Consider the following 144,179-nt stretch of genomic DNA (forward strand, 5'->3'; position numbering starts at 1 on the left):
AGTCAGTGTGACAGTGGGGAGGGTGCGGGGAGCGGGGCAGCAGTTCCCGGCCTCAGTGTCTGTTGGAGAGACGGGACTGTGGGGCAAAGGGCACCGAGTCCCAGCAGTCGACTCCCGCTTCCTCCATTAACTCTAGCAGAGTGCCACTGTGTGAATTCACTTAATAGGTAGGGTCACTGACAGACACAGTCTCTCACACACACACTCATATACGCAGTCTCTCACACACACACTCACACACACACTCATACACGCAGTCTCTCACACACACACACTTTCTCACACACACACACACACACACTCTCACACTCACACACTCACTCACGCACACTCTCGCTCAATCACACACACACTCACACACACACTCATACACACTCACTCACTCACACACACACACACACACACACTCACTCACGCACACTCTCGCTCAATCACACACACACACACACACTCACTCACACACACTCTCACACATACACACTCACACTCTCACACACACTCTCACACTCACTCACACACACTCACACACGCACTCTCACACACTCACTCACATACACACTCACACATTCACTCACACACGCACACTCACTCACACTCACACACACATACACACACACACACACACTCAGTGTGATGTGAGTTGTACTGACAGAGGATGTTCTGGGTGACAGGAACGTGCTGGGAGTTATACTGACGGGGTGTGCTGGGAGTTATACTGACAGGGGCGTGCTGGGAGTTATACGGACGGGGCGTGCTGGGAGTTATACGGACGGGGCGTGCTGGGAGTTATACGGACGGGGCGTGCTGGGAGTTATACTGACGGGGCGTGCTGGGAGTTGTACTGACGGGGCGTGCTGGGAGTTATACTGACGGGGCGTGCTGGGAGTTATACGGACGGGGCGTGCTGGGAGTTATACGGACGGGGCGTGCTGGAAGTTATACTGACGCGGGTGTGCAGGGAGTTATACTGACAGGGTGTGCTGGGAGTTATACTGACAGGGGCGTGCTGGGAGTTATACGGATGGGGCGTGCTGGGAGTTATACGGATGGGGCGTGCTGGGAGTTATACGGACGGGGCGTGCTGGGAGTTATACGGACGCGGGTGTGCAGGGAGTTATACTGACAGGGTGTGCTGGGAGTTATACTGACAGGGGCGTGCTGGGAGTTATACGGATGGGGTGTGCTGGGAGTTATACTGACGGGGCGTGCTGGGAGTTATACTGACGGGGTGTGCTGGGAGTTATACTGACAGGGGCGTGCTGGGAGTTCTACTGACAGGGGCGTGCTGGGAGTTATACTGATGGGGGCGTGCTGGGAGTTATTATACTGACAGGGGCGTGCTGGGAGTTATACGGACGGGGCGTGCTGGAAGTTATACTGACGGGGTGTGCTGGGAGTTATACTGACGGGGCGTGCTGGGAGTTATACTGACGGGGCGTGCTGGGAGTTATACTGACGGGGCGTGCTGGGAGTTATACTGACGGGGCGTGCTGGGAGTTATACTGATGGGGGCGTGCTGGGAGTTATACTGACAGGGGCGTGCTGGGAGTTATACTGACGGGGGTGTGCTGGGAGTTATACTGACAGGGGCGTGCTGGGAGTTATACTGACGGGGGCGTGCTGGGAGTTATACTGACGGGGGTGTGCTGGGAGTTATACTGACTGGGGCGTGCTGGGAGTTATACTGACGGGGCATGCTGGGAGTTATACTGACGGGCATGCTGGGAGTTATACTGACGGGCGTGCTGGGAGTTATACTGACGGGCGTGCTGGGAGTTATACTGATGGGGGCATGCTGGGAGTTATACTGACGGGGCGTGCTGGGAGTTATACTGACGGGGGTGTGCTGGGAGTTATACTGACAGGGGCATGCTGGGAGTTATACTGACGGGGTCGCTGGCTGTCCCATGTCTGTAACTGGGGAGAGGTTGGTTAAAGAGTTATTCTTGTTCGTTGTGAACTAGTTGTCCTTCACTATAACTAGTTGCCTCAGATTAAACCAACCACAACCAGCACTAAGTGGGTGAAAGGGCTGTGTGTCACCTCGAGGGTTTATTGATGTGTTTCAAGATCCCGGGTTAATGACCTGAAGTAATCCCAAGGCACCGCTCCCGTGTGTTGTGAAAATTGAGCAATTGTTTTTGCAGTCGCCTCTGCCTGACTCATCGCCTTCAGAACAATCGCACGCCGCAAGCCTCCCGTCCGTCCTCCCGAGCTAAAACCAAAGCGCACAACAAACCAAAGGAAAAACAACACCGCTCAGCTTTAACCCCTGCCGGTCCATCGGAATCAAACCGCACCACACTCCTGCGGGCAGTGGGTGTCCTGCAGGGGGTTTAAAGGGGCTTGAGAGACGGCCTGAAGCAATTCCGGGAGAGTGAGGAGATCGGGGGATGTGGTGAGGATGTGGGTCAGCTCGGTATATGAAGAACAGGACAGGGTAGATGGGCCAAATGGTCATTCTGTACTCTCAATGGCCCCAACTTACGCTGCAGCTCTGTACCCTTTGGGTGAAAATGCTTTACCTGAATTACTGTTGACGTTTAACTTGTTTTCAAAGATTGATACAGCACAGAAGGAGGCCATTTGGCCCAGCGTGTCTGTGTGGGCTCTTTGAAAGAGCTTTCCAATTAATCCCACCCCCCCCTGTTCTTTCCCCAGTTTTCCTTTTCAAGTATTTATCCAATTCCCCTTTTGAAAGTTACTATTGAATCTGCTCCCACCGCCCTTTCAGGCAGCGCGTTCCAGATCACAACAACTCGCTGCGTAAAAACAATTCTCCTCATCTCCCCCTCTGGTTCTTTTGCCGATTATCTTCAATCTGTGTCCTCTGGTTACCGACCCTCCTGCCACTGGAAACAGTTTCTCCTTATTTACTTTATCAAAACGCTTCATCATTTTGAACACCTCTATTAAATCTCCCCCTAACCACCTCTGCTCTAAGGAGAACAACCCCAGCTTCTCCAGTCTCTCCACATCACTGAAGTCCCTCATCCCTGGTACCATTCTGGTCAATCTCCTCTTAACCTTCTCTGCTCTAAGGAACAATCCCAGCTTCTCCAGTCTCTCCACATCACTGAAGTCCCTCATCCCTGGGACCATTCTGGTCAATCTCCCCTTAACCTTCTCTGCTCTAAGGAGAACAATCCCAGCTTCTCCAGTCTCTCCACATCACTGAAGTCCCTCATCCCTGGGACCATTCTGGTCAATCTCCTCTCCAAGGCCTCGACATCCTTCCTAGAATTGGGACACAGTCTTCTACAGTATTGGAGCAGTATCACGGCCAGTATGGGCCCCTCCTCAGTTAAGCGAGGCTCGGGGTAAACCCGGGGTTGGTCGCTGTGGGAGGGAGGGGGGAGTGCGGGAAAGGGGCAGGGCGGATCGAGAGGCACGGGGCAGTCATCCAGCGGGATTGCTGTGGGCTTGTGAAGCTAGAACCTGGAGTACGACCGATCTTGGGGCGATTGGTCGGCTCGGTGGGTTAGATACTGGCCTTTACACGGCTGGGGTCAGGGTTCAAATGCAGCCTGGCAGTACTGGGCATCCCCTCTAGGGTCTGCTGGTGGTAAGGCTCCCGTGTGAGATGCGAGCAACTAGTGGGTGTGGGTGGGCTGGCAGCACCACACTGCAGGTCGAGGGTTCCAGCCCCTCTCCAGAGACTCGCAGATCTTTCAGATGAGACGTTAAACCGAGGCCCCCACCCCCCATGCCCGTCTGTCCTCTCGGGTGGACGTTAAAGATCCCGCGGCCAATATTGGAAGAAGAGCTGGGGCAGTTCTCCCCGGAGTCCTGGGGTCAATATTTATCTCTCAACCAACATCACTAAAAAACAGACTATCTCGATCAATGGTGTCAGCTGTGACTCAGTGGGTCACATTCTCGCCTGAGTCAGAAGGTCGTCGGTTCAAGTCCCACTCCAGAGACTCGAGAACAAAAATCTAGGCTGACACTCCCAGTGCAGTACTGAGGGAGCGCTGCACTGGCGGAGGGGCAGTACTGAGGGAGCGCCGCACTGTCGGAGGGGCAGTACTGAGGGAGCACCACATTGTCGGAGGGGCAGTACTGAGGGAGTGCTGCACTGTCGGAGGGGCAGTACTGAGGGAGCGCCGCACTGTCGGAGGGGCAGTACTGAGGGAGCACCGCATTGTCGGAGGGGCAGTACTGAGGGAGTGCTGCACTGTCGGAGGGGCAGTACTGAGGGAGTGCCGCACTGTCGGAGGGGCAGTACTGAGGGAGCACCGCACTGTCGGAGGGGCGGTACTGAGGGAGCGCCGCACTGTCGGAGGGGCAGTACTGAGAGAGCGCCGCACTGTTGGAGGGGCAGTACTGAGGGAACGCCGCACTGTCGGAGGGTCAGTACTGAGGGAGCGCCGCGCTGTCGGAGGGGCAGTACTGAGGGAGTGCCGCACTGTCGGAGGGGCAGTACTGAGGGAGTGCCGCACTGTCGGAGGGGCGGTACTGAGGGAGCTCCGCACTGTCGGAGGGGCAGTACTGAGGGAGTGCCGCACTGTCGGAGGGGCAGTACTGAGGGAGCACCGCACTGTCGGAGGGGCGGTACTGAGGGAACGCCGCACTGTCGGAGGGTCAGTACTGAGGGAGCGCCGCACTGTCGGAGGGGCAGTACTGAGGGAGTGCTGCACTGCCGGAGGGGCAGTATTGAGGGAGTGCTGCACTGTCAGAGGGGCAGTACTGAGGGAGTGCCGCACTGTCAGAGGTGCCGTTGTTTGGATGCTCTCTCTAGTGGATATAAAAGATCCCATGGCCCCATTTCGAAGAAGAACAGGGGAGTTCTCCCCAGTGTCCTGGGGCCAATATTTATCCCTCAACCAACATCACTAAAACAGAAGATCTGGTCATTATCACATTGCTGTTTGCAGGATCTTGCTTTGTGCAAATAGGCTGCCGCGTTTCCTACATTACAACAGCGACTGCACATGAAAAAGTACTTCATTGGCTGTAAAGCGCTTTGGGACATCCTGAGGTTGAGAAAGGCGCTGGAGAAATGCAAGTCTTTTTTTATCGACAAATGTCCGACCCTGGGTTGGGAGGAGAGCAACAGTTGGAAGGAAGTTAATCTAAAAACATCAACAAGTCTGCAATCATCAACCAGCCGAGACTTGCTCTGATACAGCTGCCTGCTGCACGCCTACATTGCATAACACAAACCCCAGACACGCACAGAAAGGTATCTTCGCAGGGAGGGCTGGAATACAAAGGGGAGAAAATAATGCTACAGCTGTGTAAAGCTCTGCTCAGACCCCACCTGGAGTGACTGCGTTCAGTTCTGGGTCCCGCACCTCAGCAAGGATATACTGGCCTTGGAGGGGGTGCAGCGCAGTTTCCCCAGAGTGACACCCGGGGCTGAAAGGGTTAAATTACGAGGAGAGGGTGCGGGAATCTGAATTGTTGCGCAGTGGTTAGCGCTCTCGTCTCTGAGTCAGAAGGTTGTTGAGCACACGCGTCGCGTGTGCACACACGCGGTTGATGTTTATATGTGCACGTGTGGGATCTGGGTGTGCTCCCAGTGCCAGTACTGAGGGAGCGCAGCACTGTCAGAGGGTCAGTACTGAGGGAGTGCCGCACTGTCGGAAGGGCAGTACTGAGGGAGCGTCGCACTGTCAGAGGGTCAGTACTGAGGGAATGCTGCACTGTCGGAGGGGCAGTACTGAGGGAGCGCCGCGCCGTCGGATGGGCAGTGTTGAGGGAGCGCCGCACTGTCAGAGGGGCAGTACTGAGGGAGCGCCGCACTGTCGGAGGGGCAGTACTGAGGGAGCGCCGCACTGTCGGAGGGGCGATACTGAGGGAGCGCTGCACTGTCGGAGAGGCAGTACTGAGGGAGCGCCGCACTGTCGGAGGGGCAGTACTGAGGGAGCGCTGCACTGTCAGAGGGGTAGTACTGAGGGAGCACCGCACTGTCGGAGGGGCAGTACTGAGGGAGCGCCGCACTGTCGGAGAGGCAGTACTGAGGGAGCGCCGCACTGTCGGAGGGGCAGTACTGAGGGAGCGCCGCACTGTCGGAGAGGCAGTACTGAGGGAGCGCCGCACTGTCGGAGAGGCAGTACTGAGGGAGCGCCGCACTGTCGGAGGGGCAGTACTGAGGGAGCGCCGCACTGTCGGAGGGGCAGTACTGAGGGAGCGCCGCACTGTCGGAGAGGCAGTACTGAGGGAGCGCCGCACTGTCGGAGGGGTAGTACTGAGGGAGCGCTGCACTGTCGGAGGGGCAGTACTGAGGGAGCGCTGTACTGTCGGAGGGGCAGTACTGAGTGAGCGCTGCACTGTCAGAGGGGTAGTACTGAGGGAACACCGCGCTGTCGGAGGGGCCGTCCTTTGGACGAAACGTTTAAACCGAGACCCCCATCGGCCCTGTCAGGTGGACGTAAAAGATCCCACGGCCACTATTTCGAAGAGCATTTGGGGGAGTTCTCCCCGGTGTCCTTGGGGCCGATATTTATCCCTCAACCAACATCACCAAAAAAAAGACACACCATCTGGTCATTATCACGTTGCTGTTTGTGGGAGCTTGCTGTGCGCACATTGGCTGCCCCGTTTCCTACATTACAACAGTGACCACACTTCAGAAAGTACTGCGTTGGCTGTGAAGCGCTTGGGACGTCCTTGGGGTGGTGAAAGGCGCTGGAGAAATGCAAGTCCTGTCATGACTGTGCAGTGATGGTGACTGAGAGATAGTTAGAATCATAGAATGGTGACAGCACAGTCGGAGGCCATTCGGCCCGTCGAGTCCGTGCCGGCTCTCTGCAAGACCACTTCAGCTCGTCCCACTCCCCCTGCCCTTTCCCCATAGCCCTGCAAAATGTTTTTCCTTCAGGTACTTGGCCAATTCCCTTTTGAAAGCCGCGATTGAATCCGCCTCCACCGCCCTCTCAGGCAGTTGAGGGAAGCGGGTTCTGTGTAGATTGCCCTGGTGTATCAGGCCAGAGAGAATCTGATTCAGGAATACAGTCGCTATGGAAGAGGCCAGTCACGCGTCGAGAGAGAAGTGGACTTGGAATAATCTTTCTCTCAAATCACAAGTCTCATTCCAATAGCTGTGGCCCCGTCCCCTTTCACTGATGCACCTTAGTTCCTTCGCATCTTAAGGACACCCATCTGTGTCTCTAAAGGTGCACCCATACGGTGGGTCAAGTTGCCTTGGGCAGGCAAGGCAGACGATGTGTTTTGGGTGGGTGATCTTGGACGGGGTGGGGGCGGGGGAGGGGAAAGAGACGTCAACTTGCCCCCTTCCCCCAAATAAATACAAATAGCCGTTTCCCCTCAAACATGAACCGAGAAGTGACAAGACTGTCACACATCAAAAAACTAATCTCTCACAACCAAGGGCACAGGAACAGGAGGAGGCCATTCAGCCCATCGAGACTGTGCCAGCTCGATCGAAGAGCGATCCATGTCGTCCAACACTTCCCGTTTTTCCCCACATCACTGCAATTTTTTTCCTTCAGGTTATTTATCCAATTCCCTTTTGAAAGTCACGATTGAATCTGCCTCCACCACCCTATCAGGCAGCGCATTCCAGATCCGAACCACTCGCTGCGTAAAGAAGTATTTCCTCATGTCGCCTCTGGTTCATTTGCCAATCCCCTTCAATCTGTGCCCTCTGGTTATCATGGCTGATCTGCAGCTCGACTCAATCTATCTCCAATCCCTCGCTACCCTCACCCAACAAGTCGGATCGATCTCAGACTTGAAATCTCCAATTGATCCCCAGAGCCACAGCTATTTGCGGGTGGGAGTGTTCCAGATTTCACCCGCCCTTTGTGTGAAGTGGTGCTTCCTGATTTCACTGCTGAACAGCCAGGCTCTAATTTTAAGGTTGTGCCCCTTTGTTCTGGACTCGCCACCAGAGGAAATGGTTTCTCCGTTATCGACTTCTTGCACCATTTTAGAAACTGAAGGCAACCAGCTCACCCAAGGTTGACACAAAGACAAGCCCAACGTTAAGGGGCTACTACGTTAATAGCCTTGCCCCCTACAAAAGGAGGACCGGTGCAAAGTAGGGTAAATCCATAGTGTATCTTATCCCCTCATGCCCCAAGATGTTGGTTGAGCCTTGCCCTGTGGGCAGTCCCAGCACTGAGATCCAAATCCATTGCAAAACCTGCTGCTGGCAAAGATCCAGATTATTGACCGGTACAGGGAGCTGTACTTTGTATCTAACCCGTGCTGTACCTGCCCTGGGAGTGTTTGATGGGACAGTGTAGAGGGAGCTTTACTCTGTATCTAACCCGTGCTGTACCTGCCCTGGGAGTGTTTGATGGGACAGTGTAGAGGGAGCTTTACTTTGTATCTAACCCGTGCTGTACCTGCCCTGGGAGTGTTTGATGGGACAGTGTAGAGGGAGCTTTACTCTGTATCTAACCCGTGCTGTACCTGCCCTGGGAGTGTGTGATGGGACAGTGTAGAGGGAGCTTTACTCTGTATCTAACCCGTGCTGTACCTGCCCTGGGAGTGTTTGATGGGACAGTGTAGAGGGAGCTTTACTCTGTATCTAACCCGTGCTGTACCTGCCCTGGGAGTGTTTGATGGGACAGTGTAGAGGGAGCTTTACTCTGTATCTAACCCATGCTGTACCTGCCCTGGGAGTGTTTGATGGGACAGTGCAGAGGAAGCTTTACTTTGCATCTAACCCGTGCTGTACCTGTCCTGGGAGTGTTTGATGGGACAGTGTAGAGGGAGCTTTACTCTGCATCTAAACCGTGCTGTACCTGCCCTGGGAGTGTTTGATGGGACAGTGCAGAGGAAGCTTTACTTTGTATCTAACCCGTGATGTACCTGTCCTGGGAGTGTTTGATGGGACAGTGTAGAGGGAGCTTTACTCTGTATCTAACCCCGTGCTGTACCTGCCCTGGGAGCGTTTGATGGGACAGTGCAGAGGAAGCTTTACTCTGTATCTAACCCGTGCTGCACCCGCCCTGGGAGTGTTTGATGGGACAGTGTAGAGAGAGCTTTACCCTGTATCTAACCCGTGCTGTACCCGCCCTGGAAGTATTTGATGGGACAGTGTAGAGAGAGCTTTACTCTGTATCTAACCCGTGCTGTACCTGCCCTGGGAGTGTTTGATGGGACAGTGTAGAGGGAGCCTTACTCTGTATCTAACCCGTGCTGTACCTGCCCTGGGAGTGTTTGACGGGACAGTGTAGAGGGAATTTTTCCTCTGTATCTAACCCCGTGCTGTACCTGCCCTGGGAGTGTTTGATGTGGGACAGTGGGATGATGGAACTGGGAAGATCCCAAACAGTGCTTGAAGTGTATGTAACTCAGAATTATTGATCCTGTCATCGCTGCAAGCACAGGCACATCAAGAAGCGATGTTGGATATGAATAAGGAAATGACAGGAGAGAGAAAGACTCCAGTGAGGCTTCTCCATGTTGTTTATTAACACAGTACAACGCAAAACATCATTTGCAAAAACAGTTTGTGTGTTTTAAGTTATCAAACATGATTTACACGCAGTGTCCTTTGACAGTATCAAACACTCTGTACATCTCTTCCCCAGGGCCCAAGTCTCTCAGCCTCTCACCCGAGGGGGGCTCGGATTGAATGAAGAACGCAACAAGCGACTCGGGCCAACCGTTCATTCCATTTAAAAAAAGAGAGGAAGCGGGTCGCAAATGGAAATCTGTCTTCCCGCGATCCCTCGCCACCGACGGGGGCAAGGTCAGGTGCCCAGAAACGCAGCCTGTAAACGGGCGTAGGTGGCTACGGAAACGCTGGGGCCCCACCCCTCCCCGACCCTCCCACAGGTGGGCAGCTCTGCTGTCTGCTCCGAAAGGCGGGCAAAGCTTCGACCCTTCGTCTGACGGGAGATCTTCCTGCGCTCCCCTCGCCCACGGGAGCTGGAGGCAAGGGGGGCGCGGCAGGATGCGGCCATTGATTGGCGTCCGACCAGACCGACCCACTTAACGGGCAGAGAACCAAAAAAAAAAGGAATAGGACAGAGTGGGTCTGTTGACGGTGATTGCCGTAGCAACATTGGAACGGCAGGGGTCCCTTGCTGGCTGCGGTGTTGACCGAAGGGGGGGGGGGGGGGGGGCGAGGGAAGGAGAGCGGGGAATTTGAACTTTTGAAGACTGCATAGACAGGAGGGGTGCAAAATTTAAAGATGTGATTTCATTTGAAAACCAGAGGTTCCACCCTTCCTGGGACAGCGAATCTCACCCTCCCCTTCACCCCCCACAACCCCTGGTCCAGTACTGTTCAAACGCCCCCACCCAAACGATCCAGAGGCCAGAAGCTCGCTGGAGGAAAAAAAGTGGGGAAAAAGGAGGGAGCAGTTTCACTCTGCGTACAAGTCCCAATACAGCAAAGATTTGGGGTGTTTGAGATGATTAAAGGATTCGATAGGGTAGAGAGAGAGAGAAACTATTTCCTCTAGTGGGGGGAGTCCAGAACAAGGGGGCAGAACCTTAAAATTAGAGCCAGGCCGTTCAGGGGTGATGTCAGGAAGCACTTCTTCACACAAAGGGGAGTGGAAATTGGGAACTCTCCCCCAAAAAGCTGCTGAGGCCGAGGGGTTAATTGGAGCTTGAGAGACAGTGATAGATTTTTGTTGGGGAAGGGTATTAAGGGTTACGGAACCAAGGCGGGTCGACAGAGTGAAGATACAGGTCAGCCGTGATCAAACTGAATGGCGGAACGGGCTAGGGGGACTGAATGGCCTCTTCCTGTTCCTATGAGCCCCAATTCTGTAAGAAAATCTGTTCTCGGCCACCCCCACCCCACCAATTTAGAGTTTTGCATTTAAAAAAATCACTAATAAAACCAAACGGGCACCCAGTACACAGCACTGTGGCAGCACCTTTACCAGACGGACTGCAGCGGTTCAAGGTGGCAACACCCACGCCCCGTGAATGAATAATAAAAAAATAAAGCGCGATCTTAATATAAAACGGTGTTTAAGATGAATCTGAAAAGATCCCAAGCTTGCTCGAGAAGGAATCAGCTTTAAAATAAATGTATCTGAAAATAAAATCCGAGGGGAGGGGCGAGAGTGGTTTGAGATGCCTCGGCTGCTAAAGGGGGCTGCCTTTCACTGTACCCATGTTAGTGACAGACCTGTACCCACCAGTAATGTACCCGTGTTACACAGTGACAGACCTGTACCCACCAGTACTGTACCCCCGTGTTACACAGTGACAGACCTGTGCCCACCAGTACTGTACCCGCGTTATAGTGACAGACCTGTACCCACCAGTAATGTACCCATGTTAGTGACAGACCTGTACCCACCAGTAATGTACCCATGTTAGTGACAGACCTGTACCCACCAGTACTGTACCCGTGTTATAGTGACAGACCTGTACCCACCAGTACTGTACCCGCGTTATAGTGACAGACCTGTACCCACCAGTAATGTACCCATGTTAGTGACAGACCTGTACCCACCAGTAATGTACCCGTGTTACACAGTGACAGACCGGTACCCACCAGTACTGTACCCGCGTTATAGTGACAGACCTGTACCCACCAGTACTGTACCCATTATAGTGACAGACCTGTACCCACCAGTAATGTACCCGTGTTACACAGTGACAGACCGGTACCCACCAGTACTGTACCCGCGTTATAGTGACAGACCTGTACCCACCAGTACTGTACCCATTATAGTGACAGACCTGTACCCACCAGTAATGTACCCGTGTTACACAGTGACAGACCGGTACCCACCAGTACTGTACCCATGTTAGTGACAGACCTGTGCCCACCAGTAATGTACCCGTGTTACACAGTGACAGACCGGTACCCACCAGTAATGTACCCGTGTTACACAGTGACAGACCTGTCCCCACCAGTAATGTACCCCAGTGTTATAGTGACAGACCTGTGCCCACCAGTACTGTACCCGCGTTATAGTGACAGACCTGTGCCCACCAGTAATGTACCCGTGTTACACAGTGACAGACCTGTACCCACCAGTACTGTACCCCAGTGTTACACAGTGACAGACCTGTACCCACCAGTACTGTACCCCCATGTTACACAGTGACAGACCGGTACCCACCAGTACTGTACCCGTGTTATAGTGACAGACCTGTGCCCACCAGTACTGTACCCCAGTGTTACACAGTGACAGACCTGTACCCACCAGTACTGTACCCCAGTATTATACAGTGACAGACCTGTACCCACCAGTACTGTACCCCAGTGTTACACAGTGACAGACCTGTACCCACCAGTACTGTACCCCAGTGTTATACAGTGACAGACCGGTACCCACCAGTACTGTACCCATTATAGTGACAGACCTGTGCCCACCAGTAATGTACCCGTGTTACACAGTGACAGACCGGTACCCACCAGTAATGTACCCGTGTTATAGTGACAGACCGGTACCCACCAGTACTGTACCCGCGTTATAGTGACAGACCTGTGCCCACCAGTACTGTACCCATTATAGTGACAGACCTGTACCCACCAGTACTGTACCCCAGTGTTACACAGTGACAGACCGGTACCCACCAGTACTGTACCCATGTTAGTGACAGACCTGTGCCCACCAGTAATGTACCCGTGTTACACAGTGACAGACCGGTACCCACCAGTACTGTACCCCAGTGTTATACAGTGACAGACCTGTACCCACCAGTACTGTACCCCAGTGTTATACAGTGACAGACCTGTACCCACCAGTACTGTACCCCAGTGTTATACAGTGACAGACCTGTACCCACCAGTACTGTACTCGTGTTATACAGTGACAGACCTGTACCCACCAGTACTGTACCCCAGTGTTATACAGTGACAGACCTGTACCCACCAGTACTGTACCCGTGTTATACAGTGACAGACCGGTGCCCACCAGTACTGTACCCCCGTGTTACAGTGACAGACCTGTACCCACCAGTACTGTACCCATTATAGTGACAGACCTGTGCCCGCCAGTACTGTACCCCAGTGTTATACAGTGACAGACCTGTACCCACCAGTACTGTACCCCAGTGTTATACAGTGACAGACCTGTACCCACCAGTACTGTACCCCCGTGTTACACAGTGACAGACCTGTACCCACCAGTACTGTACCCCAGTGTTATACAGTGACAGACCTGTACCCACCAGTACTGTACCCCAGTGTTACACAGTGACAGACCTGTACCCACCAGTACTGTACCCCAGTGTTATACAGTGCCAGACCTGAGCCCACCAGGGCAGGGTTAAGGCCCGGTTTTGGTTTTGCCGGGGGGTGGTGGGGAAACTCTGCACCTCACATTGTCAGCCAAGCCCAGACACACCAGATGTAACTGTGGAGAACCGCTGAGAGAGCGCGCGTGTGCGAGCCTTTATAAGCCGCAGAATAAATATTTTGCTCCCCTATAAGGGGCCGATAACCAGTTAAAACACACGGTAGATATTCAACCGCTGCAGGAAGCGCGGGCAAAAGCCGCAAAGGCCGGGAGGCCTGGGCTATTCAACCCGGGGAGGCAGCAGAATTTTGTATAAAACATCAAATAGTAAAAATGATGCATCTTCTAGGCTGCTGCGAACTGAAGCAGGACTCTAGGACAAGGCGATGGGGGGAGGGTGGAGAGTCAAATTGGCCTTCATAGACAGAGTGACCGACTGGGGCTCCTGGATTAGGTTGGGGCGGGGTGGGGGGGAGAGAGAATAATTTAACTCCCGATACTGTTGATTACACAGAGTAGCAGCAGCCAAAAGGGGGTAGATGAGTGAAGAGGGGCCGAGTGGCCTGCATTGTGTAGCAGGGAGTTGGTCCGTGTAGTACTGCTCGAGGTCAGTAGGTGGTTTGGAAGGGGGTGGGGCATGCAGCCCATGTGACCCGGGAGGCAGAGACTGCACCTCCCGGCCACTGGGGGGAGCCAGACCGCGGCGCTCAAGAGCAGCGACTTCAGTGCGATGGCTTAACTCTTCCCCCCCCGGCCCCACTGTGTGATGGCTTAACTCTTCCCCACTGTGCGATGGCTTAACTCTTTCCCCGCCCCTCTGCATCATGGGGAGGGGAGGCAGGAGGAACAGTCAACTCAAATTAAGGCCTCAGCGTCCCAGGAGATGAGCAAAGTAATTCCCAGTTCATTGCTCACGGCGAGAGAGAAGGCACCTCATCTTTTCCTAAACTCTTAAATACATCGCTCTCTTTTCCTCGGCTTCCCTCCTTCTTCGCCCCACAGCTGTGAAGTGCTCTCGCTGCTCAGTCGATCAGCATGCACCAACCACAACACATGCCATCAAAGTCAATCACGTACATAACCCACAGGCACTGACGGAGGGGCGGGGCGAGTTTAAGGGGAGGAGGAAAGTTTCGACTTGCGAGGCAAACAGACATGGAGCTGGGCGATGTCCTGATCCTCCCGATCCCCCCACCCATCCCTCACTTACAATAGCCACGCCTTCCCATTAGTTTACAGGGATTTGAAGAATTCCCCCCCGCCCCGACTCCCTTAAATGGCCTCGCTGTTTCTGCTTTAAGATTCACGGCGGGTTGGTCCAGGAAATATTTATTGTGCCCGGGGAGATGGGGGGGGGGGGGGGAAAAAGGTCAGCAGAGCTTCGGAAAGGGGTGGAGAGCAAGAGCGTGCGGAGAAAGAACGAGAGAAGGAAGAAACCAGGTGAAGGGCGAGGGAGAGAGATAGAGATGGAAACCAGGTGGCAGTATCAACTCCAAACATCGAGAGGACGAAAGATGTCCCTGTGCCGGATCGCAGTCCTTTCCGTTTGCAATGCAGCCCCTTAAGAGACGCGGGTGGGAGAGGGGGCAGGGGAGCTGCCTGGGAACAGATCCACCACCCCACTCAAGGCAGCAGAGACCCGACCGAACGCCTCCAATTAGAATTCGAGGAACCCGCCAGGCCGGAGATGACGGGTAAGATTCCCGCACGCACCCCCACCCCCCAGACTCCCCATTTAATTGTGGGGGGGGGGGGGGGGGGGTGGCCTCGCGCCAACACTGCCTCGTGGCGGAGGGAGAACTTACGCTCCCCTCCAGTGTCCCCCACCCTCCCTCCCCTCCCTTACCCCGCCCTAACTGTGATGGCACGGGTCACGTTCCGTCAGCGACTGACCCCGGATAACAAGGTCTCTGTACATTCCAGTAAAAATAAAACTTTTCTTCTTCTGCTCAAAGGCGGCGGGCGCAGCTGCTGTCCCGGGCTTGCTTAGCCGATCGTGAGGCCGAAACCACACTGGAACTTATTCTTCCTGTGGTTCAGGAAGGCTCCCATCGCCAAGGTCAAAGGTAACGGGAGAAGTTTCTTCTCCAAGGTCGCTCCGACAACCCAGTTGCTGTCTAGGGACCCTGCAGAGAGAGAGAGACAAGATTCAAAGTGTGTACGATCCTTTTACATATCCCCATAGGTTACATATAGTGATACCAGAACTGCGAGGGAGGTTATAGAGTCATAGAGGTACAGAAGGAGACCATTTGGCCCATCGAGTCCGTGCCGGCTCTCTGTAGAGCAATCCAGTCAGTCCCATTCCCCCCGCTATATCCCCGTAGTCCTGCAAGTTTATTTCCCTCAAGTGCCTATCCAGTCTCCCCTTGAAAACATCGAGTGTCTCCGCTTCCACCACTTCCGTCGGCAGCGAGTTCCAGGTCCTCACCACTCGCTGTGTAAAATAGTTTTTCAACATCAGGAAAGCATGAACAGGCTGGGTCTCTTTTCTCTTGAAAAGAGAAGGCTGAGGGATGACCTAATAGAGGTCTTTAAAATGATGAAAGGTTTTGATAGAGTGGATACAGAGAGAATGTTTCCACTTGTGGGGAAGAGCATAACTAGAGGCCATCTATAGAAGATAGTCACCAAGAAATCCAATAGGGAATTCAGGAGAAACTTCTTTACCCGGAGAGTGGTGAGAATGTGGAACTCGCTACCACAGGGAGTGGTTGAAGCGAATAGCAGAAATACATTTAAGGGGAGGCTGGACAAACATGAGGGAGAAGGGAATAGAGGGTTACGCTGATAGAGTTAGACGAGGAAAGACGGGAGGAGACTCGAGTGGAGCATAAACACCGGCATGGACTGGTTGGGCTGAAAGGATATATGGCACAGAAACAGGCCAGTGTAAAACCACCATTCCCAGCCAGAAGGGAGATGATTGTGTAATTCCCCAGTCAATCACACCTGGAGACCGCACCAGTGTTAAAGTGACCGGGGCTGATTTCACACACGCACACATCATTTGGATTACTATCCTCCACTCACTGCACGGTGCTGGAGAAATAATCCTGCTTTTATCGGGAGACTTTGTTGCAGGTTCGGTCACGAGTTCTGTTTGCTGTAGTTCACGGACAGTCTTTACAAGTAGACTCTGTTTACAGACTTGGCAAAATTTTTCCCCTTCCAGTATTTATCCAATTCTCTATTGAAAGTTACTATTGAATCTGCTTCCACCGCACTTTCAGGCAGCACGTTCCAGATCGCAACAACTCACTGCGTAAAAAAAACTCATCTTCCTTCTGGTTCTTTTGCCGATTATCTTCAATCTGTGTCCTCTGGTTACCGACCCTCCTGCCACTGGAAACAGTTTCTCCTTATTTACTCCATCAAAACCCCTTCATGATTTTGAACGCCTCTATTAAATCTCCCCTTAACCTTCTCTGCTCTAACGGAGAACAATCCCAGCTTCTCCAGGCAACTGAAGTCCCTCATCCCCATGTAACATTCTGGTAAATTCCCTCCTCGCCCTCTCCCAAGGCCATCATAGAGTCAGAGTTATTACAGCACAGAAAGAGGCCCTTCAGCCCATCGTGTCCACGCCGGCCATCAAGCCCTATCTATTCTAATCCCATTTTCCAGCACTTGGTCCGTAGCCTTGTATGCTATGGCGTTTCAAGTGCTCATCTAAATGCTTCTTGAATGTTGTGAGGGTTCCTGCCTCTACCACCCTTTCAGGCAGTGAGTTCCAGATTCCAACCACCCTCTGGGTGAAAAAGTTTTCCCTCGAATCCCCTCTAAACCTTCTGCCCCTTACCTTGAAACTATGCCCCCTGGTTATTGACCCCTCTACTAAGGGGAAAAGTTCCTTTCTATCTACCCTAACTATGCCCCTCATAATTTTGTACACCTCAATCAGGTCCCCCCTCAGCCTTCTCTGCTCTAAGGAGTCTTCTGCTCCTCATTGCTCCTCCTGATTCTCGGACTCTGGCTCTGACGTGTCCATTTCCTCCTCTGTGTCAGTGTCTAGCTGTGTGGTGGACACTTCTGTATCTGGCTCAATAAGTTGTAGGTTCGCCCGGATAGCCACCAGTTTCTCCACTCTCGTTAGTCAGCCTGCTGCGCACCTTTGTATGCGTATTCCCAAAAAGTGACCAGTTTCGTTCAGAGGCCGCTGATGAAGGTGGGATTTGGAGTATCACCGATGCAATAGGTGACAGGGCCTCAAATGCACAAAGGTTGTGAGGGTTCCTGCCTCGACCACCCTTTCAGGCAGTGAGTTCCAGATTCCAGAGAGAGAGAGCAAGATATCCTTCCTGAGGTGCGGTGCCCAGAATTGGACACAATGAGTGGAATCCAACACCCTCCCCTCAGAGACAGGGGTCAGTGCAGTCACCAGGGCCCACACAAACCGAACCCAGTGGTCTAGGCTGATCCCAGTTGGGGTCCAGCACCTGGGGAGAATCTCCGAGGGTTTTCCACTCCTGATCACGACCAGGGATTTCTGTTGCGGATTAGAACCTGCTGCGATGCCCCCTGCAGAGGCATAGCCCACTGATACAGCCTGAAGGTGAAACACAAGGAATGGCGCCGGTGGAAGTCCTCGGGGGCGGCAGGAGACAGACAATTATTAAAAGGAACCGACCTTTGAACAGGAGGTTTGCTTTGGGTAGGTCCAGCTGGTAGCCGAAAGTCACACTGGTGTCCTGCATCCGGAGGCTGGCTTCAAGCTCCACACCGACTTGTAACTGAGGGAGAGAGAGAGAGCATGAGGGTGATACTGTGAGACAAAGAGCGAGGGAGGGGCAGAGCGAGGGAAATCGAGCGAGAGAGACAGAGCGAGAGCGAGAGGAGAGCAGGAGGTGGCCTATTAATCGCACTGTTGGCTCTGGTGGAGCGACACCTACCTGCTCACTGGCTTTGTGGTAGTATGTGGCGTGCGCGCCAGCTTTGCTCAGGGTCAGGGTCCCGATCCAATTGTTTCCTGCAGGGGAGGAAGACAGAAGGGTGGAGAAGGGTCAGATCCTGCAATGGTGATAATCCCACCCAGTGGCAACCACACACGGTTACACACACAATCCTCTCCGTCACCAAGACCGCAGACTCCCATCTCTGTCTCCGCCCTTGCCTCAGCTCATCCGCTGCTGAAACCCTCATCCAAGCCTTTGTTACCGCCAGACTTGACTATTCCAATGCACTCCTGGCTGGCCTCCTACATTCCACCCTGCGTAAACTTGAGCTCATTCAAAACTCTGCTGTCCCGTGTCCTAACTCGCACCGAGTCCCGTTCACCCATCATCCCTGTGCTTGTTCCTCCAGCCCCACAACTCTCCAAGCGAGACAGAGACTGAGCGAGAGGCAGAGAGCGAGAGAGCGAGAGCATCCCCCGATTTCCATCGCTCCACCATTGGCGGCCGTGCCTTCAGCCGCCTGGGCCCCGAGCTCTGGAATTCCCTCCCTAAACCTCTCCGCCTCGCTCTCTCCGCCTTTAAGACGCTCCTTAAAACCGACCTCTTTGACCCAGCTTTCAGTCACCTGTCCTAATATCTCCTGATGTGACTCGATGTCAAATGTTTTTTGATTAACTCTGCTGTGAAGCGCCGTGGGACGTTTTACTACGTTAAAGGCGCTGTTTCAATGCAGGTTGTTGTCGAGACAGCCCATGGGGGCAGAACGACTCCGCAACAAGAGGTGCAGGCGGTGGGGTGCTCCTCCTGAGTTGGTGCCCACACTAACCCCCCACCCACCCCACCACCCACTCCGGCTCCCGACTGAAGGGGTTAATTCGCAGGATCGCGATCCAGGAAGACAGCCCACTTGGGGAGGGAGGGAGTGAGTGCGAGGCTGAATCAGGAGTCGAAATGGGCTCAGAAACCGTCTCCATTCAGCAGTGACTTGGCACGGTGCAACAGCGCAACCTGGTGGCCACACCCAGGAATTGCAGCAACAGGAGGAAGGCCGTTCAGCCCCTCGAGCCTGGTCCGTCCTTCAATCAGATCACGGCTGATCTGGGACCTCAACTCCATCTACCCGCCTTGATTCCGTATCCCTCAATACCCTTACCCAACAAAAATCTATCAATCTCAGTTTTGAAAGCACCAATTGACCCCCCCGAGCCTCAACAGCTTTAAGGGAGGGGGAAGAGTTCCAGATTTCCACCACCCTTTGTGTGAAGAAGTGCTTCCTGACATCACCCCTGAACGGCCTGGCTCTAATTTTAAGGTTCTGCCCCCTTGTTCTGGACTCCCCCCACCAGAGGAAATAGTTTCTCTCTCTCTACCCAATCGACTCCTTTAATCATCTCAAACACCTCGATTAGATCACCCCTTAATCTTCTAAACTCAAGCGAATACAAGCCGAGTCTGGGCCAACCTGTCCTCGTGGTTTAACCCTCAGTCCCGGGTATCATTCTGGTGAATCTCAACACAGGAACCCGCACCCCCCCGCCCCCAAATCAGCCCGAACGAGCCTCTGATCATCTACCTCAGTGCCGACCACAATAACCTCCGATCACAGCTGGCGATTTACGTCAGTGTGATACAGACAGGGTCCCTGTCCACCTGGAGGGGGGGGGGCTCGGACTGACGCACTCTTTAATGCTCCCGCTTGGATTTCTTTTCTTTGTGCACGGTCCCTTTAAGGGGCCGCGCGGCCCATTGAAATTCCCGCTCGTGCGCGGCCTCTCCCGTAAAAAAGCCGGTGAGCAGCCGGCGCGGGAGCTCCAGACCGCTGCTTGGCCACACAACTCAGCGGGGACGTTGGTACCTGTATACCTGTGACAGGAGACTGGAGTGCCTGCACGCCTGTGCAGTGTCCCCTTCGCGCTGCGCGGCCACGCAGGTGCAGTGCAGCCGGCTTCTAAGTTAGAGGGGAATTTTGATTGGCACGCGTCAGCCCCGCACGCTGTACCCGGGACAGTGAACGAACATACCTGTATACCTGCCGGCAACAGACATGACTGCGCCCTCCTCACCCGGTCTGCGGTGGTAGACGAGCTCTGCCCCCAGTGCCAGGCTGGGTGTGACGCTCTGCAGAAAGTGAGCCACGAGGATACCTGCAAAACACACGGGATATGTTCACACTGCACACCCAATCAACTCACACTTGTCTTTAATACTCTGGGGTACAGTACTGGTGGGTACAGGTCTGTCACGGTATAACAAAGGGGTACAGTACTGGTGGGGACAGGTCTGTCACTAACACTGGGGTACAATACTGGTGGGTACAGGTCTGTCACTGTATAACACTGGGGTACAGTACTGGTGGGTACAGGTCTGTCACTATAACACTGGGGTACAGTACTGGTGTGTACAGGTCTGTCACTGTATAACGCTGGGGTACAGTACTGGTGGGTACAGGTCTGTCACTATAACACTGGGGTACAGTACTGGTGGGGACAGGTCTGTCACTGTATAACACTGGGGTACAGTACTGGTGGGTACAGGTCTGTCACTGTATAACACTCGGGTACAGTACTGGTGGGTACAGGTCTGTCACTGTATAACACTGGGGTACAGTACTGGTGGGTACAGGTCTGTCACTGTATAATACTGGGGTACAGTACTGGTGGGTACAGGTCTGTCACTGTATAACACTGGGGTACAGTACTGGTGGGTACAGGTCTGTCATTGTATAAGACGGTTACAGTACTGGTGGGTACAGGTCTGTCACTGTATAACACTGGGGTATAGTACAGGTGGGTACAGGTCTGTCACTGTATAACACTGGGGTACAGTACTGGTGGGGACAGGTCTGTCACTGGAAAACACTGGGGTACAGGTCTGTCGCTGTATAATACTGGGGTACAGTACTGGTGGGGACAGGTCTGTCGCTGTATAACACTGGGGTACAGTACTTGTGGGTACAGGTCTGTCACTGTATAACACTGGGGTACAGTACTGGTGGGTACAGGTCTGTCACTGTATAACACTGGGGTACAGTACTGGTGGGGACAGGTCTGTCACTGTATAATACTGGGGTACAGTACTGGTGGGTACAGGTCTGTCACTATAATACTGGGGTACAGTACTGGTGGGGACAGGTCTGTCACTGTATAATACTGGGGTACAGTACTGGTGGGTACAGGTCTGTCACTGTATAACACTGGGGTACAGACCTGGTGGGTACAGGTCTGTCACTGTATAACACTGGGGTACAGTCCTGGTGGGTACAGGTCTGTCACTGTATAACACTGGGGTACAGTACTGGTGGGTACAGGTCTGTCACTGTATAACACTGGGGTACAGTAGTGGTGGGGACAGGTCTGTCACTGTATAACACTGGGGTACAGTAGTGGTGGGGACAGGTCTGTCACTGTATAACACTGGGGTACAGTGGTGGTGGGGACAGGTCTGTCACTGTATAACACCGGGGTACAGTCCTGGTGGGTACAGGTCTGTCACTGTATAACACTGGGGTATAGTACAGGTGGGTACAGGTCTGTCACTGTATAACACTAGGGTACAGTACTGGTGGGTACAGGTCTGTCACTGTATAACACTGGGGTATAGTACAGGTGGGTACAGGTCTGTCACTGTATAACACTGGGGTACAGTACTGGTGGGTACAGGTCTGTCACTGTATAACACTGGGGTACAGTACTGGTGGGTACAGGTCTGTCACTGTATAACACTGGGGTACAGTACTGGTGGGGACAGGTCTGTCATTGTATAACACTGGGGTACAGTACTGGTGGGTACAGGTCTCACTATAACACTGGGGTACAGTACTGGTGGGTACAGGTCTGTCATTGTATAACACTGGGGTACAGTACTGGTGGGGACAGGTCTGTCACTATAACACTGGGGTAGAGTACTGGTGGGTACAGGTCTGTCACTGTATAACACTGGGGTACAGTACTGGTGGGTACAGGTCTGTCACTATAACACTGGGGTACAGTACTGGTGGGTACAGGTGTCATTGTATAACACTGGGGTACAGTACTGGTGGGGACAGGTCTGTCACTATAACACTGGGGTAGAGTACTGGTGGGTACAGGTCTGTCACTGTATAACACTGGGGTACAGTACTGGTGGGGACAGGTCTGTCTCTGTATAACACTGGGGTACAGTACTGGTGGGTACAGGTCTGTCATTGTATAACACTGGGGTACAGTACTGGTGGGTACAGGTCTGTCACTGTATAACACTGGGGTACAGTACTGGTGGGTACAGGTCTGTCGCTGTATAACACGGGTACAGTACTGGTGGGGACAGGTCTGTCGCTGTATAACACTGGGGTACAGTACTGGTGGGTACAGGTCTGTCACTGTATAAAACTCGGGCACAGTACTGGTGGGGACAGGTCTGTCACTGTATAACACTGGGGTACAGTACTGGTGGGTACAGGTCTGTCACTGTATAACACTCGGGCACAGTACTGGTGGGTACAGGTCTGTCATTGTATAACACTGGGGTACAGTACTTGTGGGGACAGGTCTGTCACTGTATAACACTGGGGTACAGTACTTGTGGGGACAGGTCTGTCATTGTATAAGACTGGGGTACAGTACTGGTGGGTACAGGTCTGTCACTATAACACTGGGGTACAGTACTGGTGGGTACAGGTCTGTCACTGTATAACACTGGGGTACAGTACTGGTGGGCACAGGTCTGTCACTGTATAACACTGGGGTACAGTACTGGTGGGTACAGGTCTGTCACTATAACACTGGGGTACAGTACTGGTGGGTACAGGTCTGTCACTGTATAACACTGGGGTACAGTACTGGTGGGGACAGGTCTGTCACTGTATAACACTGGGGTGCAGGTCTGTCGCTGTATAAGACTGGGGTACAGTACTGGTGGGGACAGGTCTGTCACTATAACACGGGTACAGTACTGGTGGGTACAGGTCTGTCACTGTATAACACTGGGGTACAGTACTGGTGGGGACAGGTCTGTCACTATATAACACTGGGGTACAGTACTGGTGGGTACAGGTCTGTCACTGTATAACACTGGGGTACAGTACTGGTGGGTACAGGTCTGTCACTGTATAACACTGGGGTACAGTACTGGTGGGTACAGGTCTGTCATTGTGTAACACTGGGGTACAGTACTGGTGGGTACAGGTCTGTCACTATAACACTGGGGTACAGTGCTGGTGGGGACAGGTCTGTCACTGTATAACACTGGGGTACAGTACTGGTGGGTACAGGTCTGTCACTGTATAACACTGGGGTACAGTACTGGTGGGTACAGGTCTGTCATTGTGTAACACTGGGGTACAGCACTGGTGGGTACAGGTCTGTCACTATAACACGGGGTACAGTATTGGTGGGTACATGTGGCAAGGCATCCAGGCCATCACTGACTACAAGGGCAAAAACACCAGTCCCCCGGTCAGCGACGCCTCCCTTCCGGAGGAGCTTAACAACTTCTACGCTCGCTTCGACAGGGACAACAAGGAGCCGGCTACCAAAGCCTTGCCACCCCCGGAAGACCAGGTGCTCACTCTGTCGACCTCCAACGTAAGGGGTGTTCTACGCGGAGTGAACACACATAAGGCTACTGGACCGGATAGCATCCCTGGACGGGTATTCAAGGAATGTGCTGATCAGCTGGCTGATGTCTTCACCGCCATCTTCAACCTGTCATTGGCCCAGGCAGTAGTCCCTACATGCTTCAAGACCGCCACCATCATTCCTGTGCCTAAACAAGCGGCTGTGACGTGTCTGAACGACTATCGACCTGTCGCACTCACACCCATCATAATGAAGTGTTTCGAGAGACTGGTCTTAGCCCACATCAAAGCCAGTGTTCCTGCCTCCCTTGACCAACACCAGTTTGCCTATCGGGCAAACAGATCAACGGAGGATGCAATCACTACTGCTCTACACTCGGCACTGAATCAGCTAGATGGTAAGGAGACCTACATCAGAATGTTGTTTATAGACTACAGCTCAGCATTCAACACTATCGTCCCCAACAAGCTGGCCACCAAACTCCAAACTCTTGGCCTGAACACTTCCCTCTGCAACTGGACCCTGGACTTCCTAACAAACAGACCCCAGTCTGTCAAATTAGGTAACCACACCTTCCCCCCCCCCGACCCTGAACACGGGGGCCCCACAAGGATGTGTGCTGAGCCCCCTCCTCTACTCCCTCTTCACCCACGACTGTGTGGCTGTTAATGGTTCCAACACCATCATCAAGTTTGCGGATGATACCACGGTAGTAGGCCAGATCACCAACAACGATGAGTCAGCCTACAGGGAGGAGGTCCAGCATCTCGTGAAGTGGTGCGCCGACAACAATCTGGCCCTTAACACCAAGAAAACAAAGGAAATAATCGTGGACTTCAGGAAGTCCAAAGGCGGAAGTCACACCCCCATCCACATCAATGGGGCGGAGGTGGAAAGGGTGGCCAGCTTTAAGTTCCTCGGAGCCCACATTACGGAAGACCTCTCCTGGTCCCTCAACACCTCCTCTCTGGTGAAGAAGGCCCAGCAGCGCCTATATTTCTTGAGGAGGCTGAAGGGATGTAATCTGTCACCCCCGATCCTCTCTAACTTCTACCGCTGCACTATAGAGAGCATCCTGACAAACTGTATCACGGTATGGTACGGCAGCTGTAGCTCCCATGACCGGAAAGCCCTGCAGCGGGTAGTCAAAACTGCCCAACGCATTACCGGCACCCGGCTACCGACCATAGAACATATATATCAGAAACGCTGCCTACGGAGGGCACGGTCCATCATCAAAGACCCTACCCACCCCAGCCACAGTCTGTTCGCCCTCCTACCATCTGGAAGACGCTACAGATGCATTCGCACCCGTACGACCAGATTTAGGAACAGCTTCTTTCCCAGGGCTGTCATCCTACTGAACTCCACAAATAAACACTAAAGCCTGTACATCAGCCAATGCACTTAATTATGGTCATATTTATGCTAAAATACATGTACAAATGTATGTTGAAATGTTTAAGTGCCCTAATCCAAATTGTACACTCTCGGGAGCCGCAAGCCTACATTTCGTTGTACTGCACTTGTGCGCTAACAATGACAATAAAAGTTGATTTGATTTGATTTGATACAGGTCTGTCACTGTATAACACTGGGGTACAGTACTGGTGGGGACAGGTCTGTCACTGTATAACACTGGGGTACAGTACTGGTGGGGACAGGTCTGTCACTGTATAACACTGGGGTACAGTGCTGGTGGGTACAGGTCTGTCACTATCACACTGGGGTACAGTACTGGTGGGTACAGGTCTGTCACTGTATAACACGGGGTACAGTGCTGGTGGGTACAGGTCTGTCATTGTATAACACTGGGGTACAGTACTGGTGGGGACAGGTCTGTCACTGTATAACACTGGGGTACAGTACTGGTGGGTACAGGTCTGTCACTGTATAAAACTGGGGTACAGTACTGGTGGGTACAGGTCTGTCACTGTATAACACGGGTACAGTACTGGTGGGTACAGGTCTGTCACTGTATAACACTGGGGTACAGTACTGGTGGGTACAGGTCTGTCACTGTATAACACTGGGGTACAGTACTGGTGGGTACAGGTCTGTCACTGTATAACACTGGGGTACAGTACTGGTGGGTACAGGTCTGTCACTATCACACTGGGGTACAGTACTGGTGGGTACAGGTCTGTCACTGTATAACACGGGGTACAGTGCTGGTGGGTACAGGTCTGTCATTGTATAACACTGGAGTACAGTACTGGTGGGTACAGGTCTGTCACTGTATAACACGGGGAACAGTACTGGTGGGTACAGGTCTGTCCCTGTATAACACTGGGGTACAGTACTAATGGGTACAGGTCTGTCACTGTATAACACTGGGGTACAGTACTGGTGGGGACAGGTCTGTCGCTGTATAACACTGGGGTACAGTACTGGTGGGTACAGGTCTGCCACTGTATAACACTGGGGTCCAGTACTGGTGGGCACAGGTCTGTCACTGCATAACACTGGGGTACAGGTCTGTCACTGTATAACACTGGGGTACAGTACTGGTGGGTACAGGTCTGTCACTATCACACTGGGGTACAGTACTGGTGGGTACAGGTCTGTCACTGTATAACACGGGGTACAGTGCTGGTGGGTACAGGTCTGTCATTGTATAACACTGGGGTACAGTACTGGTGGATACAGGTCTGTCACTGTATAACACGGGGTACAGTACTGGTGGGTACAGGTCTGTCCCTGTATAAAACTGGGGTACAGTACTGGTGGGTACAGGTCTGTCACTGTATAACACTGGGGTACAGTACTAATGGGTACAGGTCTGTCACTGTATAACACTGGGGTACAGTGCTGGTGGGGACAGGTCTGTCACTGTATAACACTGGGGAACAGTACTGGTGGGTACAGGTCTGTCACTGTATAACACTGGCGACAGTACTGGTGGTACAGGTCTGTCACTGTATAACACTGGGGTACAGTACAGGTGGGTACAGGTCTGTCACTAACACGGGGGTACAGTACTGGTGGATACAGGTCTGTCACTGTATAACACTGGGGTACAGTACTGGTGGGTACAGGTCTGTCACTGTATAACACTGGGGTACAGTACTGGTGGGTACAGGTCTGTCACTGTATAACACTGGGGTACAGTACTGGTGGGTACAGGTCTGTCACTGTATAACACTGGGGTACAGTACTGGTAGGGAAAGGTCTGTCACTGTATAACACTGGGGTACAGTACTGGTGGGTACAGGTCTGTTACTGTATAACACTGGGGTACAGTACTGGTGGGTACAGGTCTGTCAGTGTATAACACTGGGGTACAGTACTGGTGGGTACAGGTCTGTCACTGTATAACACTGGGGTACAGTACTGGAGGGACAGGTCTGTCACTGTATAACACGGGGTACAGTACTGGTGGGTACAGGTCTGTCCCTGTATAACACTGGGGTACAGTACTGGTGGGGACAGGTCTGTCACTGTATAACACTGGGGTCCAGTACTGGTAGGCACAGGTCTGTCACTGCATAACACTGGGGTACAGGTCTTTCACTGCAGAACACTGGGGTACAGTACTGGTGGGTACAGGTCTGTCACTGTATAACACACGGGTACAGTACTGGTGGGTACAGGTCTGTCACTGTATAACACTGGGGTACAGTACAGGTGGGAAAGGTCTGTCACTGTATAACACGGGGTACAGTGCTGGTGGGTACAGGTCTGTCATTGTATAACACACGGGTACAGTACTGGTGGGTACAGGTCTGTCACTATCACACTGGGGTACAGTACTGGTGGGTACAGGTCTGTCACTGTATAACACGGGGTACAGTGCTGGTGGGTACAGGTCTGTCATTGTATAACACTGGGGTACAGTACTGGTGGGTACAGGTCTGTCACTGTATAACACTGGGGTACAGTACTGGTAGGGAAAGGTCTGTCACTGTATAACACTGGGGTACAGTACTGGTGGGTACAGGTCTGTCACTGTATAACACTGGGGTACAGTACTGGTAGGGAAAGGTCTGTCACTGTATAACACTGGGGTACAGTACTGGTGGGTACAGGTCTGTCGCTGTATAACACTGGGGTACAGTACTGGTGGGTACAGGTCTGTCACTGTATAACACTGGGGTACAGTACTGGAGGGACAGGTCTGTCACTGTATAACACGGGGTACAGTACTGGTGCGTACAGGTCTGTCACTGTATAACACTGGGGTACTGTACTGGTGGGTACAGGTCTGTCACTGTATAACACTGGGGTACAGTACTGGTGGGGACAGGTCTGTCACTGTATAACACTGGGGTACAGTACTGGTGGGGACAGGTCTGTCACTGTATAACACTGGGGTACAGTACTGGTGGGGACAGGTCTGTCACTATAACACTGGGGTACAGTACTGGTGGGCACAGGTCTGTCACTGCATAACACTGGGGTACAGGTCTGTCACTGTATAACACTGGGGTACAGTACTGGTGGGTACAGGTCTGTCACTGTATAACACTGGGGTACAGTACTGGTGGGTACAGGTCTGTCACTGTATAACACTGGGGTACAGTACAGGTGGGAAAGGTCTGTCACTGTATAACACTGGGGTACAGTACAGGTGGGTACAGGTCTGTCACTGTATAACACTGGGGTACAGTACTGGTGGGTACAGGTCTGTCACGGTATAACACTGGGGGACAGTACTGGTGGGTACAGGTCTGTCACTGTATAACACTGGGGTACAGTACAGGTGGGTACAGGTCTGTCACTGTATAACACTGGGGTACAGTACTGGTGGGTACAGGTCTGTCACTGTATAACACTGGGGTACAGTACAGGTGGGTACAGGTCTGTCACTGTATAACACTGGGGTACAGTACTGGTGGGTACAGGTCTGTCACGGTATAACACTGGGGTACAGTACTGGTGGGTACAGGTCTGTCACTGTATAACACTGGGGTACAGTACTGGTGAGTACAGGTCTGTCACTATCACACTGGGGTACAGTACTGGTGGGTACAGGTCTGTCACTGTATAACACGGGGTACAGTGCTGGTGGGTACAGGTCTGTCATTGTATAACACTGGGGTACAGTACTGGTGGGTACAGGTCTGTCACTGTATAACACGGGGAACAGTACTGGTGGGTACAGGTCTGTCCCTGTATAACACTGGGGTACAGTACTGGTGGGGACAGGTCTGTCGCTGTATAACACTGGGGTACAGTACTGGTGGGGACAGGTCTGTCGCTGTATAACACTGGGGTACAGTACTGGTGGGTACAGGTCTGCCACTGTATAACACTGGGGTCCAGTACTGGTGGGCACAGGTCTGTCACTGCATAACACTGGGGTACAGTACAGGTGGGAAAGGTCTGTCACTGTATAACACTGGGGTACAGTACTGGTGGGTACAGGTCTGTCACTATCACACTGGGGTACAGTACTGGTGGGTACAGGTCTGTCACTGTATAACACGGGGTACAGTGCTGGTGGGTACAGGTCTGTCATTGTATAACACTGGGGTACAGTACTGGTGGGTACAGGTCTGTCACTGTATAACACTGGGGTACAGTACTGGTAGGGAAAGGTCTGTCACTGTATAACACTGGGGTACAGTACTGGTGGGTACAGGTCTGTCACTGTATAACACTGGGGTACAGTACTGGTAGGGAAAGGTCTGTCACTGTATAACACTGGGGTACAGTACTGGTGGGTACAGGTCTGTCGCTGTATAACACTGGGGTACAGTACTGGTGGGTACAGGTCTGTCACTGTATAACACTGGGGTACAGTACTGGAGGGACAGGTCTGTCACTGTATAACACGGGGTACAGTACTGGTGCGTACAGGTCTGTCACTGTATAACACTGGGGTACTGTACTGGTGGGTACAGGTCTGTCACTGTATAACACTGGGGTACAGTACTGGTGGGGACAGGTCTGTCACTGTATAACACTGGGGTACAGTACTGGTGGGGACAGGTCTGTCACTGTATAACACTGGGGTACAGTACTGGTGGGGACAGGTCTGTCACTATAACACTGGGGTACAGTACTGGTGGGCACAGGTCTGTCACTGCATAACACTGGGGTACAGGTCTGTCACTGTATAACACTGGGGTACAGTACTGGTGGGTACAGGTCTGTCACTGTATAACACTGGGGTACAGTACTGGTGGGTACAGGTCTGTCACTGTATAACACTGGGGTACAGTACAGGTGGGAAAGGTCTGTCACTGTATAACACTGGGGTACAGTACAGGTGGGTACAGGTCTGTCACTGTATAACACTGGGGTACAGTACTGGTGGGTACAGGTCTGTCACGGTATAACACTGGGGGACAGTACTGGTGGGTACAGGTCTGTCACTGTATAACACTGGGGTACAGTACAGGTGGGTACAGGTCTGTCACTGTATAACACTGGGGTACAGTACTGGTGGGTACAGGTCTGTCACTGTATAACACTGGGGTACAGTACAGGTGGGTACAGGTCTGTCACTGTATAACACTGGGGTACAGTACTGGTGGGTACAGGTCTGTCACGGTATAACACTGGGGTACAGTACTGGTGGGTACAGGTCTGTCACTGTATAACACTGGGGTACAGTACTGGTGAGTACAGGTCTGTCACTATCACACTGGGGTACAGTACTGGTGGGTACAGGTCTGTCACTGTATAACACGGGGTACAGTGCTGGTGGGTACAGGTCTGTCATTGTATAACACTGGGGTACAGTACTGGTGGGTACAGGTCTGTCACTGTATAACACGGGGAACAGTACTGGTGGGTACAGGTCTGTCCCTGTATAACACTGGGGTACAGTACTGGTGGGGACAGGTCTGTCGCTGTATAACACTGGGGTACAGTACTGGTGGGGACAGGTCTGTCGCTGTATAACACTGGGGTACAGTACTGGTGGGTACAGGTCTGCCACTGTATAACACTGGGGTCCAGTACTGGTGGGCACAGGTCTGTCACTGCATAACACTGGGGTACAGTACTGGTGGGTACAGGTCTGCCACTGTATAACACTGGGGTCCAGTACTGGTAGGCAGAGGTCTGTCACTGCATAACACTGGGGTACAGTACTGGTGGGTACAGGTCTGTCACTGAAAAACACTGGGGTACAGTACAGGTGGGAAAGGTCGGTCACTGTATAACACTGGGGTACAGTACTGGTGGGTACAGGTCTGTCACTATCACACTGGGGTACAGTACTGGTGGGTACAGGTCTGTCACTGTATAACACGGGGTACAGTGCTGGTGGGTACAGGTCTGTCATTGTATAACACTGGGGTACAGTACTGGTGGATACAGGTCTGTCACTGTATAACACGGGGTACAGTACTGGTGGGTACAGGTCTGTCCCTGTATAACACTGGGGTACAGTACTGGTGGGTACAGGTCTGTCACTGTATAACACTGGGGTACAGTACTAATGGGTACAGGTCTGTCACTGTATAACACTGGGGTACAGTACTGGTGGGCACAGGTCTGTCACTGCATAACACTGGGGTACAGTACTGGTAGGCACAGGTCTGTCACTGTCTAACACTGGGGTACAGTACTGGTGGGGACAGGTCTGTCACTGTATAACACTGGGATACAGTACTGGTGGGTACAAGTCTGTCACTGTATAACACTGGGGTACAGTACTGGTGGGTACAGGTCTGTCACTGTATAACACTGGGGTACAGTACAGGTGGGTACAGGTCTGTCACTGTATAACACTGGGGTACAGTGCTGGTGGGTACAGGTCTGTCACGGTATAACACTGGGGTACAGTACTGGTGGGTACAGGTCTGTCACTGTATAACACTGGGGTACAGTACTGGTGAGTACAGGTCTGTCACTATCACACTGGGGTACAGTACTGGTGGGTACAGGTCTGTCACTGTATAACACGGGGTACAGTGCTGGTGGGTACAGGTCTGTCATTGTATAACACTGGGGTACAGTACTGGTGGGTACAGGTCTGTCACTGTATAACACGGGGTACAGTGCTGGTGGGTACAGGTCTGTCATTGTATAACACTGGGGTACAGTACTGGTGGATACAGGTCTGTCACTGTATAACACGGGGTACAGTACTGGTGGGTACAGGTCTGTCCCTGTATAACACTGGGGTACAGTACTGGTGGGTACAGGTCTGTCACTGTATAACACTGGGGTACAGTACTAATGGGTACAGGTCTGTCACTGTATAACACTGGGGTACAGTACTGGTGGGTACAGGTCTGTCACTGTATAACACTGGGGTACAGTACTGGTGGGTACAGGTCTGTCACTGTATAACACTGGGGTACAGTACTGGTGGGTACTGGTCTGTCACTGTATAACACTGGGGTACAGTACTGGTGGGTACAGGTCTGTCACGGTATAACACTGGGTTACAGTACTGGTGGGTACAGGTCTGTCACTGTATAACACTGGGGTACAGTACTGGTGGTACAGGTCTGTCACTGTATAACACTGGGGTACAGTACTGGTGGGTACAGGTCTGTCACTGTATAACACTGGCTACAGTACTGGTGGTACAGGTCTGTCACTGTATAACACTGGGGTACAGTACAGGTGGGTACAGTTCTGTCACTAACATGGGGGTACAGTACTGGTGGATACAGGTCTGTCACTGTATAACACTGGGGTACAGTACTGGTGGGTACAGGACCGTAACTAACACTGGGGTACAGTACTGGTGGGTACAGGTCTGTCACTGTATAACACTGGGGTACAGTACTGGTGGGTACAGGTCTGTCACTGTATAACACTGGGGTACAGTACTGGTAGGGAAAGGTCTGTCACTGTATAACACTGGGGTACAGTACTGGTGGGTACAGGTCTGTCACTGTATAACACTGGGGTACAGTACTGGTAGGGAAAGGTCTGTCACTGTATAACACTGGGGTACAGTACTGGTGGGTACAGGTCTGTCGCTGTATAACACTGGGGTACAGTACTGGTGGGTACAGGTCTGTCACTGTATAACACTGGGGTACAGTACTGGAGGGACAGGTCTGTCACTGTATAACACGGGGTACAGTACTGGTGCGTACAGGTCTGTCACTGTATAACACTGGGGTACTGTACTGGTGGGTACAGGTCTGTCACTGTATAACACTGGGGTACAGTACTGGTGGGGACAGGTCTGTCACTGTATAACACTGGGGTACAGTACTGGTGGGGACAGGTCTGTCACTGTATAACACTGGGGTACAGTACTGGTGGGGACAGGTCTGTCACTGTATAACACTGGGGTACAGTACTGGTGGGCACAGGTCTGTCACTGCATAACACTGGGGTACAGGTCTGTCACTGTATAACACTGGGGTACAGTACTGGTGGGTACAGGTCTGTCACTATCACACTGGGGTACAGTACTGGTGGGTACAGGTCTGTCACTGTATAACACGGGGTACAGTACTGGTGGGTACAGGTCTGTCCCTGTATAACACTGGGGTACAGTACTGGTGGGTACAGGTCTGTCACTGTATAACACTGGGGTACAGTACTAATGGGTACAGGTCTGTCACTGTATAACACTGGGGTACAGTACTGGTGGGCACAGGTCTGTCACTGCATAACACTGGGGTACAGTACTGGTAGGCACAGGTCTGTCACTGTCTAACACTGGGGTACAGTACTGGTGGGGACAGGTCTGTCACTGTATAACACTGGGATACAGTACTGGTGGGTACAAGTCTGTCACTGTATAACACTGGGGTACAGTACTGGTGGGTACAGGTCTGTCACTGTATAACACTGGGGTACAGTACAGGTGGGTACAGGTCTGTCACTGTATAACACTGGGGTACAGTACTGGTGGGTACAGGTCTGTCACGGTATAACACTGGGGTACAGTACTGGTGGGTACAGGTCTGTCACTGTATAACACTGGGGTACAGTACTGGTGAGTACAGGTCTGTCACTATCACACTGGGGTACAGTACTGGTGGGTACAGGTCTGTCACTGTATAACACGGGGTACAGTGCTGGTGGGTACAGGTCTGTCATTGTATAACACTGGGGTACAGTACTGGTGGGTACAGGTCTGTCACTGTATAACACTGGGGTACAGTACTAATGGGTACAGGTCTGTCACTGTATAACACTGGGGTACAGTACTGGTGGGTACAGGTCTGTCACTGTATAACACTGGGGTACAGTACTGGTGGGTACAGGTCTGTCACTGTATAACACTGGGGTACAGTACTGGTGGGTACTGGTCTGTCACTGTATAACACTGGGGTACAGTACTGGTGGGTACAGGTCTGTCACGGTATAACACTGGGGTACAGTACTGGTGGGTACAGGTCTGTCACTGTATAACACTGGGGTACAGTACTGGTGGTACAGGTCTGTCACTGTATAACACTGGGGTACAGTACTGGTGGGTACAGGTCTGTCACTGTATAACACTGGCTACAGTACTGGTGGTACAGGTCTGTCACTGTATAACACTGGGGTACAGTACAGGTGGGTACAGGTCTGTCACTAACATGGGGGTACAGTACTGGTGGATACAGGTCTGTCACTGTATAACACTGGGGTACAGTACTGGTGGGTACAGGACCGTAACTAACACTGGGGTACAGTACTGGTGGGTACAGGTCTGTCACTGTATAACACTGGGGTACAGTACTGGTGGGTACAGGTCTGTCACTGTATAACACTGGGGTACAGTACTGGTAGGGAAAGGTCTGTCACTGTATAACACTGGGGTACAGTACTGGTGGGTACAGGTCTGTCACTGTATAACACTGGGGTACAGTACTGGTAGGGAAAGGTCTGTCACTGTATAACACTGGGGTACAGTACTGGTGGGTACAGGTCTGTCGCTGTATAACACTGGGGTACAGTACTGGTGGGTACAGGTCTGTCACTGTATAACACTGGGGTACAGTACTGGAGGGACAGGTCTGTCACTGTATAACACGGGGTACAGTACTGGTGCGTACAGGTCTGTCACTGTATAACACTGGGGTACTGTGCTGGTGGGTACAGGTCTGTCACTGTATAACACTGGGGTACAGTACTGGTGGGGACAGGTCTGTCACTGTATAACACTGGGGTACAGTACTGGTGGGGACAGGTCTGTCACTGTATAACACTGGGGTACAGTACTGGTGGGGACAGGTCTGTCACTGTATAACACTGGGGTACAGTACTGGTGGGCACAGGTCTGTCACTGCATAACACTGGGGTACAGGTCTGTCACTGTATAACACTGGGGTACAGTACTGGTGGGTACAGGTCTGTCACTGTATAACACTGGGGTGCAGTACTGGTGGGTACAGGTCTGTCACTGTATAACACTGGGGTACAGTACAGGTGGGAAAGGTCTGTCACTGTATAACACTGGGGTACAGTACAGGTGGGTACAGGTCTGTCACTGTATAACACTGGGGGACAGTACTGGTGGGTACAGGTCTGTCACTGTATAACACTGGGGTACAGTACAGGTGGGTACAGGTCTGTCACTGTATAACACTGGGGTACAGTACTGGTGGGTACAGGTCTGTCACTGTATAACACTGGGGTACAGTACAGGTGGGTACAGGTCTGTCACGGTATAACACTGGGGGACAGTACTGGTGGGTACAGGTCTGTCACTGTATAACACTGGGGTACAGTACAGGTGGGTACAGGTCTGTCACTGTATAACACTGGGGTACAGTACTGGTGGGTACAGGTCTGTCACTGTATAACACTGGGGTACAGTACTGGTGGGTACAGGTCTGTCACGGTATAACACTGGGGGACAGTACTGGTGGGTACAGGTCTGTCACTGTATAACACTGGGGTACAGTACAGGTGGGTACAGGTCTGTCACTGTATAACACTGGGGTACAGTACTGGTGGGTACAGGTCTGTCACTGTATAACACTGGGGTACAGTACAGGTGGGTACAGGTCTGTCACTGTATAACACTGGGGTACAGTACTGGTGGGTACAGGTCTGTCACTGTATAACACTGGGGTACAGTACTGGTGAGTACAGGTCTGTCACTATCACACTGGGGTACAGTACTGGTGGGTACAGGTCTGTCACTGTATAACACGGGGTACAGTGCTGGTGGGTACAGGTCTGTCATTGTATAACACTGGGGTACAGTACTGGTGGGTACAGGTCTGTCACTGTATAACACGGGGTACAGTACTGGTGGGTACAGGTCTGCCACTGTATAACACTGGGGTCCAGTACTGGTGGGCACAGGTCTGTCACTGCATAACACTGGGGTACAGTACTGGTGGGTACAGGTCTGCCACTGTATAACACTGGGGTCCAGTACTGGTAGGCAGAGGTCTGTCACTGCATAACACTGGGGTACAGTACTGGTGGGTACAGGTCTGTCACTGAAAAACACTGGGGTACAGTACAGGTGGGAAAGGTCGGTCACTGTATAACACTGGGGTACAGTACTGGTGGGTACAGGTCTGTCACTATCACACTGGGGTACAGTACTGGTGGGTACAGGTCTGTCACTGTATAACACGGTGTACAGTGCTGGTGGGTACAGGTCTGTCATTGTATAACACTGGGGTACAGTACTGGTGGATACAGGTCTGTCACTGTATAACACGGGGTACAGTACTGGTGGGTACAGGTCTGTCCCTGAATAACACTGGGGTACAGTACTGGTGGGTACAGGTCTGTCACTGTATAACACTGGGGTACAGTACTAATGGGAACAGGTCTGTCACTGTATAACACTGGGGTACAGTACTGGTGGGCACAGGTCTGTCACTGCATAACACTGGGGTACAGTACTGGTAGGCACAGGTCTGTCACTGTCTAACACTGGGGTACAGTACTGGTGGGGACAGGTCTGTCACTGTATAACACTGGGATACAGTACTGGTGGGTACAAGTCTGTCACTGTATAACACTGGGGTACAGTACTGGTGGGTACAGGTCTGTCACTGTATAACACTGGGGTACAGTACAGGTGGGAAAGGTCTGTCACTGTATAACACTGGGGTACAGTACTGGTGGGTACAGGTCTGTCACTATCACACTGGGGTACAGTACTGGTCGGTACAGGTCTGTCACTGTATAACACGGGGTACAGTGCTGGTGGGTACAGGTCTGTCATTGTATAACACTGGGGTACAGTACTGGTGGGCACAGGTCTGTCACTGCATAACACTGGGGTACAGTACTGGTAGGCACAGGTCTGTCACTGTCTAACACTGGGGTACAGTACTGGTGGGGACAGGTCTGTCACTGTATAACACTGGGATACAGTACTGGTGGGTACAAGTCTGTCACTGTATAACACTGGGGTACAGTACTGGTGGGTACAGGTCTGTCACTGTATAACACTGGGGTACAGTACAGGTGGGAAAGGTCTGTCACTGTATAACACTGGGGTACAGTACTGGTGGGTACAGGTCTGTCACTATCACACTGGGGTACAGTACTGGTCGGTACAGGTCTGTCACTGTATAACACGGGGTACAGTGCTGGTGGGTACAGGTCTGTCATTGTATAACACTGGGGTACAGTACTGGTGGATACAGGTCTGTCACTGTATAACACGGGGTACAGTACTGGTGGGTACAGGTCTGTCACTGTATAGCACTGGGGTACAGTACTGGTGGGTACAGGTCTGTCACTGTATAACACTGGGGTACAGTACTGGTGGGTACAGGTCTGTCACTGTATAACACTGGGGTACAGTACTAATGGGTACAGGTCTGTCACTGTATAACACTGGGGTCCAGTACTGGTGGGCACAGGTCTGTCACTGCATAACACTGGGGTACAGTACTGATGGGTACAGGTCTGTCACTGCATAACACTGGGGTACAGGTCTGTCACTGTATAACACTGGGGTACAGTACTGGTGGGTACAGGTCTGTCACTGTATAACACTGGGGTACAGTACTGGTGGGTACAGGTCTGTCACTGTATAACACTGGGGTACAGTACTGGTGGGTACTGGTCTGTCACTGTATAACACTGGGGTACAGTACTGGTGGGTACAGGTCTGTCACGGTATAACACTGGGGTACAGTACTGGTGGGTACAGGTCTGTCACTGTATAACACTGGGGTACAGTACTGGTGGTACAGGTCTGTCACTGTATAACACTGGGGTACAGTACTGGTGGGTACAGGTCTGTCACTGTATAACACTGGCTACAGTACTGGTGGTACAGGTCTGTCACTGTATAACACTGGGGTACAGTACAGGTGGGTACAGGTCTGTCACTAACATGGGGGTACAGTACTGGTGGATACAGGTCTGTCACTGTATAACACTGGGGTACAGTACTGGTGGGTACAGGACCGTAACTAACACTGGGGTACAGTACTGGTGGGTACAGGTCTGTCACTGTATAACACTGGGGTACAGTACTGGTGGGTACAGGTCTGTCACTGTATAACACTGGGGTACAGTACTGGTAGGGAAAGGTCTGTCACTGTATAACACTGGGGTACAGTACTGGTGGGTACAGGTCTGTCACTGTATAACACTGGGGTACAGTACTGGTAGGGAAAGGTCTGTCACTGTATAACACTGGGGTACAGTACTGGTGGGTACAGGTCTGTCGCTGTATAACACTGGGGTACAGTACTGGTGGGTACAGGTCTGTCACTGTATAACACTGGGGTACAGTACTGGAGGGACAGGTCTGTCACTGTATAACACGGGGTACAGTACTGGTGCGTACAGGTCTGTCACTGTATAACACTGGGGTACAGGTCTGTCACTGTATAACACTGGGGTACAGTACTAATGGGTACAGGTCTGTCACTGTATAACACTGGGGTCCAGTACTGGTGGGCACAGGTCTGTCACTGCATAACACTGGGGTACAGTACTGGTAGGCACAGGTCTGTCACTGCATAACACTGGGGTACAGGTCTGTCACTGCAGAACACTGGGGTACAGTACTGGTGGGTACAGGTCTGTCATGGTATAACACTGGGGTACAGTACTGGTGGGTACAGGTCTGTCACTGTATAACACTGGGGTACAGTACAGGTGGGAAAGGTCTGTCACTGTATAACACTGGGGTACAGTACTGGTGGGTACAGGTCTGTCACTATCACACTAGGGTACAGTACTGGTGGGTACAGGTCTGTCACTGTATAACACGGGGTACAGTGCTGGTGGGTACAGGTCTGTCATTGTATAACACTGGGGTACAGTACTGGTGGATACAGGTCTGTCACTGTATAACACGGGGTACAGTGCTGGTGGGTACAGGTCTGTCACTGTATAACACTGGGGTACAGTACAGGTGGGAAAGGTCTGTCACTGTATAACACTGGGGTACAGTACTGGTGGGTACAGGTCTGTCACTATCACACTGGGGTACAGTACTGGTGGGTACAGGTCTGTCACTGTATAACACGGGGTACAGTGCTGGTGGGTACAGGTCTGTCACTGTATAACACTGGGGTACAGTACTGGTGGATACAGGTCTGTCACTGTATAACACGGGGTACAGTACTGGTGGGTACAGGTCTGTCCCTGCATAACACTGGGGTACAGTACTGGTGGGTACAGGTCTGTCACTGTATAACACTGGGGTACAGTACTAATGGGTACAGGTCTGTCACTGTATAACACTGGGGTCCAGTACTGGTGGGCACAGGTCTGTCACTGCATAACACTGGGGTACAGTACTGGTAGGCACAGGTCTGTCACTGCATAACACTGGGGTACAGGTCTGTCACTGTATAACACTGGGGTACAGTACTGGTGGGTACAGGTCTGTCACTGTATAACACTGGGGTACAGTACTGGTGGGTACAGGTCTGTCACTGTATAACACTGGGGTACAGTACAGGTGGGAAAGGTCTATCACTGTATAACACTGGGGTACAGTACTGGTGGGTACTGGTCTGTCACTGTATAACACTGGGGTACAGTACTGGTGGGTACAGGTCTGTCACGGTATAACACTGGGGTACAGTACTGGTGGGTACAGGTCTGTCACTGTATAACACTGGGGTACAGTACTGGTGGGTACAGGTCTGTCACTATAACACTGGGGTACAGTACTGGTGGGGACAGGTCTGTCACTGTATAACACTGGGGTACAGTATTGGTGGGTACAGGTCTGTCACTGTATAACACTGGGGTACAGTGCTGGTGGGTACAGGTCTGTCACTGTATAACACTGGGGTACAGTACTGGTGGTACAGGTCTGTCACTGTATAACACTGGGGTACAGTACTGGTGGGTACAGGTCTGTCACTGTATAACACTGGCTACAGTACTGGTGGGTACAGGTCTGTCACTGTATAACACTGGGGTACAGTACTGGTGGGGACAGGTCTGTCACTGGATAACACTGGGGTACAGTACAGGTGGGTACAGGTCTGTCACTAACACTGGGGTCCAGTACTGGTGGGTACAGGTCTGCCACTGTATAACACTGGGGTACTGTACTGGTGGGGACCGGTCTGTCACTGTATAACACTGGGGTACAGTACTGGTGGGGACAGGTCTGTCACTGTATAACACTGGGGTACAGTACTGCTGGGTACAGGTCTGTCACTGTGTAACACTGGGGTACAGTACTGCTCGGGACATGTCTGTCACTATAACACTGGGGTACAGTACTGCTGGGTACAGGTCAGTCACTGTATAACACTGGGGTACAGTACTGGTGGGTACAAGTCTGTCACTAACTGGCGTACAGGACTGGTGGGTACAGGTCTGTCACTGTATAACACTGGGGTACAGTACTGGTGGGTACAGGTCTGTCACTGTCTAACACTGGGGTACAGTACTTTTGGGTGCAGGTCTGTCACTGTATAACACTGGGGTACAGTACTGGTGGGTACAGGTCTGTCACTGTATAACACTGGGGTACAGGACTGGTGGGTACAGGTCTGTCACTGTATAACACTGGGGTGCAGTACTGGTGGGTACAGGTCTGTCACTGTATAACACTGGGGTACAGTACTGGTGGGTACACATCTGTCACTGTATAACACTGGGGTACAGTACTGGTGGGTACAGGTCTGTCACTGTATAACACTGGGGTACAGTACTGGTGGGGACAGGTCTGTCACTGTATAACACTGGGGTACAGTACTGGTGGGTACAGGTCTATCACTGTATAACACTGGGGTACAGTACTGGTGGGGGCAGGTCTGTCACTGTATAACACGGGTACAGTACAGGTGGGTACAGGTTTGTCACTGTATAACACTGGGGTACAGTACTGGTGGGTACAGGTCTGTCACTAACACTGGGGTACATTACTGGTGGGGACAGGTCTGTCACTATAACACTGGGGTACAGTACTGGTGGGTACAGGTCTGTCAGTGTATAAAACTGGGGTACAGTACTGGTGGGTACAGGTCTGTCACTATAACACTGGGGTACAGTGCTGGTGGGGACAGGTCTGTTACTGTATAACACTGGGGTACAGGACTGGTGGGTACAGGTCTGTCACTGTATAACACTGGGGTACAGGACTGGTGGGTACAGGTCTGTCACTGTGTAACACTGGGGTACAGTGCTGGTGGGTACAGGTCTGTCACTGTATAACACTGGGGTACAGTACTGCTGGGTACAGGTCTGTCACTGTATAAGACTGGGGTACAGTACTGCTGGGTACAGGTCTGTCACTGTATAACACTGGGGTACAGTACTGGTGGGTACAGGTCTGTCACTAACACTGGGGTACAGTACTGGTGGGTACAGGTCTGTCACGGTATAACACTGGGGTACAGTGCTGGTGGGGACAGGTCTGTCACTGTATAACACTGGGGTACAGTACTGGTGGGGACAGGTCTGTCACTGTATAACACGGGTACAGCACTGGTGGGTACAGGTTTGTCACTGTATAACACTGGGGTACAGTACTGGTGGGTACAGGTCTGTCACTAACACTGGGGTACATTACTGGTGGGGACAGGTCTGTCACTGTATAACACTGGGGTACAGTGCTGGTGGGTACAGGGCTGTCACTGTATAACACTGGCGTACAGTGCTGGTGGGTACAGGTCTGTCACTGTATAACACTGGGGTACAGTACTGGTGGGGACAGGTCTGTTATTGTATAACACTGGGGTACAGTAGTGGTGGGTACAGGTCTGTCACTCTAGAACACTGGGGTACAGTACTGGTGGGTACAGGACTGTAACTAACACTGGGGTACAGTACTGGTGGGTAGAGGTCTGTCACTGTATAACACGGGTACAGTACTGGTGGGTACAGGTCAGTCACTGTATAACACTGGGGTACAGTACTGTTGGGTACAGGTCTGTCACTGTATAACAGGGGGCTACAGGTCTGTCACTGTATAACAGGGGGGTACAGTACTGGTGGGTACAAGTCTGTCACTAACTTGCGTACAGGACTGGTGGGTACAGGTCTGTCACTGTATAACACTGGGGTACAGTACTGGTGGGTACAGGTCTGTCACTGTCGAACACTGGGGTACAGTACTTTTGGGTGCAGGTCTGTCACTGTATAACACTGGGGTACAGTACTGGTGGGTACAGGTCTGTCACTGTATAACACTGGGGTACAGGACTGGTGGGTACAGGTCTGTCACTGTATAACACTGGGGTGCAGTACTGGTGGGTACAGGTCTGTCACTGTATAACACTGGGGTACAGTACTGCTGGGTACACGTCTGTCACTGTATAACACTGGGGTACAGTACTGGTGGGTACAGGTCTGTCACTGTATAACACTGGGGTACAGTACTGGTGGGGACAGGTCTGTCACTGTATAACACTGGGGTACAGTACTGGTGGGTACAGGTCTATCACTGTATAACACTGGGGTACAGTACTGGTGGGGGCAGGTCTGTCACTGTATAACACGGGTACAGTACAGGTGGGTACAGGTTTGTCACTGTATAACACTGGGGTACAGTACTGGTGGGTACAGGTCTGTCACTAACACTGGGGTACATTACTGGTGGGGACAGGTCTGTCACTATAACACTGGGGTACAGTACTGGTGGGTACAGGTCTGTCAGTGTATAAAACTGGGGTACAGTACTGGTGGGTACAGGTCTGTCACTATAACACTGGGGTACAGTGCTGGTGGGGACAGGTCTGTTACTGTATAACACTGGGGTACAGGACTGGTGGGTACAGGTCTGTCACTGTATAACACTGGGGTACAGGACTGGTGGGTACAGGTCTGTCACTGTGTAACACTGGGGTACAGTGCTGGTGGGTACAGGTCTGTCACTGTATAACACTGGGGTACAGTACTGCTGGGTACAGGTCTGTCACTGTATAAGACTGGGGTACAGTACTGCTGGGTACAGGTCTGTCACTGTATAACACTGGGGTACAGTACTGCTGGGTACAGGTCTGTCACTGTGTAACACTGGGGTAGAGTACTGGTGGGTACAGGTCTGTCACTGTATAACACTGGGGTACAGTACTGCTGGGTACAGGTCTGTCACTGTATAAGACTGGGGTACAGTACTGCTGGGTACAGGTCTGTCACTGTATAACACTGGGGTACAGTACTGCTGGGTACAGGTCTGTCACTGTGTAACACTGGGGTAGAGTACTGGTGGGTACAGGTCTGTCACTGTATAACACTGGGGTACAGTACTGGTGGGTACAGGTCAGTCACTGTATAACACTGGGGTACAGTACTGGTGGGGACAGGTCTGTCACTGCATAATACTGGGGTACAGTACTGGTGGGGACAGGTCTGTCACTGTAACACTGGGGTACAGTTCTGGTGGGTACAGGTCTCACTGCATAACACTGGGGTGCAGTACTGGTGGGTACAGGTCTGTCACTGTATAACACGGGTACAGTACTGGTGGGTACAGGTCTGTCACGAACACTGGGGTACATTACTGGTGGGGACAGGTCTGTCACTGTATAACACTGGGGTACAGTACTGGTGGGTACAGGTCTGTCACTGGATAACACTGGGGTACAGTACTGGCGGGGACAGGTCTGTCACTGTATAACACTGGGGTACAGGACTGGTGGGTACAGGTCTGTCACTGTATAACACTGGGGTACAGTGCTGGTGGGTACAGGTCTGTCACTGTATAACACTGGGGTACAGGACTGGTGGGTACAGGTCTGTCACTGTATAACACTGGGGTACAGTACTGGTGGGTACAGGTCTGTCACTGTATAACACTGGGGTACAGTAGTGGTGGGTACAGGTCTGTCACTGTAGAACACTGGGGTACAGTACTGGTGGGTACAGGACTGTAACTAACACTGGGGTACAGTATTGGTGGGTAGAGGTCTGTCACTGTATAACACGGGTACAGTACTGGTGGGTAGAGGTCTGTCACTGTATAACACTGGGGTACAGTACTGCTGGGTACAGGTCTGTCACTGTAACACTGGGGTACAGTACTGGTGGGGACAGGTCTGTCACTGTATAACACGGGTACAGTACTGGTGGGTACAGGTCTGTCACTGTATAACACGGGTACAGTACTGGTGGGTACAGGTCAGTCACTGTATAACACTGGGGTACAGTACTGGTGGGGACAGGTCTGTCACTGTATAACTCTGGGGTACAGAACTGGTGGGTACCGGTCTGTCACTGTATAACACTGGGGTACAGTACTGGTGGGTACAGGTCTGTCACTAACACTGGGGTACAGTACTGGTGGGGACAGGACTAACTAACACTGGGGTACAGTACTGGTGGGTCGTGGTCTGTCACTGTATAACACGGGTACAGTACTGGTGGGTACAGGTCTGTCACTGTATAACACTGGGGTACAGTACTTGTGGGTACAGGTCTGTCACTGTATAAGACTGGGGTACAGTACTGCTAGGTACAGGTCTGTCACTGTATAACACTGGGTACAGTACTGGTGGGTACAGGTCTGTCACTGTATAACACTGGGGTACAGTACTGCTGGGTACAGGACAGTCACTGTATAACACTGGGGTACAGTACTGGTGGGGACAGGTCTGTCACTGTATAACACTGGGGTACAGTACTGGTGGGGACAGGTCTGTCACTGTATAATACTGGGGTACAGTACTGGTGGGGACAGGTCTGTCACTGTATAACACTGGGGTACAGTACTGGTGGGTACAGGTCTGTCACTGTATAACACTGGGGTACAGTACTGGTGGGTACAGGTCTGTCACTAACACTGGGGTACAGTACTGGTGGGGACAGGTCTGTCACTGTAGAACACTAGGGTACAGTACTGGTGGGTACAGGTCTGTCACTGTATAACACTGGGGTACAGTACTGGTGGGTACAGGTCTGTCACTGTATAACACTGGGGTACAGTACTGGTGGGTACAGGTCTGTCACTATAACACTGGGGTACAGTACTGGTGGGTACAGGTCTGTCACTGTATAACACTGGGGTACAGTACTGGTGGGGACAGGTCTGTCACTGTATAACACTGGGGTACAGTACTGGTGGGTACAGGTCTGTCAGTGTATAACACTGGGGTACAGTACTGGTGGGGACAGGTCTGTCATTGTATAACACTGGGGTACAGTACTGGTGGGGACAGGTCTGTCACTGTATAACAGTGGGGTACAGTACTGGTGGGTACAGGTTTGTCACTGTATAACACTGGGGTACAGTACTGGTGGGTACAGGTCTGTCACTGTATAACACTGCGGTACAGTACTGGTGGGTACAGGTCTGTCACTGTATAACACTGGGGTACAGTATTGGTGGGTACAGGTCTGTCACTGTATAACACTGGGGTACAGTACTGGTGGGTACAGGTCTGTCACTGTATAACACTGGGGTACAGTACTGGTGGGTACAGGTCTGTCACTGTATAACACTGGGGTACAGTACTGGTGGGGACAGGTCTGTCACTGTATAACACTGGGGTACAGTACTGGTGGGTACAGGGCTGTCACTGTATAACACTGGGGTACAGTACTGGTGGGTACAGGTCTGTCACTGTATAACACTGGGGTACAGTACTGGTGGGTACAGGTCTGTCACTGTATAACACTGGGGTACAGTACTGGTGGGTACAGGTCTGTCATTGTATAACACTGGGGTACAGTACTGGTGGGTACAGGTCTGTCACTGTATAACACTGGGGTACAGTACTGGTGGGTACAGGTCTGTCACTGTATAACACTGGGGTACAGTACTGGTGGGTACAGGTCTGTCACTAACACTGGGGTACAGTACTGGTGGGTACAGGTCTGTCAGTGTATAACACTGGGGTACAGTACTGGTGGGGACAGGTCTGTCATTGTATAACACTGGGGTACAGTACTGGTGGGTACAGGTCTGTCACTGTATAACACTGGGGTACAGTACTGGTGGGGACAGGTCTGTCATTGTATAACACTGGGGTACAATACTGGTGGGGACAGGTCTGTCACTGTATAACACTGGGGTACAGTACTGGTGGGTACAGGTCTGTCAGTGTATAACACTGGGGTACAGTACTGGTGGGGACAGGTCTGTCATTGTATAACACTGGGGTACAGTACTGGTGGGTACAGGTCTGTCACTAACACTGGGGTACAGTACTGGTGGGGACAGGTCTGTCACTGTATAACACGGGTACAGTACTGGTGGGTAGTGGTCTGTCACTGTATAACACGGGTACAGTACTGGTGGGTACAGGTCTGTCACTGTATAACACTGGGGTGCAGTACTGGTGGGTACAGGTCTGTCACTATAACACTGGGGTACAGTACTGCTGGGGACAGGTCTGTCACTGTATAACACTGGGGTACAGTACTGGTGGGGACAGGTCTGTCACTGTATAACACTGGGGTACAGTACTGGTGGGTACAGGTCTGTCACTGTGTAACACTGGGGTGCAGTACTGGTGGGGACAGGTCTGTCACTGTATTACTCTGGGGTACAGTACTGGTGGGTACAGGTCTGTCACTGTATAACACTGGGGTACAGTACTGGTGGGTACAGGTCTGTCACTGTATAACACTGGGGTACAGTACTGCTGGGTACAGGTCTGTCACTGTATAACACTGGGGTACAGTACTGGTGGGTACAGGTCTGTCACTAACACTGGGGTACAGTACTGGTGGGTACAGGTCTGTCACTGTATAACACTGGGGTACAGTACTGGTGGGGACAGGTCTGTCACTGTATAACACTGGGGTACAGTACCGGTGGGTACAGGTCTGTCACTGTATAACACTGGGGTACAGTACTGGTGGGTACAGGTCTGTCACTGTATAACACTGGGGTACAGTACTGGTGGGTACAGGTCTGTCACTGTATAACACTGGGGTACAGTACTGGTGGGGACAGGTCTGTCACTGTATAACACTGGGGTACAGTACTGGTGGGTACAGGTCTGTCACTGTATAACACTGGGGTACAGTACTGGTGGGGACAGGTCTGTCACTGTATAACACTGGGGTACAGTACTGGTGGGGACAGGTCTGTCACTGTATAACACTCGTGCAAATTGGGAAGGTCGCAGGTCGATCCAGAGTGTGAGCTGGGTCAGCTGATCGGTGCCAGTGAACCTGAGATGTTCTTTATGGCGGGGGGGGGGGGGGGGGGGGCAGGGCAGAGAGAAGTGACGCAGGTAAAGAGTCAAGTAAAGCAGCGGATGGTATCCTGCACCCACACGTGATGTAGGTGACTGCAAGTGTGTATTTCACAACGTCAGACGAGGAGCCTAACGCGGTTGAATAGCCTGGGACACAGGTTCACCTGCACATGGCGAGTGGTCAGTTGACGAAGGTGGAGGGAGTGACTGGACTCCAGTGAGGGAGACTAACCTGGGGCTAAACAAGTCAGTGTACAAACAGCTTGTATTTGTCCAGCACCTTTAATGTAGTACAACGTCCCAAGGCGCTTCACAGGAGCGATCATCAAACAATATTTGACCCTGAGCCACAGAAGGAGATATTAGGACAGGTGACCAAAAGCTGGGTCAAAGAGGTCGGTTTTAAGGAGCGTCTTAAAGGAGGAGAGAGAGGCGGAGAGGTTTAGGGAGGGAATTCCAGAGCTCGGGGCCCAGGCGGCAGAAGCCACGACCGCCAATGGTGGAGCGATGGAAATCGGGGACACACAAGAGGCCAGAATTGGAGAAGCGCTGATTTCTCAGAGGGTTATAGGGCTGGAGGAGGTTACAGAGATAGGGAGAGGGGCGAGGAGGGAGTCGAAAACAGTGATGAGAGTTTTAAAAACGAGGTGTTGCCGGAGCAGGAACCAATATAGGTCAGCAAGCAAAAAGAGTGATGGTGAAACCAGGGTCTTAGCCAGCAATCCCTGCCTCCATTCACATTACCACAAGACTGACTCCCCCAGGATCAGTGCAAAACAGACTGGTTCGTTTGAGGCTATGAACATTGGCTGACACAGGGACCGATCTCACATCGAGTGCCAGCTCTTTCAGCCGGCCAGCTCCCTTGCCTCGGAGGTCCTGGGTTCGAGGCCCACTCCGGGCCAACACTCCCAGTGCCAGTACTGAGGGGGCGCCGCACTGTCGGAGGGGCGGTACTGAGGGAGCGCCGCACTGTCGGAGGGGCGGTACTGAGGGAGCGCCGCACTGTCGGAGGGGCGGTACTGAGGGAGCGCCGCACTGTCGGAGGGGCGGTACTGAGGGAGCGCCGCACTGTGGGAGGGGCGGTACTGAGGGAGCGCCGCACTGTCGGAGGGGCGGCACTGAGGGAGCGCCGCACTGTCGGAGGGGCGGTACTGAGGGAGCGCCGCACTGTGGGAGGGGCGGTCTTTCGGATGAGACATTAAACCGAGGCCCCGTCTGCCCTCTCAGGTGGATGCAAAAGACCCCACACAGCCACTACTTCAATGAGCAGGAGAATTCTCCCCGGCATCTTATTTAACCGTCAAGAACAGATCAACACTCACAGGAACACAGGAGGCCATTTAGCCCCACGAGCCATGTTCCATCATTCAGTTAGATGACGGCAGATGCGGACCTCAACGCCTTTCACCTCATCAGTTAGTGGGATCTTGCTGTGCGCAAATCCACTGCTGCGCTTCCCCAACAGCGACTAAACTTGAAAAGTACTTCAGGAGTTGACAGGGTAGAGAGAGAATAACTCTTTCCTCTGGTGGGGGGAGTCCAGAACAAGGGGGCAGAACCTTAAAATTAGAGCCAGGCCGTTCAGGGGTGATATCAGGAAGCACTTCTTCACACAAAGGGTGGTGGAAATCTGGAACTCTCTCCCCCCAAAAAGCTGTCGAGGCTCGGGGGGGTCAATTGAAAATTTCAAAACTGAGGTCGATAGATTTTTGTTGGGTAAAATGGTGTTAAGGGTTACGGAGCCAAGGTGGGTAGATGGAGATAATATACAGATCAGCCAGGCTCTGATTGAATGGTGGAACAGGCTCGAGGGGCCAAATGGGCCTCCTCCTGTTCAACAGGCTCGAGGGGCCGAATGGCCTCCTGTTCCTGTGTAACAGGCTCGAGGGGCTGAATGGGCCTCCTCCTGTTCCTGTGTAACAGGCTCGAGGGGCCGAATGGCCTCCTCCTGTTCCTGTGTAACAGGCTCGAGGGGCTGAATGGGCCTCCTCCTGTTCCTGTGTAACAGGCTCGAGGGGCTGGATGGGCCTCCTCCTGTTCCTGTGTAACAGGCTCGAGGGGCTGAATGGCCTCCTCCTGTTCCTGTGTAACAGGCTCGAGGGGCCGAATGGCCTCCTCCTGTTCCTGTGTAACAGGCTCGAGGGGTCGAATGGCCTCCTCCTGTTCCTGTGTAACAGGCTCGAGGGGTCGAATGGCCTCCTCCTGTTCCTGTGTAACAGGCTCGAGGGGCTGAATGGGCCTTCTCCTGTTCCTGTGTAACAGGCTCGAGGGGCTGAATGGGCCTCCTCCTGTTCCTGTGTAACAGGCTCGAGGGGCTGAATGGGCCTCCTCCTGTTCCTGTGTAACAGGCTCGAGGGGGCTGAAAGGAACAAGAGGAGGCCCAATCGGGAGTGCAGCGAAGGTTCACCAGACTGGTTCCTGGGATGGCAGGACTGTCGTATGAGGAGAGTTTGGGTCGACTAGGCCTGTATTCACCAGAGTTTAAAAGAATGAGAGGGGATCTCGTGGAAACGTATAAAATTCTGACAGGGCTAGACAGACTGGATGCAGGGAGGGTGTTTCCCCTGGCTGGGGGGTCTAGAACGAGGGGTCACAGTCTCAGGATACGGGGTAGGACATTTAGGACTGAGATGAGGAGAAATGTCTTCACTCAGAGGGTGGTGAACCTGTGGAATTCTCTACCACAGAAAGCTGTGGAGGCCAAGTCACTGAATATATTTAAGAAGGAGATCGATAGATTTCTAGACACAAAAGGCATCAAGGGGTATGGGGAGAGAGCGGGAATATGGTATTGAGATAGAGGATCAGACATGATCATATTGAATGGCAGAGCAGGCTCGAGGGGCCAAATGGCCGACTCCTGCTCCTATTTCTCTATGTTTCTGTTTCCATGTCCCTTGTACGTGATACGCTCTGCCCTCCAATTATGGTGCATTGTTGTAGGTGTTCTCCCAGAACAACCTGCATTTATATAGCACCTTTAACATAGTAAAACGTCCCAAGCTGTTTCACAGGAGAGATTCTCAAGACAATCGGGGGGAGTCAATTGAAAATGTCAAAACTGAGACTGATAGATCTTTGTTGGGTAAGGGTATGGAGGGTTACAGAACCAAGGCGGGTAGATGGAGTTAAGATACAGATCAGCCAGGATCTCGTTGATGGATCAGGCTCGAGGGGCTGAATGGCCTCCTCCTCAACTACGTAAAGCGCTTCGTGACATCCCGATGTGCTGAAAGGCGCTCTACGAGCGAGAGTCCTTCCTTACCTGATCCGAGTAGAACATCCGGGTTTCCTAACGTCAATGTTGCTGTGTAGTCATCGCCCCGGTACTCAGAGTCCACTTGCCAGTTTATAAACTTTGACTGCTGCGTCTGCAAGAAGGGGCAGGTACAGCACGGGGTTAGATACAGAGTAAAGCTCCCTCTACACTGTCCCATCAAACACTCCCAGGGCAGGTACAGCACGGGTTAGATACAGAGTAAAGCTCCCTCTACACTGTCCCATCAAACACTCCCAGGGCAGGTACAGCACGGGTTAGATACAGAGTAAAGCTCCCTCTACACTGTCCCATCAAACACTCCCAGGGCAGGTACAGCACGGGTTAGATACAGAGTAAAGCTCCCTCTACACTGTCCCATCAAACACTCCCAGAGCAGGTACAGCACGGGTTAGATACAGAGTAAAGCTCCCTCTACACTGTCCCATCAAACACTCCCAGGGCAGGTACAGCACGGGTTAGATACAGAGTAAAGCTCCCTCTACACTCTCCCATCAAACACTCCCAGGGCAGGTACAGCACGGGATAGATACAGAGTAAAGCTCCCTCTACACTGTCCCATCAAACACTCCCAGAGCAGGTACAGCACGGGTTAGATACAGAGTAAAGCTCCCTCTACACTCTCCCATCAAACACTCCCAGGGCAGGTACAGCACGGGATAGATACAGAGTAAAGCTCCCTCTACACTGTCCCATCAAACACTCCCAGAGCAGGTACAGCACGGGATAGATACAGAGTAAAGCTCCCTCTACACTGTCCCATCAAACACTCCCAGAGCAGGTACAGCACGGGATAGATACAGAGTAAAGCTCCCTCTACACTGTCCCATCAAACACTCCCAGAGCAGGTACAGCACGGGTTAGATACAGAGTAAAGCTCCATCTACACTGTCCCATCAAACACTCCCAGGGCAGGTACAGCACGGGTTAGATACAGAGTAAAGCTCCCTCTACACTGTCCCATCAAACACTCCCAGAGCAGGTACAGCACGGGTTAGATACAGAGTAAAGCTCCCTCTACACTGTCCCATCAAACACTCCCAGGGCAGGTACAGCACGGGATAGATACAGAGTAAAGCTCCCTCTACACTGTCCCATCAAACACTCCCAGAGCAGGTACAGCACGGGTTAGATACAGAGTAAAGCTCCCTCTACACTGTCCCATCAAACACTCCCAGGGCAGGTACAGCACAGGTTAGATAGAGTAAAGCTCCCTCTTATATCCCGATTATAGTCCTACTGTGCCGATTTTCAGCAAACAGGACCTGGCAACCAGGCATGGAGCAGAGACTACCCGTGTGACGGGGAGACTTCGCCCAATGATCGGACCGGGCCTCTCGCATGCACAGCGAACCCACTGACTGGCGCTTTCGCGGCACTCACCTGTAACACCATTTTCGACCGCACTCGGTTTGTGAGCTGGTGAATGAGCTGTGCGTTCAGACTACCCGTGTTGTCCATGTCTCCCACCAACACTGGGAACGCCTGTAACACAAAGCAAACCGGGTGTCCATTACTGCACCTATGAACCATCCCCCCCCACCCGATTAGATTCCAGCCTGTAACTCACTCCCGGGTATCTGTTATTCTATATATAAACCCCTGAATTAGATTCTGGCCTGTAACTCACTCCCAGGTATCTGTTATTCTATATATAAACCGCCCGAACCCCTCGATTAGATGCCAGCCTGGAACTCACTCCCGGGTATCTGTTATTCTATATATAAACCCAACGAACCCCTCGATTAGATTCCAGCCTGTAACTCACTCCCGGGTATCTGTTATCTATATATATAAAGCGGCTCTTCTGTCTGTCCCGATGTCTGTTTGTCCGTTCTCTATACGTTTGAAAGTTACAGAGCGTACCGACACGCGCGTCGCCTCAAAAGAAAGCTTGCGATTCCGGACCGGTCATAGGCGTATTTACGTTTCGGCCGGACAAAAATCCCGCCCGTGGTATCCCAAAAACGTTCAGCGTTCCGCTCATTAGCATCTCATTAGCGACCGTGACATCGAGGTCCACCAATCGGACGGCGGGTTCCTTCCTACAGTTCAGTGTCGAGTGACTCGACGATTGACCAATCCTACGCTTCGGTGACCTGACCGGTCGACCAATCGGTGCGTGTGGGCGGGCCTTATCCTTCTGAACCGAGGTGAGTGGCCGCCATCTTGATTTTTCACAATTTTTTCCCCCACACTTTCTGTGTTAGGGAACTAAGGTAAATATTTTAATGATGTGTTAGGGAATTAAATAACAATTTAATAGGGGGGGGGGGGGGGGGGAGAGCCTCGGGAAATTGCGGGGGGGGGGGGGGGGGGAGAGCAGAGCGCCTCGGGAAATCGCGGGGGGGGGGGGGGGAGCGCCTCGCCTCGGGAAATCGCTGGGGGGGGGGGGGGGGGGAGAGCCTCGGGAAATCGCGCGGGGGGGGGGGGGCTCGGGAAATCGCGGGGGGGGGGGGGGGGAGCCTCGGGAAATCGCGGGGGGGGGGGGGGAACGAGCCTCGTGAAATCGCGGGGGGGGGGGCGAGCCTCGTGAAATCGCGGGGGGCTCGCACTGACCACGCATGCGCCGCCCGCACTGACCGCACATGCGCCGCCCGCACTGACCGCGCATGCGTCGCCCGCACATGCGCCGCCCGCCCACCCACAGCGGCCGTCCATCAGCCGCGCGATACGCGGGGGACCTCAGCTCCGGACCTCAGGCGCTAGGCAGGGGGAGGGAGACAGGGGAGGGGAGGGGAGAGGAGGGGAGGGGGAGGAGGAGAGAGGAGGGGAGGGAGAGGAGGGGAGGGAGAGGAGGGGAGGGAGAGGAGGGGAGGGAGAGGAGGGGAGGGAGAGGAGGGGAGGGAGAGGAGGGGAGGGAGAGGAGGGGAGGGAGAGGAGGGGAGGGAGAGGAGGGGAGGGAGAGGAGGGGAGGGAGAGGAGGGGAGGGAGAGGAGGGGAGGGAGAGGAGGGGAGGGAGAGGAGGGGAGGGAGAGGAGGGGAGGGAGAGGAGGGGAGGGAGAGGAGGGGAGGGAGAGGAGGGGAGGGAGAGGAGGGGAGGGAGAGGAGGGGAGGGAGAGGAGGGGAGGGAGAGGAGGGGAGGGGAGGGAGAGGAAGGGATAGGACAGGGAGATGACATGACAGGGAGAGGGGGGACACACAGGGGCAGGGAGACCAAGCGCCCCAAAATTGCCCTCGCAACGCGGGGCTCCCCAGCTAGTTCTATATATAAACCGCCCAAACCCCTCGATTAGATGCCAGCCTGTAACTCACTCCCCGGGTATCTGTTATTCGATATATAAACCCCCCCGAACCCCTCGATTAGATTCCAGCCTGTAACATATTCCTGGGTATCTGTTATTCTGTATATAAACTCCCCGAACAGATGCCAGCTTGCAACTCACTCCTGGGTATCTGTTATTCTATATATAAACCACCCGAACCCCTCGATTAGATTCCAGCCTGTAACTCACTCCCACGTATCCGTTATTCTATCTATAAGCCACCTGGCCCCATCGGACCCGCTGTCTGGCTCACTGCTGCCCTCTACCTTGAAAGGCCGTGGGTCTTACCTCGGTGGGACTGAGCTGTTTCGTACCGACATATGTTGCCCCGAAGTGATAGCTAGATTCTGCTAACGTGCTCAAAGAAACCGTGTGATTGACCTGCAGCGGGAGGGAGAGAGGATTATTCAGACTTCAAGTAATGCGAGGAGGTTGATCTAAGACATCACCAGGTAAAACGCATCATTTTTCATACAGCAGGGTTTTTTTTTCCCTCTGCGAAGGGTTACATTACGAGTTCCATTTATATACAAGCGTCAGCCATGGCTCGGTGGGTAGCACTCTCGAGTTGGAAGGACATGGGTTCGAGTCCCACTCAAGCCTATAACCCAGTCTGACACCGAGGGAGCGCCGCACTGTCGGAGGGGCGGTGCCGAGGGAGCGCCGCACTGTCGGAGGGGCGGTGCCGAGGGAGCGCCGCACTGTCGGAGGGGCGGTGCCGAGGGAGCGCCGCACTGTCGGAGGGGCGGTGCCGAGGGAGCGCCGCACTGTCGGAGGGGCGGTGCCGAGGGAGCGCCGCACTGTCGGAGGGGCGGTGCCGAGGGAGCGCCGCACTGTCGGAGGGGCGGTGCCGAGGGAGCGCCGCACTGTCGGAGGGGCGGTGCCGAGGGAGCGCCGCACTGTCGGAGGGGCGGTGCCGAGGGAGCGCCGCACTGTCGGAGGGGCGGTGCCGAGGGAGCGCCGCACTGTCGGAGGGGCGGTGCCGAGGGAGCGCCGCACTGTCGGAGGGGCGGTGCCGAGGGAGCGCCGCACTGTCGGAGGGGCGGTGCCGAGGGAGCGCCGCACTGTCGGAGGGGCGGTGCCGAGGGAGCGCCGCACTGTCGGAGGGGCGGTGCCGAGGGAGCGCCGCACTGTCGGAGGGGCGGTGCCGAGGGAGCGCCGCACTGTCGGAGGGGCGGTGCCGAGGGAGCGCCGCACTGTCGGAGGGGCGGTGCCGAGGGAGCGCCGCACTGTCGGAGGGGCGGTGCCGAGGGAGCGCCGCACTGTCGGAGGGGCGGTACCGAGGGAGCGTTGCACTCAGAGGTGCCGTCTTTCGGATGAGACCTTAAACCGAGGGCTCCGTGTGCCCTCTCAGATGGACGTAAAAGATCCCACAGCCACTATTTTCAAGAAGGGCAAGAGAGTTCTCCCCAGTTTCCTGGGCCAATATTTATTCCCTCAACCTTCTGGTCATTATCATCTTTGCGTTTGTGAGAACTTGCTGTGCGCAAATTGGCTGCCACGTTTCTTACGTTACAACATTTAAGGAGGGAGGGAGACAGAAAGCAGGAAACTATAGACCAGTTAGCCTAACATCTGTCGTTGGGAAAATGCTGGAATCCATTATTAAGGAAGCAGTAGCAGGACATTTAGAAAATCATAATACAGTCAAGCAGAGTCAGCATGGTTTTATGAAAGGGAAATCATGTTTGACACATTTGCTGAAGTTCTTTGAGGATGTAATGAGCAGGGTGGATAAAGGGGAACCAGTAGATGTCGTGTATTTGGATTTCCAGAAGGCATTCAATAAGGTGCCACATAAAAGGTTACTGCACAAGATAAGAGCTCACGGGGTTGGGGATAATATGTTAGCACGGATAGGGGATTGGCTAACTAACAGAAAACAGAGTCGGGATAAATGGGTCATTTTCCAGTTGGCAATCAGTAACTAGTGGGGTGCCACATGGATCGGTGCTGGGGCCTCAACTATTTACAATCTATATTAATGACTTGGATGAAGGGATCGAGTGTATTGTAGCCAAATTTGCTGATGATACAAAGATAGGTGGGAAAGCAAGTTGTGAAGAGGACACAAAGAATCTGCAAAGGGATATAGACAGGCTAAGTGAGTGGGCAAACATCTGGCAGATGGAGTATAATGTGGGAAAATGTGAGGTTATCCACTTTGGTACGAAAAATAAAAAAGCAAATTATTATTTTATTTTTTTTAAATGGAGATTTTTTACAAAATGGTGCAGTACAGAAGGACCTGGGGGTCCTTGTGCATGAAACCCAAAAATTTTGCATGCAGGTACAGCAAGTAATCAAAAAGGCAAATGGAATGTTGGCCTTTATTTCAAGGGGGATGGAGTATAAAAGTAGGAAGTCTTGCTACAACTGTACAGGGCGCTGGTGAGACCACACCTGGAGTACTGCGCACAGTTTTGGTCTCCTTATTTAAGGAGGGATATACTTGCATTGGAGGCAGTTCAGAGAAGGTTCACGAGGTTGATTCTGGCGATGAATGGGTTGACTTATGAAGAAAGGTTGAGCCTATACTCATTGGAGTTTAGAAGAATGAGAGGTGATCTTATTGAAACTTATAAGATTCTGAAGGGGGCTCGACAGGGTCGATGCAGAAAAGATGTTTCCCCTCGTGGGGAAATCTAGAACTAGAGGGCATAGTTTCGGAATAAAGGGTCGCCCTTTTAGAACTGAGATGAGGAGGAATTTCTTCCCTCAGAGGGTCGTAAATCTGTGGAATTCTCTGCCCCAGAGAGCCGCGGAGGCTGGGTCATTAAATACATTTAAGGTGGAGATAGACAGATTTTTGAACAATAAGGGAGGGAAGGGTTATGGGGAGCGGGCAGGGAAACGAAGCTGAGTCCATGATCAGCCACGATCTTATTGAATGGTGGAGCAGGCTCGAGGGGCCGAATGGCCGACTCCTGCTCCTATTTCTTATGTTCTTATGCGCCACACTTCATTTGGTACGTCCTGAGGGCGTGAACCATGCTTAAATAAGTTCTTTTTAAATGCACCTTTCATATTGGAGAATGACACACAGGAATTAAAGGTCTATCTAGTTCACACCTTCTACCGTCCCAAAATATAACGAAATAAATTACCTCATTTTCCTTTGAATGAATTAAGGAAGTTATTATAAACCTTTATAAATCACTGGTTAGGCTTCAGCTGGAGCATCGTGTCCAATTCTGGGCACCGCACTTCAGGATGTCAAGGCTTTGGGGAGGAGGTTTACGAGAATGGTTCCAGGGATGAGGGACTTCAGTCATGTGGAGAGACTGGAGAAACTGGGATTGTTCTCCTTAGAGCAGAGAAGGTTAAGGGGAGATTGACCAGAATGGTCCCAGGGATGAGGGACTTCAGTCATGTGGAGAGACTGGAGAAACTGGGATTGTTCTCCTTGGAGCAGAGAAGGTTAAGGGGAGATTGACCAGAATGATCCCAGGGATGAGGGACTTCAGTGACGTGGAGAGACTGGAGAAGCTGGGGTTGTTCTCCTTGGAGCAGAGAAGGTTAAGGGGAAATTTAATAGCCTTCAAAATTATGAGGTGTTTTGATGTAGTCGATAGGGAGAAACTGTTGCCACTGGCAAGAGGGTCGGTAACCAGAGGACACAGATCGAAAATAATTGGCAAAGAACCAGAGGGGGAGATGAGGAGAATTGTTTTTACGCAGCGAGTTGTTGTGATCTGGAACGCGCTGCCTGAAAGGGCGGTGGGAGCAGATTCAATGGTCACTTTCAAAAAAGGAATTGGAGAAATACTTGAAAGAGAGACATTTCCAGGGCTCTGGGGAAAGAGCAGGGGGAGTGGGGCTAATTGGAGAGCTCGTTCAAAGAGCCAGCACAGGCACGATGGAACGAATGGCCTCCTTCTGTGCTGCGAGATTCTAGGAGTACTATCTACTTCCACCATGTCCCCTTGGGAGCCTGCTCCACAGATTGAACGCTCGGTCACTGAAATATTGCTTATTTATAGTATGAAGGGAGTACCGCAGACTGACCTGGAAGTGATTGCTGAGACCTTTGTTTACTATGAGTTTTACCCCTTCCATCTGGACTGGAAAGAGTTCTGGGAAGTGAAAGAAAAAACACAATTAACACAGTCCAAACTTGCAACGGTTACCCACATACCGATACGGAATAGACAGAACTTCTATAACAACTTGCAGTTATATAGCGCCTTTAATGTAGTAAAACGTCCCAAGGTGCTTCACAGGAGCGATTATCAAACAATATTTGACACCGAGCCACAGAAGGAGATATTAGGACAGGCGACCAGAATCTTGGTCAAAGAGGTGGGTTTTAAGGAGGGTCTTAAAGGAGGAGAGAGAGGCGGAGAGGTTTAGGGAGGGAATTCCAGAGCTCGGGGCCCAGGCGGCTGAAGGCACGGCCGCCAGTGGTGGAGGGTTGTAGGGGCTGGAGGAGGTTACTGAGATAGGGAGGGTTGTAGGGGCTGGAGGAGGTTACAGAGATAGGGAGGGTTGTAGGGGGCTGGAGGAGGTTACAGAGATAGGGAGGGTTGTAGGGAGCTGGAGGAGGTTACAGAGATAGGGAGGGCTGTAGGGGGCTGGAGGAGGTTACAGAGATAGGGAGGGTTGTAGGGGCTGGAGGAGGTTACAGAGATAGGGAGGGTTGTAGGGGGCTGGAGGAGGTTACAGAGATAGGGAGGGTTGTAGGGGCTGGAGGAGGTTACAGAGATAGGGAGGGTTGTAGGGGCTGGAGGAGGTTACAGAGATAGGGAGGGTTGTAGGGGGCTGGAGGAGGTTACAGAGATAGGGAGGGTTGTAGGGGCTGGAGGAGGTTAGAGAGATTTTGGGGGGGGGGGCCCGAAGGATAGGAAAGGGGAAATCCATGGAGGGATATGAAAACATGGATGACAGACGGAATGACCATTAGGTAGTGTCGCAGGGTAGGTAATGTAAGTGGTTATGTGGTGAGAATGTGGAACTCGCTACCACAGGGAGTGGTTGCGGCGAAGAGTAGAGATACATTTAAGTGGATGCTGGATAAACACATGAGGGAGAAAGGAATAGAAGGATATGTTGATGGGGTGCGATGAGGCTGGTGTGGAGCACAAACACCGGCATGGACCAGTTGGGCCGAAGGGCCTGTTTCTGTGCTGTAAATTCTACGTAATTATGATACCGGGCTAGTAATCCAGAGAGTGCGAGTCCAATTCCACCACGGCAGTTTGAGAATTCGAAGTTATTAAAGAACTGGTCTCAGTAAGCAAGCATGAAGCGGTCAGATTCTTGCTAAAACCCAGCAGGTTCACTAATGTCCTGCCGTCCTTACCTGGTCCAGGCCTGTAGGTGACTCTAGTCCCACACCAACGCAGCTCTCTGAAGTGAGCCACTCCGTTTGTACCAAACCTGCTACTGGTGGCTCAAGAAGGCTGACTACAGTCGGAGGGGCAGCGCCGCGCCGCCGCCGGAGGGGCAGCGCCGAGGGAGCGCCGCGCCGCCGGAGGGAGCGCCGCGCCGCCGGAGGGGCAGCGCCGAGGGAGCGCCGCGCCGCCGGAGGGGCAGCGCCGAGGGAGCGCCGCGCCGTCGGAGGGGCAGCGCCGAGGGAGCGCCGCGCCGTTGGAGGGGCGGATGTTCGGATGAGCCGTTAAACCGAGGCCCCGTCTGCCCTCAGGTGGCTACAAGAGATCCCGCGGCCATTATTGGAAGAAGAGCAGGGGGAGTTCTCCCCGGTGTCCTGGGGCCAATATTTATCCCTCAACCAATAACGCAAACAGATTATCTAGGTCATTATCACGTTGCACACAGCAAGCTCCCACAAAAAGCAAAATCGGCTGCCGCGTTACCTACATTACAAGAGTGACTACACCTCAAAAAGTACTTCATTGACTGTAAAGCGTTTTGGGACATCTGGAGGTGGTGAAAGGCGCTGGAGAAATGTGAGTCTTTCTATTGTACGATCTTCAGGAGACGCTGGCTGCGGAGCAATTTGGACTTCACGACAAAAGGCATCTCCCCAACAACTTGGTAAAGAATGTTAAGAATGGGCACAAAATTCAGGGAATGGAGGGCGGTGGGATCAGACCTCAGCAGATTCCAGGGGTGGGGGTAAAATACTCCGAATTTCAAACTGAAGGAGTTCACCCACCAAGACGGACACACAACACCACACCACACAAAGCAACTTGCTGTCACCTTTCCCCATTCATTCATGGCAATAAATCTGCATCCTCTGCTAACTGACCCTCGTACCAGTAGAAACAGCTTCCCCTTGCATACCTTATCAAAATCCTTCATGATTTTCAACACCTCTACTGAATCTCCCATTAAGCGTCTGCTCTGAGGAGAACAAGCCCAGCTTCTCCAGTCTCTCCACGTCACTGAAGTCCCTCAACCTTGGTATCATTTTGGTAAATCTACGCCACATCCTCGGAGGCTTTGACATCCTTTTCTGTTATGCGTATGATATAGCACCTGACAGACCAGTACCCACCAGTACTGTACCCCAGTATTATACAGTGACAGACCTGTACCCACCAGTACTTTACCCCAGTGTTATACAGTGACAGACCTGCACCCACCAGTACTGTACCCCAGTGTTATACACTGACAGACCTGTACCCACCAGTACTGTACCCCAGTGTTATACAGTGACAGACCTGTACCCACCAGTACTTTACCCCAGTGTTATACAGTGACAGACCTGTACCCACCAGTACTTTACCCGTGTTATACAATGACAGACCTGTACCCACCAGTACTGTACCCCAGTGTTACAGCGACAGACCTGTACCCAACAGTACTGTACCCCAGTGTAACAGCGACAGACCTGTACCCAACAGTACTGTACCCCAGTGTTATACAGTGACAGACCTGTACCCACCAGCACTGTACCCCAGAGTTAGTGACAGACCTGTACCCACCACTACTGTACACGTGTTGTACAGCGACAGACCTGTACCCACCACTACTGTACCCCAGTGTTATACACTGACAGACCTGTACCCACCAGTACTGTACCCCAGTGTTATACAGTGACAGACCTGTACCCACCAGTACTGTACCCCAGTGTAACAGCGACAGACCTGTACCCAACAGTACTGTACCCGTGTTATACAGTGACAGACCTGTACCCACCAGCACTGTACCCCAGAGTTAGTGACAGACCTGTACCCACCACTACTGTACACGTGTTGTACAGCGACAGACCTGTACCCACCACTACTGTACCCCAGTGTTATACACTGACAGACCTGTACCCACCAGTACTGTACCCGTGTAATACAGCGACAGACCTGTACCCACCAGTACTGTACCCGTGTAATACAGTGACAGACCTGTACCCACCAGTACTGTACCCGTGTAATACAGCGACAGACCTGTACCCACCAGTACTGTACCCGTGTAATACAGTGACAGACCTGTACCCACCAGTACTGTACCCGTGTAATACAGCGACAGACCTGTACCCACCAGTGCAGTACCCGTATAATACAGCGACAGACCTGTACCCACCAGTACTGTACCCCAGTGTTACAGGGACAGACCTGTACCCACCAGTACTGTACCCGTTATACAGTGACAGACCTGTACCTACCAGTACTGTACCCGTTATACAGCGACAGACCTGTACCCACCAGTACTGTACCAGTGTTATGCAGTGACAGACCTTAACCCACCAGTACTGTACCCCAGTGTTATACAGGGACAGACCTGTACCCACCAGTACTGTACCCCAGTGTTACACAACGACAGACCTGTACCCACCAATACTGTACCCCAGTGTTAGTGACAGACCTGTACCCACCAGTACTTTACCCCAGTGTTATAGTGACAGACCTTAACCCACCAGTACTGTACCCCAGTGTTACAGTGACAGACCTGTACCCACCAGTACTGTACCCCAGTGTTAGTGACAGACCTGTACCCCAGTGTTAGTGACAGACCTGTACCCACCAGTACTGCACCCCAGTGTTACAGCGGCAGACCTGTACCCAACAGTACTGTACCCCAGTATTATACAGCGACAGACCTGTACCCACAAGTACTGTACCCCAGTGTTATACACTGACAGACCTGTACCCACCAGTATTGTACCGTTATACACTGACAGACCTGTATCCACCAGTACTGTACCCATGTTATACAGTGACAGACCTGTACCCACCAGTACTGTACCCCAGTGTTATACAGTGACAGACCTGTACACACCAGTACTGTACCCCAGTGTTATAGTGACAGACCTGTACCCACCAGTACTGTACCCGTGTTATACAGTGACAGACCTGTACCTACCAGTACTGTACCCGTGTTATAGTGACGGACCTGTACCCACTAGTACTGTACCCCAGTGTTGTAGTGACTGACCTGTACACACCAGTACTGTACCCGTGTTATACAGTGACAGACCTGTACCCACCAATACTGTACCCGTTATACAGTGACAGACCTGTACCCACCAGTACTGTACCCATGTTAGTGACAGACCTGTACCCACCGGTACTGTACCCGTTAGTGACAGACCTGTCCCCACCAGTACCGTACCCCAGTGTTAGTGACAGACCTGTCCCCACAAGTACCATACCCCAGTGTTAGTGACAGACCTGTCCCCACCAGTACTGTACCCGTGTTAGTGACAGACCTTTACCCACCAGTACTGTACCCGTGTTAGTGACAGACCTGTACCCAGCAGTACTGTACCCCAGTGTTAGTGTCAGACCTGTACCCACCAGTACTGTACCCGTGTTAGGACAGAACTGTACCCAGCAGTACTGTACCCATGTTATACACTGACAGACCTGTACCCACCAGTACTGTACCTGTTATACAGTGACAGACCTGTACCCACCAGTACTGTATCCCAGTGTTATACAGTGACAGACCTGTACCCACCAGTACTGTACCCCAGTGTTACAGTGACAGACCTGCACCCATCAGTACTGTACCCCAGTGTTAGTGACAGACCTGTACCCACCAGTACTGTACCCGTGTTGTAGTGAGACCTGTACCCACCAGTACTGTACCCGTGTTACAGCGACAGACCTGTACAAACCAGTACTGTACCCCTTGTTAGTGACTGACCTGTACCCACCAGTACTGTTCCCCAGTTAGTGACAGACCAGTACCCACTAGTACTGTATCCCAGTGTTATACATTGACAGACCTGTGCCCACCAGTACTATACCCATGTTAGTGACAGACCTGTCCCCACCAGTACTGTACCCCAGTATTAGTGACAGACCTGTACCCACCAGTACTGTACCCGTGTTAGTGACAGAACTGTACCCACCAGTACTGTACCCGTGTTGCACAGCAACAGACCTGTACCCACCAGTACTGTACCCCAGTGTTACACAGCAACAGACCTGTACCCACCAGTATTGTACCCATGTTATACACTGACAGACCTGTATCCACCAGTACTGTACCGTTATACATTGACAGACCTGCGCCCACCAGTACTGTACCCCAGTGTTAGTGACAGACCTGTACCCACCAGTACTGTACCAGTGTTATACAGTGACTGACTTGTACCCACTAGTACTGTACCAGTGTTATACACTGACAGACCTGTCCCCACCAGTACTGTACCAGTGTTATACACAGACCTGTACCCACCAGTACTGTACCCCAATGTTACAACGACAGACCTGTACAAACCAGTACTGTACCACTTTGTTAGTGACAGACCTGTGCCCACCAGTACTGTACCCATTATACAGTGACAGACCTGTAACCACCAGTACTGTACCCGCGTTATACAGTGACTGACCTGTACCCACCAGTACTGTTCCCCAGTTACTGACAGACCTGCACCCACCAGTACTGTACCCATGTTAGTGACAGACCTGTACCCACCAGCACTGTACCCCAGTGCTAGTGACACACCTGTACCCACCAGTACTGTACTCGTGTTACACAGCAACAGACCTGTACCCACCAGTACTGTACCCCAGTGTTATACAGCAACAGGCCTGTACCCACCAGTACTGTACCCATGTTATACACTGACAGACCTGTACCCACCAGTATTGTATCCGTGTTATACACTGACAGACCTGTATCCACCAGTACTGCACCCATGTTATAGTGACAGACCTGTACCCACCAGTACTGTACCCCAGTGTTAGTGACAGACCAGTACCCACCAGTACTGTATCCCAGTGTTATACATTGACAGACTTGTGCCCACCAGCACTGTACCCATGTTAGAGACAGACCTGTACCCACCAGTACTGTACCCGTGTTAGTGACAGAACTGTACCCACCAGTACTGTACCCGTTATACAGCAACAGACCTGTACCCATCAGTACTGTACCCCAGTGTTACAGCGACAGACCTGTACCCACCAGTAGTTACCCAGTGTTACTGACAGACCTGCACCCACCAGTACTGTACCCGTGTTACACAGCAACAGACCTGTACCCACCAGTACTGTACCCCAGTTATACAGCAACAGACCTGTACCCACCAGTACTGTACCCGTGTTATACACTGACAGACCTGTACCCACCAGTATTGTACCCGTTATACAGTGACAGACCTGTACCCACCAGTACTGTATCCGTGTTATACAGTGACTGACCTGTGCCCACCAGTACTGTACCCTAGTGTTAGTGACAGACCTGTACCCACCAGTACTGTGTCCGTGTTATACAGTGACTGACCTGTACCCACCAGTACTGTGTCCGTGTTATACAGTGACTGACCTGTACCCACCAGTACTGTACCAGTGTTATACACTGACAGACCTGCACCCACCAGTACTGTATCCCAGTGTTAGTGACAGACCTGTACCCACCAGTACTGTACCCCAGTGTTAGTGACAGACCTGTACCCACCAGTACTGTACCCCAGTGTTATACAGACAGACCTGTACCCACCAGTACTGTACCCCAGTGTTACAGCAACAGACCTGTACAAACCAGTACTGTCCCCCTTTGTTAGTGAGACCTGTGCCCACCAGTACTGTACCCATTATACAGTGACAGACCTGTAACCACCAGTACTGTACCCGTGTTATACAGTGACTGACCTGTACCCACCAGTACTGTTCCCCAGTGTTACTGACAGGCCTGTACCCACCAGTACTGTACCCATGTTAGTGACAGACCTGTACCCACCAGTACTGTACCCGTTAGTGACAGACCTGTACCCACCAGTACTGTACCATAGTGCTAGTGACAGACCTGTACCCACCAGTACTGTACCCGTGTTATACAGTGACAGACCTGTACCCACCAGTACTGTACCCCAGTGTTATACAGTGACAGACCTGTACCCACCAGTACTGTACCCATGTTATACAGTGACAGACCTGTACCCACCAGTACTGTACCCCAGTGTTATACAGTGACAGACCTGTACCCACCAGTACTGTACCCCAGTTTTTTTTTTTTTAATATTTGTTTATGGGATGTAAACATCGCTGGCCAGGCCAGCATTTATTGCCCATCCCTAATTGCCCCTTGAGAATGTGGTGGTGAGCCGCCTTCTTGAACCGCTGCAGTCCGTGTGGTGAAGGTGCTCCCACAGTGCTGTTAGGGAGGGAGTTCCAGGGTTTTGACCCAGCGACGATGAAGGAACGGCCGATATATTTCCAAGTCAGGATGGTGTGTGACTTGGAGGGGAACTTGGAGGTGGTGGTGTTCCCATGCGCCTGCTGCCCTTGTCCTTCTAGGTGGAAGAGGTGGCGGGTTTGGGAGGTGCTGCCGAAGAAGCCTTGGCGAGTTGCTGCAGTGCATCTTGTAGATGGTACACACTGCAGCCACGGTGCGCCGGTGGTGGAGGGAGTGAATGTTTAAGGTGGTGGATGGGGTGCCAATCAAGCGGGCTGTTTTGTCCTGGATGGTGTCGAGCTTCTTGAGTGTTGTTGGAGCTGCACTCAACCAGGCAAGTGGAGAGTATTCCATCACACTCCTGACTTGTGCCTTGTAGATGGTGGAAAGGCTTTGGGGAGTCAGGAGGTGAGACACTCGCTGCAGAATACCCAGCCTCTGACCTGCTCTTGTTGCCACAGTATTTATGTGGGTGGTCCAGTTAAGTTTCTGGTTAATGGTGACCCCCCAGGATGTTGATGGTGGGGGATTCAGCGATGGTACTGCCATTGAATGTCAAGGGGAGAGGTTGTTTGACTCTCGCTTGTTGGAGATAGTCATTGCCTGGCAGTTCTGTGGCACGAATGTTACCTGCCACTTATCGGCCCAAGCCTGAACGTCGTCCAGGTCTTGTTGCATGCGGGCATGGACTGCTTCATTATCTGAGGAGTTGTGAATCACGCTGAACACTCTGCAGTCATCAGCGAACATCCCCATTTCTGACCTTATGTTAGAGGGAAGGTCATTGATGAAGCAGCTGAAGATGGTTGGGCCTAGGACTCTGCCCTGAGGAACTCCTGCAGCGATGTCCTGGGGCTGTGATGATTGACCTTCAACCACCACAACCATCTTCCTTTGTGCTAGGTATGACTCCAGCCAGAGGAGTGTTTCCCCCCCGATTCCCATTGACTTCAGTATTGCAATGACAGACCAGTACTGTACCCGTTATACAGCGACAGACCTGTAGCCACCAGTACTGTACCCCAGTGTTACAGTGACAGACCTGTGCCTGTCAGTACTGTACCCCAGTGTTATAGTGGCAGACCTGTACCCACCAGTACTGTACCCCGTGTTAGTGACAGACCTGTACCCACCAGTACTGTACCCCGTGTTAGTGGCAGACCTGTACCCACCAGTACTGTACCCGTGTTAGTGACAGACCTGTACCCACCAGTACTGTACCCCAGTGTTATACAGTGACAGACCTGTACCCACCAGTACTGTGCCCCAGTGTTATACAGTGACAGACTTGTACCCACCAGTACTGTGCCCCAGTGTTATACAGTGACAGACCTGTACCCACCAGTACTGTACCCCAGTGTTATACAGTGACAGACCTGTACCCACCAGTACTGTACCCCAGTGTTATACAGTGACAGACCTGTACCCACTAGTACTGTACCCCAGTGTTAGTGACAGACCTGTACCATACATCTCAGTTTGGACGGGCAGCTAACTACTGGCTGATTCCATGCACAAAGCACAACTCTCCCTTGAAATTCTAGTACCATTCGGCCCATCACACTTGCAGCATTCTTTGTCCAATTAGTCCCATTGCCCTGCCCTTTGCAATTGTGTACGCACCTTCCTTTTAAATGCTCTCATGGATTCTGATCCCACCACTGCTTGTAGTTGGGCATTCCATGTCCGAACAGGCCAGAGTGTAAAATAGTTTCAGCTAACCTCTCTCTTTGTTCTATGGGTCCTCGTCTTATATTAATGCCCTCTGGTTACCCACTCAACACCAGCAGAGCTAGATTTCCCTGAATTACCTGATTAAAAAAAAAGACTTGCATTTCTCCAGCACCTTTCACCACCACCAGGCGTCCCAAAGCGCTTCACAGCCAATGAAGTACTTTTTGAAGTGTGGTCACTGTTGGAAACGCAGCAGCCTATTTGCGCACAGCAAGCTCCCACAAACAGCGATGAGATAAATGACCAGACCATTTTTAAAAATAAAATGACATTGGTTGAGGGGTACATGTTGGCTCAGGACACCGGGGAGAACTCCCCTTCTCTTCTTCGAAATAGTGGCCATGGGATCTTTCACACCCACCCAGTTTAACGTCTCATCCTCAGTACTGCCCCTCCGACAGTGCGGCGCTCCCTCAGTACTGCCCCTCCGACAGTGCGGCACTCCCTCAGTACTGCCCCTCCGACAGTGCGGCGCTCCCTCAGTACTGCCCCTCCGACAGTGCGGCGCTCCCTCAGTACTGCCCCTCCGACAGTGCGGCACTCCCTCAGTACTGCCCCTCCGACAGTACGGCGCTCCCTCAGTACTGCCCCACTCCGTATCGCCCCCGCCGACAGTGCAACGCTCCCTCAGTACTGCCTCTCCGACAGCGCGGCTCTCCCTCAGTACCACCCCTCCGACAGTGCGACGCTCCCTCAGTACTGCCTCTCCGACAGTGCGGCGCTCCCTCAGCACTGCCCCTCCGACAGTGCGGCGCTCCCTCAGTACTGCCCCACTCAGTACCGCCCCTCCGACAGTGCGGCGCTCCCACAGTGCTGCCCCTCCCACAGTGCGGCGCTCCCTTAGCACTGCCCCTCCCACAGTGCGGTGCTCCCCAAGTACAGCCCCTCCGACAGTACGGCGCTCCCTCAGTACTGCCCCCCCGACAGTGTAGCGCTCCCTCGGTACTGCCCCTCCGACAGTGCAGTGCTCCCTCGGTACCACCCCTCCGACAGTGCGGCGCTCCCTCAGTACTGCCCCTCCGACAGTGCGGCGCTCCCTCAGTACTGCCCCTCCGACAGTGCGGCGCTCCCTCAGTACTGCCCCTCCGACAGTGCGGCGCTCCCTCAGTACTGCCCCTCCGACAGTGCGGCGCTCCCTCAGTACTGCCCCTCCGACAGTGCGGCGCTCCCTCAGTACTGCCCCGACAGTGCGGCGCTCCCTCAGTACTGACCCTCCGACAGTGCGGTGCTCCCTCAGTACTGCCCCTCCGACAGTGCGGCGCTCCCTCAGTACTGGCACTGGCGAGTGTCGGCCTGGAATATCTTCAGGTCACACCGGCTGCGTATTTACCATCAGGAGGGGGTCTGGACATTACTCGAGGTGTCTCGGCTCACACTGACGAGCAGCTGACTCCCATGAAGCCAAACCCAGCAAAACCCAAACTCATCAGGGCTAGGAAGGGAATGAAGCGTCGAAAACTGTCAAAATGAATCTTGCAACTGAATAATAAAGTCGATATAACATTACGAGATATATGTCAGCAGAGCACTACAATTATTGTACCATAAACACACGTGTAATAATTGCTACATTACAACACCTCAAAAACTACTTCATTGGCAGAAAAGTGCTTTGGGATGTCTGGAGGTGGTGATAGGCGCGATATAATTGCATGTTCTTCCTTATAATATAATCCCCGTTACAATCTAAGAACATAGGAACAGGAGGGGGCAGTTCAGTCCCCCATTCAATGAGATCAGGGCTGATCTGTGACCTAATCCCATCCACCCGCCTTTGCCCCATATCCCTCAATACCTTTGGTTAACAGAAATCTATCAATCTCTGATTTAAAATGAACAATTGACCCAGCATCAATTGCCGTTTGCGGAAGAGAGTTCCAAACTTCTACCACCCTTTGTGTGTCGAAGTGTTTCCTAACTTCACTCCTGAAAGGTCTGGCTCTAATTTTTAGACTCTGCCCCCTCGTCCGAGACTCCCCAACCAGCGGAAATAGTTTCTCTCTATCAACCCTATCAGTTCGCATAAGAACATAAGAAATGGGAGCAGGAGTAGGCCAATCGGCCCCTCGAGCCTGCTCCGCCATTCAATAAGATCATGGCTGATCTGATCCTAACCGCCAATCTACTATCACAGAACCATCTCCTGAATCTAACAGAATTAGACACACGAAATAGGAGCAGGATCAGGCTACACGGCCCCTGGGCCGGCTCCGCTACCCACAGGGCCATGTCCGATCCGAACCTAGACTCATGTCCAAATTCCTGCCCGCTCCCCGTAACCCTTAATTCCCTTTACTTCTAGGAAACTGTCTATTTCTGTTTTAAACTTATGTAATGATGTAGCTTCTACAGCTTTTTGGGGCAGCATATTCCATGGACCTACCACCCTCTGAGTGAAGTAGTTCCTCCTCATCTCAGTTTTGAAAGAGCAGCCCCTTATTCTAAGACTATGCCCCCTAGTTCTAGTTTCACCCATCATCGGGAACATCCTCCCCGCATCCACCCCCTTCACAATCTTATATGTTTCAATAAGATCGCCTCTCATTCTTCTAAACTCCAATGAGTAGAGTCCCAATCTACTCAACCTCTCCTCATATGTCCATCCCCTCATCCTCGGGATTAACCGAGTGAACCTTCTTTGTACTGACTCGAGAGCAAGTATGTCCTTTCTTAAGTATGGACACCAAAACTGTATGCAGTATTCCAGGTGCGGTCTCACCAATACCTTGTACAACTGAAGCAATACCTCCCTATTTTTATATTCTATCCCCCTAGCAATGAAAGCCAACATTCCATTGGCCTTCTTAATCACTTGCTGCACCTGCATACTAACCTTTTGAGTTTCGTGCACCAGGACCCCCAGATCCCTTTGTACTTCAGTACTTTCCAGTTTCTTGCCATTAAGATAATAACTTGCTCTACGATTTTTCCTGCCAAAGTGCATAACCTCACACTTTCCAGTATTGTATTCCATCTGCCAAATCTCTGCCCACTTACTTAGCCTGTCTATGTCCCCTTGCAGGTTTTTTATGTCCTCCTCACTCACTACATTCCCTCCCATCTTAGTATCATCTGCAAACTTTGATATGTTACACTCGGTCCCCTCCTCCAAATCGTTAATATAGATTGTAAAGAGTTGGGGACCCAGCACTGACCCCTGCGGAACACCACTAGTTACTGATTGCCAGTCTGAGAATGAACCATTTATCCCAACTCTCTGCCTTCTGTTAGATAGCCAATCCTCTATCCATGCCAGAATATTACCCCCAATCCCATGATTTTTTATCTTAAGCAATAATCTTTTGTGTGGCACCTTGTCAAATGCCTTTTGGAAGTCTAAATACACTACGTCCACTGGTTCCCCTTTACCCACCCTATATGGTACTTCCTCAAAGAACTCCAGCAAATTTGTCAAACATGACTTCCCCTTCATAAAACCATGCTGACTTTGTCCTATTAAATTATGTTTATCCAAATGTCCTGTTACTGTCTCCTTAATAATGGACTCCAAAATTTTACCTACCACAGATGTTAGGCTAACCGGTCTATAGTTTCCAGCCTTCTGTCTACTGCCCTTTTTAAATAAGGGTGTTACATTTGCAGTTTTCCAGTCTGCCGGGACCTTTGCTGAGTCCAGGGAGTTTTGGAAAATTATTACCAATGCATCCACAATCCCTACCGCCACTTCCCTGAAGACCCTAGGATGTAAGCCATCAGGTCCAGGTGATTTATCCGCCTTGAGTCCCATTATTTTACCGAGTACCACTTCCTTAGTGATTTTGATCGTGTTTAGCTCCTCCCCCCCTATAGCCCCCTGTTTGCCCAGTGTTGGGATATTCTTAGTGTCCTCTACTGTAAAGACTGATACAAAATATTCAGTGTTTTTGCCATCTCCATATTTCCCACCATTAATTTCCTGGTCTCATCCTCTAAGGGACCAACATTTACTTTAGCCACCCTTTTTCTTTTTATATAACTATAAAAACTCTTACTATTTGTTTTTATATTTTTTGCTAATTTACTTTCATAATCTATCTTCCCTTTCTTAATCAATCTTTTTGTTATTTTTTGCTGTCTTTTAAAGTTTTCCCAATCCTCTATCCTCCCACTAGATTTGGCTACCTTATATGCCCTTGTTTTTAGTCGAATACTATCCTTAAATTCTTTACTTAGCCACGGATGGCTGTCTTTTCTTTTATACCCTTTTCTTCTCAGTGGAATATATTTTTTTTGGAAGTTGTAAAATAACTCCTTAAATGTACACCACTGATCATGTACCGTTTTACCCTTTAATCTATTTTCCCAATCCACTCTACTCAATTCCGCTCTCATACCTTCATAGTCTCCTTTATTCAAGCTCAGCACGCTTGTTTGAGATCCAACCTTCTCACCCTCTAATTGAATATGGAATTCAACCATGTTATGGTCACTCATTCCAAGGGGATCCTTTACTAGGACATTTTTAATTAATCCTGTCTCGTTACACAGGACCAGATCTAAGGTTGCTTGCCCCCTGGTCGGTTCAGTTACATACTGCTCAAGAAATCCATCCCTAATACACTCAATGAACTCATCCTCAAGGCAGCCCTGCCCAATTTGATTTGTCCAATTAATATGATAGTTAAAATCCCCCATAATTATAGATGTTCCCTTATTACAAGCCTCAACTATTTCCTGATTGATACTCCGTCCAGAGTTGCAACTGTTCGGAGGCCTATAGACTACGCCCACTAGTGTTTTTTTCCCCTTATTCCTTATCTCCACCCAAACTGTTTCATTATCCTGATCTTTTGACCCAATATCTTTTCTCTGTATTACAGTGATTCCTTCCTTTATTAACATAGCCACCCCACCTCCCCTTCCTTCCTGCCTGTCCGTTAAATAACCTGGTATGTTTAATTCCCAGGCATTGTCACCCTGCAGCCATGTTTCTGTAATGGCCACAAGATCATACCCATATGTAGTTATTTGTGCCATTAACTCGTCTATTTTGTTACGAATGCTATGTGCATTCAGATAGAGAACTTTCAAATATGTTTTGTGACACTTAGTTCCTGCTTTTGCCCTTTTTATTACTTTACCTTTTACTCCATACCTTCTGCCCCTTCCTGACACGCTCTGGTTTTTAATTTCCCCACTGCTACCTAAGTCTATGACCTTCTCTGTTGTCATTTTTATTATTTGCTCTCTAGGAACCTCCCCCCCACTAGTTAGTTTAAAGTCCTCTCTACAGCCCTAGTTATATGATTCGCCAGGACACTAGTCCCAGCACTGGCCAAGTGAAGCCCGTCCGAACGGAACAGCTCCCTCCTGCCCCAGTACTGGTGCCAGTGTCCCAGGAAGCAAAACCCATTTCTCCCACACCAGTCTTTGAGCCACGCATTTAACTCTCTAATTTTATTTGTCCTAGACAAATTCGCTCTTGGCTCAGGTAATAATCCAGAGATTATTACTCTTGAGGTTCTGTTTTTTAATTTGACCCCTAGCTGCTCATACTCCTTTAACAGAACCGGCTTCCTTGTCCTATCTACGTCGTTTGTACCAACATGGACCACGACAACGGGATCCACCCCCTCCCACTGCAAGTTTCTTTCCAGCCCAGAGGAGATGTCCTTAACCCTGGCACCGGGTAGGCAACACAGCCTTCGGGACTCTCGCTCTCGGCTGCAGAGAACTCTATCTATCCCCCTAATAACACTATCCCCTACCACTACAACATTTCTATTTACTCCCCCCTCTTGAATGGCCCCCCGTTCCACGGTGCTGTGGCCAAGCTGCTCATCCTCCCTGCAATCCCTGCTCCTGTCCTCACAGGGAGTAAGAACCTCGAACCTGTTGGACAAGAGCAAGGGCTGCGGCTCCTCCAACACTACCTCCTGGATCCCCGTACCTGCCTCACTCGTAGTCACACCGTCCTGTCCCTGACCATGGGCTACATCTGAATTAATTAACTTCATAGGTGTGACCACCTCCTGAAACACAGAGTCCAGGTACTTCTCCCCCTCCCTGATGTGTCGCAGTGTCTGAAGCTCAGACTCCAGCTCATCAACACGGAGCTGGAGTTCCTGTAGCAGCAGACACTTGTCACAGATGTAATCACCGTGAGCCTCAATGGGGTCCACCGGCTCCCACATTTTGCAACAGTAACACATCACCTGCTCCATTCTATGTAATTAATTAAATTTTTTATTGTTGGTTATGGACACCCTCTGCCCGATTATAGATGCTAGTATCCCCTTTAATTAATTGGATTTAAATTAAATCAATCCCTCTAATTACACCAGTTAAATGGTTTTCCAACAGTCACTCTGCACCAGAAAGGCCTTATTAACTACAACCCACAGAGTTAAAGTTTGAAAAGAGCACCTAACACCCCACTTACCCTAACTCACAGCACTCTCTGCTGACTCGCACTCAGTGCTTGCTCGCACTAGCACTGGTCTTTTTATACTGTTTGTTTGTTCACAGCCAAATGAGTCACCCCTGCTGATTGGTTAGAGAACTGGTTTCCACTGCCTGCTGTGCCAATTTACTCCTACTGCAGTGTTACCTTCTTTTACTCTTCTTAAACCAACAGAATCCCAAATATTTAACTTTTCCCCTTCACTGAAACTGCTTAAGTAATCTTATCAAGAATGATTTAAAGAGAAACAACTGAAGAACTCTCACACTTACCCAAACTCACAGCACTCTCTGCTGACTCACACTCAGTTCTCCTTAATATCTTGAAAACCGTTCGAGAGCTTCCCAACCGATTGATTATTTTTGAAACGCAGTCTCCGCTGTTTCGCAATAAATGCTGACAAGAGCCCAGTAAAACAGCAAATGCGATTGCTGACCGGGTAATTTGACAGTGTTGTGTTGAAGGAGGAATACTGGCGGGTAAAACTGCACAGCCTGCGTCATGGGATCTTTAACAGCCCGGCAAACCAGGGGTGGGGGCGCCTCGGTTTAACATCTCACCCTTCCAGCAGCGGGGCGCTCCCTCGAGTGTGCGGCATCGGGAAGCGCCGACCTGGATCAAGACTCTCTGGAGGGAAGCTCAGAGGATTACACAGGATATGCGGCACAGAAACAGGCCATTCGGCCCCACTAGTCCTCCCTTCTTTCCTCATCTAAATCTTGCTGCAGTTGTACAGGGCCTTGGTGAGACCACACCTGGAGTATTGTGTGCCGTTTTGGTCACCTTATCTGAGGAAGGATGTTCTTGCCATGGAGGGAGTGCAGCGAAGATTCACCAGGCTGATACCTGGGATGGCAGGAATGATGTATGAGGAGAGATTGGGTCGATTGGGCTTATGCTCGCTGGAGTTTAGAAGAATGAGAGGGGATCTCATTGAAACTTATAAAATTATAACAGGACTTGACAGACTAGATGCAGGAAGGATGTTCCCGATGGTCGGGGAGTCCAGAACCAGGGGTCACAGTCTAAGGATAAGGGGTAAGCCATTTAGGACAGAGATGAGGAGGAATTTCTTCACCCAGAGTGGTGAACCCCTGTGGAATTCTCTACCACAGAAGGCAGTGGAGGCCAATTCATTAAATATATTCAAAAAGGAGTTAGATATATTTCTTAAGGTTAAAGGGATCAAGGGATATGGGAGAAGGCAGGGACAGGGTACTGAATTTGGATGATCAGCCATGATCTCATTGAATGGTGGAGCAGGCTCGAGGGGCCGAATGGCCTACTCCTGCTCCTATCTTCTATGTTTCTATGTTTTACCAGCAGAACCCTGGGAAAAGACGGTCCTTTCTGAATTCCCAATTGGATCTCTTGGTGACTGAGCTCGGAGGCGTGAGAGGCGGACGAGCCACGGCGGCAGCTCGGCAGGCACGGGCGAGCAGTCTGAAAGTTGCCCTACTCCTATTCCCCAGCACATGCAATTGATCTCTTAATTGGGGGGGGGGGGGGCGCGGAGAGAAGAGATGTGGGTTTATTAAAGCCCCTTAAAGGCTTTATTTTCAACCACATTTTGTAAAGGGAGATGGGGGTGGGTTAATTAAAGTCCCTTAAAGGTTTTTTTTAAGCCGCACAGGGTGCCTGACTCGGGGTGTGTGGGGGTCAATTAAAGTCCCTTAAAGGCTTTATTTTTAACCACATTGGTTGAGCAATTGATCTGTAAATGGGGGGGGGGGGGGGGGGGGCGTAATTATAGACCCTCAAAAGGGATTGATTCTTTAGCCACATTTTATAAAGGGGGATGAGGGGGGCAATTAAAGTCCCTCATAGTCATCGAGTTATACAGCACAGAAAGAGGCCCTTCGGCCCATCGTGTCCGCGACGGCCATCAAGCCCTGTCTATTCTAATCACATTTTCCAGCACTTGGTCCGTATCCTTGTATGCTATGGCGTTTCAAGTGCTCACCTAAATGCTTCTTGAATGTTGTGAGGGTTCCTGCCTCTACTACCCTTTCAGGCAGTGAGTTCCAGATTCCAACCACCCTCTGGGTGAAAAAGTTTTTCCTCAAATCCCCTCTAAACCTCCCGCCCCTTACCTTGAAACTATGCCCCCTGGTTATTGACCCCTCTACTAAGGGGAAAAATTCCTTTCTATCTACCCTATCTATGCCCCTCATAATTTTGCACACCTCAATCAGGTCCCCCCCTCAGCCTTCTCTGCTCTAAGGAAAACAACGCCAGCCTGTCCAGTCTCTCCTCATAGCTGAAGCGCTCCAGCCCAGGTAACATCCTGGTGAATCTCCTCTGCACCCTCTCCAATGCAATCACATCCTTCCTATAGTGTGGCGACCAGAACTGCACACAGTATTCCAGCTGTGGCCTAACTAGCGTTTTGTACAGCTCCATCATAACCTCCCTGCTCTTGCATTCTATGCCTCGACTAATGAAGGCAAGTATCCCATATGCGTTTTTAACCACCTTATCTACCTGTCCTGCTGCCTTCAGGGATCTATGCACATGCACACCAAGGTCCTCTGATCCTCTGTCCTTCCTAGGGTCCCACCATTCATCGTGTATTCCCTTGCCTTGTTAGTCCTCCAAAAATGCGTCACCTCACACTTTTCTGGGTTAAATTCCATTTGCCACTGTTCTGCCCATTTAACGTCCTGCAGCCTGAGGCTTCCCTCCTCGCTATTTACCACGGACCATGTACAGCAGGCACCTCAAAGCACTGGAGAGGTACCACCAACGCTGCCTCCGCAAGATCCTGCAAATCCACTGGCAGGATAGGCGCACCAATGTCAGTGTTCTTGCTCAGGCCAACATCCCCAGCATCAAAGCTCTGACAAAGCTCGATCAGCTCCGATGGACGGGTCACATCGTCCGCATGCCCGATACGAGACTCCCAAAACAAGCGCTCTACTCGGAACTCCGACACGACAAGAGAGCACCAGGTGGGCAGAGGAATCGCTTCAAGGACACCCTCAAAGCCTCCTTGAAAAAGTGTAACATCCCCACCGACACCTGGGAATCCCTGACCCAAGACCACACAAAGTGGAGGAGAAGCATCCGGGAAGGCGCCGAACACCTCGAGTCTCTTCGCCGGGAGCAAGCGGAAGCCAAGCGCAGGCAGCGCACGTCAACCCAAGCACCCCACCCACCCGCCCCTTCAACCACCGTCTGCCCCACCTGTGACAGAGACTGTAGGTCCCGCATTGGACTCATCAGTCACCAGAGAACTCATTTTTAATGTGGAAGCAAGTCATCCTCGGTTCCGAGGGACTGCCTAAGAAGGAGAATTTACCACTCCACCAATTTTCGTGTCATCTGCAAACTTACTGATCATACCTCCTACATTCATATGTTTATTTTAAGCCACATTTTTATAAAAGGGATATTGGGGGGGGTCAATTAAAGTACCTTAAAGGGGACCTTGAGTATTGTGTGCAGTTTTGGTCGCCTTATCTGAGGAAGGATGTTCTTGCCATGGAGGGAGTGCAGTGAAGATTCACCAGGCTGATACCTGGGATGGCAGGAATGACGTATGAGGAGAGATTGGGTCGATTGGGCTTATACTCGCTGGAGTTTAGAAGAATGAGAGAGGATCTCATTGAAACTTACAAAATTCTAACAGGACTAGACAGACTAGATGCAGGATGTTCCCGATGGCAGGGGAGTCCAGAACCAGGGGTCACAGTCTAAGGATAAGGGGTAAGCCATTTAGGACTGAGATGAGGAGGGATTTCTTCACCCAGTGGTGAACCTGTGGAATTCTATACCACAGAAGGCAGTAGAGGCCAATTCATTAAATAAGAACATAAGAAATAGGAGCAGGAGTAGGCCAATCGGCCCCTCGAGCCTGCTCCGCCATTCAATAAGATCATGGCTGATCTGATCCTAACCGCCAATCTACTATCACAGAACCATCTCCTGAATCTAACAGAATTAGACACACGAAATAGGAGCAGGATCAGGCTCCACGGCCCCTGGGCCCGCTCCGCTACCCACAGGGCCATGACCGATCCGAACCTAGACTCATGTCCAAATTCCTGCCCGCTCCCCGTAACCCTTAATTCCCTTTACTTCTAGGAAACTGTCTATTTCTGTTTTAAACTTATGTAATGATGTAGCTTCTACAGCTTTTTGGGGCAGCATATTCCATGGACCTACCACCCTCTGAGTGAAGTAGTTCCTCCTCATCTCAGTTTTGAAAGAGCAGCCCCTTATTCTAAGACTATGCCCCCTAGTTCTAGTTTCACCCATCATTGGGAACATCCTCCCCGCATCCACCCCCTTCACAATCTTATATGTTTCAATAAGATCGCCTCTCATTCTTCTGAACTCCAATGAGTAGAGTCCCAATCTACTCAACCTGTCCTCATATGTCCATCCCCTCATCCCCGGGATTAACCGAGTGAACCTTCTTTGTACTGACTCAAGAGCAAGTATGTCCTTTCTTAAGTATGGACACCAAAACTGTACGCAGTATTCCAGGTGCGGTCTCACCAATACCTTGTACAACTGAAGCAATACCTCCCTATTTTTATATTCTATCCCCCTAGCAATGAAAGCCAACATTCAATATATACAAGGAGTTAAATATATTTCTTAAGGCTAAAAGAATGAAGGGATATGGGGAGAAGGCAGGGACAGGGTACTGTATTTGGATGATCAGCCATGATCTCATTGAATGGCGGAGCAGCCGCGAGGGGCTGAATGGCCGACTCCTGCTCCTATCTTCTATGTTTCTAAGTTTATTTAAGCCACATTTTTATAAAGGGACAAGGGGGTCAATTAAAGTCCCTTAAAGGGGTTTTATTTAAGCCACATTTTTATAAAGGGACATAAGGGGGGTCAATTAAAGTCCCTTAAAGGGGTTTTATTTTAAGCCACATTTATTATTAGATGACAGCAGTCCTCCTCCGGCCCACACACACACCCACCTACCTTTACACTTGCGGTGACACTCCTCGAAGGTGCCGGGGTTGGGCAGCCTGCCCTGGGCCTCGGGCCCGGCTCCAGCCCCAGCCCCAGCCGCCGCCGCCCTCTGCTGCTCGGGCCCGGCCACCGGCGGCACGGCGAAACCCGGCGGCACCATCAGCCCCGCCGCCGACACGTTGCCCATCTCTGGCCTAACTAGCGACTAAGCCCCTTTACTAGCTTAACTAGCGGGCCGTTTTTTGCTCTTCTCTCTCCTCGCCGGCCCGCACACACACCACAGCGAAAGACAACCAAACTCGCTGGGCCCGCCCCTACCGCCGCCCCATTGGTCCCCCGGCCGCACCGACGTCCCAAACGCGCGTTGTCATTGGTCCAGAGAGTTGTCAATCATCCGCCGAGGTTTGGTTGCACCGGCACGCCCGCACCCTACCCCATGCTGCCCCCGATTGGTCCGCTCGACCACCCCGACGTCCCGAACGCGCGCTCTCATTGGTCCAGGGGGTTGTCAATCACCCGCCGAGGGTTCGGGTTGCGCCGGCACGCCTGCCCCCCTTGCCCTGCCGCCCCCGATTGGTCCGCTCGGCCGTCCCGAACGCGCGCTCTGATTGGTCGAGAATGGTTGTCAATCAACCGCCGAAGTTTGGCTTGCGCCGGCACTCCCGCCCCCTCTACCCATGTCGCCCCCCGATTGGTCTGCCGTCCCGAAACGCGCTCTACTATTGGTCGGCCCGCGCTGTCAATCACCGGGCCCCAGGCTGGCCCGAGCTCCCGGCTGCGCGCGCACGCAAGCAGAGGAATCCGCCCACTGCCGCCTCGCTGATTGGTCGCTCGCACCCGCTCTGCCGCCCGCTGATTGGCTGCTCCGCCTGTCTGTTCTGTTAATGAGCCCACGTTTCACGTTGGGCTGCGCCCGCCCTCCCCGTTTCAAGTTCGGCTGCGCCGCAGCGGCAACCCATGTGCGGCTGAAGGTCAGGCGCCGCCCCGAATGAATGAATGAATGGAGGTCACAGCGGCTGCACCGCCATTCCCCTTAACATGGGCAGCACCTCAGATTCCTGCATCCAGGCCTTTGCAAAGATTTAGCACCACTCTTTTTAATTTTATTTGTTTATGGGATGTGGGGAGTCGCTGGCAAAAGCTCAGCATTTATTGCCCATCCCCTAATTGATGTGCTGCAACAGTGCAGCCTCACAGCTCTCTCCAAGGTCACTGACCCCGCAAGCCGCGGCCTGGCCCACGACCGCCTGTTTCCACCTCCGTAACATCGCCCGTCTCCGCCATCCCCCCCTTCCCCTCAGCTTGTCCGCTGCCGAAACCCTCGTCCATGCCTTTGTTACCTGCAGACGCGACATAGAAACATAGAAGACAGGAGCAGGAGTCGGCCATTCGAGCCTGCTCCACCATTTAATGCGATCATGGCTGATCATCCAAATTCAGTACCCTGTTCCTGCCTTCTCCCCATATCCCTTGATCCCTTTAGCCTTAAGAAATATATCTAACTCCTTCTTGAATATATTTAATGATTTGGCCTCAACTGCCTTCTGTGGTAGAGAATTCCACAGATTCAGCACTCTCTGGGTGAAGAAATTCCTCCTCATTTCTGTCCTAAATGGCTTACCCCTTATCCTTAAGACTGTGACCGCTGGTTCTGGACTCCCCGACCATCGGGAACATCCTTCCCGCATCTAGTCTGTCTAGTCCTGTTAGAATTTTGTAAGTTTCAATGAGATCCCCTCTCATTCTTCTAAACTCCAGCGAGTATAAGCCCAATCGACCCAATTTCTCCTCATACGTCATTCCTGCCATCCCAGGTATCAGCCTGGTGAATCTTCGCTGCATTCCCTCCATGGCAAGAACATCCTTCCTCAGATAAGGCGACCAAAACTGCACACAATACTCAAGGTGTGGTTTCGCCAAGGCCCTGTACAACTGCAGCAAAGCATCCTTGCTCCTGTATTCGATGCCCTGGATGTTGTCACAGAGCACTTTACGGTGCCGCTTGGCTCCGCCTTTGCCCAGTCCTTTGCCTCCTTTACCTCATCCAGTCATGATGATTCTTCACTCAAACTGCCGCTGAAATCCAATGTGCTCTTGGCTGGCCTCCCACCTCCCGCCCTCCATAAACTTCAGCTGATCCAAAACTCGGCTGCCCGTGTTCTAACTCGCACCAAGTCCTGTTCACCCCCTGTGCTCACTGACCTACATTGGCTCCCCGTTAAGCAACACCTCGATTTAAAAATTCTCATCCTGGTTTTCAAATCCCTCCATGGCCTCGCCCCTCCCTATCTCTGGAACCTCCTCCAGCCCCACAAACCCCCCTGAGATATCTGCGCTCCTCTAATTCTGCCCTCTTGAGCATCCCCAATAAACAAAAGTAGGAGCAGTAGGCCATACGGCCCCTCGGGCCTGCTCCGCCATTCAATAGGATCATGGCCGATCCGAACCTAGACTCACGTCCACTTCCCTGCCCTCTCCCCATAACCCCTAATTCCCTTATCAGCTAGGAAACTGTCTAACTCCGTTTTAAATTTATTTAGTGTCACAGCTTCTACAGCTCTCTGCGGTAGCAAATTCCATAGATTTACTACCCTCAGTGAAGAAGTTTCTCCTCATCTCAGTTTTGAAAGGGCAGCCCCTTATTCTAAGATTATGCCCCCTAGTTCTAGTCTCACCCATCAGTAGAAACATCCTCACCGCATCCACCCGATCAAACCCCCTCACAATCTTATATGTTTCGATAAGATCGCCTCTCATTATTCTGAATTCCAATGAGTAGAGGCCCAACCTACTCAACCTTTCCTCCTTCAGGGCCTTGGCGAGACCACATCTTGAGTATCGTGCGCAGTTTTGGTCGCCTTATCTGAGGATGTTCTTGCCATGGAGGGAGTGCAGCGAAGATTCACCAGACTGATACCTGGGATGGCAGGAATGACATATGAGGAGAGATTGGGTCGATTGGGCTTATACTCGCTGGAGTTTATGATCGCTCCGCCATTGGTGGCCGCGGCTTCAGCCGCCTGGGCCCTAAGCTCTGGAATTCCCTCCCTAAACTTCTCCCTCCTCCTTTAAGACGCTCCTTAAAACCGACCTCTTTGACCAAACTTTTGATCACCTGCCCTAATTTCTCCTTTTGTGGCTCGGTGTCAAATTTTTTGTCTTATAATAAATACTATGTTGAAGGCGCTATATAAATACAAGTTGTTGTTGTTGAAAGGTCACCTCTCGCCACAGATGCTGCCTGACCTGCTGAGTGTTTCCAGCATTTCCTGTTTTTATCTCCATATTAAATCATGATTAAGAGCTTTATGGTGTTCCATTTGCCTTAAATTCTATCTAAGATTTATATTCCTACATCACAACAGTAACCATACTTCAAAAAGTACTTCATTGGCTGTAAAGCGCTTTGGGACGTCCTGAGGTCGTGAAAGGCGCTGGATAAATGCAAGTCTTTCTTTCTTGAACAGGTTGCAATCTGTTTTGAAATGCATTGAAAACTCCAGGCTGACACTCCCAGGGCCAGTACCGAGGGAGCACTGCACTGTCAGAGAGGTAGTACTGAGGGAGCGCCGCACTGTCGGAGGGGCAGTACTGAGGGAGTGTCGCAGGGCCGGACTGAGGGAGCGCCGCACTGTCGGAAGGGCGGTACTGAGGGAGCGCCGCACTGTCGGAGGGGCGGTACTGAGGGAGCGCCGCACTGTCGGAGGGGCGGTACTGAGGGAGCGCCGCACTGTCGGAGGGGCGGTACTGAGGGAGCGCCGCACTGTCGGAGGGGCGGTACTGAGGGAGCGCCGCACTGTCGGAGGGGCGGTACTGAGGGAGCGCCGCACTGTCGGAGGGGCGGTACTGAGGGAGCGCCGCACTGTCGGAGGGGCGGTACTGAGGGAGCGCCGCAGTGTCAGAAGGGCGGTACTGAGGAAGCGCTGCACTGTCAGAGGGGCAGTACTGGAAGAGCGCCGCACTGTCGGAGGGGCAGTACTGAGGGAGCGCCGCACTGTCGGAGGGGCAGTACTGAGGGAGTGCTGCACTGTCGGAGGGGCTGTGTTCAGGAACCGCTGCACTGTCGGAGGGGCAGAACTGAGGGAGCGCCGCACTGTTGGAGGGGAAGTACTGAGGGTCTGTTGCATTGTCGGAGGTGCTGTCTTTCATAAGAACATAAGAAATAGGAGCAGGAGTCGGCCATTCGGCCCATTGAGCCTGCTCCGCTATTCAATAAGATCATGGCTGATCTTCTACCTCATCTCCTCTTTCCTGAACTACCCCCATATCCCTAGATTCCCTTAATATTCAAAAATCTATCGATCTCTGTCTTGAATATACTCAACGACTGAGCCTCCACAGCCCTCTGGGGCAGAGAATTCCAAACATTCACCACCCTCTGAAGAAATTTCTCCTCATCTCAGTCCTAAATGGCTGACCCCTTATTCTGAGACCCCTGGTTCTAGACTCCCCAGCCATCGGAAACATCCTCCCTGCATCTACCCTGTCAAGCCCTGTAAGAATTTTGTATGTTTCAATGAGATCCCCTCTCATTCTTCTAAATGCTAGAGAATATAGGCCCAGTCTACTCAATCTCTCCTCATAGGACAATCCCCCATCCCAGGAATTGGTCTGGTGAACCTTCGTTGCACTCCCTCGATGGCAAGTATATCCTTCCTTAGGTAAGGAGACCAGAACTGTACCCAATACTCCAGGTGTGGTCTCACCAGGGCCCTATATAATTGCAATAAGACGTCTTTACTCTTATACTCAAATCCTCTTGTAATAAAGGCCAACATACCATTTGCTTTCCTAATCGCTTGCTGTACCTGCATGTTAACATTCAGTGATTCGTGTACAAGGACACCCAGGTCCCTCTGAACACCAACATTTCCCAATCTCACCATTTAAAAAATACTCTGCTTCTCTATTTTTCCTACCAAAGTGGATAACTTCACATTTCTCCGCATTATATTCCATTCGCCATGTTCTTGCCCATTCACAGAGCCTCCAGGCATCCTCCTCACAACTTACATTCCCTCCCAGCTTTGTATCATCAGCAAACTTGGATATATTACATTTGGTCCCCTCATCCAAATCATTGATGTAGATTGTGAATAGCTGAGGCCCAAGTACTGATACCCTGCGGTACCCCACTAGTTACAGCCTGCCAACCTGAAAATGACCCGTTTATTCCTACTCTCTGTTTTCTGTCCGTTAACCAATCCTCAATCCATGCTAGTATATTACCCCCAATCCCATGAGCTCTAATTTTGTTTCATTACCTCTTGTGTGACACCTTATCGAATGCCTTCTAAAAATCCAAATACACCACATCCACTGGTTCCCCCTTATCTATTCTGCTAGTTACAACCTCAAAAACCACAAACACATTTGTCAAACACGATTTCCCTTTCATAAATCCGTGTTGACTCTGCCCAATCACATTATCATTTTCTAAGTGCCCTGTTACCACGTCCTTAATAATAGATTCGAGCATTTTCCCTACTACTGATGTCAGGCTAACTAGTCTGTAGTTCCCCGTTTACACTCTCCTTCCTTTCTTAAATACTGGGGTTACATTTGCTACCTTCCAATCCGCAGGAACTGTTCTAGAATCTATGGAATTTTGGAAAATTACAACCAATGCATCCACTATCTCTATAGCCACCTTTTCAAACCCCTAGGATGTAGGCCCTCAGGTCCAGGGGATTTATCAGCTTTCAGTCCCATTAATTTCTCCAGTACTATTTTTTTACTAATACTAATTTCTTTCAGTTCCTCATTCTCACTAGAGCCTTAGTTCTCCACTATTTCCGGGAAGTTTTTTGCGTCTTCTTCCGTGAAGACAGACACAAAGTATTTGTTTAATTTCTCTGCCATTTCCTTATTCCCCATTATAATTTCTCCTGTCTCAGCCTGTAAGGGACCCACGTTTACTTTCACTAATCTTTTCCTTTTTACATACCTATAGAAACTTTTATAGTCTGTTTTCATGTCTCTCACTAGTTTACTCTCATATTCTATTTTCCCTTTCTTTATCAATTTCTTGGTCCTCCTTTGCTGAATTCTGAAATCCTCCCAATCCTCAGGCTTACTACTCTTTTTGCCAACATTATAAGCCTCTTCCTTTGATCTAATACTATCTTTAACTTCTCTTGTTAGCCACGGTTGGACCACTTTTCCAGTGGGGTTTTTGTGCCTTAAACTGATTCTACTTCTGAATTTTCGGAGCTAAGATCCTTTCTCTCCACTGTCTTTATCCCATCCTTTACTATCAGGGTTACCCCTCCTCCTTTTCCATTTTGCCTGTCTCTTCTAAAGGTTAAGTATCCTGGAATATTGAGTTCCCAACCTTGGCCACTTTGCAACCACGTCTCCGTAATGGCTATTAAATCAAACCTGTTCATTTCTATCTTTGCTATTAATTCATCTATTTTGTTGCGACTGCTTCGCGCATTCAGATATAGTGCCTTTAGCTTTGACATTTTTCTCTTTTCCCCTGATGTCACCTCAGTCACTGATACCTTCTTACCTTTGTTACTCTCTGTCCCTTCCTGACCCACTCTGCTTATTTTACCCAAAACTCTACTCTGCTCTAGAGCCTTGACATTTCTCTCGCTGCTTTTAAATTTACTCTTTCCTGAATCCTCCCACCCCCACCCTTCATTCGTTTAAAGCCCTGTCTACTGCCCTAGTTATTCAGTTCGCCAGGACACTTGTCCCAGCCCGGTTTAAGTGCCGCCCGTCCCAATGAAACAGCTCCCTCTTTCCCCAGTACTGGTGTAGGTGCCCCATGAACTGAAACCCCTTCTTCCCACACCACTCTTTGAGCCACGCATTTAAAACTCTAATCTGTTTGTCCCTATGCCAATTTGCGCGTGACTCCGGTAACAATCCAGAGGTTATTACCTTTGAGGTTCTGCTTTTTAATTTGGATCCTAACTCCTCAAACTCCCTCAGCAGAACCTCATTCCTAGTTCTACCTATGTCGTTGGTTCCTACGTGGACCACGACAACTGGATCCTCCCCCTCCCACTCCAAGTTCTTCTCCAGCCGCGAGGAGATGTCTTTAACCCTGGCACTGGGCAGGCAACACAACCTTCGGAACTCTCGGTCGCGGCTGCAGAGGACAGTATCTATTACCCTGACTATACTGTCCCCCACAACTACATTCCCTTTCACGTCCCCCCCCACTTGAATGGCCTCCTGCACCATGGTGCCACGGTCAGCTTGCTCATCCATTCTGCAGGCTTTTCCCTCATCCACACAGGCAGCAAGAACCTTATACCTGTTGGACAAGGGCAAAGGCTGAGGCTCCTCCAGCACTGCAGCTGGGGGTCCCCATACCTGCCTGAGTTGCAGTCACACCCTCCTGTCACGGACCACTAACCAGACCTGTACCACTACCTACGCATCTTTCGGATGAGACATTAAACCGAGGCCCCCTCTGCTCTCTCAGGTGGACATAAAAGATCCCATGGCACTATTTCGAAGAAGAGCAGGGCAGACTTTTGGCCATTATTTATTCCTCAATCAATATCATTAAAACAAATAAAAGACTTGCATTTATATAGTGCCTTTCACGACTTCAAGGGCAACCCAAGGCACTTTACAGCCAATGAAGTACTACTTTGAAGTGCAGGCGCAGTTGTAATTTAGGAAAGGCGGCAGCCAATTTGCACACAGCAAGATTCCACAAACAGCAATGAGATAATAACCCAATCATGTTTTTTTTTTAGTGATGTTGGTTGAGGGATAAATATCAGCCACAGGACACCCCAGCTGCTCTTTGAAATAGTGCCATGGGATCTTTTCCGGTCACCCGAGTCGGCAGAAGGTGCCTTGCTTTAACTTAGTCTGTCGGGGTGAAGACTGTGGGGGGAACAAAGGCCAGGGGAAGGATGATATCTGGGGAGGGACAAGACTGTAGGGGGGCGGGGTGAGAACAAGCCCTTGGGGACCGAGTCGTAAAAAGGTATCTTGAGTATTTATATCTATATATCTGCCAAAAAAGATGCAAGATCTTCAAGCGTCCAGCGGTTTCTGAAAGGCTTTGAGTGAACCAGTGAGCACTGCATTTACATACTCGATGGCCACCCTGGTGTGGACCAGAGCTCTTGAACATGGCCAAGAAGGGGGAAGAGACCATTCCCAGTGACACACAGCAGTGGGCAAGGCTGAAGATGGTGCAGACATTCCTCCCGCTGCTTGCTGAAGGTGGCCGATATCACAGGAGACGACGAAAGCGACAGGTGCAGACAGCCAGCTCTGCACCAACAGTTGACCCTTGCACCCTCCCGTAAACCTGAACTTGTCCAAAACTTTGCTGCCCTTTCCGTTCACCCATCACCCTCTGTGCTCGCTGACCTAGATTGGCGCCCGCTTTGACCACTCCACGATTTTAAAATTCTCATCCTTGTGTTCAAATCCCTCCATGGCCTCCGCGACCCCCCCGATCTCTGTAACTTCCCCCAGCCCCTACAACGCTCCGAGATCTCGGCACTCCTCCTACTCTGGCCTCTTGTGCATCCCCCGATTTCATTCACCCCTCTACTTGTTGCCGTGCCTTCTGCTGCCTGGGCCCAAAGCTCTGGAATTCCCTCCCTAAACCCCTCTTTCCTCCTTTAAGACGCTCCTTAAAACCTACCTCTTTGACCAAACCTATCCTAATGTCACCTTGTGCATGCAGAAGTGTTTCCAAACTTCACCCCTAAAAGGCCTGGCTCCAATTTTGAGGCTACGTCCCCTCGTCCTAGAATCCCCAACCAGCAGAAATAGTTTCTATCTACCTTTAATACCGCCAAAACTTTGATCAAATCCCCCCTTAATCTTCTAAATTCCAGGGAATACAACCCGTTTGTGTAATCTCTCCTCGTAATTTAACCCTTGGAGTCCGGGTATCATTCTGGCAAACCTACGCTGCACTCCCTCCGAATGCCAGTATATCCTTCCTAAGGTGTGGTGCCCAGAACTGCTCCCAGTGCTCCAGGTGTGGTCTGACCAGGGCTTTGTACAGCTGCAGCATGACTTCTACCCCCTTGTATTCTAGTCCTCTGGATATAAAGGCCAGCGTTCCATTAGCCTTTTAGGTTATTTTTTGTACCTGTCCTTGACATTTTAATGATCGATGTACATGGAAACCTAATTACTTTACATCTTTTAGTTTTTCCTTCACCTGGGGTGCCTAATGCACAATTTCTGACTATTATTCTACTTGTTAGTTTTAGAATTATTTATACTACCTTTTCCACCTGAGCCCTTCCCTTCCCCATTTACTAGTTTAAAGTCCTTAAATCTGTGTCCTCTGGTTACCGACCCTTTGCCAGTGGAAACAGTTTCTCCTCATTTATTCTATCGAAACCCCTCAGGATTTTGAACACCTCTATTCAATCTCCCCTTAAACTTCTCTCCTCTGAGGAGAGCAACCCCAATTTCCCTCGTCTCTCCAGGTAACTGAAGTCCCACATCCCTGGTATGCGCGTCATACAGCAGTGGGGACTGCACAGTGTGAGGATCAACCAATAATTACAACGTCACAACAGGATTTCCTGTTTATTTCACAAGAAAATTACAGAACGTCATTCTGAAGCAACCCCCATTTGCTCCCAAGAACTCAAGGAAGTGGAGGGGCGTCAGTGCTTGGGATGACTTCAGTCAGAAAATGGACAACAGTCCAACGTGCATCTGTTCCACCATGTGACTGTCTAGGCAGGACGGAAATCTTCTCCTGGATGTTGATAAAGGAAACACGGAAAAGGACGATCTGACCTCCAGGTTATTGTTCTTCTCGATTCCCATTAGACCAATTGCTGCGATTTGCACAGAGGAACTGGACAACGAGCAAGTTTCTCTTCCCGGTCGCGTTAAGAGTAAAGTCTTGGTGTGGTGGCAAACACCAGAAGGAACAGCCAGAGAACATCCTCCATCCTCACTCATTCGTTCCCGTACTGTAACCAAGTCTCCATCTGTAACCTGATCAGGATGACTGGGTGGCTTTGGGTCCGCCGAATCAATGGCTATGCCACACTATCGGACGATCTGCTCACCAGGGTGTTGGTGAAGCCAATGGCGGTTTTAAAAGCATCTCTAAAGAAGGCAGCCAGCGTGATTTGTCCTCCTCGTAAGGAATCGATTGCAAATGAACCCGCAGCGCTTCAAGTACCTCCGGGACCTGATCCTGAAGTCCACTGCCATGTCATTTAACGGTGGTTTTCACGAGGACAGGGGCTGCACATGGACAGCTGGGGTGTCGGTCGGCCAGTCCTTTGAAGAGCGGGTGAAACACTTAGAAATGACCTTAGGTGATCTGATAACGGCCCAGAAATTCGGGTCGGGGGCTTCCCGCGGGTGCAAGCCCCCGATCTGCACTTACCTTGCGCGCTGGCCGTTGAGCTCTGGGCTCCCGTGGAATTCTGATCCGGTACCTGGTCCGGCTGCCGGTGCGCAGTGCTTGCGTATCCCAGGGGCGCAGTTAGTTCGATGCGTCCCCTGGGATCACATGGGCCATGGGGAGCCAATCGGAGCAGGGAATGCCCATTCATAAGATTGACAGGAAGAGCTGTCAAAACTTATAAATACTACGAGCCCCAAAACATCACTAAATCTTCAAATAAATTTTCTAAAAACATTTTTTAAATAAACTATAAATTACATGAAATAGCTATTTTAAACAATTTAAATTTTTGAAAAAAATAATTTTATTTTCTAACGGGGCTAAAAATAAACTTACCTTGCTTTAAAGTATTTAAAAATAATAAACCTGTGGAAAAAATGTTTTAATTTTAATTAATTCACCACTTACCTTGTTAAAAGCAGGCCTTGCGACTGCTTTTTAAATGTGTAAATTCTGGAGACTTACCCTCCCGGGAAAACCTGAAAAAAAAAACCAAAGTTCGATGCGCACGCGCTGCCTCTCCCGCGCACGTGTTCGACCTCTGAACCCCTGCTTTCAGGGGAACGGAAGTGCCGGTTTCCCGCGCATGCGCAGTGCATGCAGGAAACCGGCACTTCCATTGGTCTTACGAGTGAGTACCCCGTGCGTACTCACCCGTGGAGACCCGAAGTTCTGGGCCCTTGTGTCGAGTGTTGGCTTAAAATACTCCACAACAGAAGTAATGGGTCTGCTCACCCTGGAATGTACCGGCACTAAATCTTGAACATTAATCTTCTCCAAGTAGAATTTTAGAAGCGCTAAGATAGTATCTATGGCTCTATCTCGCCCGTGATCCTGTGTCAACATTATCCACTCTTCTACCTGCTTGAATATGGCCCAAAGACCTTTAGGAGACAGGTCCCGAAGCACGGTTTGCTTTAGAAGACCTTACAGGGTTGTCAAACGTTTCAGCAGAAAGCATCTCAGTTTCTTTGGCGTTGCCATTTGTGTCTTTGTCCTGGGCTGGTGCTGAAACTGCTGGTTCATCCAGGTTTGAAGTAATTGAGGTGTTTGCTTGGTGTGTATATAGTTGGCCAGTCCATCGCTGTACGAGACATGTGCAGCTGTCCATGGTTGGTTATATCCACTCTCTCCGAGCTCGTGATCTGCAGCACACAGCAGTGTTTAGTGAATTTCCTCCTTTATGTTCTTACGGCAGAGCTGACGCATCGCTGTACCAAGAGATCTAGAGAAACACCTCTTGTGGGAGACAATGGTCAGTGGAGATCGGTTTACACATTTCATCACTGTGCTCCAACATCCATGGTAATCAGAGCAATGGTCAAGAACTGCAACTGTTTATCTTCCCATTTGCACTAGAGTAGAGAGACTCCTCCGAACTCTCCAGTAATTAACTCCTCTTCCCACCCTCTCACTGTTACTGGAGGGGGGGTGGGGGGGGGGATATTCAGAGTCGGGACTTGAGTCTGCATTAGCATGTGTACAACAAATACTTTCTAAGGCTCATAGTCAACATTGTCTGTGCTCACTCACTCAGTCCGAAATCAAATCTCTCCACGGACGTCTGTCTCTTTAGTCTCTGACTGTTTTTCCCCCCGCCAATGACTAATACCGGTCCTTTGCATGGTGCTTCCAATCGGCGCTCCAGGGATCTTTCCAGCTCTGGCTGAATTTGATGAATTCAAGTTGTTTTGTTAAGCTCCGTCCTCGTTTTTCCTCATGCGTGCAAAGGCACATTGTGTGTCAGTTTGTTGTCTTTTTTTGTTGTTCAGCCCTCCGGTTTCTGGGTTATGGTCTTCATTGTGGAGACATCTCTCGGTTGTGATTCTGTGCCCATGCAAGTCCTGGCAGTTGAAGGTGGGTTGGGGTTTAAGGCACAGACCCGAGATACAGAACAAACCGAGAAGGCAACAACTGCAACCCTTGGCAGCCATGTTAGATTGTGCAGCTTTCTTCTTAATGTAGACCGTACCCCACCACAGGCTTTCAAAGTACCTGTGCCAAAATAAATACAAATAGGATTGTAGATCAGACACTGCTAGTAAAATGCTCCAAAATGGAGATGTTTATGCAACTCAAAATTTAAATACTTTAGAAATAAAAGATCTGGCCCCATGTGACCTTTCACAGGTTTAGAACATAAGAAATAAGAGCAGGAGTCAGCCCTCTGGCCCCTCGAGCCTGCTCCACCATTCAATAAGATCATGGCTGATCATCGACCTCATCTCCACTTTCCCGCCCGATCCCCATATCCCTTGATTCCCCTAGAGTCCAAAAACCTATCGATCTCGGCCTTGAATATACTCAACGACTGAGCCTCCACAGCCCTCTGGGGCAGAGAATTCCAAAGATTCACCACCCTCAGTGAAGAAATTTCTCCTCATCTCAGTCCTAAATGGCCGACACCTTATCCTGAGACTGTGACCCCGTGTTCCAGACTCCCCAGCCAGGGAAAACATTTTCTCATCGTTAACCCTGTCAAGCCCCTTAAGAATTGTATATGTTTCAATTCAATGAGATCACCTCTCATTTGAGTAAACTCTAGAGAATATAGGCCCAGTCTACTCAATCTCTCCTCATAGCACAATCCCCCCATCCCAGGAACCAGTCTGGTGAACCTTCGTTGCACTCCCTCTATGGCAAGTATGTCCTTCCCTAGGTAAGGAGACCAGAACTGTACACAGTACTCCAGGTGTGGCCCCACCAAAGCCTTGTACAATTGTAGTAAGACTCCTTTACTCTTATATACTCTAATAATCCCTTTGTAACAAAAGCTAACATACCATTTGCTTTCCTAATTGCTTGCTGTACCGGCATGTTAACTTTCTGCGATTCATGTATAAGGACACCCTCTGAATGCAAACATTTCCCAGTCTCTCACCATTCAAAAAAATATTCTGCTTTTTTGTTTTTCCTACCAAAGTGGATAACTTCACACTTCCCCACATTGTATTCCATTTGCCATGTTCTTGCCCACTCAGCCAACCTGTCTGTATCACTCTGTAGCCTCTTTGCGTCCTCCTCACGACTTACTTTCCCACCTAACTTTGTATTGTCAGCAAACTTGGATACGTTACACTCAGTCCCTTCATCTAAGTCATTAATATAGATTGTGAATAGCTGAGGCCCAAGCACTGATCCTTGCAGTGCCCAACTAGTTACAGCCTGCCAACCCGAAAATGACCCATTTATTCCTACTCTCTGTTTTCTGTCCATTAACCAATCCTCAATCCATGCTGGTATATTACCCCCAATCCCATGAGCCCTAATTTTGTTTAATAGCCTCGTGTGGCATCTTATCGAATGCCTTCTGAAAATCCAAATACACCACACCCACTGGTTCCCCCGTAAACATCCTACTAGTTACATCCTCAAAATACTCAAAGATTTGTCAAACACGATTTCCCTTTCATAAAACCATGTTGACTCTACCTAATCATATTAGGATTTTCTAAAAGCTGTTACCACGTCCCAAATCATCCTGGAGTTTCTCAGCATCCTCCTCACAGCACACACACCCACCCAGCTTTGTGTCGTCTGCAAACTTGGAGATATTACATCTAGTTCCCTCGTCTAGATCATTTATATATTGTGAATAGCTGGGGTCCTAGCACTGATCCCTGTGGTACCCCACTAGTCACTGCCTGCCACTCGGAAAAAGACCCGTTTATTCCAACTCATTGCTTTCTATCTGCCAACCAGTTCTCTATCCAAGTCAATACCTTGCCCCAATCCCATGTGCCTTAACTTTACACGCTAATCTCTTATGCGGGACCTTATCGAAAGCCTTCTGAAAGTCCAAATGCATCACATCCACTGGTTCTCCCTTATCTATTCTACCAGTTACATCCTCAAAATGTTTTTCCAGATTAGTGAAGCTCGATTTACCTTTTGTAAATCCATGTTGACTTTGTCCGAGGATGCATTAGTACCGTCCAGTCAGCTATAGCGATGGAATATTTTCCTTTAGCTTCTCGCAGTTTATCCAGTTGCCTTTCAAAAGTAGAGGACAAATTACAAAAGTTTTGTTGAGGTGATTTTGTTCGATTGAAAAAAAAACAGAAAGGTTGTACGTTTGTGCCCGTGTACGAAAAAAGTGAAATGTGCCGATTACTCACCACAGCTATGGATTTTGTTCAGTGCTGCAAAACGTCAGAAAGCGCATTAAGCTGAGAGAGAACGCAAGGAGTTTCATCTGAATTACCGCCTGTTTCGGAGCCGACTTGAAGGCTGAATCACTGATGTCGGAACAGAGGGAGGGTCAAAGTCAGAGGACAGGAAGGGAGGCGAGGTGAAGGAATTTGTTGATGATGATATAAATGTTAGTGTACTTGGGGCGGGGGAAATCAGGGAGAGAAGTGAGTGATGGGCAAGTGGAACTGGCGCAGATGGCAGGGTTTTGGACAAGTTGGAGCTGATGGAGGATGCCAGTTTATAGAAACATAGAAGATCGGAGCAGTAGTAGGCTATTCGGCCCCTCAAGCTTGTTCCACCATTTAATGCGATCATGGCTGATCATCCAAATTCAGTACCCTGTCCCTGCCTTCTCCCCATACCCCTTGATCCCTTTAGCCTTAAGAAATATATCCAACTCCTTCTTGAATATATTTAATGAAAATAAGCCAGCAAGGAAGAAAATCGAGTCTAGGGATTAAGATTTAGGAGTTGCCTGAGATTTGGTACTGGAGAGGGCTAGCCGGGCATCCTTGCAAAAGACGTCACCGCCCCTAGCAACAGCCTTCCGATTGGCCGGGACCGCCACGTCAATCAGCGCCGCTCCGGCCCCGCCCCCTCCCGGGGGACCGTTAAGCTAATGAGGTCCTCACGCCACAAACACCCCCCCCCTATCCGTGAATTGAGGCGGGGCCGCCCATCCAGACTGATTGACAGGGCGGGCAGCCAATAGTAGGGCGGCGGCAGCGCTTTTCGGCCAATGGGCGAAGAGCTGGGCGGGGTCAGCGGGAGGGAGGGAGGCGGAGGAAAGAGAAGCGGCGACGCCGCCATTTTCCCCCGAGCTACCGCTTACTGTCCCGCTCTCTCCTCAGCGCGGTGGTTTGAAGGCGGATGGTGTGATGGCGGGGCGAAGAGGGGGAGAAATGCCCTCAGCGGCTCTCCAGCTCACCGAAAGCGATACATCCCGGCCGTTGGATGGAGGCGACTGAACCCCACTGCTCATCCCAGGTCCTGTCTGCCGCCCCGACCCATTCCCCGTCAACTAATCAGCGCGTCGCTGCACCGCCTCCCCCGGGCGCTGATTGGCCACTGCGTTCCGTGGCCCGGGCGCTCTCCCAGCCCACCGCGCTGCTATTGGTCGGGCGCTGCCTGGCTGCTTCCTGATTGGCCACATCGGGGATCCCACGTGGGGGGGAGGAGGCGGGGTTGCGTGTGAGAATTACAAGTCCCATTGGTTAAGCCCTGACCCCGCCTGTAGAGAGGGGGAGGGCGGACCTGGAGGCGCGGCCCGCCTCTCGCCATTGGCCGCCCGCCTTGTCAATCAGTCTGCATGGGAGCTTCCCCGCCCCCCCCCACTCGACAAATGGGAGGAGGGCGTGAGATCCTCATTAGCATAACGGTCCGCCGCCGCGCGCGGGGTGGAGCAGCGGGCAGGGGCGGGGCCGCACCGCTTGACGTCACCGCCCACCAATCGGAAGCGTGTTGCTGGGGCGGTGACGTCGGCCTCGGCCACAGGTAGCCAATGGGGGGAGCCCGCTGTTCCTGGCGGGAAGCAGGAGGAGGAGAAAAAGCGAGAGGTCGGTGTGTTATGAAGGAGGGAGCGCGGCAGGTGAGGCGACGGAGAGTCAGGGTGCCTGCGGGGAGGTCAGTCAGTGCATTCTGTGGATAGAGATTATAAACAGACGGTCACATCACTCCCCGGTCTCCATTGTGCCTCCTCCAATACACCAACTTTAACATTGACTCCAACTTACCTCAGCAACCCCATCCAGCCCCTCATGTCCTCTGACCCTTTGTGCATCTCCCCCTCCTGTTCCAACATGAGTGTCTGAGCCTTCAAATCTGCTCCAAAGCAGGTGGTAATTCAGAGGAAACTCCAGCTGTTTTTTTTTTCTCTCTCTCAGCTTAATGCGCTTTTTAGTTTTGGAGTGCACAGCAAGCTCCAGCTTTCTCTCTCAGCTTAATGCGCTTTCTAGTTTTGGAGCGCGCAGCAAGCTCCAGCTTTCTCTCAGCTTAATGCGCTTTCTAGTTTTGGAGCGCACACCAAGCTCCAGCTTTCTCTCTCAGCTTAATGCGCTTTCTAGTTTTGGAGCGCACAGCAAGCTCCAGCTTTCTCTCTCAGCTTAATGCGCTTTCTAGTTTTGGAGCGCACAGCAAGCTCCAGCTTGTAACCGGCACATGGACATTTTTTTCCCTCACTCAAAACACAAATGTACAGCCTTTTTGTTTTACTTAAACGTCATTCAATATGAACTTCAGCTCAATAAAAGTTTTTGAAATTAGTCCTCCAATTTGGAAAAGCGACAGCATAAACTGCTCGAAGCTGAAGAAAAATATTCCACCTACTGAGCTGACATATAAACATAGAAGATAGGAGCAGGAGTAAGCCATTTGGCCCCTCGAGCCTGTTCCGTCATTCAATGAGATCATGGCTGATCATCCAAATTCAGTACCCTGTTCCTGCTTTCTCCCCATATCCCTTGATCCCTTTAGCCTTAAGAAATATATCCAACTCCTTGAATATATTTAATGAATTGGCCTCCACTGCCTTCTGTGGTAGAGAATTCCACAGGTTCACCACTCTCTGGGTGAAGAAATTCCTTCTCATCTCAGTCCTAAATGGCTTATCCCTTATCCTTAGACTGTGACCCCTGGTTCTGGACTCCCCAGCCATCGGGAACATCCTTCCTGCATCTAGTCGGTCTAGTCCTGTTAGAATTTTATGACTGAATGGTACTGATGAGGATCGAGGGGCGGGTGGTGGGTCGGGGGGAATGGGGATGTTCGAGGAAGGAGGGGAGCCAGAAGGACAGTCAACTTTGAACCTCAACTCTGGACAGTCACCTCCTTCAGATTCACCTGCAAGTCACAAAAGAACAGTCAGATACTTGGAATCATTTATGTGATTATTCAATTTTAGAGGATATCGGCACAATTAGTGGGACCCATCAGTTCTCCCCCTCATTCTCTTACTTGATGCTTACCCATGAACATTTAATTCATCAGGCATAACCTGCTCTTTACAAAATCCATCCTCACTCTCCTGGATTAATTACCCCATGCATTCTCACCCATTTCAATCTGTATTATGGATTCCAGTCGTTTACCCACAGCCAGGGTAAAACTAATTGGTCAGTAATTTCCACATCCTCCTCAGATACCCCACCGGCCCCCTCCTCTAAAAGCTGATGCACGATGCTCAAGGATCTCAACCATTCCCTCACTTTCAAAACACATGATGGTCCCCTTCATCTCCAATTGGCCCAACCCCTTCTTTGACTAACCTGTTACTAATGTGCTTGCACAAGCCTTTGCGATTTCCCTTTATGTTGACTACTAGTCTTCCTTCAGGCTCCATTTTAACCTTCTTAATCTGTTTCTTATAACCTTTATCATTGTGTTTCCTTCAGCATTATCCTTACCCTGGCACTTGAGGTAACGGAACCTCCAGCTCGTGGTGACAGCTACAGAAAAGGTTGTCTATCGATTGAAGGATAGTTTATATGGAATTCTATCCCGTGCCTTTTGTCAGCGCTCTCTCTCCAACCCCTGGGTAAACACTTGCTCTTTGGTGTTTTTCGTGATTCCCCTCCCAAGTCATTGTTATCATCCCATTACAGATATTTGACACTGAATATCAAATAGTGTCAGACCGCCCGGGAGTTCCCTGCACTTCCAGAGCCCTCCTTCTCTCCCGATAAATGATCACCTGTCTCCCTTCTACTGCCTCTCTATTCATCCCGAGCTCTTGCTGCTGTCTGTAGATGTGTTTTTTTTTTACCTACTCGAGGTGTCAGTTCGGGACTCACCCAAAGATTTCGCTGATGGCAGCTACAGTATTCCCAGGAGTTGGAGCCACTTGCTCACCAAAGAGGCCCTTCCCCAATCTGCAATAGGGGCAGGCAGGGTGTGGCAAGAGGTGGCCAAGGTAAGAACATAAGAAATAGGAGCAGGAGTAGGCCAAAAGGCCCCTCGAGCCTGCTCCGCCATTCAATAAGATCATGGCTGATCTGATCCTAACCGCCAAGAAAAGGCAACTTAGCAGACAGAAGATGGCGGTGCAGTATACATGAAACCCTAAAAGGAAGAGGTACAATAGCAAACAGCCGTAAATACTGGCAGATAGAGGGGAAGAAGATCAAGAGCTTGGGAGGCCTATGTTTGGGTATTGTGTGGAAACTGACTGACTGGGTGTACAGCTCTGTGATGTCCCTCACCACTTTAACCTCCAGCTGCCATATTAAAGGTGCCCTTGCTATTGTGTGTGGAAACATTTAACCAAACGGAAACCCGCAGCCCGGGAAGAGGCACACTGTGTACCAGGGCAGTCATTACCTGGACTTCTCCTGTTCCTTTGCCTGATTATCTCTTTGACTGTCTTATTCGCTTCGGGGCAGCTGAAACCAGGATGGACAAGGCTCCAATCCCACCGACTGACAAAGGTTCTCAAAGCACATGTGCTTCCAAAGAACTCAAACAACTTTAGTTTCTTCATGAAATGAATCCGGCTCAGTTATCGTCTCTTCTCCCAAGTCTTTGGATTGTTCTGAAATCTTGTGTAGCAGAAAAACGGCACAAATCTCTTCCTTTCGTTTTGTCCCATTTTCTACAGTGCGAATCATTGTTTTAATTTCAATGCTTTCCCTGCAATTTCCAGTATTTTTATTGCAAGATAGCAGACGGATGCACATTAAACTCACAGATACACGGTACAGTGAAGATCAGGCACTGCTTGGGCAGGACAGTCCATACTCTGTCCCTGTGGGTCACTGGGGTACGTACCATGGAGCCCTATGGACCACGCACAGTTTAAATGGACACTCCCATTAATCTGTCGTGCTCGCAAGCTGCTGATACAACAACCTGCATTTATATAGTGCTTTTCAGGTAGTGAGACATCACAATCGTTTCACAGGAGCGATTATCAAACAAAATCTGACACCTAGCCACACAAGGACAGGTGACCCTCCCCAAACGTCTCCGCCTCTACCTCTCTCTAAGATGCTCCATGAAACCCCCACTCTTTGACCAAGCTTTTGGTGCTCTGTCCTAATATCTCCTTATGTCAAATTTTGTCTGATTACACTCCTGTGAAGCATCTAGGGATGTTTTACTATGTTAAAGGTGCTATATAAATTTAAGTTGTTGCAGACAGAAGAGGAATGAGAGAATTACTTCATACATTCTCCAATATTTTTACAACAGATTCTTCTGACTGGAAAGAGGGATATACATGAAGTCTGCACGCCCACCAACTCAGAAACGCTACCTCTGTACAACATGCAGTGCCAGGAGCACATGCTGCCTTCGAAGACAGCCTGGACCCCTGTTGAAGCGCCAAAATATTGTAGGATGCAATTCCACCCATAACTCACCTAAATTGGTCCATGGCATATACCCTCACTCATTATCCCCACTCATTTCCCCTCACTCACTGTCCCCCTCATTCACTCTCCCCTCACTCACTGTCCCCTTAGTCACTCTCCCCTCACTCACTGTCTCCCTCACTCACTGACCCCCTCACTCACTGTACCCCTCACTTACTGTCCCCCTCACTCACTGATCCCTCACTCACTCTCCCCTCACTCACTCTCCCCTCACTCACTGGCTCTCTCACTCACTGTCCCCTCACTCCCTGTCCCCCTCACTCACTGTCCCCTCACTCTGGCCCCTCACACACTGTCCCCCTCACTCACTGTCCCCCTCACTCACTGTACCCTCACTCATTATCCCCTCACTCACTGTCCCCTCACTCACTCTCCCTCTCACTCACGGTCCCCCTCACTCACTGTCCCCTCACTCACTGTCCTCTCACTCACTGTTCCCTCACTCACTGTCCCCCTCACTCACTGTCCCCTCACTCACTGTTCCCCTCACTCACTGTGCCCTCACTCACTGTCCACCCTCACTCACTGACCACTCACTCACCGACACTCTCACTCACACTCCCCTCACTCACTGTCCCTCTCACTCACTGTCTCTCTCACACACTATCCCCTCACTCATTATCCCCTCACTCACTGTCCCCATCACTCACTCTCCCCTCACTCACTGTCCCCTCACTCACTGTCCCCATCACTCACTCTCCCTTCACCCACTCTCCCCTCTCACTGTCCCCTCAGTCACTCTCCCCTCACTCACTGACCCCCTCACTCACTCTCCCCTCACACACTGTCCCCCTCACTCACTCTCCCCCTCACTCACTATCCCCTCACTCACTCTCCCCTCACTCTCTCTCCCCTCACTCACTGGCTCTCTCACTCACTGTCCCCTCACTCCCTGTCCCCCTCAATCACTGTCCCCTCATTCATTGTCCCCTCACTCACTCTCCCCTCACTCACTGTCCCCTCACTCACTCTCCCCTCACTCACTCTCCCCTCACTCACTGTCCTCTCACTCACTCTCCCCTCACTCACTGTCCCCATCACTCACTCTCCCCTCACTCACTGTCCCCTCACTTACTCTCCCCTCACTCACTCTCCCCTCACTCACTGTCCTCTCACTCACTCTCCCCTCACTCATGTCCCTCTCACTCACTCTCCCCTCACTCACTGTCCCCATCACTCACTCTCCCCTCACTCACTGTCCCTCTCACTCACTATCTCCTCACTCACTCTCCCCTCACTCACTGTCCCCCTCACTCACTGTCCCCTCACTCACTGACCCCTTCACTCACTCTCCCCCTTACTCAATCTCCCCTCACTCATTGTCCCCATCACTCACACTCCCCTCACTCACTGTCCCTCTCACTCACTGTCTCTCTCACTCACAATCCCCTCACTCATTATCCCCTCACTCAGTATCCTGTCACTCACTGTCCCCCTCACTCAGTCTCCCCTCACTCACTGTCCCCTCACTCTCCCCTCACTCACTCTACCCTCTCACTGTCCCCTCAGTCACTCTCCCCTCACTCACTGTCCCCCTCACTCACTGACCCCCTCACTCACTCTCCCCTCACTCACTGTCCCCCTCACTCACTGTCCCCCTCACTCACTCTCCCCACACTCACTCTCCCCTCACTCACTCTCCCCTCACTCACTGGCTCTCTCACTCACTGTCCCCTCACTCCCTGTCTGCCTCACTCACTGTCCCCTCACTCTGTCCCCTCACTCACTTTCCCCCTCACTCACTGTCCCCTCACTCATTGTCCCCTCACTCACTCTCCCCTCACTCACTGTCCCCTCACTCACTCTCCCCTCACTCACTGTCCCCTCACTCACTGTCCCCTTCACTCACTGTCCCCTCACTCACTGTCCTCTCACTCACTGTTCCCTCACTCACTGTCCCCCTCACTCACTGTCCCCTCACTCACTGGGCCCTCACTCACTATCCACCCTCACTCTCACCTCACTCCCTCTCCCCTCACTCACTGTCCACTCACTCACTCTCCCCTCACTCACTGTCCCCTCACTCACTGTCCCCTCACTCACTCTCCCCTCACTCCCACTCCCCCTTAGTTACTCTCCCCTCACTCACTGTCCCCATCACTCACTCTCCCCTCAGTCACTGTCCCTCTCACTCACTATCCCCTCTCACTCACTATCCCCTCACTCACTGTCCACTCACTCACTCTCCCCTCACTCATTGTCCCCTCACTCACTATCCCCTCACTCACTGTCCCCATCACACACACTCCCCTCACTCACTGTCCCTCTCACTCATTGTCTCTCTCACTCACTATCCCCTCACTCCTTATCCCCTCACTCATATCCCCTCACTCACTGTCCCCCTCACTCACTCTCCCCTCACTCACTGTCCCCTCACTCACTGTCCCCCTCACTCACTCTCCCCTCACTCACTCTCCCCTCTCACTGTCCCCTCAGTCACACTCCCCTCACCCACTGTCCACTCACTCACTGACCCCCTCACTCACTCTCCCCTCACTCACTGTACCCTCACTCACTCTCCCCTCACTCAGTCTCCCCTCACTCACTGTCTCTCTCACTCAATGTCCCCTCACTCCCTGTTCCCCTCACTCACTGTGCCCTCACTCACTGTCCACCCTCACTCACTGTCCACTCACTCACCAGCCCTCACTCATTATCCCCTCACTCACTAACCCCCTCATTCACTGTCCCCTCACTTACTGTCCCCTCACTCACTCTCCCCTCACTCACTGTCCCCATCACTCACTCTCCCCTCAGCCACTGTCCATCTCACTCACTATCCCCTCTCACTCACTATCCCCTCACACACTGTCCACTCACTCACCCCTCACTCACTGTCCGCTCACTCACTATCCCCTCACTCACAATCCCCTCACTCACTGTCCCCTCACCCACTCTCCCCTCACTCACACTCCCCTCACTCACTGTCCCTCTCACTCACTGTCTCTCTCACACACAATCCCCTCACTCATTATCCCCTCACTCAGTATCCCGTCACTCACTGTCCCCCTCACTCAATCTCCCCTCACTCACTGTCCCCTCACTCACTGTCCCCCTCACTCACTGTCCCCTCACTCCCTGTCCCCCTCACTCACTGTCCCCTCACTCTGTCCCCTCACTCACTTTCCCCCTCACTCACTGTCCCCTCACTCCCTCTCCCCTCACTCACTCTCCCCTCACTCAATGTCCCCTCACTCACTCTCCCTCTCACTCACTGTCCCCTCACTCACTGTCCCCCTCACTCACTGTTCCCCTCACTCACTGTGCCCTCACTCACTGTCCACACTCACTCACTGTCCACTCACTCACCGACCCTCACTCATTATCCCCTCAATCACTAACCCCCTCATTCACTGTCCCCTCACTCACTGTCCCCTCACTCACTCTCCCCTCACTCACTGTCCCCTCACTCACTATCCCCTCACTCACTGTCCCCCGACTCACTCTCCCCTCACTCACTGTCCCCTCACTCCCCCTCCCCCTTACTCACTCTCCCCTCACTCACTGTCCCCATCACTCACTCTCGCCTCAGCCACTGTCCCTCACTCACTATCCCCTCTCACTCACTATCCCCTCCCTCACTGTCCACTCACTCGCTCACCCCTCACTCACTGTCCCCTCACTAACTATCCCCTCACTCACTGTCCCTCTCACTCACAATCCCCTCACTCACTGTCCCCCTCACTCACTCTCCCCTCCCACACTGTCTCTCTCACTCACTCTCCCCTCACTCAATGTCCCCTCACTCACTCTCCCCTCACTCACTCTCCCCTCACTCACTGTCCCCTCACTCACTGTCCCCCTCATTCACTGTCCCCCTCACTCACTGTCCCCTCACTCACTGTCCCCCTCACTCACTCTCCCTATCACTCACTCTCCCCTCACTCACTGTCCCTCTCACTCTCTCTCCCCTCACTCACTGTCCCCATCACTCACTCTCCCGTCACTCACTGTCCCCTCACTCACTATCCCCTCACTCACTGTCCCCCGACTCACTCTCCCCTCACTCACTGTCCCCATCACTCACTCTCGCCTCAGCCACTGTCCCTCACTCACTATCCCCTCTCACTCACTATCCCCTCCCTCACTGTCCACTCACTCACCCCTCACTCACTGTCCCCTCACTAACTATCCCCTCACTCACTGTCCCCCTTACTCACTCTCCCCTCCCACACTGTCTCTCTCACTCACAATCCCCTCACTCACTGTCCCCCTCACTCACTCTCCCCTCCCACACTGTCTCTCTCACTCACTCTCCCCTCACTCACTGTCCCCCTCACTCACTCTCCCCTCCCACACTGTCTCTCTCACTCACTTCCCCTCACTCACTGTCCCCTCACTCACTGTCCCCTCACTCACTCTCCCCTCACTCACTCTCCCCTCACTCACTGTCCCCATCACTCACTCTCCCCTCACTCACTGTCCCTCTCACTCACTGTCCCCTCACTCACTCTCCCCTCACTCACAGTCTCACTCACTCACTATCCCCTCACTCACAATCCCCTCATTCACTGTCCCCCTCACTCACTTTCCCCTCACTCACTGTCCCCTCACTCACTTTCCCCCTCACTCACTCTCCCCTCACTCACAGTCTCCTCACTCACTATCCCCTCACTCACTGTCCCCTCACTCACTCTCCCCTCACTCACTGTCCCCATCACTCACTCTCCCCTCAGCCACTGTCCATCTCACTCACTATCCCCTCTCACTCACTATCCCCTCACTCACTGTCCACTCACTCACTCACCCCTCACTCACTGTCCCCTCACTCACTATCCCCTCACTCACTGTCCCCCTTACTCACTCTCCCCTCACTCACTGTACCCCTCACTTATCCTCCCCTCAATCACTGTCCCTCTCACTCACAATCCCCTCACTCACTGTCCCCTCACTCACTGTCCCCTCTCCCACTGTCCCCCTCACTCTCCCCTCACTCACTGTCCCTCTCACTCACTATCCCCTCACTCACTAACCCCTCACTCACTGTCCCCTCACTCACTGTCCCTCTCAATCACTATCCACTCACTCACTAACCCCTCACTCTCTGTCCCCTCACTCACTGTCCCCTCACTCACTCTCCCCTCACTCACTGTCCCCTCACTCACTGTCCCCTCAATCACTTTCCCCTCACTCACTGTCCCCCTCACTCACTGTCCCCTCACTCTGTCCCCTCATTCACTGTCCCCCTCAGTCACTGTCCCCCTCACTCACTGTCCCCTCACTCATTGTCCCCTCACTCACTCTCCCCTCACTCACTGTCCCCTCACTCACTCTCCCCTCACTCACTGTCCCCTCACTCACTGTCCCCCTCACTCACTGTCCCTTCACTCACTGTCCTCTCACTCACTGTTCCCTCACTCACTGTCCCCCTCACTCACTGTCCCCTCACTCACTGTTCCCCTCACTCACTGTGCCCTCACTCACTGTCCACCCTCACTCTCACCTCACTCACTCTCCCCTCACTCACTGTCCCCTCACTCCCACTCCCCCTTACTCACTCTCCCCTCACTCACTGTCCCCATCACTCACTCTCCCCTCAGTCACTGTTCCCTCACTCACTATCCCCTCACTCACTGTCCCCATCACTCACACTCCCCTCACTCACTGTCCCTCTCACTCACTGTCTCTCTCACTCACTATACCCTCACTCATTATCCCCACTCATTTCCCCTCACTCACTGTCCCGCTCATTCACTCTCCCCTCACTCACTGTCCCCTTAGTCACTCTCCCCTCACTCACTGTCTCCCTCACTCACTGACCCCCTCACTCACTGTCCCCCTCACTCACTGATCCCTCACTCACTCTCCCCTCACTCAGTCTCCCCTCACTCACTCTCCCCTCACTCACTGGCTCTCTCACTCACTGTCCCCTCACTCCCTGTCCCCCTCACTCACTGTCCCCTCACTCTGGCCCCTCACACACTGTCCCCCTCACTCACTGTCCCCCTCACTCACTGTACCCTCACTCATTATCCCCTCACTCACTCTCCCCTCACTCACTGTCCCCTCACTCACTCTCCCTCTCACTCACGGTCCCCCTCACTCACTGTCCCCTCACTCACTGTCCTCTCACTCACTGTTCCCTCACTCACTGTCCCCCTCACTCACTGTCCCCTCACTCACTGTTCCCCTCACTCACTGTGCCCTCACTCACTGTCCACCCTCACTCACTGACCACTCACTCACCGACACTCTCACTCACACTCCCCTCACTCACTGTCCCTCTCACTCACTGTCTCTCTCACACACTATCCCCTCACTCATTATCCCCTCACTCACTATCCCCTCACTCACTGTCCCCCTCACTCACTCTCCCCTCACTCACTGTCCCCTCACTCACTGTCCCCATCACTCACTCTCCCCTCACTCACTGTCCCCTCACTCACTGTCCCCATCACTCACTCTCCCCTCTCACTGTCCCCTCAGTCACTCTCCCCTCACTCACTGACCCCCTCACTCACTCTCCCCTCACACACTGTCCCCCTCACTCACTCTCCCCCTCACTCACTATCCCCTCACTCACTCTCCCCTCACTCTCTCTCCCCTCACTCACTGGCTCTCTCACTCACTGTCCCCTCACTCCCTGTCCCCCTCACTCACTGTCCCCTCATTCATTGTCCCCTCACTCGCTCTCCCCTCACTCACTGTCCCCTCACTCACTCTCCCCTCACTCACTCTCCCCTCACTCACTGTCCTCTCACTCACTCTCCCCTCACTCACTGTCCCCATCACTCACTCTCCCCTCACTCACTGTCCCCTCACTCACTCTCCCCTCACTCACTCTCCCCTCACTCACTGTCCTCTCACTCACTCTCCCCTCACTCATGTCCCTCTCACTCACTCTCCCCTCACTCACTGTCCCCATCACTCACTCTCCCCTCACTCACTGTCCCTCTCACTCACTATCCCCTCACTCACTCTCCCCTCACTCACTGTCCCCCTCACTCACTGTCCCCTCACTCACTGACCCCCTCACTCACTCTCCCCTCACTCACTGTCTCCTCACTCACTGTCTCTCTCACTCACTGTCCCCTCACTCACTCTCCCCTCACTCACTGTCTCCTCACTCACTGTCCCCACAATCACTTTCCCCTCACTCACTGTCCCCCTCACTCACTGTCTCCTCACTCACTGTCCCCGCATCCACTGTCCCCCTCACTCTTGCCTCACTCAATGTCCCTCTCACTCACTATCTCCACAGGCACTAACCCCCTCACTCACTGTCCCCTCACTCACTGTCCACTCACGCACTCTCCCCTCACTCACTCTCCCCTCACTCACTATCAACTCACTCACTGTCCCCTCACTCACTCTCCCCCTTACTCACTCTCCACTCACTCACTGTCCCCCTCACTCACTCTCCCCAAACTCACTGTCCCCATCACTCACTCTCCCCTCACTCACTGTCCCTCTCACTCACAATCCCCTCACTCACTGTCCCCCTCACTCACTCTCCCCTCACTCACTGCCCCCATCACTCACTCTCCCCTCACTCACTGTCCCTCTCACTCACAATCCCCTCACTCACTGTCCCCCTCACTCACTCTCCCCTCCCACACTGTTTCTCTCACTCACTCTCCCCTCACTCACTCTCCCCATCACTAACTGTCCCCTCACTCACTTTCCCCTCACTCACTGTCCCCTCACTCACTGTCCCCTCACCCACTGTCCCCCTCACTCTCCCCTCACTCACTGTCCCTCTCACTCACTATCCCCTCACTCACTAACCCCCTCACTCACTGTTCCCTCACTCACTCTCCCCTCACTCACTCTCCCCTCACTCACTGTCCCCTCACTCACTGTCCCCTCACTCACTCTCCCCTTACTCAATCTCCCCTCACTCACTGTCCCCATCACTCACACTCCCCTCACTCACTGTCCCTCTTACTCACTGTCTCTCTCACTCACAATCCCCTCACTCATTCTCCCCTCACTCACTATCCCGTCACTCACTGTCCCCCTCACTCAGTCACCACTCACTCACTGTCCCCTCACTCTCCCCTCACTCACTCTCCCCTCTCACAGTCCCCTCAGTCACTCTCCCCTCACTCACTGTCCCCTGACTCACTCTCCCCTCACTCACTTCCCCTCACTCCCCCTCCCCCTTACTCACTCTCCCCTCACTCACTGTCCCCATCACTCACTCTCCCCTCAGACACTGTCCCTCTCACTCACTATCCCCTCTCACTCACTATCCCCTCACTCACTGTCCACTCACTCACTCACCCCTCACTCACTGTCCCCTCACTCACTATCCCCTCCCTCACTGTCCCCCTTAATCACTCTCCCCTCACTCACTGTCCCCCTCACTTGCCCTCCCCTCACTCACTGTCCCTCTCACTCACAATCCCCTCACTCACTGTCCCCCTCACTCACTCTCCCATCCCACACTGTCTCTTTCACTCACTCTCCCCTCACTCACTGTCCCTTCACTCACTGTCCCCTCACTCACTCTCCCCTCACTCACTGTCCCCCTCACTCACTGTCCCCTCACACACTGTCCCCCTCACTCTCCCCTCACTCAGTGTCCCTCTCACTCACTATCCCCTCACTCACTGTCCCCTCACTCACTGTCCCCTCACTCACTCTCCCCTCACTCACTGTCCCCTCACTCACTGTCCCCCTCACTCACTGTCCCCCTCACTCATTGTCCCCTCACTCACTCTCCCCTCAATCACTGTCCCCTCACTCACTCTCCCCTCACTCACTGTCCCCTCACTCACTGTCCCCCTCTCTCACTGTCCCCTCACTCACTGTTCTCTCAGTCACTGTTCCCTCACTCACTGTCCCCCTCACTCACGGTCCCCTCACTCACTGTTCCACTCACTCACTGTGCCCTCACTCAGTGTCCACCCTCACTCTCACCTCACTCACTCTCCCCTCACTCAGTGTCCCCTCACTCACTGTCCACTCACTCACCGACCCTCTCACTCACTATCCCCTCACTCACGAACACCCTCATTCACTGTACCCTCACTCACTGTCCCCTCACTCACTGTCCCCTCACTCACTGTCCCCTCACTCACTGTCCCCTCTCTCACTGTCCCCTCACTCACTGTCCCCTCACTCACTGTCCCCTCACTCACTGTCCCCTCTCTCACTATCCCCTCACTCACTGTCCCCTCACTCACTGTCCCCTCTCTCACTGTCCCCTCACTCACTGTCCCCTCTCTCACTATCCCCTCACTCACTGTCACCTCACTCATTCTCCCCTCACTCACTGTCCACTCACTCACCGACCCTCTCACTCACTATCCCCTCACTCACGAACACCCTCATTCACTGTACCCTCACTCACTGTCCCCTCACTCACTGTACCCTCACTCACTGTACCCTCACTCACTGTCCCCTCACTCACTGTCCCCTCACTCACTGTCCCCTCTCTCACTATCCCCTCACTCACTGTCACCTCACTCATTCTCCCCTCACTCACTGTCCCCTCACTCCCACTCCCCCTTAATCTCTCTCCCCTCACTCACTGTCCCCATCACTCACTCTCCCCTCAGTCACTGTCCCTCTCACTCACTATCCCCTCACTCACTGTCCACTCACTCAACGACCCTCTCACTCACTATCCCCTCACTCACGAACACCCTCACTCACTGTCCCCTCACTCACTGTCCCCTCACTCACTGTCCCCTCACTCACTGTCCCCTCACTCACTGTCCCCTCACTCACTATCCCCTCACTCACTGTCACCTCACTCATTCTCCCCTCACTCACTGTCCCCTCACTCCCACTCCCCCTTACTCTCTCTCCCCTCACTCACTGTCCCCATCACTCACTCTCCCCTCAGTCACTGTCCCTCTCACTCACTATCCCCTCTCACTCACTATCCCCTCTCACTCACTATCCCCTCACTCACTGTCCACTCACGCACTCTCCCCTCACTCACTGTCCCCTCACTCACTATCCCCTCCCTCACTGTCCCCCTTAATCACTCTCCCCTCACTCACTGTCCCCCTCACTTGCCCTCCCCTCACTCACTGTCCCCCTCACTCACTCTCCCATCCCACACTGTCTCTTTCACTCACTCTCCCCTCACTCACTGTCCCTTCACTCACTGTCCCCTCACTCACTTCCCCTCACTCACTGTCCCCCTCACTCACTGTCCCCCTCACTCTCCCCTCACTCAGTGTCCCTCTCACTCACTATCCCATCACTCACTGTCCCCTCACTCACTGTCCCCTCACTCACTGTCCCCTCACTCACTGTCCCCTCACTCACTGTCCCCCTCACTCACTGTCCCCCTCACTCATTGTCCCCTCACTCACTCTCCCCTCACTCACTGTCCCTTCACTCACTGTCCCCTCACTCACTTCCCCTCACTCTGTCCCCTCACTCACTGTCCCCTCACCCACCGTCCCCCTCACTCTCCCCTCACTCAGTGTCCCTCTCACTCACTATCCCCTCACTCACTGTCCCCTCACTCACTGTCCCCTCACTCACTCTCCCCTCACTCACTGTCCCCTCACTCACTGTCCCCCTCACTCACTGTCCCCTCACTCACTGTCCCCTCACTCACTGTCCCCCTCACTCATTGTCCCCTCACTCACTCTCCCCTCACTCACTGTCCCCTCACTCATTGTCCCCTCACTCACTCTCCCCTCACTCACTGTCCCCTCACTCACTGTCCCCCTCTCTCACTGTCCTCTCAGTCACTGTTCCCTCACTCACTGTCCCCCTCACTCATGGTCCCCTCACTCACTGTTCCCCTCACTCACTGTGCCCTCACTCAGTGTCCACCCTCACTCTCACCTCACTCACTCTCCCCTCACTCAGTGTCCCCTCACTCACTGTCCACTCACTCACCGACCCTCTCACTCACTATCCCCTCACTCACGAACACCCTCATTCACTGTACCCTCACTCACTGTCCCCTCACTCACTGTACCCTCACTCACTGTCCCCTCACTCACTGTCCCCTCACTCACTGTCCCCTCACTCACTGTCCCCTCTCTCACTATCCCCTCACTCACTGTCACCTCACTCATTCTCCCCTCACTCACTGTCCCCTCACTCCCACTCCCGCTTACTCTCTCTCCCCTCACTCACTGTCCCCATCACTCACTCTCCCCTCAGTCACTGTCCCTCTCACTCACTATCCCCTCTCACTCACTATCCCCTCACTCACTGTCCACTCATGCACGCTCCCCTCACTCACTGTCCCCTCACTCACTATCCCCTCACTCACTGTCCCCATCACTCACACTCCCCTCACTCACTGTCCCTCTCACTCACTGTCTCTCTCACTCACTATCCCCTCACTCATTATCCCCACTCATATCCCCTCACTCACGGTCCCCCTCACTCACTCTCCCCTCACTCATTATCCCCTCACTCACTCTCCCCTCACTCACTGTCCCCTCACTCACTATCCCCTCACTCACTGTCCCCATCACTCACACTCCCCTCACTCACTGTCCCTCTCACTCACTGTCTCTCTCACTCACTATACCCTCACTCATTATCCCCACTCATTTCCCCTCACTCACTGTCCCCCTCATTCACTCTCCCCTCACTCACTGTCCCCTTAGTCACTCTCCCCTCACTCACTGTCTCCCTCACTCACTGACCCCCTCACTCACTGTATCCCTCACTTGCTGTCCCCCTCACTCACTGATCCCTCACTCACTCTCCCCTCACTCAGTCTCCCCTCACTCACTCTCCCCTCACTCACTGGCTCACTCACTGTCCCCTCACCCCCTGTTCCCCTCACTCACTGTCCCCTCACTCTGGCCCCTCACACACTGTCCCCCTCACTCACTGTACCCTCACTCATTATCCCCTCACTCACTCTCCCCTCACTCACTGTCCCCTCACTCACTCTCCCTCTCACTCACGGTCCCCCTCACTCACTGTCCCCTCACTCACTGTCCCCCTCACTCACTCTCCCTATCACTCACTCTCCCCTCACTCACTGTCCCTCTCACTCTCTCTCCCCTCACTCACTGTCCCCATCACTCACTCTCCCGTCACTCACTGTCCCCTCACTCACTATCCCCTCACTCACTGTCCCCCGACTCACTCTCCCCTCACTCACTGTCCCCATCACTCACTCTCGCCTCAGCCACTGTCCCTCACTCACTATCCCCTCTCACTCACTATCCCCTCCCTCACTGTCCACTCACTCACCCCTCACTCACTGTCCCCTCACTAACTATCCCCTCACTCACTGTCCCCCTTACTCACTCTCCCCTCCCACACTGTCTCTCTCACTCACAATCCCCTCACTCACTGTCCCCCTCACTCACTCTCCCCTCCCACACTGTCTCTCTCACTCACTCTCCCCTCACTCACTGTCCCCCTCACTCACTCTCCCCTCCCACACTGTCTCTCTCACTCACTTCCCCTCACTCACTGTCCCCTCACTCACTGTCCCCTCACTCACTCTCCCCTCACTCACTCTCCCCTCACTCACTGTCCCCATCACTCACTCTCCCCTCACTCACTGTCCCTCTCACTCACTGTCCCCTCACTCACTCTCCCCTCACTCACAGTCTCACTCACTCACTATCCCCTCACTCACAATCCCCTCATTCACTGTCCCCCTCACTCACTTTCCCCTCACTCACTGTCCCCTCACTCACTTTCCCCCTCACTCACTCTCCCCTCACTCACAGTCTCCTCACTCACTATCCCCTCACTCACTGTCCCCTCACTCACTCTCCCCTCACTCACTGTCCCCATCACTCACTCTCCCCTCAGCCACTGTCCATCTCACTCACTATCCCCTCTCACTCACTATCCCCTCACTCACTGTCCACTCACTCACTCACCCCTCACTCACTGTCCCCTCACTCACTATCCCCTCACTCACTGTCCCCCTTACTCACTCTCCCCTCACTCACTGTACCCCTCACTTATCCTCCCCTCAATCACTGTCCCTCTCACTCACAATCCCCTCACTCACTGTCCCCTCACTCACTGTCCCCTCTCCCACTGTCCCCCTCACTCTCCCCTCACTCACTGTCCCTCTCACTCACTATCCCCTCACTCACTAACCCCTCACTCACTGTCCCCTCACTCACTGTCCCTCTCAATCACTATCCACTCACTCACTAACCCCTCACTCTCTGTCCCCTCACTCACTGTCCCCTCACTCACTCTCCCCTCACTCACTGTCCCCTCACTCACTGTCCCCTCAATCACTTTCCCCTCACTCACTGTCCCCCTCACTCACTGTCCCCTCACTCTGTCCCCTCATTCACTGTCCCCCTCAGTCACTGTCCCCCTCACTCACTGTCCCCTCACTCATTGTCCCCTCACTCACTCTCCCCTCACTCACTGTCCCCTCACTCACTCTCCCCTCACTCACTGTCCCCTCACTCACTGTCCCCCTCACTCACTGTCCCTTCACTCACTGTCCTCTCACTCACTGTTCCCTCACTCACTGTCCCCCTCACTCACTGTCCCCTCACTCACTGTTCCCCTCACTCACTGTGCCCTCACTCACTGTCCACCCTCACTCTCACCTCACTCACTCTCCCCTCACTCACTGTCCCCTCACTCCCACTCCCCCTTACTCACTCTCCCCTCACTCACTGTCCCCATCACTCACTCTCCCCTCAGTCACTGTTCCCTCACTCACTATCCCCTCACTCACTGTCCCCATCACTCACACTCCCCTCACTCACTGTCCCTCTCACTCACTGTCTCTCTCACTCACTATACCCTCACTCATTATCCCCACTCATTTCCCCTCACTCACTGTCCCGCTCATTCACTCTCCCCTCACTCACTGTCCCCTTAGTCACTCTCCCCTCACTCACTGTCTCCCTCACTCACTGACCCCCTCACTCACTGTCCCCCTCACTCACTGATCCCTCACTCACTCTCCCCTCACTCAGTCTCCCCTCACTCACTCTCCCCTCACTCACTGGCTCTCTCACTCACTGTCCCCTCACTCCCTGTCCCCCTCACTCACTGTCCCCTCACTCTGGCCCCTCACACACTGTCCCCCTCACTCACTGTCCCCCTCACTCACTGTACCCTCACTCATTATCCCCTCACTCACTCTCCCCTCACTCACTGTCCCCTCACTCACTCTCCCTCTCACTCACGGTCCCCCTCACTCACTGTCCCCTCACTCACTGTCCTCTCACTCACTGTTCCCTCACTCACTGTCCCCCTCACTCACTGTCCCCTCACTCACTGTTCCCCTCACTCACTGTGCCCTCACTCACTGTCCACCCTCACTCACTGACCACTCACTCACCGACACTCTCACTCACACTCCCCTCACTCACTGTCCCTCTCACTCACTGTCTCTCTCACACACTATCCCCTCACTCATTATCCCCTCACTCACTATCCCCTCACTCACTGTCCCCCTCACTCACTCTCCCCTCACTCACTGTCCCCTCACTCACTGTCCCCATCACTCACTCTCCCCTCACTCACTGTCCCCTCACTCACTGTCCCCATCACTCACTCTCCCCTCTCACTGTCCCCTCAGTCACTCTCCCCTCACTCACTGACCCCCTCACTCACTCTCCCCTCACACACTGTCCCCCTCACTCACTCTCCCCCTCACTCACTATCCCCTCACTCACTCTCCCCTCACTCTCTCTCCCCTCACTCACTGGCTCTCTCACTCACTGTCCCCTCACTCCCTGTCCCCCTCACTCACTGTCCCCTCATTCATTGTCCCCTCACTCGCTCTCCCCTCACTCACTGTCCCCATCACTCACACTCCCCTCACTCACTGTCCCTCTCACTCACTGTCTCTCTCACTCACTATCCCCTCACTCATTATCCCCACTCATATCCCCTCACTCACGGTCCCCCTCACTCACTCTCCCCTCACTCATTATCCCCTCACTCACTCTCCCCTCACTCACTGTCCCCTCACTCACTATCCCCTCACTCACTGTCCCCATCACTCACACTCCCCTCACTCACTGTCCCTCTCACTCACTGTCTCTCTCACTCACTATACCCTCACTCATTATCCCCACTCATTTCCCCTCACTCACTGTCCCCCTCATTCACTCTCCCCTCACTCACTGTCCCCTTAGTCACTCTCCCCTCACTCACTGTCTCCCTCACTCACTGACCCCCTCACTCACTGTATCCCTCACTTGCTGTCCCCCTCACTCACTGATCCCTCACTCACTCTCCCCTCACTCAGTCTCCCCTCACTCACTCTCCCCTCACTCACTGGCTCACTCACTGTCCCCTCACCCCCTGTTCCCCTCACTCACTGTCCCCTCACTCTGGCCCCTCACACACTGTCCCCCTCACTCACTGTACCCTCACTCATTATCCCCTCACTCACTCTCCCCTCACTCACTGTCCCCTCACTCACTCTCCCTCTCACTCACGGTCCCCCTCACTCACTGTCCCCTCACTCACTGTCCCCCTCACTCACTCTCCCTATCACTCACTCTCCCCTCACTCACTGTCCCTCTCACTCTCTCTCCCCTCACTCACTGTCCCCATCACTCACTCTCCCGTCACTCACTGTCCCCTCACTCACTATCCCCTCACTCACTGTCCCCCGACTCACTCTCCCCTCACTCACTGTCCCCATCACTCACTCTCGCCTCAGCCACTGTCCCTCACTCACTATCCCCTCTCACTCACTATCCCCTCCCTCACTGTCCACTCACTCACCCCTCACTCACTGTCCCCTCACTAACTATCCCCTCACTCACTGTCCCCCTTACTCACTCTCCCCTCCCACACTGTCTCTCTCACTCACAATCCCCTCACTCACTGTCCCCCTCACTCACTCTCCCCTCCCACACTGTCTCTCTCACTCACTCTCCCCTCACTCACTGTCCCCCTCACTCACTCTCCCCTCCCACACTGTCTCTCTCACTCACTTCCCCTCACTCACTGTCCCCTCACTCACTGTCCCCTCACTCACTCTCCCCTCACTCACTCTCCCCTCACTCACTGTCCCCATCACTCACTCTCCCCTCACTCACTGTCCCTCTCACTCACTGTCCCCTCACTCACTCTCCCCTCACTCACAGTCTCACTCACTCACTATCCCCTCACTCACAATCCCCTCATTCACTGTCCCCCTCACTCACTTTCCCCTCACTCACTGTCCCCTCACTCACTTTCCCCCTCACTCACTCTCCCCTCACTCACAGTCTCCTCACTCACTATCCCCTCACTCACTGTCCCCTCACTCACTCTCCCCTCACTCACTGTCCCCATCACTCACTCTCCCCTCAGCCACTGTCCATCTCACTCACTATCCCCTCTCACTCACTATCCCCTCACTCACTGTCCACTCACTCACTCACCCCTCACTCACTGTCCCCTCACTCACTATCCCCTCACTCACTGTCCCCCTTACTCACTCTCCCCTCACTCACTGTACCCCTCACTTATCCTCCCCTCAATCACTGTCCCTCTCACTCACAATCCCCTCACTCACTGTCCCCTCACTCACTGTCCCCTCTCCCACTGTCCCCCTCACTCTCCCCTCACTCACTGTCCCTCTCACTCACTATCCCCTCACTCACTAACCCCTCACTCACTGTCCCCTCACTCACTGTCCCTCTCAATCACTATCCACTCACTCACTAACCCCTCACTCTCTGTCCCCTCACTCACTGTCCCCTCACTCACTCTCCCCTCACTCACTGTCCCCTCACTCACTGTCCCCTCAATCACTTTCCCCTCACTCACTGTCCCCCTCACTCACTGTCCCCTCACTCTGTCCCCTCATTCACTGTCCCCCTCAGTCACTGTCCCCCTCACTCACTGTCCCCTCACTCATTGTCCCCTCACTCACTCTCCCCTCACTCACTGTCCCCTCACTCACTCTCCCCTCACTCACTGTCCCCTCACTCACTGTCCCCCTCACTCACTGTCCCTTCACTCACTGTCCTCTCACTCACTGTTCCCTCACTCACTGTCCCCCTCACTCACTGTCCCCTCACTCACTGTTCCCCTCACTCACTGTGCCCTCACTCACTGTCCACCCTCACTCTCACCTCACTCACTCTCCCCTCACTCACTGTCCCCTCACTCCCACTCCCCCTTACTCACTCTCCCCTCACTCACTGTCCCCATCACTCACTCTCCCCTCAGTCACTGTTCCCTCACTCACTATCCCCTCACTCACTGTCCCCATCACTCACACTCCCCTCACTCACTGTCCCTCTCACTCACTGTCTCTCTCACTCACTATACCCTCACTCATTATCCCCACTCATTTCCCCTCACTCACTGTCCCGCTCATTCACTCTCCCCTCACTCACTGTCCCCTTAGTCACTCTCCCCTCACTCACTGTCTCCCTCACTCACTGACCCCCTCACTCACTGTCCCCCTCACTCACTGATCCCTCACTCACTCTCCCCTCACTCAGTCTCCCCTCACTCACTCTCCCCTCACTCACTGGCTCTCTCACTCACTGTCCCCTCACTCCCTGTCCCCCTCACTCACTGTCCCCTCACTCTGGCCCCTCACACACTGTCCCCCTCACTCACTGTCCCCCTCACTCACTGTACCCTCACTCATTATCCCCTCACTCACTCTCCCCTCACTCACTGTCCCCTCACTCACTCTCCCTCTCACTCACGGTCCCCCTCACTCACTGTCCCCTCACTCACTGTCCTCTCACTCACTGTTCCCTCACTCACTGTCCCCCTCACTCACTGTCCCCTCACTCACTGTTCCCCTCACTCACTGTGCCCTCACTCACTGTCCACCCTCACTCACTGACCACTCACTCACCGACACTCTCACTCACACTCCCCTCACTCACTGTCCCTCTCACTCACTGTCTCTCTCACACACTATCCCCTCACTCATTATCCCCTCACTCACTATCCCCTCACTCACTGTCCCCCTCACTCACTCTCCCCTCACTCACTGTCCCCTCACTCACTGTCCCCATCACTCACTCTCCCCTCACTCACTGTCCCCTCACTCACTGTCCCCATCACTCACTCTCCCCTCTCACTGTCCCCTCAGTCACTCTCCCCTCACTCACTGACCCCCTCACTCACTCTCCCCTCACACACTGTCCCCCTCACTCACTCTCCCCCTCACTCACTATCCCCTCACTCACTCTCCCCTCACTCTCTCTCCCCTCACTCACTGGCTCTCTCACTCACTGTCCCCTCACTCCCTGTCCCCCTCACTCACTGTCCCCTCATTCATTGTCCCCTCACTCGCTCTCCCCTCACTCACTGTCCCCTCACTCACTCTCCCCTCACTCACTCTCCCCTCACTCACTGTCCTCTCACTCACTCTCCCCTCACTCACTGTCCCCATCACTCACTCTCCCCTCACTCACTGTCCCCTCACTCACTCTCCCCTCACTCACTCTCCCCTCACTCACTGTCCTCTCACTCACTCTCCCCTCACTCATGTCCCTCTCACTCACTCTCCCCTCACTCACTGTCCCCATCACTCACTCTCCCCTCACTCACTGTCCCTCTCACTCACTATCCCCTCACTCACTCTCCCCTCACTCACTGTCCCCCTCACTCACTGTCCCCTCACTCACTGACCCCCTCACTCACTCTCCCCTCACTCACTGTCTCCTCACTCACTGTCTCTCTCACTCACTGTCCCCTCACTCACTGTCCCCCTCACTCACTCTCCCCTCACTCACTGTCTCCTCACTCACTGTCCCCACAATCACTTTCCCCTCACTCACTGTCCCCCTCACTCACTGTCTCCCCACTCACTGTCCCCGCATCCACTGTCCCCCTCACTCTTGCCTCACTCAATGTCCCTCTCACTCACTATCTCCACAGGCACTAACCCCCTCACTCACTGTCCCCTCACTCACTGTCCACTCACGCACTCTCCCCTCACTCACTCTCCCCTCACTCACTATCAACTCACTCACTGTCCCCTCACTCACTCTCCCCCTTACTCACTCTCCACTCACTCACTGTCCCCCTCACTCACTCTCCCCAAACTCACTGTCCCCATCACTCACTCTCCCCTCACTCACTGTCCCTCTCACTCACAATCCCCTCACTCACTGTCCCCCTCACTCACTCTCCCCTCACTCACTGCCCCCATCACTCACTCTCCCCTCACTCACTGTCCCTCTCACTCACAATCCCCTCACTCACTGTCCCCCTCACTCACTCTCCCCTCCCACACTGTTTCTCTCACTCACTCTCCCCTCACTCACTCTCCCCATCACTAACTGTCCCCTCACTCACTTTCCCCTCACTCACTGTCCCCTCACTCACTGTCCCCTCACCCACTGTCCCCCTCACTCTCCCCTCACTCACTGTCCCTCTCACTCACTATCCCCTCACTCACTAACCCCCTCACTCACTGTTCCCTCACTCACTCTCCCCTCACTCACTCTCCCCTCACTCACTGTCCCCTCACTCACTGTCCCCTCACTCACTCTCCCCTTACTCAATCTCCCCTCACTCACTGTCCCCATCACTCACACTCCCCTCACTCACTGTCCCTCTTACTCACTGTCTCTCTCACTCACAATCCCCTCACTCATTCTCCCCTCACTCACTATCCCGTCACTCACTGTCCCCCTCACTCAGTCACCACTCACTCACTGTCCCCTCACTCTCCCCTCACTCACTCTCCCCTCTCACAGTCCCCTCAGTCACTCTCCCCTCACTCACTGTCCCCTGACTCACTCTCCCCTCACTCACTTCCCCTCACTCCCCCTCCCCCTTACTCACTCTCCCCTCACTCACTGTCCCCATCACTCACTCTCCCCTCAGACACTGTCCCTCTCACTCACTATCCCCTCTCACTCACTATCCCCTCACTCACTGTCCACTCACTCACTCACCCCTCACTCACTGTCCCCTCACTCACTATCCCCTCCCTCACTGTCCCCCTTAATCACTCTCCCCTCACTCACTGTCCCCCTCACTTGCCCTCCCCTCACTCACTGTCCCTCTCACTCACAATCCCCTCACTCACTGTCCCCCTCACTCACTCTCCCATCCCACACTGTCTCTTTCACTCACTCTCCCCTCACTCACTGTCCCTTCACTCACTGTCCCCTCACTCACTCTCCCCTCACTCACTGTCCCCCTCACTCACTGTCCCCTCACACACTGTCCCCCTCACTCTCCCCTCACTCAGTGTCCCTCTCACTCACTATCCCCTCACTCACTGTCCCCTCACTCACTGTCCCCTCACTCACTCTCCCCTCACTCACTGTCCCCTCACTCACTGTCCCCCTCACTCACTGTCCCCCTCACTCATTGTCCCCTCACTCACTCTCCCCTCAATCACTGTCCCCTCACTCACTCTCCCCTCACTCACTGTCCCCTCACTCACTGTCCCCCTCTCTCACTGTCCCCTCACTCACTGTTCTCTCAGTCACTGTTCCCTCACTCACTGTCCCCCTCACTCACGGTCCCCTCACTCACTGTTCCACTCACTCACTGTGCCCTCACTCAGTGTCCACCCTCACTCTCACCTCACTCACTCTCCCCTCACTCAGTGTCCCCTCACTCACTGTCCACTCACTCACCGACCCTCTCACTCACTATCCCCTCACTCACGAACACCCTCATTCACTGTACCCTCACTCACTGTCCCCTCACTCACTGTCCCCTCACTCACTGTCCCCTCACTCACTGTCCCCTCACTCACTGTCCCCTCTCTCACTGTCCCCTCACTCACTGTCCCCTCACTCACTGTCCCCTCACTCACTGTCCCCTCTCTCACTATCCCCTCACTCACTGTCCCCTCACTCACTGTCCCCTCTCTCACTGTCCCCTCACTCACTGTCCCCTCACTCACTGTCCCCTCACTCACTGTCCCCTCACTCACTGTCCCCTCTCTCACTATCCCCTCACTCACTGTCACCTCACTCATTCTCCCCTCACTCACTGTCCACTCACTCACCGACCCTCTCACTCACTATCCCCTCACTCACGAACACCCTCATTCACTGTACCCTCACTCACTGTCCCCTCACTCACTGTACCCTCACTCACTGTACCCTCACTCACTGTCCCCTCACTCACTGTCCCCTCACTCACTGTCCCCTCTCTCACTATCCCCTCACTCACTGTCACCTCACTCATTCTCCCCTCACTCACTGTCCCCTCACTCCCACTCCCCCTTAATCTCTCTCCCCTCACTCACTGTCCCCATCACTCACTCTCCCCTCAGTCACTGTCCCTCTCACTCACTATCCCCTCACTCACTGTCCACTCACTCAACGACCCTCTCACTCACTATCCCCTCACTCACGAACACCCTCACTCACTGTCCCCTCACTCACTGTCCCCTCACTCACTGTCCCCTCACTCACTGTCCCCTCACTCACTGTCCCCTCACTCACTATCCCCTCACTCACTGTCACCTCACTCATTCTCCCCTCACTCACTGTCCCCTCACTCCCACTCCCCCTTACTCTCTCTCCCCTCACTCACTGTCCCCATCACTCACTCTCCCCTCAGTCACTGTCCCTCTCACTCACTATCCCCTCTCACTCACTATCCCCTCTCACTCACTATCCCCTCACTCACTGTCCACTCACGCACTCTCCCCTCACTCACTGTCCCCTCACTCACTATCCCCTCCCTCACTGTCCCCCTTAATCACTCTCCCCTCACTCACTGTCCCCCTCACTTGCCCTCCCCTCACTCACTGTCCCCCTCACTCACTCTCCCATCCCACACTGTCTCTTTCACTCACTCTCCCCTCACTCACTGTCCCTTCACTCACTGTCCCCTCACTCACTTCCCCTCACTCACTGTCCCCCTCACTCACTGTCCCCCTCACTCTCCCCTCACTCAGTGTCCCTCTCACTCACTATCCCATCACTCACTGTCCCCTCACTCACTGTCCCCTCACTCACTGTCCCCTCACTCACTGTCCCCCTCACTCACTGTCCCCCTCACTCATTGTCCCCTCACTCACTCTCCCCTCACTCACTGTCCCTTCACTCACTGTCCCCTCACTCACTTCCCCTCACTCTGTCCCCTCACTCACTGTCCCCTCACCCACCGTCCCCCTCACTCTCCCCTCACTCAGTGTCCCTCTCACTCACTATCCCCTCACTCACTGTCCCCTCACTCACTGTCCCCTCACTCACTCTCCCCTCACTCACTGTCCCCTCACTCACTGTCCCCCTCACTCACTGTCCCCTCACTCACTGTCCCCTCACTCACTGTCCCCCTCACTCATTGTCCCCTCACTCACTCTCCCCTCACTCACTGTCCCCTCACTCATTGTCCCCTCACTCACTCTCCCCTCACTCACTGTCCCCTCACTCACTGTCCCCCTCTCTCACTGTCCTCTCAGTCACTGTTCCCTCACTCACTGTCCCCCTCACTCATGGTCCCCTCACTCACTGTTCCCCTCACTCACTGTGCCCTCACTCAGTGTCCCCCTCACTCGCTGTCCCCCTCACTAACTCTCCCCCTCACTCACTCTCCCCTCACTCACTGTCTCCTCACTCACTGTCTCTCTCACTCACTGTCCCCTCACTCACTGTCCCCCTCACTCACTCTCCCCTCACTCACTGTCTCCTCACTCACTGTCCCCACAATCACTTTCCCCTCACTCACTGTCCCCCTCACTCACTGTCTCCTCACTCACTGTCCCCGCATCCACTGTCCCCCTCACTCTTGCCTCACTCAATGTCCCTCTCACTCACTATCTCCACAGGCACTAACCCCCTCACTCACTGTCCCCTCACTCACTGTCCACTCACGCACTCTCCCCTCACTCACTCTCCCCTCACTCACTATCAACTCACTCACTGTCCCCTCACTCACTCTCCCCCTTACTCACTCTCCACTCACTCACTGTCCCCCTCACTCACTCTCCCCAAACTCACTGTCCCCATCACTCACTCTCCCCTCACTCACTGTCCCTCTCACTCACAATCCCCTCACTCACTGTCCCCCTCACTCACTCTCCCCTCACTCACTGCCCCCATCACTCACTCTCCCCTCACTCACTGTCCCTCTCACTCACAATCCCCTCACTCACTGTCCCCCTCACTCACTCTCCCCTCCCACACTGTTTCTCTCACTCACTCTCCCCTCACTCACTCTCCCCATCACTAACTGTCCCCTCACTCACTTTCCCCTCACTCACTGTCCCCTCACTCACTGTCCCCTCACCCACTGTCCCCCTCACTCTCCCCTCACTCACTGTCCCTCTCACTCACTATCCCCTCACTCACTAACCCCCTCACTCACTGTTCCCTCACTCACTCTCCCCTCACTCACTCTCCCCTCACTCACTGTCCCCTCACTCACTGTCCCCTCACTCACTCTCCCCTTACTCAATCTCCCCTCACTCACTGTCCCCATCACTCACACTCCCCTCACTCACTGTCCCTCTTACTCACTGTCTCTCTCACTCACAATCCCCTCACTCATTCTCCCCTCACTCACTATCCCGTCACTCACTGTCCCCCTCACTCAGTCACCACTCACTCACTGTCCCCTCACTCTCCCCTCACTCACTCTCCCCTCTCACAGTCCCCTCAGTCACTCTCCCCTCACTCACTGTCCCCTGACTCACTCTCCCCTCACTCACTTCCCCTCACTCCCCCTCCCCCTTACTCACTCTCCCCTCACTCACTGTCCCCATCACTCACTCTCCCCTCAGACACTGTCCCTCTCACTCACTATCCCCTCTCACTCACTATCCCCTCACTCACTGTCCACTCACTCACTCACCCCTCACTCACTGTCCCCTCACTCACTATCCCCTCCCTCACTGTCCCCCTTAATCACTCTCCCCTCACTCACTGTCCCCCTCACTTGCCCTCCCCTCACTCACTGTCCCTCTCACTCACAATCCCCTCACTCACTGTCCCCCTCACTCACTCTCCCATCCCACACTGTCTCTTTCACTCACTCTCCCCTCACTCACTGTCCCTTCACTCACTGTCCCCTCACTCACTCTCCCCTCACTCACTGTCCCCCTCACTCACTGTCCCCTCACACACTGTCCCCCTCACTCTCCCCTCACTCAGTGTCCCTCTCACTCACTATCCCCTCACTCACTGTCCCCTCACTCACTGTCCCCTCACTCACTCTCCCCTCACTCACTGTCCCCTCACTCACTGTCCCCCTCACTCACTGTCCCCCTCACTCATTGTCCCCTCACTCACTCTCCCCTCAATCACTGTCCCCTCACTCACTCTCCCCTCACTCACTGTCCCCTCACTCACTGTCCCCCTCTCTCACTGTCCCCTCACTCACTGTTCTCTCAGTCACTGTTCCCTCACTCACTGTCCCCCTCACTCACGGTCCCCTCACTCACTGTTCCACTCACTCACTGTGCCCTCACTCAGTGTCCACCCTCACTCTCACCTCACTCACTCTCCCCTCACTCAGTGTCCCCTCACTCACTGTCCACTCACTCACCGACCCTCTCACTCACTATCCCCTCACTCACGAACACCCTCATTCACTGTACCCTCACTCACTGTCCCCTCACTCACTGTCCCCTCACTCACTGTCCCCTCACTCACTGTCCCCTCACTCACTGTCCCCTCTCTCACTGTCCCCTCACTCACTGTCCCCTCACTCACTGTCCCCTCACTCACTGTCCCCTCTCTCACTATCCCCTCACTCACTGTCCCCTCACTCACTGTCCCCTCTCTCACTGTCCCCTCACTCACTGTCCCCTCACTCACTGTCCCCTCACTCACTGTCCCCTCACTCACTGTCCCCTCTCTCACTATCCCCTCACTCACTGTCACCTCACTCATTCTCCCCTCACTCACTGTCCACTCACTCACCGACCCTCTCACTCACTATCCCCTCACTCACGAACACCCTCATTCACTGTACCCTCACTCACTGTCCCCTCACTCACTGTACCCTCACTCACTGTACCCTCACTCACTGTCCCCTCACTCACTGTCCCCTCACTCACTGTCCCCTCTCTCACTATCCCCTCACTCACTGTCACCTCACTCATTCTCCCCTCACTCACTGTCCCCTCACTCCCACTCCCCCTTAATCTCTCTCCCCTCACTCACTGTCCCCATCACTCACTCTCCCCTCAGTCACTGTCCCTCTCACTCACTATCCCCTCACTCACTGTCCACTCACTCAACGACCCTCTCACTCACTATCCCCTCACTCACGAACACCCTCACTCACTGTCCCCTCACTCACTGTCCCCTCACTCACTGTCCCCTCACTCACTGTCCCCTCACTCACTGTCCCCTCACTCACTATCCCCTCACTCACTGTCACCTCACTCATTCTCCCCTCACTCACTGTCCCCTCACTCCCACTCCCCCTTACTCTCTCTCCCCTCACTCACTGTCCCCATCACTCACTCTCCCCTCAGTCACTGTCCCTCTCACTCACTATCCCCTCTCACTCACTATCCCCTCTCACTCACTATCCCCTCACTCACTGTCCACTCACGCACTCTCCCCTCACTCACTGTCCCCTCACTCACTATCCCCTCCCTCACTGTCCCCCTTAATCACTCTCCCCTCACTCACTGTCCCCCTCACTTGCCCTCCCCTCACTCACTGTCCCCCTCACTCACTCTCCCATCCCACACTGTCTCTTTCACTCACTCTCCCCTCACTCACTGTCCCTTCACTCACTGTCCCCTCACTCACTTCCCCTCACTCACTGTCCCCCTCACTCACTGTCCCCCTCACTCTCCCCTCACTCAGTGTCCCTCTCACTCACTATCCCATCACTCACTGTCCCCTCACTCACTGTCCCCTCACTCACTGTCCCCTCACTCACTGTCCCCTCACTCACTGTCCCCCTCACTCACTGTCCCCCTCACTCATTGTCCCCTCACTCACTCTCCCCTCACTCACTCTCCCCTCACTCACTGTCCCTTCACTCACTGTCCCCTCACTCACTTCCCCTCACTCTGTCCCCTCACTCACTGTCCCCTCACCCACCGTCCCCCTCACTCTCCCCTCACTCAGTGTCCCTCTCACTCACTATCCCCTCACTCACTGTCCCCTCACTCACTGTCCCCTCACTCACTCTCCCCTCACTCACTGTCCCCTCACTCACTGTCCCCCTCACTCACTGTCCCCTCACTCACTGTCCCCTCACTCACTGTCCCCCTCACTCATTGTCCCCTCACTCACTCTCCCCTCACTCACTGTCCCCTCACTCATTGTCCCCTCACTCACTCTCCCCTCACTCACTGTCCCCTCACTCACTGTCCCCCTCTCTCACTGTCCTCTCAGTCACTGTTCCCTCACTCACTGTCCCCCTCACTCATGGTCCCCTCACTCACTGTTCCCCTCACTCACTGTGCCCTCACTCAGTGTCCACCCTCACTCTCACCTCACTCACTCTCCCCTCACTCAGTGTCCCCTCACTCACTGTCCACTCACTCACCGACCCTCTCACTCACTATCCCCTCACTCACGAACACCCTCATTCACTGTACCCTCACTCACTGTCCCCTCACTCACTGTACCCTCACTCACTGTCCCCTCACTCACTGTCCCCTCACTCACTGTCCCCTCACTCACTGTCCCCTCTCTCACTATCCCCTCACTCACTGTCACCTCACTCATTCTCCCCTCACTCACTGTCCCCTCACTCCCACTCCCGCTTACTCTCTCTCCCCTCACTCACTGTCCCCATCACTCACTCTCCCCTCAGTCACTGTCCCTCTCACTCACTATCCCCTCTCACTCACTATCCCCTCACTCACTGTCCACTCATGCACGCTCCCCTCACTCACTGTCCCCTCACTCACTATCCCCTCACTCACTGTCCCCATCACTCACACTCCCCTCACTCACTGTCCCTCTCACTCACTGTCTCTCTCACTCACTATCCCCTCACTCATTATCCCCACTCATATCCCCTCACTCACGGTCCCCCTCACTCACTCTCCCCTCACTCATTATCCCCTCACTCACTCTCCCCTCACTCACTGTCCCCTCACTCACTATCCCCTCACTCACTGTCCCCATCACTCACACTCCCCTCACTCACTGTCCCTCTCACTCACTGTCTCTCTCACTCACTATACCCTCACTCATTATCCCCACTCATTTCCCCTCACTCACTGTCCCCCTCATTCACTCTCCCCTCACTCACTGTCCCCTTAGTCACTCTCCCCTCACTCACTGTCTCCCTCACTCACTGACCCCCTCACTCACTGTATCCCTCACTTGCTGTCCCCCTCACTCACTGATCCCTCACTCACTCTCCCCTCACTCAGTCTCCCCTCACTCACTCTCCCCTCACTCACTGGCTCACTCACTGTCCCCTCACCCCCTGTTCCCCTCACTCACTGTCCCCTCACTCTGGCCCCTCACACACTGTCCCCCTCACTCACTGTACCCTCACTCATTATCCCCTCACTCACTCTCCCCTCACTCACTGTCCCCTCACTCACTCTCCCTCTCACTCACGGTCCCCCTCACTCACTGTCCCCTCACTCACTGTCCTCTCACTCACTGTTCCCTCACTCACTGTCCCCCTCACTCACTGTTCCCCTCACTCACTGTGCCCTCACTCAGTGTCCACCCTCACTCTCACCTCACTCACTCTCCCCTCACTCAGTGTCCCCTCACTCACTGTCCACTCACTCACCGACCCTCTCACTCACTATCCCCTCACTCACGAACACCCTCATTCACTGTACCCTCACTCACTGTCCCCTCACTCACTGTACCCTCACTCACTGTCCCCTCACTCACTGTCCCCTCACTCACTGTCCCCTCACTCACTGTCCCCTCTCTCACTATCCCCTCACTCACTGTCACCTCACTCATTCTCCCCTCACTCACTGTCCACTCACTCACCGACCCTCTCACTCACTATCCCCTCACTCACGAACACCCTCATTCACTGTACCCTCACTCACTGTCCCCTCACTCACTGTCCCCTCACTCACTGTCACCTCACTCATTCTCCCCTCACTCACTGTCCACTCACTCACCGACCCTCTCACTCACTATCCCCTCACTCACGAACACCCTCATTCACTGTACCCTCACTCACTGTCCCCTCACTCACTGTACCCTCACTCACTGTCCCCTCACTCACTGTCCCCTCACTCACTGTCCCCTCACTCACTGTCCCCTCACTCACTGTCCCCTCTCTCACTATCCCCTCACTCACTGTCACCTCACTCATTCTCCCCTCACTCACTGTCCCCTCACTCCCACTCCCCCTTAATCTCTCTCCCCTCACTCACTGTCCCCATCACTCACTCTCCCCTCAGTCACTGTCCCTCTCACTCACTATCCCCTCTCACTCACTATCCCCTCACTCACTGTCCACTCACTCAACGACCCTCTCACTCACTATCCCCTCACTCACGAACACCCTCACTCACTGTCCCCTCACTCACTGTCCCCTCACTCACTGTCCCCTCACTCACTATCCCCTCACTCACTGTCACCTCACTCATTCTCCCCTCACTCACTGTCCCCTCACTCCCACTCCCCCTTACTCTCTCTCCCCTCACTCACTGTCCCCATCACTCACTCTCCCCTCAGTCACTGTCCCTCTCACTCACTATCCCCTCTCACTCACTATCCCCTCTCACTCACTATCCCCTCACTCACTGTCCACTCACGCACTCTCCCCTCACTCACTGTCCCCTCACTCACTATCCCCTCCCTCACTGTCCCCCTTAATCACTCTCCCCTCACTCACTGTCCCCCTCACTTGCCCTCCCCTCACTCACTGTCCCCCTCACTCACTCTCCCATCCCACACTGTCTCTTTCACTCACTCTCCCCTCACTCACTGTCCCTTCACTCACTGTCCCCTCACTCACTTCCCCTCACTCACTGTCCCCCTCACTCACTGTCCCCCTCACTCTCCCCTCACTCAGTGTCCCTCTCACTCACTATCCCCTCACTCACTGTCCCCTCACTCACTGTCCCCTCACTCACTGTCCCCTCACTCACTGTCCCCTCACTCACTGTCCCCCTCACTCACTGTCCCCCTCACTCATTGTCCCCTCACTCACTGTCTCCCTCACTCACTGTCCCTTCACTCACTGTCCCCTCACTCACTTCCCCTCACTCTGTCCCCTCACTCACTGTCCCCTCACCCACCGTCCCCCTCACTCTCCCCTCACTCAGTGTCCCTCTCACTCACTATCCCCTCACTCACTGTCCCCTCACTCACTCTCCCCTCACTCACTGTCCCCTCACTCACTGTCCTCCTCACTCACTGTCCCCTCACTCACTGTCCCCCTCACTCATTGTCCCCTCACTCACTCTCCCCTCACTCACTGTCCCCTCACTCATTGTCCCCTCACTCACTCTCCCCTCACTCACTGTCCCCTCACTCACTGTCCCCCTCTCTCACTGTCCCCTCACTCACTGTTCTCTCAGTCACTGTTCCCTCACTCACTGTCCCCCTCACTCACGGTCCCCTCACTCACTGTTCCCCTCACTCACTGTGCCCTCACTCAGTGTCCACCCTCACTCTCACCTCACTCACTCTCCCCTCACTCAGTGTCCCCTCACTCACTGTCCACTCACTCACCGACCCTCTCACTCACTATCCCCTCACTCACGAACACCCTCATTCACTGTACCCTCACTCACTGTCCCCTCACTCACTGTACCCTCACTCACTGTCCTCTCACTCACTGTCCCCTCACTCACTGTCCCCTCACTCACTGTCCCCTCACTCACTGTCCCCTCTCTCACTATCCCCTCACTCACTGTCACCTCACTCATTCTCCCCTCACTCACTGTCCACTCACTCACCGACCCTCTCACTCACTATCCCCTCACTCACGAACACCCTCATTCACTGTACCCTCACTCACTGTCCCCTCACTCACTGTACCCTCACTCACTGTCCCCTCACTCACTGTCCCCTCACTCACTGTCCCCTCACTCACTGTCCCCTCTCTCACTATCCCCTCACTCACTGTCACCTCACTCATTCTCCCCTCACTCACTGTCCCCTCACTCCCACTCCCCCTTACTCTCTCTCCCCTCACTCACTGTCCCCATCACTCACTCTCCCCTCAGTCACTGTCCCTCTCACTCATTATCCCCTCTCACTCACTATCCCCTCACTCACTGTCCACTCACTCACCGACCCTCTCACTCACTATCCCCTCACTCACGAACACCCTCACTCACTGTCCCCTCACTCACTGTCCCCTCACTCACTGTCCCCTCACTCACTGTCCCCTCACTCACTATCCCCTCACTCACTGTCACCTCACTCATTCTCCCCTCACTCACTGTCCCCTCACTCCCACTCCCCCTTACTCTCTCTCCCCTCACTCACTGTCCCCATCACTCACTCTCCCCTCAGTCACTGTCCCTCTCACTCACTATCCCCTCTCACTCACTATCCCCTCACTCACTGTCCACTCACGCACTCTCCCCTCACTCACTGTCCCCTCACTCACTATCCCCTCACTCACTGTCCCCATCACTCACACTCCCCTCACTCACTGTCCCTCTCACTCACTGTCTCTCTCACTCACTATCCCCTCACTCATTATCCCCACTCATATCCCCTCACTCACGGTCCCCCTCACTCACTCTCCCCTCACTCATTATCCCCTCACTCACTCTCCCCTCACTCACTGTCCCCTCACTCACTGTCCCCATCACTCACACTCCCCTCACTCACTGTCCCTCTCACTCACTGTCTCTCTCACTCACTATACCCTCACTCATTTCCCCTCACTCACTGTCCCCCTCATTCACTCTCCCCTCACTCACTGTCCCCTTAGTCACTCTCCCCTCACTCACTGTCTCCCTCACTCACTGACCCCCTCACTCACTGTATCCCTCACTTGCTGTCCCCCTCACTCACTGATCCCTCACTCACTCTCCCCTCACTCAGTCTCCCCTCACTCACTCTCCCCTCACTCACTGGCTCTCTCACTCACTGTCCCCTCACTCCCTGTTCCCCTCACTCACTGTCCCCTCACTCTGGCCCCTCACACACTGTCCCCCTCACTCACTGTCCCCCTCACTCACTGTACCCTCACTCATTATCCCCTCACTCACTCTCCCCTCACTCACTGTCCCCTCACTCACTCTCCCTCTCACTCACGGTCCCCCTCACTCACTGTCCCCTCACTCACTGTCCTCTCACTCACTGTCCCCCTCACTCACTGTCCCCCTCACTCACTGTTCCCCTCACTCACTGTGCCCTCACTCAGTGTCCACCCTCACTCTCACCTCACTCACTCTCCCCTCACTCAGTGTCCCCTCACTCACTGTCCACTCACTCACCGACCCTCTCACTCACTATCCCCTCACTCACGAACACCCTCATTCACTGTACCCTCACTCACTGTCCCCTCACTCACTGTACCCTCACTCACTGTCCCCTCACTCACTGTCCCCTCACTCACTGTCCCCTCACTCACTGTCCCCTCACTCACTGTCCCCTCTCTCACTATCCCCTCACTCACTGTCACCTCACTCATTCTCCCCTCACTCACTGTCCCCTCACTCCCACTCCCCCTTACTCTCTCTCCCCTCACTCACTGTCCCCATCACTCACTCTCCCCTCAGTCACTGTCCCTCTCACTCATTATCCCCTCTCACTCACTATCCCCTCACTCACTGTCCACTCACTCACCGACCCTCTCACTCACTATCCCCTCACTCACGAACACCCTCACTCACTGTCCCCTCACTCACTGTCCCCTCACTCACTGTCCCCTCACTCACTGTCCCCTCACTCACTATCCCCTCACTCACTGTCACCTCACTCATTCTCCCCTCACTCACTGTCCCCTCACTCCCACTCCCGCTTACTCTCTCTCCCCTCACTCACTGTCCCCATCACTCACTCTCCCCTCAGTCACTGTCCCTCTCACTCACTATCCCCTCTCACTCACTATCCCCTCACTCACTGTCCACTCACGCACTCTCCCCTCACTCACTGTCCCCTCACTCACTATCCCCTCACTCACTGTCCCCATCACTCACACTCCCCTCACTCACTGTCCCTCTCACTCACTGTCTCTCTCACTCACTATCCCCTCACTCATTATCCCCACTCATATCCCCTCACTCACGGTCCCCCTCACTCACTCTCCCCTCACTCATTATCCCCTCACTCACTCTCCCCTCACTCACTGTCCCCTCACTCACTGTCCCCATCACTCACACTCCCCTCACTCACTGTCCCTCTCACTCACTGTCTCTCTCACTCACTATACCCTCACTCATTTCCCCTCACTCACTGTCCCCCTCATTCACTCTCCCCTCACTCACTGTCCCCTTAGTCACTCTCCCCTCACTCACTGTCTCCCTCACTCACTGACCCCCTCACTCACTGTATCCCTCACTTGCTGTCCCCCTCACTCACTGATCCCTCACTCACTCTCCCCTCACTCAGTCTCCCCTCACTCACTCTCCCCTCACTCACTGGCTCTCTCACTCACTGTCCCCTCACTCCCTGTTCCCCTCACTCACTGTCCCCTCACTCTGGCCCCTCACACACTGTCCCCCTCACTCACTGTCCCCCTCACTCACTGTACCCTCACTCATTATCCCCTCACTCACTCTCCCCTCACTCACTGTCCCCTCACTCACTCTCCCTCTCACTCACGGTCCCCCTCACTCACTGTCCCCTCACTCACTGTCCTCTCACTCACTGTTCCCTCACTCACTGTCCCCCTCACTCACTGTTCCCCTCACTCACTGTGCCCTCACTCAGTGTCCACCCTCACTCTCACCTCACTCACTCTCCCCTCACTCAGTGTCCCCTCACTCACTGTCCACTCACTCACTGACCCTCTCACTCACTATCCCCTCACTCACGAACACCCTCATTCACTGTACCCTCACTCACTGTCCCCTCACTCACTGTACCCTCACTCACTGTCCCCTCACTCACTGTCCCCTCACTCACTGTCCCCTCACTCACTGTCCCCTCTCTCACTATCCCCTCACTCACTGTCACCTCACTCATTCTCCCCTCACTCACTGTCCCCTCACTCACTATCCCCTCACTCACTGTCCCCATCACTCACACTCCCCTCACTCACTGTCCCTCTCACTCACTGTCTCTCTCACTCACTATACCCTCACTCATTATCCCCACTCATTTCCCCTCACTCACTGTCCCCCTCATTCACTCTCCCCTCACTCACTGTCCCCTTAGTCACTCTCCCCTCACTCACTGTCCCCCTCACTCACTGACCCCCTCACTCACTGTATCCCTCACTTGCTGTCCCCCTCACTCACTGATCCCTCACTCACTCTCCCCTCACTCAGTCTCCCCTCACTCACTCTCCCCTCACTCACTGGCTCACTCACTGTCCCCTCACTCCCTGTTTCCCTCACTCACTGTCCCCTCACTCTGGCCCCTCACACACTGTCCCCCTCACTCACTGTCCCCCTCACTCACTGTACCCTCACTCATTATCCCCTCACTCACTCTCCCCTCACTCACTGTCCCCTCACTCACTCTCCCTCTCACTCACGGTCCCCCTCACTCACTGTCCCCTCACTCACTGTCCTCTCACTCACTGTTCCCTCACTCACTGTCCCCCTCACTCACTGTTCCCCTCACTCACTGTGCCCTCACTCAGTGTCCACCCTCACTCTCACCTCACTCACTCTCCCCTCACTCAGTGTCCCCTCACTCACTGTCCACTCACTCACCGACCCTCTCACTCACTATCCCCTCACTCACGAACACCCTCATTCACTGTACCCTCACTCACTGTCCCCTCACTCACTGTACCCTCACTCACTGTCCCCTCACTCACTGTCCCCTCACTCACTGTCCCCTCTCTCACTATCCCCTCACTCACTGTCACCTCACTCATTCTCCCCTCACTCACTGTCCACTCACTCACCGACCCTCTCACTCACTATCCCCTCACTCACGAACACCCTCATTCACTGTACCCTCACTCACTGTCCCCTCACTCACTGTACCCTCACTCACTGTCCCCTCACTCACTGTCCCCTCACTCACTGTCCCCTCACTCACTGTCCCCTCTCTCACTAGCCCCTCACTCACTGTCACCTCACTCATTCTCCCCTCACTCACTGTCCCCTCACTCCCACTCCCCCTTACTCTCTCTCCCCTCACTCACTGTCCCCATCACTCACTCTCCCCTCAGTCACTGTCCCTCTCACTCATTATCCCCTCTCACTCACTATCCCCTCACTCACTGTCCACTCACTCACTGTCCCCTCACTCACTGTCCCCTCACTCACTGTCCCCTCACTCACTGTCCCCTCACTCACTATCCCCTCACTCACTGTCACCTCACTCATTCTCCCCTCACTCACTGTCCCCTCACTCCCACTCCCCCTTACTCTCTCTCCCCTCACTCACTGTCCCCATCACTCACTCTCCCCTCAGTCACTGTCCCTCTCACTCACTATCCCCTCTCACTCACTATACCCTCACTCATTATCCCCACTCATTTCCCCTCACTCACTGTCCCCCTCATTCACTCTCCCCTCACTCACTGTCCCCTTAGTCACTCTCCCCTCACTCACTGTCTCCCTCACTCACTGACCCCCTCACTCACTGTATCCCTCACTTGCTGTCCCCCTCACTCACTGATCCCTCACTCACTCTCCCCTCACTCAGTCTCCCCTCACTCACTCTCCCCTCACTCACTGGCTCTCTCACTCACTGTCCCCTCACTCACTGTCACCTCACTCATTCTCCCCTCACTCACTGTCCACTCACTCACCGACCCTCTCACTCACTATCCCCTCACTCACGAACACCCTCATTCACTGTACCCTCACTCACTGTCCCCTCACTCACTGTACCCTCACTCACTGTCCCCTCACTCACTGTCCCCTCACTCACTGTCCCCTCACTCACTGTCCCCTCACTCACTGTCCCCTCTCTCACTATCCCCTCACTCACTGTCACCTCACTCATTCTCCCCTCACTCACTGTCCCCTCACTCCCACTCCCCCTTACTCTCTCTCCCCTCACTCACTGTCCCCATCACTCACTCTCCCCTCAGTCACTGTCCCTCTCACTCATTATCCCCTCTCACTCACTATCCCCTCACTCACTGTCCACTCACTCACCGACCCTCTCACTCACTATCCCCTCACTCACGAACACCCTCACTCACTGTCCCCTCACTCACTGTCCCCTCACTCACTGTCCCCTCACTCACTGTCCCCTCACTCACTATCCCCTCACTCACTGTCACCTCACTCATTCTCCCCTCACTCACTGTCCCCTCACTCCCACTCCCCCTTACTCTCTCTCCCCTCACTCACTGTCCCCATCACTCACTCTCCCCTCAGTCACTGTCCCTCTCACTCACTATCCCCTCTCACTCACTATCCCCTCACTCACTGTCCACTCACGCACTCTCCCCTCACTCACTGTCCCCTCACTCACTATCCCCTCACTCACTGTCCCCATCACTCACACTCCCCTCACTCACTGTCCCTCTCACTCACTGTCTCTCTCACTCACTATCCCCTCACTCATTATCCCCACTCATATCCCCTCACTCACGGTCCCCCTCACTCACTCTCCCCTCACTCATTATCCCCTCACTCACTCTCCCCTCACTCACTGTCCCCTCACTCACTATCCCCTCACTCACTGTCCCCATCACTCACACTCCCCTCACTCACTGTCCCTCTCACTCACTGTCTCTCTCACTCACTATACCCTCACTCATTATCCCCACTCATTTCCCCTCACTCACTGTCCCCCTCATTCACTCTCCCCTCACTCACTGTCCCCTTAGTCACTCTCCCCTCACTCACTGTCTCCCTCACTCACTGACCCCCTCACTCACTGTATCCCTCACTTGCTGTCCCCCTCACTCACTGATCCCTCACTCACTCTCCCCTCACTCAGTCTCCCCTCACTCACTCTCCCCTCACTCACTGGCTCTCTCACTCACTGTCCCCTCACTCCCTGTTCCCCTCACTCACTGTCCCCTCACTCTGGCCCCTCACACACTGTCCCCCTCACTCACTGTCCCCCTCACTCACTGTACCCTCACTCATTATCCCCTCACTCACTCTCCCCTCACTCACTGTCCCCTCACTCACTCTCCCTCTCACTCACGGTCCCCCTCACTCACTGTCCCCTCACTCACTGTCCTCTCACTCACTGTTCCCTCACTCACTGTCCCCCTCACTCACTGTCCCCTCACTCACTGTTCCCCTCACTCACTGTGCCCTCACTCACTGTCCACCCTCACTCACTGACCACTCACTCACCGACACTCTCACTCACACTCCCCTCACTCACTGTCCCTCTCACTCACTGTCTTTCTCACACACTATCCCCTCACTCATTATCCCCTCACTCACTATCCCCTCACTCACTGTCCCCCTCACTCACTCTCCCCTCACTCACTGTCCCCTCACTCACTGTCCCCATCACTCACTCTCCCCTCACTCACTGTCCCCTCACTCACTGTCCCCATCACTCACTCTCCCTTCACCCACTCTCCCCTCTCACTGTCCCCTCAGTCACTCTCCCCTCACTCACTGACCCCCTCACTCACTCTCCCCTCACACACTGTCCCCCTCACTCACTCTCCCCCTCACTCACTATCCCCTCACTCACTCTCCCCTCACTCTCTCTCCCCTCACTCACTGGCTCTCTCACTCACTGTCCCCTCACTCCCTGTCCCCCTCACTCACTGTCCCCTCATTCATTGTCCCCTCACTCACTCTCCCCTCACTCACTGTCCCCTCACTCACTCTCCCCTCACTCACTCTCCCCTCACTCACTGTCCTCTCACTCACTCTCCCCTCACTCACTGTCCCCATCACTCACTCTCCCCTCACTCACTGTCCCCTCACTCACTCTCTCCTCACTCACTCTCCCCTCACTCACTGTCCTCTCACTCACTCTCCCCTCACTCATGTCCCTCTCACTCACTCTCCCCTCACTCACTGTCCCCATCACTCACTCTCCCCTCACTCACTGTCCCTCTCACTCACTATCCCCTCACTCACTCTCCCCTCACTCACTGTCCCCCTCACTCACTGTCCCCTCACTCACTGACCCCCTCACTCACTCTCCCCTCACTCACTGTCTCCTCACTCACTGTCTCTCTCACTCACTGTCCCCTCACTCACTGTCCCCCTCACTCACTCTCCCCTCACTCACTGTCTCCTCACTCACTGTCCCCACAATCACTTTCCCCTCACTCACTGTCCCCCTCACTCACTGTCTCCTCACTCACTGTCCCCGCATCCACTGTCCCCCTCACTCTCGCCTCACTCAATGTCCCTCTCACTCACTATCTCCACAGGCACTAACCCCCTCACTCACTGTCCCCTCACTCACTGTCCACTCACGCACTCTCCCCTCACTCACTCTCCCCTCACTCACTATCAACTCACTCACTGTCCCCTCACTCACTCTCCCCCTTACTCACTCTCCACTCACTCACTGTCCCCCTCACTCACTCTCCCCAAACTCACTGCCCCCATCACTCACTCTCCCCTCACTCACTGTCCCTCTCACTCACAATCCCCTCACTCACTGTCCCCCTCACTCACTCTCCCCTCCCACACTGTTTCTCTCACTCACTCTCCCCTCACTCACTCTCCCCATCACTAACTGCCCCCCCCACACTCACTTTCCCCTCACTCACTGTCCCCCTCACTCTCCCCTCACTCACTGTCCCTCTCACTCACTATCCCCTCACTCACTAACCCCCTCACTCACTGTCCCCTCACTCACTCTCCCCTCACTCACTGTCCCCTCACTCACTGTCCCCTCACTCACTGTCCCCTCACTCACTCTCCCCTTACTCAATCTCCCCTCACTCACTGTCCCCATCACTCACACTCCCCTCACTCACTGTCCCTCTTACTCACTGTCTCTCTCACTCACAATCCCCTCACTCATTCTCCCCTCACTCACTATCCCGTCACTCACTGTCCCCCTCACTCAGTCACCACTCACTCACTGTCCCCTCACTCTCCCCTCACTCACTCTCCCCTCTCACAGTCCCCTCAGTCACTCTCCCCTCACTCACTGTCCCCTGACTCACTCTCCCCTCACTCACTTCCCCTCACTCCCCCTCCCCCTTACTCACTCTCCCCTCACTCACTGTCCCCATCACTCACTCTCCCCTCAGCCACTGTCCCTCTCACTCACGATCCCCTCTCACTCACTATCCCCTCACTCACTGTCCACTCACTCACTCACCCCTCACTCACTGTCCCCTCACTCACTATCCCCTCCCTCACTGTCCCCCTTAATCACTCTCCCCTCACTCACTGTCCCCCTCACTTGCCCTCCCCTCACTCACTGTCCCTCTCACTCACAATCCCCTCACTCACTGTCCCCTCACTCACTGTCCCCTCACCCACTGTCCCCTCACTCACTATCCCCTCCCTCACTGTCCCCCTTAATCACTCTCCCCTCACTCACTGTCCCCCTCACTTGCCCTCCCCTCACTCACTGTCCCTCTCACTCACAATCCCCTCACTCACTGTCCCCTCACTCACTGTCCCCTCACTCACTGTCCCCTCACTCACTATCCCCTCCCTCACTGTCCCCCTTAATCACTCTCCCCTCACTCACTGTCCCCCTCACTTGCCCTCCCCTCACTCACTGTCCCCCTCACTCACTGTCCCCCTCACTCACTGTCCCCTCACCCACTGTCCCCTCACTCACTGTCCCCCTCACTCTCCCCTCACTCAGTGTCCCTCTCACTCACTATCCCCTCACTCACTGTCCCCTCACTCACTGTCCCCTCACTCACTCTCCCCTCACTCACTGTCCCCCTCACTCACTGTCCCCCTCACTCATTGTCCCCTCACTCACTCTCCCCTCAATCACTGTCCCCTCACTCACTGTCCCCTCACTCACTGTCCCCCTCTCTCACTGTCCCCTCACTCACTGTTCTCTCAGTCACTGTTCCCTCACTCACTGTCCCCCTCACTCACGGTCCCCTCACTCACTGTTCCCCTCACTCACTGTGCCCTCACTCAGTGTCCACTCTCACCTCACTCACTCTCCCCTCACTCAGTGTCCCCTCACTCACTGTCCACTCACTCACCAACCCTCTCACTCACTATCCCCTCACTCACAAACACCCTCATTCACTGTACCCTCACTCACTGTCCCCTCACTCACTGTACCCTCACTCACTGTCCCCTCACTCACTGTCCCCTCACTCACTGTCCCCTCACTCACTGTCCCCTCACTCACTGTCCCCTCTCTCACTATCCCCTCACTCACTGTCACCTCACTCATTCTCCCCTCACTCACTGTCCCCTCACTCCCACTCCCCCTTACTCTCTCTCCCCTCACTCACTGTCCCCATCACTCACTCTCCCCTCAGTCACTGTCCCTCTCACTCACTATCCCCTCTCACTCACTATCCCCTCACTCACTGTCCACTCACTCACCGACCCTCTCACTCACTATCCCCTCACTCACGAACACCCTCACTCACTGTCCCCTCATTCACTGTCCCCTCACTCACTATCCCCTCACTCACTGTCCACTCACGCACTCTCCCCTCACTCACTGTCCCCTCACTCACTATCCCCTCACTCACTGTCCACTCACGCACTCTCCCCTCACTCACTGTCCCTCTCACTCACTGTCTCTCTCACTCACTATCCCCTCACTCATTATCCCCACTCATATCCCCTCACTCACGGTCCCCCTCACTCACTCTCCCCTCACTCATTATCCCCTCACTCACTGTCCCCTCACTCACTCTCCCCTCACTCACTGTCCCCTCACTCACTGTCCCCCTCACTCACTGTCCCTTCACTCACTGTCCTCTCACTCACTGTTCCCTCACTCACTGTCCCCCTCACTCACTGTCCCCTCACTCACTGTTCCCCTCACTCACTGTGCCCTCACTCACTGTCCACCCTCACTCTCACCTCACACACTCTCCACTCACTCACTGTCCCCTCACTCCCACTCCCCCTTACTCACTCTCCCCTCACTCAATGTCCCCATCACTCACTCTCCCCTCAGTCACTGTTCCCTCACTCACTAGCCCCTCACTCACTGTCCCCATCACTCACACTCCCCTCACTCACTGTCCCTCTCACTCACTGTCTCTCTCACTCACTATACCCTCACTCATTATCCCCACTCATTTCCCCTCACTCACTGTCCCCCTCACTCACTCTCCCCTCACTCACTGTCCCCTTAGTCACTCTCCCCTCACTCACTGTCCCCCTCACTCACTGACCCCCTCACTCACTGTACCCCTCACTTACTGTCCCCCTCACTCACTGATCCCTCACTCACTCTCCCCTCACTCAGTCTCCCCTCACTCACTCTCCCCTCACTCACTGGCTCTCTCACTCACTGTCCCCTCACTCCCTGTCCCCCTCACTCACTGTCCCCTCACTCTGGCCCCTCACACACTGTCCCCCTCACTCACTGTCCCCCTCACTCACTGTACCCTCACTCATTGTCCCCTCACTCACTCTCCCCTCACTCACTGTCCCCTCACTCACTCTCCCTCTCACTCACTGTCCCCCTCACTCACTGTCCCCTCACTCACTGTCCCCTCACTCACTGTCCTCTCACTCACTGTTCCCTCACTCACTGTCCCCCTCACTCACTGTCCCCTCACTCACTGTTCCCCTCACTCACTGTGCCCTCACTCACTGTCCACCCTCACTCACTGACCACTCACTTACCGACACTCTCACTCACTATCCCCTCACTCACTAACCCCCTCATTCACTGTCCCCTCACTCACTGTCCCCATCACTCACACTCCCCTCACTCACTGTCCCTCTCACTCACTGTCTCTCTCACACACTATCCCCTCACTCATTATCCCCTCACTCACTGTCCCCCTCACTCACTCTCCCCTCACTCACTGTCCCCTCACTCACTGTCCCCATCACTCACTCTCCCTTCACCCACTCTCCCCTCTCACTGTCCCCTCAGTCACTCTCCCCTCACTCACTGACCCCCTCACTCACTCTCCCCTCACACACTGTCCCCCTCACTCACTCTCCCCCTCACTCACTATCCCCTCACTCACTCTCCCCTCACTCTCTCTCCCCTCACTCACTGGCTCTCTCACTCACTGTCCCCTCACTCCCTGTCCCCCTCACTCACTGTCCCCTCACTCACTGTCCCCTGACTCACTGTCCCCTCACTCTGTCCCCTCACTCACTGTCCCCCTCAATCACTGTCCCCATCACTCACTGTCCCCTCATTCATTGTCCCCTCACTCACTCTCCCCTCACTCACTGTCCCCTCACTCACTGTCCTGTCACTCACTCTCCCCTCACTTACTCTCCCGATCACTCAGCCTCCCCTCACTCACTGTCCCTCTCACTCACTCTCCCCTCACTCACTGTCCCCATCACTCACTCTCCCCTCACTCACTGTCCCTCTCACTCACTATCCCCTCACTCACTCTCCCCTCACTCACTGTCTCGCTCACTCACTATTCCCTCACTCACGATCCCCTCATTCACTGTCCCCCTCACTCACTGTCCCCTCACTCACTCTCCCCTCACTCACTGTCCCAATCACTCACTCTCCCCTCACTCACTGTCTCCTCACTCACTGTCCCCACAATCACTTTCCCCTCACTCACTGTCCCCCTCACTCACTGTCTCCTCACTCACTGTCCCCGCATCCACTGTCCCCCTCACTCTTGCCTCACTCAATGTCCCTCTCACTCACTATCTCCACAGGCACTAACCCCCTCACTCACTGTCCCCTCACTCACTGTCCACTCACTCACTGTCCCCTCACTCACTCTCCCCTCACTCATTATCAACTCACTCACTGTCCCCTCACTCACTCTCCCCAAACTCACTGTCCCTCTCACTCACAATCCCCTCACTCACTGTCCCCCTCACTCACTCTCCCCTCCCACACTGTTTCTCTCACTCACTCTCCCCTCACTCACTCTCCCCATCACTCACTGTCCCCTCACTCACTTTCCCCTCACTCACTGTCCCCCTCACTCACTGTCCCCTCACTCACTGTCCCCTCACCCACTGTCCCCCTCACTCTCCCCTCACTCACTGTCCCTCTCACTCACAATCCCCTCACTCACTGTCCCCCTCACTCACTCTCCCCTCCCACACTGTTTCTCTCACTCACTCTCCCCTCACTCACTCTCCCCATCACTCACTGTCCCCTCACTCACTTTCCCCTCACTCACTGTCCCCTCACTCACTCTCCCCTCACTCACTGTCCCCTCACTCACTGTCCCCTCACTCACTATCCCCTCACTCAATGTCCCCTCACTCACTCTCCCCTTACTCAATCTCCCCTCACTCACTGTCCCCATCACTCACACTCCCCTCACTCACTGTCCCTCTTACTCACTGTCTCTCTCACTCACAATCCTCTCACTCATTCTCCCCTCACTCACTATCCCATCACTCACTGTCCCCCTCACTCAGTCTCCCCTCACTCACTGTCCCCTGACTCACTCTCCCCTCACTCACTTCCCCTCACTCCCCCTCCCCCTTACTCACTCTCCCCATCACTCACTCTCCCCTCAGCCACTGTCCCTCTCACTCACTAACCCCCTCACTCACTGTCCCCTCACTCACTGTCCCCCCACTCACTCTCCCCTCACTCACTGTCCCCTCACTCACTCTCCCCTCACTCACTGTCCCCTCACTCACTGTCCCCTCACTCACTCTCCCCTCACTCACTGTCCCCTCACTCACTGTCCCCTCACTCACTGTCCCCCTCACTTACTGTCCCCCTCACTCACTCTCCCCTCACTCACTGTCCTCTCACTCACTGTCCCCCTCACTCACTGTCCCCCTCACTCACTGTCCCCTCACTCACTGCCTCTCTCACTCACTATCCCCTCATTCATTATCCCCTCACTCACTATCCCCTCACTCACTGTCCCCCTCACTCACTCTCCCCTCACTCACTGTCCCCTCACTCACTGTCCCCCTCACTCACTCTCCCCTCACCCACTCTCCCCTCTCACTGTCCCCTCAGTCACTCTCCCCTCACTCACTGTCCCCTCACTCACTGACCCCCTCACTCACTCTCCCCTCACTCACTGTCCCCCTCACTCAGTGTCCCCCTCACTCGCTGTCCCCCTCACTAACTCTCCCCCTCACTCACTCTCCCCTCACTCACTCTCCCCTCACTCACTGGCTCTCTCACTCACTGTCCCCTCACTCCCTGTCCCCCTCACTCACGGTCCCCTCACTCTGTCCCCTCACTCACTGTCCCCCTCAATCACTGTCCCCCTCACTCACTGTCCCCTCACTCACTCTCCCCTTACTCACTGTCCCCTCACTCACTCTCCCCTCACTCACTGTCCCCTCACTCACTGTCCCCCTCACTCACTGTCCTCTCACTCACTGTTCCCTCACTCACTGTCCCCCTCACTCACTGTCCCCTCACTCACTGTTCCCCTCACTCACTGTGCCCTCACTCACTGTCCACCCTCAGTCTCTCCTCACTCACTCTCCCCTCACTCACTGTCCCCTCACTCACTATCCCCTCACTCACTGTCCCCGCACTAACTCTCCCCCTTACTCACTCTCCCCTCACTCACTGTCCCTCTCACTCACTCACCCCTCTCTCACTGTCCCTCTCACTCACTCTCTCCTCACTCACTGTCCCCATCACTCACTCTCCCCTCACTCACTTTCCCCTCACTCACTATCCCCTCACTCACTGTCGCCCTCACTCCCTCTCCCCTCCCTCACTGTCTCTCTCACTCACTCTCCCCTCACTCACTGTCCCCTCACTCACTGTCCCCTCACTCACTATCCCCTCACTCACTGTCACCTCACTCATTCTCCCCTCACTCACTGTCCCCTCACTCCCACTCCCCCTTACTCTCTCTCCCCTCACTCACTGTCCCCATCACTCACTCTCCCCTCAGTCACTGTCCCTCTCACTCACTATCCCCTCTCACTCACTATCCCGTCACTCACCGTCCACTCACTCACTCTCCCCTCACTCACTATCCCCTCACTCACTGTCCCCATCACTCACACTCCTCTCACTCACTGTCCCTCTCACTCACTGTCTCTCTCACTCACTATCCCCTCACTCATTATCCCCACTCATATCCCCTCACTCACGGTCCCCCTCACTCACTGTCCCCTCAGTCACTGTCCCCCTCACTCACTCTCCCCTCACTCACTCTCCCCTCTCACTGTCCCCTCAGTCACTCTCCCCTCACTCACTGTCCTCCTCACTCACTGACCCCCTCACTCACTCTCCACTCACTCACTGTACCCCTCATTCACTGTCCCCCTCACTCACTGTCCCCTCACTCACTCTCCCCTCACTCAGTCTCCCCTCACTCACTCTCCCCTCACTCACTGGCCCTCTCACTCACTGTCCCATCACTCCCTGTCACCCTCACTCACTGTCCCCTCACTCTGTCCCCTCACACACTGTCCCCCTCACTCACTGTCCCCCTCACTCACTGTACCCTCGCTCATTGTCCCCTCACTCACTCTCCCCTCACTCACTGTCCCCTCACTCACTCTCCCTCTCACTCACTGTCCCCCTTACTCACTGTCCCCTCACTCACTGTCCTCTCACTCACTGTTCCCTCACTCACTGTCCCCCTCACTCACTGTCCCCTCACTCACTGTTCCCCTCACTCACTGTGCCCTCACTCACTGTCCACCCTCACTCACTGACCACTTACTCACCGACACTCTCACTCACTATCCCCTCACTCACTAACCCCCTCATTCACTGTCCCCTCACTCACTGTCCCCATCACTCACACTCCCCTCACTCACTGTCCCTCTCACTCACTGCCTCTCTCACTCACTATCCCCTCATTCATTATCCCCTCACTCACTATCCCCTCACTCACTGTCCCCCTCACTCACTCTCCCCTCACTCACTGTCCCCTCACTCACTGTCCCCCTCACTCACTCTCCCCTCACCCACTCTCCCCTCTCACTGTCCCCTCAGTCACTCTCCCCTCACTCACTGTCCCCTCACTCACTGACCCCCTCACTCACTCTCCCCTCACTCACTGTCCCCCTCACTCAGTGTCCCCCTCACTCGCTGTCCCCCTCACTAACTCTCCCCCTCACTCACTCTCCCCTCACTCACTCTCCCCTCACTCACTGGCTCTCTCACTCACTGTCCCCTCACTCCCTGTCCCCCTCACTCACGGTCCCCTCACTCTGTCCCCTCACTCACTGTCCCCCTCAATCACTGTCCCCCTCACTCACTGTCCCCTCACTCACTCTCCCCTTACTCACTGTCCCCTCACTCACTCTCCCCTCACTCACTGTCCCCTCACTCACTGTCCCCCTCACTCACTGTCCTCTCACTCACTGTTCCCTCACTCACTGTCCCCCTCACTCACTGTCCCCTCACTCACTGTTCCCCTCACTCACTGTGCCCTCACTCACTGTCCACCCTCAGTCTCTCCTCACTCACTCTCCCCTCACTCACTGTCCCCTCACTCACTATCCCCTCACTCACTGTCCCCGCACTAACTCTCCCCCTTACTCACTCTCCCCTCACTCACTGTCCCTCTCACTCACTCACCCCTCTCTCACTGTCCCTCTCACTCACTCTCTCCTCACTCACTGTCCCCATCACTCACTCTCCCCTCACTCACTTTCCCCTCACTCACTATCCCCTCACTCACTGTCGCCCTCACTCCCTCTCCCCTCCCTCACTGTCTCTCTCACTCACTCTCCCCTCACTCACTGTCCCCTCACTCACTGTCCCCTCACTCACTGTCCCCTCACTCACTATCCCCTCACTCACTGTCACCTCACTCATTCTCCCCTCACTCACTGTCCCCTCACTCCCACTCCCCCTTACTCTCTCTCCCCTCACTCACTGTCCCCATCACTCACTCTCCCCTCAGTCACTGTCCCTCTCACTCACTATCCCCTCTCACTCACTATCCCGTCACTCACCGTCCACTCACTCACTCTCCCCTCACTCACTATCCCCTCACTCACTGTCCCCATCACTCACACTCCTCTCACTCACTGTCCCTCTCACTCACTGTCTCTCTCACTCACTATCCCCTCACTCATTATCCCCACTCATATCCCCTCACTCACGGTCCCCCTCACTCACTCTCCCCTCACTCACTGTCCCCTCAGTCACTGTCCCCCTCACTCACTCTCCCCTCACTCACTCTCCCCTCTCACTGTCCCCTCAGTCACTCTCCCCTCACTCACTGTCCTCCTCACTCACTGACCCCCTCACTCACTCTCCACTCACTCACTGTACCCCTCATTCACTGTCCCCCTCACTCACTGTCCCCTCACTCACTCTCCC

General features: G+C 53.2%; 2 protein-coding genes and 1 long non-coding RNA gene across 17 annotated transcripts in view; 1 reads left to right on the forward strand and 2 right to left on the reverse strand.

Moving 5' to 3' along the window:
• Nucleotides 1–9,369: 9,369 nt before the first annotated feature.
• On the reverse strand, nucleotides 9,370–78,446 carry LOC147109981 (mitochondrial import receptor subunit TOM40 homolog). 15 transcript variants are annotated; one of them, XM_086003979.1, is made up of 12 exons: nucleotides 78,154–78,446; nucleotides 57,552–57,619; nucleotides 53,832–53,924; nucleotides 51,661–51,762; nucleotides 50,266–50,371; nucleotides 20,056–20,178; nucleotides 18,032–18,108; nucleotides 17,770–17,872; nucleotides 12,848–15,265; nucleotides 11,274–12,763; nucleotides 11,158–11,197; nucleotides 9,370–11,113 (listed from the first exon to the last, which is right to left on the reverse strand). In XM_086003979.1, the coding sequence occupies exons 1-9, from the start codon at nucleotides 78,329–78,331 to the stop codon at nucleotides 15,126–15,128; spliced, it is 990 nt and encodes a 329-aa protein (XP_085860105.1). In that variant the 5' UTR covers nucleotides 78,332–78,446; the 3' UTR covers nucleotides 9,370–11,113; nucleotides 11,158–11,197; nucleotides 11,274–12,763; nucleotides 12,848–15,125. The 15 variants fall into 15 exon arrangements, with proteins under 15 accessions (XP_085860105.1, XP_085860102.1, XP_085860097.1 ...); XM_086003976.1 differs by having other exon boundaries at nucleotides 9,370–11,919; nucleotides 12,466–12,503; nucleotides 12,974–15,265; XM_086003971.1 differs by having other exon boundaries at nucleotides 9,370–12,261; nucleotides 12,384–12,421.
• A 9,216-nt stretch (nucleotides 78,447–87,662) lies between these two features.
• Nucleotides 87,663–93,769, reverse strand: LOC147109982 (uncharacterized). The gene is made up of 3 exons (XR_015080376.1): nucleotides 92,638–93,769; nucleotides 92,408–92,512; nucleotides 87,663–90,514 (listed from the first exon to the last, which is right to left on the reverse strand). It is a non-coding gene; the product is annotated as an uncharacterized LOC147109982 (long non-coding RNA).
• A 426-nt stretch (nucleotides 93,770–94,195) lies between these two features.
• Nucleotides 94,196–144,179, forward strand: part of LOC147109983 (uncharacterized) — a gene marked incomplete at its 5' end in the record, with an annotated part of 144,256 nt that continues 94,272 nt past the window's right edge. Inside the window, one exon of the mRNA XM_086002450.1 lies at nucleotides 94,196–94,301. Within this exon, the coding sequence (XP_085858576.1) occupies nucleotides 94,196–94,301 (106 nt within the window). The remainder of the gene's footprint in view (nucleotides 94,302–144,179) is intronic.

Source organism: Somniosus microcephalus, chromosome 12 (genome assembly GCF_052327205.1).
Source record: "Somniosus microcephalus isolate GS21.2 chromosome 12, FLI_Smic_1.0, whole genome shotgun sequence".
Taxonomy (NCBI): domain Eukaryota; kingdom Metazoa; phylum Chordata; class Chondrichthyes; order Squaliformes; family Somniosidae; genus Somniosus; species Somniosus microcephalus.

Excerpts from the sequence above, each read along its gene's own strand:
- LOC147109981 (XM_086003976.1), bottom strand. The coding sequence starts at position 78,331 with ATGGGCAACGTGTCGGCGGCGGGGCTGATGGTGCCGCCGGGTTTCGCC. Across the intron at positions 57,620-78,153 it reads GTGTCACCGCAAGTGTAAAG|AACTCTTTCCAGTCCAGATG; the intron begins GTAGGTGGGTGT and ends TTCACTTCCCAG. Across the intron at positions 18,109-20,055 it reads TGTTGCCGGCAGGTATACAG|GAAACAATTGGATCGGGACC; the intron begins GTATGTTCGTTC and ends CCTCCCCTGCAG.